A 144,179-nucleotide genomic window follows, 5' to 3' on the forward strand; every position below is an offset into this window, starting at 1 on the left:
CATTGCATTGTGGGATGTGTAGATCCAGAAATTTGTGATGTTGACGTGAATATGTCTGAAGTGCACGAGCAGTCAAAACAAGCCTAAACTGCAGTTTGTACGTGAAAGTAACTGCATTATTGATCCTTTGTTTAGTTGTATCCTAATTTTAATGCTACTTTATATTTGTGCTAATGTACTTTCTGTTGCACTCTCAGTTGCACTTAGAGCAATACAAATAAGCCAAAAGAGTTTGAAGTCTTTTAATATATGAAGCAGAAACTTTGCCTTTGTTTTGTAAGTTTCAGTAAAGTGACTGAGATAGAATATTTCATTATAGTGTCCAAGCGTTCATAGTTTTACTTTCCTGATAACTGTCTCTATAGATGGATATTTTATTAGCATAAGAGCAGATAAGTGAATGTGATCTTTCTGTGTTCTATTTATTTGAAATGTGAAGTTGTGGGCACTGTTATTTACTATCATATATTGCTTTTAGTGGACAACACAGAGGAGATTAGACATCACATGATTGAGTTTGGTGAAAATTAAACACACTTAGTTGAGAATAAAGTTGAAAAAATGTAAGATGAAGAACAAAGACAATAATACAAATATTACAAATAAATATATTTCGTGCACAAATAAACGATAACAACGGAATAAAACAAATAATTAAGAACAACAATATTAAAAGTAAAACACACAACTGACTATCTATGGATCGCTTGTGGTAGCATGCGTCTTTAAGAAATCTGTTCTCATTAAACAGCCCCGCCCCCTCGGTGCGCGTATTTTCGCGTCACTTGTCAGCGCGCGGTGACGCGCACTGAGCACGATCATCGGACGTGTTCTCATATGAAAACCTACTGAACAGCGGCTTCTAGTCACAGATTTCGATATGTCACCGATTTCAGCACAACACCTGAAAGACGTTTCTTAAAGTCTGTCCTTGTGTGGTTCCAGTTTGACTGCAAACATAATGCAGTACTACTAATAGTTTTTGGGCAGATTCAGTGGCAGAAGTTACAGCACCTTTAAGAAGGTCTTTTGTTCACACATAGTTTGAAAGCAAGGTCAAAAGTTAAAGGGATCATTCTCACAAAATGCAAATTCTGTCTCTTGATGATCCAAACCAGTCTGACTTTCTTTCTTTAGTGGAACACAAAAGAAGACGATAGACAGAACGATAGCCTCGATCACCATTCAATTTCATAGCATTTTTTCCCCATACAATGAATGGTGGTGTAGTGGGCTAAAGCACATAAATGTTAATCAGAAGGTCACTGGTTCGATCCCCACAGCCACCACCATTGTGTCCTTCAGCAAGGCACTTAACTCCAGGTTGCTCCGGGGGGATTGTCCCTGTAATAAGTGCAATAAGCATCTGCCAAAATGCATAAATGTAACATTCAGTCTTGCATCTCGTGTTCAATGAAAGAAAGCCTTACGTGTTTGGAAAAACAACAAGATGGTGACTAAATGGCAACAAATGTTTATTTTTTTTTGGGGTAAACTTTCCATTTAACATTGAATTAATCTTTAGATAGTTCTATATTTGTACAAACCATAAGAGAAACTATTTTTAGACAAGATCTTTCTTCAGGAAATTTACAATAGCTGTCTCTGAATATTAAGCTGGGGTAGAAAAAAGTATTTAAACACAGAAAATGTTACATAATTCAGCTTTAATGTTCATCTGCTCTGCTTGCACATTGCTCAAAAAGCTTTAATTACTATATTTACTATAATACTATAATTACTAGATAATTATTATATTTTTACCTGCCAAATGGAGCTCAGGAACCTGAAACAAAACAAAACAAAGATAAGGCTCAGGGTCAGCTAGCTTCCTCCAAAGAGAGTGTCCAGCACAGCGAGAGCCAGACTGACCCACTAGGGGTGAGAAGCATCAGTTAACAATCTGTACAAAGGGCATGTTTTTTTGTTTTGTTTTTTGGCAGTTGATTGTTTTATGATGAATATGAAATGTATTCAATACAGATGGTGTTCATACAGAACCCAAAAAAATATATATTCTTGCAGTGATTTTATACATTTACTTGCCTCCATATTTTCAGAACCATCTAAATGACATAGATGACAGCATGAGGAAAGTGATGAAGTTGGATAATGACATCATTGCTCTGGACAGCAGGCAAAAACAGATGGATGATAACCGTGAGCTAGAAGAAAAGATGGAGCAGGTAGCCCAAACTTATAAAAAGTGTTGACTAAGAAGTCATCCGTTATGTTTTCAGTATTAGTCATAAATGTCAGATAACTATCATCTGAAAGCAGGGGAAGTGTTTTGCTCTGAAAACATGTACAATACAGGATGCTCAGTAATGGATGGTTTTGGTATTTACTTGCCCTTGAAAGTTTGGGTTTTCATCCATGTTTTTCTTACCATTGAAACTAATTTAATTCACTTTATTTTACAAAAAGTTCTTGAAGCCCAATTGACATCCAAAAAATAGTTGACGTGTTAATTTTAAACAAAGAATTTACATGGAAAATGCATGTTAACTTAACATGAGTGTGACAGCCATTGTGCAGTGGAAGAGCACATGCTACTGACACATTTGAGATGCAGGGCCTGGAGATTTCTTTCTCGATACTTTCTTGTCTAATAAAACAGGCAGACCTCATTTATACTATAAAATGTAACCCATTCTGAAGGAATGCACCACTGGATGTCATCAGCATAACAACAAAAGCTATTGTTTTTGTAATATCACCTAAATGGAACAAGGAGAACAACAATGGGCCTCAGACTGAGCCTTGCGGTACACCATATTTTGCCGTAGTTAGGTTGGAAAGCTGTTAACTCAAATGCATCTATACAGTAGTGTGAATCTTTGCAAAGCAGAAGATTATTAATTCCTGCTTGCATTCATTTGTGACCCGCTCCATTATTTTGAGTCACATTGACCCAGAATCACAATTTGAGTTCCACCCTTCAATCACAGTTTAATCACCCTCAAGTTGTTCAATTTCACTTTCATTTTTCCATGGAACACAAAAGAAGATGTTGGGAAGAATGTTAGCCTTATGATTAATTTGTATGGAAAAAAGATGCAGTAAAAGTATATGGTGACTGAGGTTAACATGTGGCCTAAACCCTCTTTTGTTTGTGGTGTTCTTCAGGTTTTTCAGGGCTCAGATGATCAGCTGCAGGAAATGTATCAGAACCACCAGCGGACATTCAAGGAGAAGGAGCGGAGGCTCACAGAGTGTCAACGCGAGCTGGACCGAGTTGGACGAGAGTATCAGAGTATGAACAGAATCAAATCCGACCTTCTCATTGAGCAAGACAAACCTCCCTCTCTTTCCATTTATCTTTCAGTGCTGATGCACATGCGTTTCCTATATACCCTCAAACAGGAAGTAAATCATATTGATCAGCATTGATTGCTGTTATGTAGTGATTTTTCCTATTCAAAAGGTCACTGTCTTTATAATGTTAATGGTTTGTTTATTCATACTTTGGGAAAAATGACAAATGTTGTTTCATGGTTAAGGTGTGTATGACAATATAGTTATTTTTGGTGTAAATGTAAGCCCAAAATGTTTTTTATATATTACAAACCCTTGTAGAAATGTTTATTGTTCGATAATCTAGTGACTTAAATACTTTAAATGTGAAAGGAAGGGCATCTCATTTTCTTTAGTTAGTTAGTCAGTTAGTTAGTTAGTGGAACATGATGTGCACTAACCAAAGGATACTACTATTCAAAACAATGAATGATAAGTCTGGCATCAATACATAAAACAGTTGCTTCTCATACACATGCAACACTTGAGTCAGTCTAGCTTCAGAAAGTGGTTAGACCCACAGATCCATGTTACATATATCACACTCTTGCATTAAACCATGCTGTTATCTTCAGATTACAACACAAACAGGCTGACATTTTGAGCAGAAGAAACATGCATTGGATTGCACACCCATTCACATTCTCTGTACATATGCAACACATACTAATACCACTGTAACAGAGGCTGTTTAAAAACTACTTAACCCTTTAAGCTCTGAGTGTTTTTAAAGATTTCCTGTTTCAGCGACATACCCAAAATTAAATATTTATAACTTATAAAAAATAAAAAAATAAAAACAAGGAGGGGTCAAGTGTTTGGTATAATTGTAAAGAACATTTTCACATTTTAATTATATTTTATTATATCGATTATGGTATATTCTGGGTCTCTCAGATTAAGAAATCACACAAAAAACTTGAGCCAAAAATTAACTTTTTTCTTATTTTTCTGAATTTATATTATATACCTCAGGGTGTAAATAAGTTGGCTACAAAATATTGCTTTTGTTTTGTTCACATTAATGTCAACTGTAAAATTGAATGCCAGGTTTGCCAACTCCTGACTCTAATTAGCTTTAGGGGTTTACATTTTCCAAGCTACACTGTGAATGTTTGAATGATATTCAATATGTACAAGAACAATACAATAATCTGTGTGTTATTAGTTAAATCTGATTTTTTTTTTTTATCATTATGGTAACTAAGATGAAGATCAAACTAGATTTTAGGACACATTAATCCAAAGGGTTCACATAAATATTAAAAGATATTTAAAAGTTTTTCTAGATTTATTCAACTTAAAGGGGGGAATATGTCATGAATGTCTGTGAAGTGGGCTCATTCAGAAGCTTGGAAACTTCAGCTTTTTTACATTGACAGAAACTGTATTGTTTGCCTACTTGCACTACCTTTGCACAACAGCACATTTAAACAATGAGACCTGAAAATAAAATGAATAGAATGCTAGTAGAAGCCTGTAACCACATAACAAGGCATGCATTATGTAACTTTAGCACCTATATTTCAGCACATGTCTTTATATTGATTTCCTGGACTACTTGATTTATATATCAGTTAATTTAAATGTGAAATGCGACATTTCTGAGCCAAAAAGAAATGCAGAAATAAAAACTGTTTTTTAAGAGTCGCAATATTTACCATTTGTGCGGGAATCAACATAAAATGGCTTACTAATAGTTGTCTTGGCATACTGCTACCTTTAATCTATTCAAATTTAGAATATGTTCCACTGTATACAATATTTATTTAAACACACTGTTAAGAAAGTTGCAGATCATACATAGAAAGCAATTTTTTTTTGCATATTACAGTCTTAATTCACAATTTCTTGTCTTTATTCACTGTTGCAAATTCTTAATACAGTAGTAAAGCAAAGCCACTGGATAAATAAACCTGTCTGCGCAAATGCTGCAGTTTTGATATCAGTGTGCATGACAAACCAGGGTGTGCAATATGACAGTTTAGTTAATCAAGACAGGAAATAGTTCAACTCTGCTCTGCAATCCAGATGGATAAAGAGAAACAAGAGAGGAAGATCAAGTCGAGACATAATGAAGAGCTGACGGCAATGTTAGGACACTTTCCAAACGAGAGATCTTGAAGACTGGATCTACACCAAATCCAGAGATCAATTCCACCAGTGAACGGCTCAACAAACTCAATTGAGTTACACACTTTACGGATTAATTACCAGCTTTTGATAGTCTAAACCATTGATTCCCAGCCAGGGATAGGTGTACCCTAGATGGTACTTGGAAATATTATGCATTTCTTTTTCAAACCTATAAAAAAGAAATAGAGTTAAATATGTTAATGTCAAAATGTTAAAATCTTTTTATATATCATATAAATATATATATAGAAATATAAAATATATAGCACACACCTTAACACAGCTCAGATATTTCTTATGCAAAGAAAGCAAACTCTATAATTTCTGGCAATTTGTGAGAATAAGACATGTAGTTTATTTGCATATAAAGACATTAGACAAAGGTAGATTTCTGCAACAATACAATGTTGTTAAAAACCTATTTTAATCCCATCAAATGTGTTGGCCAATCAAATCACAGAAACTAACATCAAACTAAATGACTGTTGGGACTACATAAGACAAAAATGTTTGTGAAGCACTGGTCTAAACATCTACGTGATGAGTAACATGCACACAAAAACACTGCCTTTGTTCAACTACATACCATACAGTGGAACAGTGCAGTTTAATATTGAGCTTGTGATGTTTAGTCTAGACTGCTTAGGAAGGTCTGGTGGGAGTGTCTTGACAAATTACAATGAAAGTTCACATTAAAGAATTGCACCCCACAATTCTGCAATCATGTACATAACCTGTTCATAAAATCATTAATTTCATTTCATACACAGAGATCCATACAGTATGTAATGGTAATGTTTATGTAGCAGCTGGTCATCTATAAGGAGAGACCCTTTAACGTGTGCAAACGTAAGCAAACTGCAGGATAAGCTGGAGAAGTGCTCCAAACAGAGTAGTACAGATGTGTTCACTGTGGTCATGCATTCACACAGAAGCAGAATATTGGTTGTAAATCCTCTTTTAAGCCGCATTCACACAATTTTGTGTTTTGCAAAGTTTTCTGCTTAAGTATTTGTAGATAATTTTTCAGGGATCAGGCGGTGAACCTGCAAGCGCTGCCCCAGGAGGAGGCAGACCCAGCCTTGGCGTTGCTGTGTCCGGCACGTGCTCTTCGTGTCTAATTGGATCGCACTCGGAGCTTTATAAGCTCCAAGCAGCTCTTGTCTGTGTGGCAGCGGGGGCGTGGTCAAGCGCCCGTCCGGGAGAGGAAAGCGGTAAGGGCGCTTACACCTGAGCTAAATTATGCCTAACACCTGTCTCTAATTCCAGTGAGCACGAGGAGAGTGGCATAAAAGCAGACACAGAGCCTCCAGTCGAGAGAACCCGACAAGCCAACCCAGTGTGCTTGTGTTGTATTTGTGTAAACTTTTGTGAGAAAGACGGCAATTAAAGCCTTACCTTTTTGTTGAAGTCTCGTTTCCTGTCCTCCTTCCCGTGAGGGTTGTTACAGTCTGCTTGGCTGGACAGCGGAAAGGAAGTGCTGTTTCCAAACAGAGGATCACTCATTGGTTCATGGATGCCAGTGTGTTGGGGGTAGTTACACGACGGCTTGCTGCACTGGCTACGAGGCACACAGAGTTCTGCCCGTCTCACACTGCCAGTCTGCGCAACCCGGTTCAGCTCTTGTGGCATTTTCCATTGGGACCTCTTGTGTCAACTCATCGACACAACATCGAGTGAGTGACAGATAGGGAACGTCTTGGTTACTGATGTAACCTCTGTTCCCTGATGGAGGGAACAAGACGTTGTGTCCCTCTTGCCACAACACCGAACCAACCGCTGAAATGGCCGGGTCTTTGGCTCGGCTCCTCAGTGTGTTTGCAAGCGACACTCCTTTTATACCCGTATGTCCTGGGGAGTGGCGTGCATATCCCACACGCTCAATTCTCATTGGCCTTTTCTCAAAGATCAGAGATGTCTGGGCTCCCAAGATTGACCCCTAGTGTCAACTCATCGACACAACATCTCGTTCCCTCCATCAGGGAACGGAGGTTACATGAGTAACCGAGAAGATTTCTTCTTTTCAAAAATTATAAAATATTATGGGTTTTTTTGGGGGACTTTGTAATTGTGGTGAAAACTGTTGCGAAGTTGAATACTTAATTTTTAATCAACTGAAGTAACAGTAAAAGTACTATTATTTATTTATACTTAAAAAAATTAGAAAAATTGTACAAATGTACTTTAGTACTGTAACGAGAATAGTTTTCCTCTGCAATTAACTAGTCATGAAAAGTGAAAGTCAACTATAGAATTCTATTTAGGTCTTCTTTCATCACATCAAAATTTTCTGATGAGAAGATCGACGTGTCACACAACCACATATGTAAACATCAATTTGCTCTAGAATTGTTTTGCTTGTTTATTAGGAGCTACTAGTAATGGTTTATTTTTCCAATTCTAGCAGTAAATGTTATTCTATGCCAGGTTATTAAAGTGCTAAACAACTATCCACCTTTTCTACTGTACATTATAATTATAATAGAGTGGTGGTGTAGTGGGCTAAAGCACATAACTGTTAATCAGAAGGTGGCTGGTTCGATCCCCACAGCCACCACCATTGTGTCCTTGAGCAAGGCACTTAACTCCAGGTTGCTCCGGGGGGATTGTCCCTGTAATAAGTGCTCTGTAAGTTGCTTTGAATAAAAGTGTCTGCCTAATGCATAAATGTAAATTTAAATACTATATTATGTCCTGACTTAACTTAAGGCATGAGTTTTAGACTGGAGCATTAATGTGAATGCTATATGAAAAGTAAAATGGTATAAATGTATATACTGGCAATGATGAAGGTTGTCGGTCATAGCATACAGATTATTTGCTGGTTAGCTGGTATCATCTGTCACTCACATGATTTATGAAATGTTGAAATTAATTTTTTTATTATTATCATTATTATTAATGTTGGACTGCTCCTGATAAGTATCTGCTTCTCTGTCTTTTTGTGTGTCAGGCTTCAAGCTTTATTTCTTATTAGCTATTATTGTCTTCTCTTAGATATCAAAGGTTGCTGTTTCTAAAATTCACCTAAAAGTTCATAACCGAGTGAAACATGTACTGTCACACAGTAGTTCCCCAAATTGTTTAAGGGCCAGTGCATATTTCCCTATCAACCATAACCAAGGGAAAGATAGTTCAGTAAGTTCGATGCTTGGACTTTTCTAGAACTAACTTTTTTGAGATATTTAAATTTTTTCTCTAAAAAGAGAAAAGCGCTAATAGATAGTGATTATAACTGATAACAATGGTGTAATTGAACTTTTTATTTACTATGACCTGATAAATCATTATATAAATGAATTCATGTTAAGTTATTAGGTTTAATTTACCATACAGCAAATGTAGGTGTCCATGCTGATGTTATAAATGTTCCCATGAATAAATGCTGTACAAGTTTTGTTCATTGTTAGTTCATGTTAACTGATGTTTTTAAGAAATGTTACCAAATGGAACCTTCTTGTAAAGTGTTACCATTTTATTTAAAGATTTAAAAAGGGGAAAAAATATCACATATCCTTTCAGAGTACTGATTTTTATAAAATTTGTATAATTTCTATAAAATTCAACTTAAAACAACTGAAACACACATGACTCTTTTTAGAAAAAGGCAGGCAAAAAGTTGCAAAATAGATGCAAAGATGTGATTGGTCAGTAAAACATTTAGGGTGTGGCTTAGACAAGAGTCAATTGAACAAGCAGGCATTGACATGGGTTGACACCAATAATCTTCAAAATGCATCCATCACTCAACTGGTTCTGGACGGCGGCCGTTCACCGCGTCCGGGTGGTCGGTCTAGTCCCTCCCCCGGTGGATGGCAGCGGCGCTCCCCTGGGTGGACGACAGTGTCGAGGACTCCGCGACGGGCATCCCTCCTCCTTCTCGGGCTACGGCACCAGTGTAACGTATTCAATGGAAAGGAGGCGGCGAGAACCGGCTTGACAATATAAATAATAGTTTTAATGATAAACTTAAAAGACAAACACACACATGACGGACATGTCCGTGAACTATCTCTCTCGTCGCACCACCGTCTGTCATCGGCCTTTATCCCTCTCCGAGGCTTTATTAGCCTGATAAGGGACCGGGTGTGTATAATCACGACCCGGCCCCGCCCTCCGCCCTGCCACACATGTGTTTTTGATTAATTTAGAAAAGAGCTTTCTTCTCCGTTGAACAGTTCAAATGATGCCCAGTCGTTTCTCAAAGGGATGGTTCACCCAAAAATGAAAATCATTTAATTCAATCATCATTTACTCACTCACTCCAAAACCATATGACTTTCTTTCTTCTGTGGAACACAAAAGGAGATGTTAGGACATTATAATCATTTAAAAATGCATATGTCACACTGTAGGACCATTCAAAATAAAAAGTGAAGGCAAAAGGGTGACCAATAACAGGAGCTAAAATATTAATTAATTCTTTCCCTTAAGCATTCATATACATTTTAACCTAAAATCTTGATGTTGATAAAAAAAAAAAAAATAAAGGTACGTGTCATTATGATATGAATGCTATAATGTAGCTAGTGTTACATTCATCAATTTGAAATTGTTATAAATTAGATAGTGGATTGATTTGTACGACTTATTTTGTACATGTGAACTCTAAAAAATTATATTATTACTGCTTTTTAAAATTGCCCTATCATAATATCCATGAATGTTTAAAACAATGTTTTACAAACATGCTTTAAGGCTATATTTTTAAATTATACAAAGGAAAACTACAGCTCACTGAAGTCATGAAAACGTTCAGAATTCTTACTGTTGTGTCGTCATGATTTGTTTGTTTTTCTGGAAGCAAACGAGCAGATCTGTCCACTGGCTGCAACTCTAGAAAAACTCCATCAGGACAAACAGGACTCGCAGAGAGCAGGAGGCAGAAACAGGAGGGAGGGCAGGAAAAGGTTTTGGGTTCTGTGCTTTTGCATTTGACTTATTTGCAAAGTACATAGTGTTAGAGTACATCTGACATATTAAAATATGGTATGGTAGAGAATGGTATTATTCATGACAATGTACTGTAAGAAAATGTTGAGTTCATCCAAGATGAGGAATGTGTTTAATTTAACATTAGATATGACAGACGTCTTCTGTACTGTCTTTTAGATCAATGCGATCAAGGAAAATTTAAAAAACCTGACTCTCCTTGAAAGAGAGATCTCATAGTACCTTGATAAGGGCAAAGACATCTACAAAAAGGTACAAGAAAATAATTTGCTTTCTCTTTCATTTATTTAGTTTTTCTGCATGTGGTTTATGAAATCTTCTCTATCTTGCTATTTGGCCAAAAGAATCTGAGCTACATGAGGCTGAAAAACAGCGAGAGAAGATCAATACAGACATGGGCAACATCTGACATTGAGACACTCAGAAGGTGCTGAGAGACACTTTCTTATCATATGAATTGCCATAGAACTTGTTACATAGATCGACACTTTTGGATTCCCATTAAACTTATTTCACATTACAAAAGACTGTACATTTATAAAGACAGGATTTATAAAGTTTTTAGTATTCAGTTAGGGAAAAGCCTTTATCTGAGTCTGGGAAACCACCAAGATTGAATGATTTTGCTTAATTTTATTCTTTAAGTCCCAGTGATGTGCCATTTCGATTTGTCATATCGATTTGACATATTTCCTACTGAAAGATTAAGTGGGGATGGGACACATTGAATGGTTCAACCCATTGAAAAAAATAATCAGTAGGCTTTATTTTGCAGCCACACACACACAGACATGCACATAAACTTGTGAAGCAATCTCAATACCGTCCAGCCCAAAAAGGCACACAGCACATCTTGCGGTCCTTGCTTACGACACTGCTGTCCAATGCAGATGAATGAGAAACAAGCGAGTTAAATATATTAAATACATTTAAGTTAAATAAGATTTAGAGTAAAATTTGTGTTAAATTAATAAAGATGTTATATTCATATTTTGAATCACAATACGTTAAACAGAAAGAATAAGAACACTTACTGGAGCTGGATATCCCAAAAAAAACTCACAAAAAAAATATAAATAAACTCCAGCAACTTTCCTCGCATCCAGCTCTCGCATTGGTGCATACAATTCAGAAGTGATCATCCATTTGCCTTATTCCCCTTCGAAAAATAGAAAAGCGTTTGATTGGACAAGGATTCTCAACCTCTATGTGACATCATGGGTGTTCCAGAGTCTTTTTAGGAAGAGAGCGACTACAGATTTGAAATGCTTATATCTTCTACAAACAAATTTTCAACGTTTAGAAGTTCACTAACATACAGATGACCTTAAGCAAATGGATGTGGACTAAAAGCAGCAAAACGTTTTCTAAATCTAATCTGTGTTTTTACACTTACACTTACCACACATATTGTCTTAACTGGTGGTCAACTGAATTAGGAATGGACTGACCATAGGGAGCATCAGGACACTTCTTGGTGTTAGGTAGACTTGTATGTCAGCTTTTGAAACAAAATGTATTTATATATAAAGTAGGTATACAAAAATGTAAAGGGAGACAAAGTTGACATTGTCAGGCCGGTCCATTTAAGCCTTGGGTCTCCAGGAAAAATGTTTTCTGTTTTCTGCATTAATTGGCCATACAATGTGATCTCAGCTTCATCAAAGTCACAATATAGACAAACACAATGTGCTTAAGCTAACAACACAAACAATTATAATCTTTCATGTCTTTATTGATCCCATCCCATTAAACATTCACAGTGATGTGTAAAAGTATGTGAACCCTTGTATTTAACAATTGGTTGATTCTCCTTTGGCAGGAATAACCTCAACCAAGCATTTCTGGTATCTGTGGATTCGATCTGCACAGTATTCAGAAGGAATTTTTGACCATTCTTCTTTACAGAACTGCTTCAGCTCATATTCTTAGGATGTCTGGAGTGAACGGCTCTCTTGAGCAATTCCACAATTATTTTTTTCTGCATAGTAGACTCATGAACAGAGATGTTAACCATTTTCAATGATTCCTTAAAGTCACGAGATGTCACTCTATGATTCTTTTTACCTCATTGAGCATTCTGCTGTGTGCCCTATAGTCATATTGGCTGGACTGCCACTTCTAGTCAGAGTAGTTACAATACTATATCAACTTCCTTTATAGACAGTTTGTCTAACTGTGGACAGATGAATATCTAAGCTCTTCAAGATAACTTTGTTACCCTTTCCACCTTCATGCAAAGCAACAGTTCTTGATCGTAGGTCTTCTGAGATCCCTTTTTTTGAGGCATGGTCCACGTGAGCAGATGCTTCTTGTAAATGGCAAACTCAAAATGTTTGAGTGCTTTTTATAAGTTAGAGTAGCGCTAACCCACACCTCCAATCTCATTTCAATAATTGGATGCCAGGTTTGCCAACTCCTGACACTAATTAACTTTTGCTGACGTCATTAGCACAGGGGTTCACATACTTTTTCCAACCTGCACTCTAAAAGTTTCAGTGATGTATTCAGTATTTACAAGAACAATATAGTAATTTGTGTGTTATTAGTTAAAACAGATTGTGTTTGTTCACTATTGTAACTTAGATGAAGATTAATCCAGTTTTTAAGACAAATTTATACATAAATGCAGGTAATTCCAAAGGGTTTGAATACTTTTTCCTGACAATGTATCTTGACTACTGGAAAACATATCATTGCCTTAGTCGATAAATCGGCTCATCACTAGTTTGAACACACGTGTGATTCCATAGTGCTAATTCAAATGAAAAATATGTTTGCCTAGTTTTGCATTGAGATATTTGTGGACATACGTATAATTGCAGAATGTTGTTTGACTGATTCAAGAGCATTGGCTTCAGGAAAATATGACCTTAAGGAAGCGTGTGGAGGAACTGAAGGAAGTGTCCAGGAAACAGGAAGTCCTGCTGAAGGAGATGCGCAACATTCAAGTCCAAGATTTGCGGAAGTACAAAACCACTTAAATTCAGTTACACGGGTAGTGCCCTCACTATGTGATATCATTGAATAGATACAGTATGCATCGAATTACAAAAAAAACTAAGAGGAATTAATTCCCTCTTCTTTGTTTGTCCAGAACACACAGATACATTTTTGACCCTGGTTCAGTTAGTTTACATAAAATACAATTAGGAATATGGCAAAATAATTGATTGTTTATGGTCCCTTCTTTCAGCATTTGGCTCCACAAAACTCCACCTGCTTTTAGGTGATCTTTAAACTGCGTCATTGACTGAATCCAGCACCTACAGTATTTGCCTACAACCTGATTTTTTATTTTCTTTGCAGACCTCAAACATTCATCTGCAGCCTCAAAATCTGAGCAAAATTGTGTCACGAGGGCAAGGCATAAGTCCCAGTTAGAAAGCCCTGATAATGTCACAGATTCAGATGTTCAGAAGTCTTTCTATGTAGAGTATGCCCTTAGGTTACCATATCCCACTTAATCGTCTTCTGTGTATAAAAGAATACATCTCGGTCTCTACTTTTAACTATTTTAACCTTAGTTCTTCTACTGTCAGCGAATGGCGAGAAGTGTAGTGAAAGTTGGAGGACCTGAAGAAGAACTGCAGCATAGCTCTTGGTCGGCAGTAAGGCTACGAAGACGAGATCCTTTATTTCCGAAAGGAGGTCAGTGATGACCAGTACTGCCACGCCGAAGATCTCTACCGAGACAAGATGATTGTTAAGAGAACAACTGAGCTGGCCAATAAGGACCTGGATATCTACTATAAAGCTCTAGACCAGTTAGTAAATCTTTGTTATCTGGGGTTTCTGCAGGGTAATTTCAGTTAGCGCCTGATCAAAGGTTTGTTTTTATGTGGTTCAGCAGACGTTCTGATGTAACAAACAGCAGCGCACATGCACTTTTATCCTTGACAAAGGAAATCTGACTAAGCACTAGCACCAGTGGAGTGGATGAATCATCACTAGCTGGTGGGCTCAATGACCCTCAAGGCCTCACAGGGATTCCCCAAAAAGACTCTAGAAAGCTTGCAACCTTTGCTAGTTATATTGACATGTGTAGGTAGTTGACAAAAGAAAAAATTAATTAAGAATGTATTCATTAATGAGACAACAAGGGCTGTCAGTCGGCCTAGATCAGAAAAATAAGATTTAATACAGTATTGTGCAAAAGTTTAAGGCAGTTTTTAGAAATGTTGCATGGTGAGGATGTTTTAAAAAAAAGATGAATGCAATTGTAGCTCGGTGTCGTTCAGCATACGAACACCTTAATTGGGCCTTATTTAGAATCGATGTTGTGCGTGTGCTCCAAAAGATGTGGTTGGATGTGACGTGCAGCATGTATCAGTGAAAGAACAAATATGCTGCATAAATTCTCAGACATAATTGGGCTGTTAAACCAGATGTTATGTAATAATTCCTCAATTCGCTCATATTTCTACAGGTTTATAATTTCAACCAATTTTAGAACCCTTAATATTGCATATTACTAAGATGTATTATCTTAATGTTTTAAATATTAATGTATTGATAGGGACAAGAGATGTGACATTGATAAGGGAGGAGGGTGGGAAATGACGTCGAACAATATCAGTCATGACATCACCCACATGGCACCATGGCTCAATATGTTTTATCTGCTTTTAGCAATGATAGTTTGTACTCTATTCTGCACATATGCACATTAATATTGATCATGCAGTCAACATTAATATTTATAATGGCAGTTGAGGTGAAATTGCTCATTGCTTAAATTGTACAAAGCAAAAGGATATACAGAGAAAATCCTAGATCATTGTGTTGGTGTAGATCGTTATCATCCAGAGCCTTCACAGAAGTTACATCAGCAGGCCTGTGAGTGTCTGAATCTTATCTTCACATCTGAAATGCAGAGGCGTTGTCTGGTTTTCACTGGATATGTCATTAATATTTTTTTATTTTATGTTTTTGACAGATTTGACAATAAAATATCAGGGGTGAAAATCATCAGGGATGACCCATTATCTGGGTTTCGATGCAATAATATCGTGATTCTTAAGATTTAGTTTGTTGCGATTCAAACATTTTATATATTGCAATCTTTTACTCGTTTCACATAAATCTTCAATGGACTTTGGTGCTTTGTACAACAAGTGTAGAACTTGCTGCTTTATTGTAGAGCTATAGAAGAAGTGTAGATTAAACATGTCAGTATGGCATGAGGGAACAGTGTACCTTGATTACACGAAAACCCTTTCCAGTCTGACTGTGTGGAGAATTTTCCCCAAAAATATCAATGAGAAAAATGTAACTTGATAATGTAGATTCTTGGCATTAAAATATAGCTTTATATTTATTATGTTTATACACTGATGAGCCAAAATATTATGACCACCTGCCTTATATGCTATTGGTCCTCCGTGTGCAAACCAAAATCAGCACCAAACTGCCGAGGCATGGACTCTACAAGACCCCTGAAGGTGTCCTGTGGTTTCTGGCACCAAGACATTAGCAGCAGATCCTTCAAGTCCTGTAAGTTGCGAGGTGGAGCCGCCATGGATTGGACTTGTTGGGCCAGCACATCCCACAGATGCTGCATCGGATTGAGATCTTGGGAGTTTGGAGGCCAGGGCAACACCTTGAACTCTTCATCATGTTCCTCAAACCATTCCCGTACAATATGTGGAATGTTGCAGGGCGCATTATCCTACTGAAAGAGGCCACTGCCATGACATTTGTGCTGCTGACCGAGAGCACCCCACAAGTCTTGCTGTTTCAGAGATGCTCTGACCCAGTCATCTGGCTTTAACAATTTGGCCATAGTCAAAGTCGTTCAGGTCTTTACTCCTGGCCATTTCTCCTGCATTTAACGTGTTAACTATGAGAACTGATTGTTCGCTTACCATCTAATCTACTCAGACATTGACATGTGACTTTGTTAGGAGATGATCAACGTTATTTACTTCACCTGTGAGTGAATGTTGAGTCATAATATTTTGGCTCATCAATGTATTTTTTTTAATAGGTTGTTTCAATATATTTTCTTAGTATTCATTCTTGGTACACCTCCTAATTTTTATAAATTGAAGAAGATTGCAAATTTCTTTTTGCTTCATTTATTCAAACAAAATAGCAGATTTTTAGGGGAAATTGTGCAACGGCAATATATTATTTCAAGGCATATTTGCAGAAAGAACTTTTAATTTATTAATTTTCCTTTTTATTATAAAAAGACATGTAATAAGCAAGCTGTTGTTGGTTTTACATGTCGATCACACAGCCCCTTTATGTCTGAGGCCTTTCTGGGCTTGCAGACACTTATCGACCAAATGGGAAAAGTTATTGGCAGTTGTTGAAAAAAGTGGCTGTTGAAAAACCCATACTGTAGCCGTATGAATATCCAAACTTCTCTGCTGTAGTTTACCTATCAAGAAGTCTTCCATCACCTTAGTCATTGATTTCAGGTGGAGAGACAATTTGTTTAGTTTAATGTGCTTTCCATGACTTGTGTTCTGGTTGTTCAAACTGCTTTCTAAAGGATACCGTACACAGACAGCTATTCATAATTATATGTAGGCCATTGGCTACAGCAGTTTTCAGCTAATTATATATTGAAACAATCATCAATCCAGCTCATCAGGCCAGTTGTTCTCATCATGATACCATCACTGCTGTCTGTGCAGAGAAGCGGAAGAAGTCTGGTAATCTGATAGGACACACCATGTTTAGTGTGCAAGATTTCCTCTTATATAAATTCTAATAAAAAGTGTTTCAAAGATAAAAAAAAAAATGGCTTATGGTTTCTCTTGCATTCATCTGTTCTAAAATCTTTCATCAGCAAAATGTTACTCTCGTGTACAGTACAACTTGCTAATCTCTCATTTGTGAGCGAATCAATATTTTGATTCGGTTATTTTCATTGAATTGGTTCAAATCGGTCTGAATGATTCATTAATGTTTTAACTATTTTTATAAGTCCTTAAAGAGTTGGTTCACCCAAAAATGATCATTCTCTCATCATTTTCGCACCCTCGTGCCATCACTGAAATGTTTTTCTTTCTTTGTGGGGCGGCTGTGGCTCAGGTGGTAGTGCGGGTTGGCCACTAATCGTGGGGCCCACATGACTCCACATGCTGAAGTGTCCTTGGGCAAGACACTGAACCAAAAGTTGCTCCCAATGGCAGGCTAGTACCTTGCATTTCAGCTCTGCCATCAATGGTGTGTGAATGTGTGTGAATGGGTGAATGAGACGCAGTGTAAAGCACTTTGAATACCTATAAGGTTAAAAAGTGCTATATACCATTTACCATTTACTTTGTTCTGTGGAACACAAAGATATTTGAAGGGTTTGTGAGGTGTTTTACAAGAATGTTTTTACATGATGAATGGTTGCTCCTGTTATATATCCCCAAGCACAATTTTGTACTCCAGATACTGTGGGATTCAGATGTAGACATCGAAAATGTGACATTTAAATTCCAATTTATTTGAATTTAATGATTAAAAACATTAAATAAAAATCAAACAAGCAAAAAGTTCTGGCATAAAAGATGCACGATTCTGCACTATTTCTAGGTCAATATGTAAAGTATATCACTGACAAGGATCATGTTAACTCCTTTTGTGCAAAATATTTTTTTGTCAGATCATGCTGGAAAACATGGATCATGAGGTTTTACTCAAACTTTTGGAGTTCATGCGAGCTCAAATGTATGCTGTCAATACAGCAAAAAGGAATATAGGATGATCCAACTATGTGGAGCATTTCAACCGGATCAGGAAAAACCAGGACAATCTCCTCTCTCAACTCCTACCTGCACTGAAGCATCATAACGTTTACGTCTTGTGGCTTCACCTTTGAAACAGTGAGTATGTTCATGTTTATGGACTGGCCCAATTCACTTCCATTGTAAGTGGCTCTCTATAACTGTTTTTTCTTTTTTCAGTAAATATGGGACTACTCTAAATGATTTGGGAATAAGGAAACCTAACAATTTTCGCAGCTACAGCATGCATTGTGCAGCACACAATGGACTTCATTCATGAGATGCAGTTGGAACGAATTTCAAACCATTCTTATGTAAACCTTGCATTGACTTTAATGCGGAAATTTGCATAATAATGGTTTTACGAACAATTTACACAAATTCGTTCTGCTTCTGTTCCATGAATGTTATTCAAATTGTTATTAAAATTGACTAAAGTTAGCTCATTTGTGCATGATGGCGTTCCTGCTGAACTGTTTTTAAACTGTTGCGTTTTCTGAAATGTGATACAAAAAATTGTCCATGCCATGATCTTCTGAAACCACCTCTTTTCAATTTATGATCTATACATAAACAACTATGGTTTTAAATACATCAATAATAATTATATAATCAGTCTCTACTGGTATTAGTCATCAGACATTAGATGCAGTCATCTGTTTGAGTATCAATACATCTATAGGCGCTTTTGCATTTTAGATGGTTTGATAATATGATGCCAATTTGTTGCAAAAGTTATCAGTGTTCATCATTCCAGTTTGCAATAATTTGCAAACAATGCCGAGATGCATCCTGTAGTACCTCAGTTTTTCAAAATCATTAGTAAAATCATCTTTCTTGGCAGTTTGTCAGTTCTCAATTCCGTTCTTCAAAGAAATTGGGAAATATGACAGACAATAGCCACAAGCTCAACCACATCTCAATCAAGATATCTACTGAGTGCACAGTAATCAGCCAGTGATCATCTCTTAGTGCTTACACTGCGAAAAGGAAGTTTCAAAGGCCGGAATGTGGCACGTCTTGCTCTCTGAGAGCATATATACTCAGCCTACAGCAGAAGGGGAATCAGTCACAGCTAAAGTCTTTAGAACCCTTTCTGGTTTGGCTTGAATTAGATTGACAAAATGATGAAGACCGCTCTACTCTTGGCCTGTGCAGTTATTTGCGCCTTTGCTGCTCCTTCAAAAGCAACTGAGAAACATTTATTGGATGAACTTTCTGGTGAAATCAACAGCACTTTGAAATATCTCCTAAAACATAAGGTAAGATTGAACTTTTTTTTTTTTTCACAGCATAATAACCACAACTGGAATTGATTGGGTATACAGTAAATGCATTGTACCTGTTTTTAGGAGGACATCTTTGTGACAAATCTGAAAGTGAAGCAACAATTTAAGGTGAGGTGAATTTTTGACTAATTTTATAGCGTTGTAACTATAGTTTGTATTACTTCACAAATTGTACATACGAATAGGGTCATTTTCAACTCCTGTGAATGTTTCTCAGAGCAGGTTTATTGTAGAAAGTCATCTTTAACTCGTAGACATCTTTAACTCTTTGCTACAATTAGCAATTAAATAAGCAGCAAAAATCCAATACGCAACATAATGAAAATTAAACCATTGCTTTGGCCTCACAGAAATTGTAATTATTGCAACATAGAAAACACATGCGGCCACTCAACATTTATGAAAAAGACTTTTAGTTTGGAGGGTAGAATTCACAAAACGTATTCTAATTTAAGAGGGTTTGATACAAACATACCACGACAAGAATACAAGAATATGTGTCGTTTGCCTTTTGACTAAAAAACTAGATATAGAGATTAACGACTTGTGACAACTTCCCCATGTGACAACTAGCCCTGGTCTACCCAATTTAATAACATTTATGAGGCTGAAGCACAATTGTGTATACAAAAATGTTGCTTCTGCTGTGATTTCAGTAAATTTACCTCTCTGTCTGACTCCTAGTCTTACCTTTTCTTTCAATATCTTTGCAGCATGACTTTTTCTGCCAGGCTGAGAAAGTGCTAAAAGAGGTGTATGGACGGTCTGGGGACATTTTTGAACATTTCCGTTTAAACAAAAAACTATTGAGGAGTTTGGTTACATTTAACAACTATCATCTGGTACGTACTATATTCTCATGAGGTGTGGAATGTAGTGTTTAATGGTGTTTTCTGGTCCAACCATGTCATGTTTACTTTCTTTCAGAGTACCTGCAACCCAGTCCATGAAAAAGATCGTGAGGAAATCCCCTTGCTTGATTTCATGAAGGATCTTAAAAGTTGTGTTCAAAAAAGATATAGAGAAATGTAAAAAATGAGCTTGATGTTTTTTCAGTGAAGTTACCTTATTGCCAGACCAAGCAGTGTTAATTTATGAAAGATCATATTTATATTTTATATTTCTATTGAAGTCATATATTATTTACATTGAATGTGTTTCTGAAAGACTGTCTTTCAGAATTTTGTAACTGAAAAAAAATTTGCTGAAATATATTTTTGCACTCTTGAATATTGTCTGATGTTTGTGTGTTTCTGACAGTGGTTTGAAAAGATTTTGCTGTTTAAACTGCAATTTTAGTATATTGCAGTTTTTGCTATTTTTATTTATTTTAGATTAACAAAACTTTACGGTTCATCATGTTGACAGATACAGAATATCAATATGCATATTAAGTACATCTGACATGTGATAGATCAGGTGACCTCACAATATATATTATATTCATAATGTTTATTCCATCCAATATCAGCTTGAACAAAAGATTAAATGTTGGCATCTTTATTATGGTAAATGCTAAACTTGTGCACAAATGAATGTGCTTTCGTAATGTATGTAGATTAAAATGTACACAACTGTACAAAATGTATAACTGTGTTATCATCACAGTTGTATTAACAAAAGTTATTGTATTATTTTGTAGCTTTCCGTGTATTAATTCATCCCCTCCCCAACACCCAATTTACTCTCTGCTCTTCATACAACCCATACAAGACAAAAGATGCCTATTTTGGGTTGTTGACTCACTGATTAACAATCATGCATGAAGCTAATGATCATTCATTTATTCATGCCATATATATATAATTCATGCTTGAGGAATATTTTATCATATTTTCACTGTTAATAAGGATTTAGTGTAATTTTTCTAGAGGGTGTTGTCTGTGATCCAGTGGGGATTTATCAAGTAAACTGGACCGCAGAGGCTTTCATACTGTTTGATCAAATCTGTGTAGTATTTAAAGAGACAGCTCACCCAAAAATGAAAATTCTGTCATAATTTACCCACCCTCATGTTGTTCCAAACACAAGCCTTTCCTATGTGGAACACAAAAATTAGATGTTTTAATAAATAGCGTGGACCATCTTCAATACAATGGCAGGGGGATAGTGCCTCACATTAACCTCGTACGACCCCGCATGCACGTGGATTCGCTCTACGTGACGCATTATTTAAATTAATTTAAACCGACTGATCTCAGCTCAAAAGTCTTTGTGCTGTCAGTAAAGGGTTAAACTTTCGACGCACAATGTGATGTGATTTGCTTATGTTTTCCTCTTTTGTAAGTCGCTTTGGATAAAAGCGTCTGCCAAATGAATAAATAAATGTAAATGATGTGACAAAACAACATGGTGCCGTTCACAGCAGAATTTGAGAAACACCAACAAAACTACATCTGGTATGAAACATAATTACGTTATTACATTGAAACCTGTTTGAGTCAAAAGAGTCTCTAGTCTCATCCAATACACCATTTTTTTAATTTGTGCGCTTTATCACGAAACGGTACGCTGTTAAAAACAATGTACACTAATGTTTACTTCAGCACATAGTTTCCTTAGAAATCATATATTTACTGTGCATTATCACATTGAGAATCAAGGGTTCGTCCAAAAGCTGTTAGGATGAAAACAAGGTGCATTTCAAACTGTTCTGAGACCTGTTCAAACTGTTCTGCGTTAGGTCATTTACTAAGTAGGGAGCAAGGGTGCATCCTACAGCTTTCTAAACAGCTCTCAAGTGCATTCAAGAGAAATTTCATATTTAAAGTTGAGTTTCAGGCTGCAGATGATGTTTGTACCACTCATCATGTTTAGCAGACATTGGATAATGTAATCGGTACAGAAATTCCAAATTTATCATATGTATAATTTTTTGTTAACATGGATGGCATTGATTAGATGATGCTGGCCATTACTTTGAATCAGAATTATTTATGCTTATTTCTGATGTAATGTATGTTACATCTCAAAAACATCAATAACAACACTCCTGGAAACATAATAAACAATTTGATTGAATAAAAATCTGACTTTCTATAGCTTGGTATTATTTACAATTTCACAGCTTTGTCCCAGTGTCCACATATGTTGACATCAGGCATGTAACCATACACAAATTTCACGATACGATGCATAGCCTTAAGATACGATACGAGCACCCACAAATGTTTTGCTCAAACTTATTCAATGATTCAACAGTAATGTCTTTTAAATCATAAATGCCACAAATGTGTCTGACATTGACAACAAAAAGCAGAGCTTTAAGGATTCATTGGAAAATGACTTCAGTTGCAGGTTGTTTCTCAGCAAAGCCTATCGTAAGCCTTCAGAATACTTAGAACCACATATAGGTTTGTAATGACATGAGGGTAAGTTATGGCTGAATTTTCATTTTGGAGTGAACTATCCCTTTAGTGCTATAACTATGGCTATTCGTGCACCTCCAATGTATTTGTGGTCTGTACTTTATTAACAGATGAATTTTGGATCAGGACGCCATGTGAATGCTTTCTGCTTGCGTTTCATTTTCTGCCATTTCTCAAAAGCTTTAATCTTATTTCTCTGATCATTTCTGCTGCAAGATTCCATTTAAAAATGAGGTTATGAAGTATGCTATGAGTTGAGTGGGCAGGAGCTCAGACAGATGCTTCATAGGTTTATGTGCTTTGAACTGATGATGGGGCACATTTTCTTCAAATGATTACTCTCATTTCTTCAGGCGTTTTAGAGTATAGTCTGTTGCCAAATTTTGCATTTCTCTTATAATAGTCCTTACAGTTTCCTAAACTGCCGTTAAACTCACTACATAAATTCTGTGCATTCAGAAATGTATTATATAATAATAGACTGTATGCTCCCTTGTTTCACCTGTTCCAGTATCACTGAAATAAAGACCAGTGCCCCATAGTGGGAGCTTATGAGAACACGTAGAGTGACATAACCACACTGCATGCATTATGCAGACGCAATTCAAGAGCCAAGTGTGCACACATCCCACAATTCTGCACGCTTTTAAAGGGTGCGAATGATCAGATACCCATGCCTATCAGCCACAAGGTCAACTCTATGACATTTTTCTGGTGTCAAGTAGCCGGTGCGTTACGTTTTAAGCCCGAACCCAAATCGCTCACTCTCTTTGTAATTTCTTCTCAAGTTGAAATATGCTGCATTTTATTTCAGCTTCATAGACGACATTCATAACAGCAACTGTAACACACAGTTTTAACCATTAAACCATTTTAATATTGTTATCTTATTAAACTGTAGGAATGTGACATTCAAACAGTCTACAAAGTGATAAAATGCAAATGAGTTCGGTGAATACACGCCCAAATTTCACCTTTTGAAGGATGTTCTCAAGTTTCCCGGTAACAGTATTCCCTCGGATAACCCCATGAGTTATCGCTTTGAGACCACTTTGAGTGCCTAAGGTAGTTTGGCGTGTGATGATGATAGGAAAGGACTAATAAAGCACACCGGGCTTGCTCTCTGACTTCACATTGGCTTCATTCTCATGTGTTGCTGCTGGCACTGTATGAATAATTCAAGTGCCGGTGTCTTAACTCTGCCAGTCTCATTCGCCGAGCCGGAGTGTCAGAGTAAGAACAAGCACTTGTCCCGCAGAGGGAGAGGGGGTGCGCCGAGTCCTCCCAGAGTCAGTCGGTGGCTGAATGGCCTCCACCCTCAATCTGTCAGATCTTCTTTACTCTGAAATAAAAACATGAATTCACTCTCTTCCTTCCGACCAGACACATATCTCAAGCAGCCTCAAATAGACAAGTTCAGCAAAAAACGTCTTCTTTTCAAGTTGCTTGTAGGCTATAGGGTTATTAAAGAAATATTCGGGGTTCAATACAAGTTAAGCTCAGTCGACAGCATTTTTTGGCACAGTGTTGATATCCACAAAAATTATTTCGATTTGTCCCTCTTTTTGTTTCAAAAAAGCAAAAACGGAGGTAACAGTATGGAAGTTAATGGGACTAGTGTCGGTGCTATGGGGGGCCCGTAGGGGCCATGCCCCCCTTTTGTCTTTTTTTTTTTTTTTTTTTTATTTCTTTTATGTAATATTATTTTAGCCTATTTTAACAGAAGGGGGGAATTAAAAAGGACAAAAGAATATTCAAATAAGATGGCAAATATTAACTGCTCGTCTTCGTTACGTGGAAATATATGTGATGTTAAATTTAGAGCTAAAAGGGAATTGTTGTCCAAACAAAGGCTGCCCAAAATATGATTTAAAAGTCCTTTTCACATAGATAAAGAGATGAACGTAATGACAAATTTGCGGAGATTCTCAAGGCGGGACGCATGGAATTATTGTTCAAGTAATGGTGGGAATACGTTGAAATATGCGTTAAGGACTATAGGTCATGGAAGTAGCATAACATTATTTCTGGTTATGTGGGTATGATTTGGTGAACTGAATTAAGTTGTGTGTTATATGGTGCGTTTTGAATTTTGACTGTATTGCAAAAGGCTTTGGTCTGATCTGGGCCCTGTTTCCCAATAACTATTGATCTTAGAGGTTAAGAGCATTTTCTAAGAGCAATTTATGATTCGTTATTCGTTATTTTTTTTGTGTTTCCCAAAACTGCGCTTAACATGAACGGGCGAGGACATGCTTTAAGTGCTACTTAAGAGGGTCGCTGTCCGTTTGCGAGGTGCTGAAATCTGACCGTATAGTGCTGCTCCACTCGTCAGTGTAATTTTTAACATTTTATTTGTGCATAACTTTATAAACATTTGTAATTTACCTCACTGGATATTTTTATACACATTTAATCTTATTAATTACAGAAATGTTTTGCAATATTTTTGTGTAGAAAGGTCTTGTGTCTTATCATTCTCAAAATGTGTTATGTTTTCATGGCAGCATAGAATTGGAAATAACTTTACACATGTTACCAAGAGATTTTATCACACTAAAATCATGATAACATGCATATTGTTTATGTCTTGTGGCTTTACTGTTGAAACAGTGAGAATTTTAACCTTTACGCATTGACCCCATTCACTTCCATTGTAAGTGCCTCACTGTAACCCAGATTTTTGCTTCTTCTTTTTTTTTTCTTTTCTTTGTTTTATAAAAAGAGGCATGAGTCTAATTTTTTTGTATTATAATTTTTTTTGTAGTAATAAACATAATGCCAAAAAATGCTGTCGATTGATCTTAACTTGTTGAACCCAGAATATTCCTTTAAGATGGATTTGGGGTTTAAAATATAAAATAAAATAAAAATGTTTTTATGTTAGCCTATAACAGGAAAACTGGTTCTAAATTGCACTTCATGGGGTGCCTGTGCCCCAGTACTAATAAAAGGCCAAAACGCCACTGGTATAAAGAACCTTAAACCCAAACAAGAAGAACAATTTCAGCAAAAAGCTATTCTTTTGGTCCGTTTGGTTCTACATTGAAATATTAATGCCAAAAAATAAAACAAAACAAACATTAAGGACCCTCTTAATTTTAGCCTATTTGTTTCTGGGTTTCTGTAAAACCCCTTTTGGTTATAACTGGAAGTTATATCAGTCTGATCATTTACTTTGACTATTGTTGGTTCAATTTACATTTAAAATTTTCAAAATGTAAATTGAACCAACAATAGGCAGTCACAGTGCTTGAGCATTGCCATATATGACACATAAGTTTGGCCTCTACCATTCAATCGATCATGAATAATTCAGTCGCCACCACTGGCCACATGCCCCTGCTCTGTGCTGAACTTATTGGTTTACACCATTGTTTGGGGTTATGATATAAAAAGTTGAATTACTGCTCTTAATTATTCACGAATCGTTTCCATCAACGTATTTAACCAACCTCGAACTCTTAAACCTTGTCTAACTCAGATGGGACTGATCATTTTGCAATTAGGAAAGGATTTAAATTATTAAATAATAATAATAATAATAATAATAATGTACTCCAGCATGTTAAACAGAAACACTTAAAGAGAAATGTGAATGCTAAATAGAGGCTTAAGTTATACTAAAATTGAACGCTTAACACCTGCTAAAAAGGTTCCATGAATGTAAAACAAATAGGATTTTAAAAGTGGAGTTTGTTTTGTGTGGGGAAAAATGCGCTTTATATTAGTAGACTATAGTATACCAGACTACTGAAATGATCAAAAATACAAAATGTAAATACATTGAATTACTCCATTAAATTAAGTGCATTAAATGAAAGAAACATGTCAGAATAACATACATATAGCTCACTTTTATATATGTAATATCCATGAACAGTCGTTCCTTAAATTAGAAGTAAAATCGTTATATTTACAAAAATATTTTATTTTCAAACTATGTGGAAATTTGTATTTCAAAAGACATAAAATAAAACATATTTTTTTCTTCTTGTTCTAATAATAGATATGCCATTTCTGCTGGGCGTATTTCGTTTCAACGTGAAACATTCCGCGCAACGAATTAACAATCTAATCTCGACGTATATTCCTTTTGTATTGTTGTATTTATAGTGCAGTACTAATAGTAATAATACAAATCCAACTTTCTAAAGTCAAAAAGAAAATTAATATTTCGTTTTAAAGATAACAATAGATATATATTTGTTCAAAACAGTATTCAGACATGAGTGAAGTGAAGCAAGAAAACGACTCTGATCTTCATCTTACCTGAACACACGGAGTCTTCCTCCATCCCTTGAGCCTGTCCCTGACTAACAACTCTCCCATCAGCTCTCGGGCTGTTTTATACCAATATACAATTAATATTGCATCGTCATTACTTAATAATTTCAAATCCGTGACAGACATTTATTATTTAGCGGTGTCTGCGTAAAGAAGTTAACACCGAGAATTAGAACAGGAAAAGACTTCAATTAGATGTTGTTATTTTCGTTCTTTCTGTTCTCTATAATAAGACTTAAATGAGATGATTAGTGTGTTTTATCATATGCCCTAATTCATGACATTTTAAACTCAACTCAGATCAAGAGGCTTATTAATAAAACAACACGTCATTCTAATAAAACATGCATGAGATAGACCTTGATTTTGACGCGTCTGGATATGTTGGATATAATTTGTGTAAAATGAAGAAACTATGCCGTCATAGTGCAGTTTTTAGGGATCTTTTCATTAAAACAAAATATGAGAGATTTCGGGCGATTTCTGATTTTTTTTTTTTTTTTTTTTTCAGTTATGTTTTAAAACATCATGAACTACATGGATGAAATGATCCCAAGAAGGCTTTGAAAAAAAAAATCTACAGTTTATTAAATGACATTCAAAGTCACACATTTTGTAAAGTGAATTTTAAACGTGAGAGACTGCAGTGGCTACATTAATGCAAATCAAATAGCAGCATTCATCATTACACCATCAGTTTTGCATATTACAATCACATTGATTAACTGATGATAATTACCCCCCAAAAAAATCAAAATAAAATATCGTGACGATTTGTGACAATCTGTGAATTTCCACCATAGTCACGCATATGCAAAGACATTCAAACGATTATTACAAATGTCGGTACACATTATAAGTGATACTAACATAAGGTAGACCTTGTGCGTAAATTGTACAGGCTAGTAAATAAATATAAATAAGTCTTTAAATGTAATCTGTAAATACCAAAAACACACGTGCACACTTCAAAATATAATTTCCCGTGTGATAATACTGAAACAAAGTTTTAGCTGTTCAGTTATTCTCCTGGAAAAAAATTAAATGAAATACAACTAAAAAAAAGAGAGAGCTTTTAAAGGATTAAACAGCATTTCTTTGTAAATAAGTGCTAAATTAATATCCATTTAATTATTTAATAAAATAATAGGTAGCACTTTACATTACAATGCCCATATCACATGTATTACATGTTTCTATAATTCATTCATATCAATGTGTAATCATCACTCGCAATCTTCTCCGTGAAATAGGCCTTTAACTACACATGAAATAGTCAACCTGTTCTTCACTGGCGTTACACTTACTCGTAATTACACAGTAACGTACACTGTAACGTAAAGTGTGACCAAAGATTAATCAACATTATTTTTAATAGTGTCAAATTGTTGGTTACACCAAGTGAAGGCAATATGAAAAGTATGTAGGCTACTTAGAGTCTTTATGGGCTTAAAACGATTAAAATAAATAAATGTAGATCCCTGTGGTGTTCCTGAAATGTCTCAATTTTTTGCAATAGCACGACTAGTGCACTGCTGAATATTTCATCCTTTTCTGTTTTTGCCGTTGATTGCAGAACCAAACCCGAACCACGTTCTTCTTAAGATCCAACTTCTCTGCGATCGCTGCGATTTTCTCGGACGACGGTCGCGGCTGGATGGCGAAATACGCCTCCAGCGATCGCTTCTCCGGAGCCGCGATCGACGTGCGCTTTCGTTTCCTCTCGTTGCCGTTAAAGGGGTCTGGTTTCCCGTTTTTCTCCCGGTAAGCCGCTTCGGCCTCCTCCAGCCAGGCTTGGAGGACGGGTTTGAGGGCGATCATGTTGTTGTGGGAAAGCGTTAACGACTCGAACCTGCAGATGGTGCTTTGGCTGAGCGACCCTACCCCTGGAATCTTCAAGTTGGCGAGGGCAGAACCAACATCCGCCTGGGTCACTCCGAGCTTTATCCTCCTCTGTTTGAACCTCTCCGCGAACGCTTCCAGCTCTCTGGGATCGGACTCCACATCGCTGACGCACGCCATCCCGTTGTGGACCGACAGGGCGTGCGGGTGGCCCATGGCCATGGCTTGGTGCAGGTGACCCATTTGCAAGTGGTGCTGGTGAGCTTGAGAGGTCATCACCGACTGGTCCGGCGGGGCCCCCATCCCACTGACGGATAAACTCGAGGAGATGTGGTCGAGCAGGTCCCCCTCCAAGGTCTGGTGGCTGAGGTGATGGTGATGGTGATGGTGCGAGGGCAGATTGGTCGAAGGGTGCGATATGGGCACTGTGGAGGAAGAGGACGTGCAGGGGACGCTGCTCATGGTATGGTAGGTGACGTCCGTCTTGAAAGGGTGACTCTTGCCGTGAGACACAATGTCAGCCGCCACCAGAGCTTCAGCACGGGCCAGCAGACTCTCATCAAAGCCGCTGAATATATTGCCCTGGAGCTGCAGGCAAGAGCGCGCATATGGAAGTCAGTGGGGAATTGTGTTAACTCCGGATTACAGAACATTCCCAAGCACCCTCCTCAAAGTACAGGTCATAAAAATTAATATGAAAGCAGGAGCTTTTGCTTGGATAGGCATGTGCGGGAGAGAGAGAGACAGAGGAGGAAAGGAGGTGGGGGAGGGAGTGATGTTGGAGCAACTCAAAACACCTCAAAGTGACAGAAGGGAGACAGTGAGTAGTTACCGTGAGACATACCTGCGGGGCAGGTAGGCACACTCGACGCATACCCTCGGAGCTCGCGTGCAGCGCGTGGTGCATGGAGAAGTGCTGCTTGCCGTTCATGGCCATCATCTTCGTTGCGCACCTTGCGGGAGAGTGGACCTGACATGGATGCGGCTTGGTGCTCTGGCTCGACGCTCCTCGTGTGTGCTGTTTCCATTGGCAGCACCGCCGGATCCCCCCACCCCCCTCCCCCCGTTCAACTTTCAAGCAGTGAGTCAGTGAACGCAGGAGGGCTAGCGCGCATGCGTCACCTACTGTAGCAAATACATGTGTCCATGTTGCAAATTAAAAATGGAAGCATTTAAATTGTTGAGTATTTTATTTTTCATAGTTTATTATTAGTTTTAATAAAACTAATTACAGATTTAAATCATATAGATGTTCATTTCTTCATTTATTCTTTTATTTTATTTACTGTTATTTTATTTTGTGTTCATATTTAGAAAAAGAGGGCTTTAATCAGAATTAGAAACAGAATGAGCTTTATTGCCAAGTATTATTCCATATACAATCATTTTGACTTGGTGACAGAAGCTTCCAGTAAACAAACAATACAACTTCAAGACAGAGATAATAATAATAATAATAATAATAATAATAATAATAATAATAATAATAATAAAAAGATAGAATAAAAATATTCTTTCATATATATTAAAGCTGTTTGAATATAATACTTACAAATGCGCTATATGTATTTAAACAATAAATGTGTTCCTTTCACAAGCTAGAGGGGTAAATCAAGTGTAGATTGTTATTAGTTGTCATTTATTTATAATCAACCATTTTATATATATATATTCAGTATTCATAATGAATTATTATAATCTCACAATTACTACAAAAAGGCCTGGGACATTTACAGTAACAGTAATATAACCAGTATTATTCTGCATATAAATAGCAGTTTTACAGATTTTTTTAAATGCATAAAATCCAAGGATTAATAATAGCTAATTATTAAAATAATGAATATATTTTGATGTAATTATAAATATGCGGTGATAGCAATACAGTACAGTGGTGGCCAAAAATCTGCATTGTTTATCCTTTTGATCTTTCATTAAAAAAATTCCCATAAATCTAACCTTTACTTGAACTAAAACAATTGGAAAATGGAAATATTGAATTATTAAATAAATATCTTTCTCCAAAATGCATTGGCCATAATTATTAGCTCCCTTTTATTCAATATTTTTGGCAACCTCCCTTTGCCAAGATAACAGCTCTGAATGTTCTCCTACAATGCATGATGAGGTGGAGAACACATGAGAAGTGATCTGAAACCATTCCTCCATATAGAATCTCTCCAGATACTTCAAATCCAAGGTCCACACTGGTCGACTCTCCTCTTTAGTGTACCCTACAGGTTTTCTATGGGTTCACGTCAGCGGACTGGGATGGCAATGGCAGAACCTTGATTTTGTGGTCAGTGAATCATTCTTGTGTTGATTTTGATGTTTGTGTTGGATTATTGTCCTACTTGAAGATCCAACCACAGCCCATTTTAAGCTTTCTGGCAGAGGCAGTCAGGTTTAGATTTTTTATCTGATGGTATTTGATAGAGTCCATGATGCCATGAATCCAAACAAGATGTCCATAACCTCTGGCATAAAAACAGCCCCACAACATTTAAGATCCACCACCATATTTAACCGTGGGCATTGGGTACTTCTTAATCTCTGTGTGTACCAAACCATCTCTGGTGTTTGTTGTCAAAAAGCTCTTTTTTTGTTTCATCAGACCATAGAAAGTCCCAACTAATTATATATAACAATTATATAAGCAATTCTCCAGCTGTGAGCCTTGGAGTTTCTTTGGCCACTCGCTGTGTGTGGAGACAATAAAGACACACGTCCTGTTCCAGGTCAATTCTTAAAATCTTCATTTGATTGGAACTTCTTAATTATTGCCTTGATGGTGGAAATGTGTATTTTCAATGCTGTAGCTATTTTTTATAGCCACTTCACAATTTGTAAAGCTCAACAACCTTATGCCCACATCAGAACTATATTCTTTATTTTAACCCACTGTGAATTTGGCCTGTGTGTTACTTCATATTTATACCTCTGTGAAACAGAAGTCATGGCCGAATATTTTCATGTTCCTAGTCTCCCATGTGCACTATATAATGTCAAATATAAATGGGAATATACTTCAGATACATTTTACTCATACACATTTCTAGGGGTGCCAGTAATTGTGGCCAACATGTTTTGGAGAAAAATATTTATTTAATAATGAGATATTTCCCCTGTTTCAATTGTTTTACTTCAGTTAAAGGTTAATTATTTGTGAAGTTTGTGGCCACCACTGTAGCCACAAAATTAAGTGACCACTGCAAAATGATCAGTTTCTCTGGATTTACTAATTATATGTATGTGTTTGAGTCAAATTACTTTTTTGTTTTATTCTATAAACTACTGACAACATTTCTCCCAAATTAAAAATATTTTCGTTTAGAACATTTGTTTGCAGAAAATGACAACTGGTCAAAATAACACAGTATGCAATAGACTTGCGATGTTAAGGTCAATATTATGTAAAAAATGGCAAAAAAAAAAAAGTAAATGGCTTTCTCTAGAAGCTCATCAGTCAATCATTGTTTTGAGGAATGGAGGCTATACAAGGCTTGAAATTGCCAAAACACTGAAGATTTCATACAAAGGTGTACACAACAGTCTTCAAAGAAGGACAACTGGCTCTAACAAGGACAGAAAGAGATGTGGAAGGCCAGATGTACAACTAAATAAGAGGATAAGTACATCAGAGTCTCTAGTTGAGATGCCTAACATGTTCTCCGCTGACAGCTTCATTGAATTCTACCCGCTCAACACCAGTTTCATGTACAACAGTAAAGAGAAGTCTCAGGGGTGCAGGCCTTATGAGAAGAATTGCAAAGAAAAAACACTTCTGAAACAGAAAATCAAAAAGAAAAGGTTAGAGTGGGCAAAGAAACACAGATATTGGACAACAGATAATTGGAAAAGAGTGTTATGGATATTAACCCTATTGAGCATTTGTGGGATCAGCTAGAATGTAAGGTGTGTGAGAAGTGCCTGACAAGCGAGGGCTGAAATGTCACCTGAGTATAGGGACAAACTGACAGCTAGAATGCCAATAATCTGCAAAGCTGTCATTGCAGTCGGTGGTGGATTGTTTTGTTGAGATCTCTTTGAATTAGTTTAAGTCGTTTTTTTCTCCAAATTTTATTAGTAATTTTTGAAGTTATTAATGTTCTGATTATACATTGTGATCAGTTGAATGATAGTTTGGTGAATAAAAGTACCAATTTCTTTCCATAAGAGCAAAATCTGAACATTATTCCAAACTTTTGGCCATCAGTGTATATATATACAGTATACAGTTGAGGTGGTTCGGGCATCTGGTAAGAATGCCTCCTGGGCACCTTCCATTGGATGTGTTCCAGGCACGGCCAACTGGGACGAGACCCCGAGGTCGGCCGAGAGATTATATCTCTGGCCTGGAAGCAGCTGGGGATCCACCGGGTTGAGCAAGTAGCTCAAACATAACTGAACAAATAAAAACTTTTAGCTTCTGGAGGTTGAGCTGGAGGAAGTTGCAGGGGACAGGGATGTCTGGGCCTCTCTGCTCTCCCTATTGCCACCATGAACATAATAGACTAAGCGGTAAAGAAAATAGATGATATATATATATATATGTGTGTGTGTGTGTGTGTGTGTACATTTTGTAAATTTTTTAAAAAGAGTTTTATAATCATATTCTTTTATGAAAACCAATGAATTCCCCAGTAAGCATCCAGTTAAAGGTTAAGACCACACAAACTCAGGTAAATAGATGGTGTTGCTATTGGCCACTGGAAGTCAACACCTGTTCTCAGTGCATGGCCGGTTGACATGGCGACCGCACTGGTGACTGCAGAAAAAGAAGCCAGGCAGTACAGTGACACATGCACCATCCGATCCCGTCCACCTCTCCTGTTCCCCAGACGCTCAATTATTCATCCGCTATGTGGCGGGCATCCATTACCTCTCTGGCATTTTTTCATTCATTACGGAGATTAACAGTGCATACCTTTTTAAGACCTGGTAAAAATGTAAGTAGTCATGTTGGCCCAACTATGTCATAATATTCCCTAGCTTGTTTATAATACCTATAATGATAAAGTCATATCCCCATCCTTTGAAAGATAAAGTTTCAGCTCATGAATATTTGAAAAGCATAACCTAAAAATGCCCCATTCATTGCTCATCGCTCCATTTTAATGTACATGGACACTTACTTTTCCAAACTGTGAGTGTAATCTTGAGTTGTGCACTGAAATAAAGTGTAAATGTAGTTATTTAATCTGTTGTGAGGCAAATTGTTTTTATTATTATTATTATTATTTGTTTATTTATTTGATCACATTCTGAACTTGGAGATACTATTTTAACCATATTGCTATTTAGGAGAATTTCTGTTTTTCAATGATAGAATAATGTGTAGATTATTTGTTGTTGTTAACTTAAAACAACACGATGTGTTAAGATAGTTTGAACGTATTTATAAGCATGTTTTTTAAAGAAGATATATTTATACAAGCTCACACGAGTAATCGCGCTGAATACAAGAAAAATAAAATGCACGATTGCGACTGATTTTGCATAAAGTTCATCCAAAAAGTAAATAGAATTTAAAAACCTGCTTCAGGCAAAACTTGGCCAGCCAAAACAATTCCAAAAGAAGCCATAACATAAACACAAGACACTTTCTGCACATTTCTCACTCTCTGGGTTTGAACTAAAAGTGTTTAGTTTTTTTTTTTACAATCACTTTTCTTCATTTCCATTGTTTGGGTGCAGGGACGTTTGATTTGAAAATATCAGAGGCTTAAGGTCTTGGTATGGCCAAAGTCTTTCTAGCAAATCAATCCACTGGCAACCATCTTTGGAACGCTCACAGGAAGATATTTCTATCAGGAAGACTCGCAGACTTGAGTGAGATTTAAGATGAAGATTTATTTGATGAATATAAATCAGAAAAGTAATGTCTGTCTTTGACGTAGTCCCGGTCTGACGGTCCGAAGAAGTTGTACTCATAACCGTCATATCCTGCCGGAGATAGGAGGCAGGGGCGAGGAGCTTACCCCTGAGCAGGATGAAACTCAACTTGTGGTGGTGGGGTGGTGGAGGTTGCCATGTTAGTACATTGAAACAGCAATGTGATAGATTGTGAGCAGACTTATAAAGCAATGGCTTGCATGTGATTGGCTGGGAATTACCCAGCTAATGGTGCGGTGATGTACAGCTGCTAGTCTTCCCGCTAAAACTAGGCCAATAATGTGCTACTTATGTTTTCTGGATCTAAAATGTCTTGTTTGGCTTATATATATATATATACACACTGGTAGCCAAAAGTTTGGAATAATATACAGATTTTGCAGTTTCAGAAGGAAATTGATACTTTAATTCACCAAAGTGTCATTCAACTGATCACAAAGTATAGTCAGGACATTACTGATGTAAAAAACAACATCATCACTATTTGAAAAAAGTATTTTTTTTTCTTTTCTCCCAATTTGGAATGCCTATTTCCCACTACTTAGTAGGTCTTCGTGGTGGTGCGGTTACTCACCTCAATCCGCTAATTGTGACCACGAGGAGGTTTCCCCACGTGACTCTAGCCTTTATAGCAACCGGGCCAATTTGGTTGCTTAGGAGACCTGGCCAGAGTCACTCAGCACACCCTGGATTTGAACTCGCAACTCCAGGGGTGGTGGTCAGTGTAAATACTCGATGAGCTACCCAAGCCCCCTCGAAAAAAGTAATTTTTCCAATTTTTCAAATCTAGACAGGCACCATTTCCAACAGCCATCACTCCAACACCTTATCCTTGAATAATCATGCTAATTTGCTAATTTGGTACTAGAAAATCACTTGCCATAATATCAAACACAGTTGAAAGTTATTTGTTTCGTTAAATGAAGCTAAACATTGTCTTTGTGTATATTTTTGAGTTGCACAGTATGCAATAGACTGGCATGTCTTAAGGTCAACATTAGGTAAAAAATGGCAAAAAAGAAACGGCTTTCTCTAGAAACTCGTCAGTCAATCATTGTTTTGAGGAATGAAGGATATACAAGGCTTGAAATTGCCAAAAAACTGAAGATTTCATACAAAGGTGTACACATACAGTCTTCAAAGACAAAGCACAACTGGCTGTAACAAGGACAGAAAGAGATGTGGAAGGCCAGATGTACAACTAAACAAGAGGATAAGTACATCAGAGTCTCTAGTTTGAGAAATAGAGTGGCCGGGGATCCCCCGGGTTGAGCAAGTAGCTCAAACAAAACTAAAGAAAAAAAAACTTTTGTATGTGTGGATGTCAGTGTGATAACATGCAGGAAGCCACTTTGTTGTCATGTGACAAGAAAACCTTAGTTCAGGAAATTACATCACAGAGAGGACCCTTGTAGACCCTCATGACTGTGTCAAGGTCAGTAAGTTTTACTCTATCAGATCATTTTAACCTTTATGACATTTATAGCAGGCTAATCACATGCTATCGGAATAATTTATATATGAGTTTCATGCTTGGAAGTTGAAAATGAATGCCCTCTCAAATTGTAATTAAACTGGGATCATTTTGATACCTGAGTTTAAGAGTTGGGAGGAGACATAACCTTTCAACATGGCGGAGGAGAGGACATATTTTGTATAATGAATGATTTATTCAATTTTCTAAATGCAGCTACCTAGGTATCACTAGCCGCTTCGATTGTTAAACATTTACGTGTGTCACTAACCATTTGAAGCATAGGCTATTGTAAATTTTTTTACAGAGAAAATAGCATGTATATGACCAAAATTCCATTATCGTCAGCAAGGTCAGTTGACTAACACATACTGCATGCCAGAATAGGGGTTCTCCAAATCAGTTCTCACACTGTCTGCATGGAAAAATCAACCTCACCGTGACTTCACAAGTCTCTTCCTCTGATAGTTGGGCATCTGTTCACGTCATCTCAAAAACATTGCACTATTTAAGGGTTGTGATGGTATTTGCAGACATTTCATCAGTTCGCAACAACATGGCACTGATTTCACTTGACGTGTTTTAATGATATGCTTTGGGTGAGATGCGACAGGACTGTACTCTTCTCCAGGCATTATAGCTTTGATACAGTGTTCTTGCTCCATCCATTTCCATTTGTATCCAAGCTTCGAGCAAGCTCTGAGTGCTTGTCGCTCCTTCGACAAGGGATGAGAGAATGACGAGTCGGTAAAGCTTGTGGTTGACGTCCTCTCCCATGGGGCAATCAACACTGCTTGCATTAAATCAAATAGACTCTGAGTGTTTTTCACTTGGCTTCCCAAAGTAAGGGATGGCTGTGCATTATTCATGCACATTTGAATATGTCAAAGCCACTGAAGCCAAATTTAAGTTTACACTGTGTTGTAAGTTTGGATCAGAGGGATGAAACAAAAGCAACACAAACAAAAAGGGATTTTCCTCCATTTGCCATCTGAACTTATAAAAATATGTGGTCATCTTTTGACCGACCATTGAAAATAAATGGGAAAGACCAAAATACAGAGCAATTCATTTTTTTATCTGTCAGATACATTCAATAAATCAGCACAATTTAATTACAGGATGAGACTCTAAAACATCCTCAGTACAAAACACACACACACACACACACACACACACACACACACACACACACACACACACACACACGTTGTGTTTCCATGTTTTATGGGGACTTTCCATAGACATAATGGTTTTTATACTGTACAAACTTTATATTCTATCCCCTAAACCTAACCCTACCCCTAAACCTAACCCTCACAGAAAACTTTTTGCATTTTTACATTTTCAAAAAACATCATTTAGTATGATTTATAAGCTGTTTTCCTCATGGGGACCGACAAAATGTCCCCACAAGGTCAAACATTTCGGGTTTTACTATCCTTATGGGGACATTTGGTCCCCACAAAGTGATAAATACACGCTCTCACACACACACACACACACACACACACACACACACACACACACACACACACACACACACACACAGTTCATCTCTGTTTCTTAGTTAATTTTCATGACATTATTATGCATTTACTTTGAGTTATTAAATAATTTTTTTTGAAACAATTTATTGGTTGAAAATGCTTATTCTGTTTCTTCTCTTTGTAACACCATGGTCAGGTTTGATTGCAAACATAATGACATTAACTGTAAAAACTGGTGCTTCAAATCAATTTTAAAATGCTAATCTTTGATAAATAATAGTTTGATAATGTTTAAATAAATATCCAAATGCATATATTTGTGAAAAAATATACAATTATGTTACAAAAAGCCATCAGACTACACAGTGGGTGGCTACAGCCATCTACTGGCTGTTACTTGCATGACAAGTCATGTTATTTATATTTTGTTCATCAGATGGCAGCAATTTGCCTCCAATTTATGTCACATTTTTCTTTATGTTTCAACTTATAGAAGTGTAGGTTCTAAATGTTTAGATTTCCCCCTAAAATATGCTTAATTTATATACAAATAAATTGTAACATTTATAAATGTACATGTTAATAATATAAAAATAGCAATAAATCCCAAAAGAAATGTGTAATTTTAATGTTCTTACTTCAGGGAAGAAGAATTTTGAATTTTGAATTTATTTCAGGATAACCCCTTGAGATGTAACATCTCATTTTCAAGGGGGTCCTGCACCAATCTATACAGACACAAAAGTTAACCACACAGTACAAAAAAGACACAAACACAAACATACACAAAACAATAACCCGCTCACCTACCCTTGCCCCAAATCAAATATAGCACAAATTTTAAAGTATTATGACAAATATTCGGCCGAATGCATTAAACAACCAATGCGTCATTTATCAATATGCCTTATAACAAAATGTAACAAGCAAGATAACGTCACATCTCACATAGTAATGCCAAAGAAAATCAAGATAATTTTACAAGAAAAATCATAATTATATAGCCTACATACTACTATATGTATTCTACATAAATCATTTAATACCATTTGTCCCTAATGACAAGAACATGTAGTTTTAAGAAAAGAAAGAAGTGATGATTTAAATAAACCAAATGTAGAAATAGACCTCAAAAATAGAGGAAGGTTATTCCAGTCATGAGGGGCTTTATATTGAAATGCTCTCCTACCAGCTACAGAAAGTAACCTTGGAACCGTAAAACATTTTGGGCATTGGAGGTGTCTAAGTGAGTATGCTGAGCAATAGGGTATTAGGTGCTGTTTAAGATATGCAGGACAATTAGAATAAACACATTTAAAAATACACTTAATCCAGTGATAATCCCTTCGTGGTTTATGTTGCAACCAGTTTAATGAATCATACATAAAACAATGATGAGTTTTAAATGGACAGTTCAATATAAATCTGCAAAGAGAATTAATTATAACATTTAGGGGTTTGAGATTGGACTCAAAGGTATTAGTGTACACTATGTCTGCATAATCAATAATTGGTATTACCAGTTGAGAAATAATTTTTTTTTCTGACTTGAGCTGAAAAACAATTAATTGATCTGTACAAAGTATTAAGACACCCATATACTTTCCTAATGATATTATCAATATGTATCTTAAAGGTAAGGTTGGAGTGTCGATCCAAAGGCCCAAATTTTTTCCCAAAGGAAAAATTTTATTTCAAAACAGGAAGCACAACGGCTTTTTTGTATCGTGGAAAACACCATGCAGAAGGACTTCTTCATGTTCAACATAAGTTTATTAATGAACAGCCACTGTTGTACTTTATCAAAGTCAGATTGAAGAGTTCTTTGAACTTGCATCAAATCCCGATCAGAGGTATAGATGACAGTGTCATCAGCATAAAGCTCTAATTCACAATGAAAACAAACTTGTGCCAGGTCATTGATAAAGATTGAAAAAAGTAAGGGGCCTAAAGTTGAGCCTTGAGGAACACCTTTATCAACAATTAAATAATCTGACTGGAATCCTTGGTAAACAACACACTGACATCTATTATGCAAATAGGAGTTGAACCAGAGCAGAGCATGTTTATTCAAACCAATAGAGTAAAGCTTATCCAGTAAAAGGTAATGGTCAACCATATCAAAGGCCTTTGAGAGATCAATGAAAGCAGCTCCAATGAAATGACCATTATCAAAACCCGAAAAAACATAATTATTTTGGTATCAATGAATGGTATCATTATCATCACCAAAAAAAGGGTTACACATTTGACCCTTCCGGTCAAAAATGACCACATATACCAAAGGGAGGTGCCATTTTTCAATACCATAGGAGGGTTAATGTAGCATTGTTGAAGCCAGGCAGGGGATTTTCATTTCCCAGTCTGCTTTGCATTGGACTCAATAGAGAGAGACATTTTTTAATTAAGCGTTATTTTATGTTTTTGTGAATATGTGTTTAATAAGCTGATATTTATAAGAGTTTTTGGTGTTACCATTATGGTGAAGAATGGAACTAAAGCTAACGATGAGGACAGGTAGATATCACACATTAAATTGGTTGCTCACTTCATTAAGCAAATGCTGTGCTAATCATAGCATAGTTACTAAACTACACTCTATATTGCTTCAAACTAGCATGTATTTAGCATGCTAAAATTCACTTTATTTAGAGATTTGTTTGAGTTGCATTGACATATAAAATTGTGTTGAGTTTACTCAATTCAACTAGGTTCTTTCTACACAAAGTGTTTATGTTGAGATAACATTGTATTTTTAAGTTGAGAAAACTAATTTCCAGCACATGTAACCATTGTCAGTGATTGAATCAAGTTGGCCAAAGGGCCATTTTATTAATGGATGCACGACATTATAGTATGTGCCAATACAGAAATTAACTTTCAAACATAACTAGTACTGTACTAGTTACAGTACTCTGAGAAATATTCACTGGAGTAAAAAATTAGACAATTGGCCTTAGTCTTGTTTTGACTTAAACCAACAGTGTCTCTTATACTCTTTAAACCGTATGTGCCACTTCATTCATAAATACATATGGTTCATATTCATAGTGTATCATTATTTTTTAGCTAATCACTGTAATAAAAATGGCAGTGGCACAATCATTTATCCAATAAACTACAACAGCATTTTAGTGCCACTTTAAAATAATACAAAAATAGATTTTAAAACAATGTAATTTATAGTATTTTTTACTCCTATAATCTATATCTATATATAACTACTAAAATAATTCACTATAATCTTATAATAGGCATTTTACAAGAATAAAGGCATAACATTACAAAAATAATGTTACACCGCAAGATTAAAGTAGTAATAGTTTGAGAATAAACTTGTAGCATTTTGAGATTTAAGTCACAATATTAGAGGAATACATTTTTAACATTACAAGATTAAAGTAACAATGTTTTCAGAATAATCATTTTACATGAATACATTTGTATTATTGTGGGATTATAGTAATATTTTGAGAATAAAGTAAAATTATTATATTATGAGGACAGTCATATCATTATGAAATGAAAGTAGTGCTTTTTAGATTAATCTTATCTTAATAGGTATTATGAGAATAGTCATAACATTTATAATAAAGTAACATTGTGAGATTGTAGGGATGTTATGAGAACAATAATAGCATTATGAAATTAAAGAACTAATGATTTGAGAATAATCACATAATAGGCATTTTATGAGAATAAAGTTAATATCAAGAATAAAGTAACATTTAACATCGAGATTTAAGTAGCAGTATTTATATTTAAATAGTACGGTTTTGAGAATAATATAATAGGCATTTTATGAGAATAAAGTCAACATTTGGAGAAATTTGTAACATTCTGAGATTAAAGTAACAATTTTATGAGAAGTCGTAGCATTATTCTTAAAACATTACTATAATTTAATAATCTCATAATGCTACTTTATTCTAAAAATGTTACTATAATCTTGAAATGTTGTCTTTATTCTTAAAACTTTGACTTTATTCTCATAAAATGCCTATTATATTATTTTCAAAAGATTCTTAAAAATATAATAGCATTATGAGAATAAAGTAGTAACACTGACAACAGCCATAGCATAATATTAGGAAAATAGTTGTAACATTACAAGATTAGTTTTGAGAAAAAAATATCATAATAAAAATATGTTTCAAGAATCAACACACACACACTCACACAGAAAAACACAATGACAACCGTTTCTAGAGGGAATAATTCTTGGAATGGATCATGGAAATTTCTCTCAGCTGAGATTTTCTTTTCTGAAGTTTTTCTTTACTTCAGGCCAATTGAGCTTTAATCTTTTTTTCTCATTATTCCTCTTGCTCATCCCCATTCCTTTATCTTTATTGATTAGCAAACATGCGACTGTTAGAAATCCATTTTACAGAGAACTAAAAAAAATACATCCATAAATTTTTTTAATTTATAAACAGTAACAAAGTCAAAATCTATTTATGCTAAACGTATGACATTATACTAATGCGTTGTAAAAGGATTGTACAAATGAATGAAATCCATTCTTCAAATACACACACACACACACACACACAGTTCTGAGTCTTTCTACGAGACTCTTTCATGTACATAACCAACATTAAGACCTGCCAGATCTAATGAGTTGAGAAACAGTAATTGAATTATCTTGGAAGAGTCTGAAGAACCCATTATGTACAATCCTTTGGGAAGAGTGGGGTGTATATCACTGAATGTTTGGAATCAAACAGCATAGTAACATGCTATTAAATGTCAAATCGACATTACATATGGGAAGGTTTCTAAATGTTACACTGGTCCTTCATTAAAGGAACTATAAACTTATATTTTAATCATTTTTAGCAAAGTATACAAATATGAGAATTAAAGAACATATATGCTAACATACATAATATATATATTTTTTCTTCTTTCCTCGAGTGACAGTCATTCAGGCGCCAGCATGCCATAGGTAATATATGTTATAGAAACGGATACATTTTCGATCCATTTCTGCAGGATCAGGTGTTTGGAGTGGCCACAAATAGATGATGCAATAAAACATTACAGTAAGGAATCAAAATATAAACAGAAGTATAATTCTTCAGGACATGGTGTAATTATGTTACCTTGCAAGAAAACAAAAAACATGACGTTGGGTTTTAGTCATAGTCACTCAGATAAGCCTCATGTAACAATGGATTCAATCATTCTAATGGCTAAAATAATAAATTGAACAGTCGTTTCTACTGCAACCATTTACAAAATTTACACACACACACAAAAAAAAAAAGTCACGAATCTCTTAAAAGGTCAGCTGTACACCGACAATGTAAGGCGTAAATGAGTGTAAATCAATTTGGAATACATTCAAAACACCTCCGTTCTTATTTCACCTAAATTAACTATAAGATCATTTTCTCATCCCTCATCCAAATCTTTTTGGTTTTGGAACATCCTCTAAATGTGAGAAATAAATATGAGCAGTCCGACACACTGACCAAAGTGAAGCGTGCCACATTTATATTCTCTAGAGTTCATATTTACAGACAGTGGCACATTAATCTTGGTCAGAAGAAAAATAATAATCCACTCGGGGATTGGCTAAACTTTAGAGGGCAGATACAAAAAGTGTTTGACATCAAGAGGGCATATCATTTCTTAATGAGGGAAAGAGATGCCTTTAAATGGAAACGATGTCAAACATGCGTGTCCATTGAGAGCCAAAGTGGCACAAAGTGCAGATGGATTTTCACATTAAACCATATGTTGGACATCTAACACACTGGGTGAGGAAAAAACGTAAGGTATTTAAAAAAAAAAATAATTCACAGTAGTCACAAATGTTGTGAGTTACTGATATCTGGTCATGCACAGTGAAACAAAATGTTTCCTAGTTGAAACATTTTGATTTCGATCTCAGCAAAAGTGAGAGTTTGGTGCATATATGTATGTATGTATGTATGTATGCTATATATACACACATATACATACACACACATATACATACACACATGCAGAGATTTCAGAGTGACAGAAACACTGCAAGTGTCCACATATGTCTCACATTCTCATATTTTCCTTAAAAGGACAATGCTGTTGCTCAGACCGTAAGCCTTTGAAATACTGAAAACAGTCTCGAAAAACAAAGGCCTATTCGTCTTATTCAATGAAACGTACTAAAATGAGGCTTTTCAAAAACTAAAAATGATAGTCCCTTCTTAAAAGAACAGAACGTTATTTCCCCTTCCTCATCGCCTCCACGAGCGACTCTCATATTCATCCTCTTCGTCATCATCTTCTTCCTCTTCCTCTGGAAGCAGGAAGGGGCTGACTGGCTCCTGGAAATGTAGAAACAAAGATCCACGTGACTTCTAGTGGAATTAGGAACTGTTTGTCTTAGAATGGCTGATTTTGTCATAAATAAAAATCACGGCAAAGCTCGCCAAAAGAGCTCAGCAGCACATTTCCATGATGCACTGTGAATGACTCAATCGAATTGGTCTCCTTTCACTCTCAAACTACTTGGTATATATTTGAATATTTTGCAATAAACTTCATATATATAGTTTTTATACTTAAAAACAACAACTTTAAATCAATAGTTGTATATTTTTCCATAATTCTTAATTCGATTCCGTCATTCCCAATGCTTCATGGGATTGTAGTCCGTGCCCTAGTGAGTAATAAAAATAAAAAAAAGAGGAAAGTTTGTAATGTTTTGATTCAACTCCGAGCTATAGAATTTTATGATATCTCTATGGATAAAATTAATAGGAAAAATACTTAAACAAAACAGCTGGAAAAGTGGGCGGGCACCATTGCGTTCTTTAGTAATACTGATTTTTGCTTTAGCATCCTACATAACGGTGTAATGGTGCTGTGTAATTTCTGCCATTACATGTAATCCTGCAGCGTTGACCTCATCTTTTGACTCCTCTACTCGTTCAGTGGATACGGATGGAGTTTTAGGATTGTACCATGAGATCTGTAGAGTTCGACCTTTGAACTTCGCTCCTTGGTTTGCAGCCTGAAAAAGGAGATATTTCATTTTTTTGGTCAAGTTTATTAACCTCTCTACAAAAACCATTAGCTCAAGTTGAAAATGAGCGTAACAAACAAAACAAAGAACTAAGAAGTCACTGTACATTCTCAGCTTCACTGCGGGTTTTGAAGGTCATCACGACACTGGTTGCATCGTGGTCACGAAGCTCGTCAATCTCGCCAAATTTCTATAAAACAAAAGAACATGTGATGTGAACTGATCATAAACTAGTTGAATTAAACTAAGGTATAAGACTGCACTAATTAAATGACACATTTTACCATGAAATGTGGCATGAGCTCTTCCTTCTCTTCTTGTGTAAAGCCAATAATGGTGAGGGATCGTGTCCGGTGGTCCACCACCATGTGATTGGCTCCTCCACGCCCTCTGAGACTACGCCCTCGGCCACGCCCTCTGCCTCGGGTTGGGGCTGTAGGCGGCTTGCCACGCCCAGCTGATATGAGTCCCAGCCGTGTTGCCTATTAAAACAATTTTTAAAAATGCAATGTTCTTCAACTTCGGGCACTTTTTGCGCTTTGAACTTCTAGAAAGAAGTTTCATTTAAAAAAGTCACACTCTCACTAGTTGAATAAATGCTTCTACTAACCATGTCTAAACGGTGTGTGTATATGCATCACACAAGATTTAACATTTTTGTAGTTTTTTCTGAAAGTCATGAAAATTCCCAACACAGTGTCATTTCCATCACATTTCAAATTCTGTATTGTGTTTAACAGAATTTAGTGATGGAAATAACATTGTTTTGAGATAAAATAGCAGGCTCAAGTCTTGCTAAGGCTAATTTCATAGCTAACATTTTATGTATCATAAATACACAATAATATGTTCACACTAGTTGCATCATTCAGCAAAATTACACCGTAACTGGAAATGCCGCCCAATAAAATATTTTGCTCTCAAATTATATTTATCATGCTTTTTCTGTTTTCTTCAAACATTACTTGTCTCATATTTCATCACAAGCGATCATCAGTGAATGATCTTCACTGCCACTTCTGTTGACTTATCTTTTTAGTGTAATATCTTTTGATAAAACTTTATTAGTGGCAAAACTGCTTAATGTGGTGGAAATGACGGCACAACTGAAGGACAATCACAGATATCACACTTAAAATATTGAAATGGTTTATCTCACTAAAACATATATTTTTAGGATGGATGTGATGAAAGTCTGGGTCTGGGATAAAACATAAGGCTAAAACAATAATATTAATACATGAGGCACTTGAACAGTAAAAAAAAAAGAAAAAAAAAAAAAGAGGGCCTTGTAATGTGACCTTCATATAGCAAAAAAAAAAAGGTTATTTAAAAGTAATGCTGTCAGTCGATTAAATGTTTTTAATTGCATAATTTTTCATAGTTAATCGCGATTAATCGCAAATTTTGAAAGTATATACGAAACTAAGAAAAAATATGTAACAATAATATGAAATATAATGCTTTAACATTTTCCAAACAAACGATTTCCCAAAATCTAAGTGAGAGTTTGACTAATTAAAAGAACCTTTCCGCCCATAGGTAGCATATTCATTGCAATGGGCTTTAAATCTCTTAAACTGTCATCCTCCACAGACTGTGGCTCTCCGCTTTGCTACAGCAATCGTGAAGCCACATTCATAATTCTCGCCAGGGCATCAATGCCAGTGTCACGTGCTGTTTTGACCTCCACAAAAATGTGCTAGACAACATTTTTGTGATAGAAAATACTTGACGTACATCTTTGGTTATTAAATTGCACATAACAGTGGCTGTAAAGTTTGATTTCTGACACTTCCAAGTCCCAACTGGGCTTGTTTTGAATAACAAATAGTGTTAAGAGCTCCTTTCTCAATCACTTGATCGTTGACAAGGAATCTCTGTGGTGTGTATGTTGTGATGTGTGCGTCATTGTAATTATTCCGGGCTGACACATCCACACAGTCAGGGCTTGACATTAAGGATTGTCATGTTCTAGTCCTTCAGACAAGTAAATCGGTCATCCACTGGTTTGATTAAAACAGATACTTGTCCAGAGAGAAAAAATTATAATTTTCTCAACTATGGTGTAAATTACATTTTTTCAGGAGCAATATTCTCATCAATATTCTTATTCAGCCAAATGTTTCCAAGCAAGACATGACAATCATGTACCAGCTTACATTTACATTGTTGTTCTTGGCAAATCAATACTTAAACAGGGAATTAAAAGGATAGTTCACACAGATATATAAATTCTGTCATGATTACTCAACCTCATGTTGTTACAATACCACAGAAGAAAGAAATTTAAAAGAAATGTAAAAAGCAGAATGTTAGTCTCAGTCACCATTTAATTTCATATCTTCTTCCATACAAAGTGAATGGTGACCGAGACTAACATTCTGCCTAACATCTTTTGTTGTCCATGGATGAAAGAATGAATGTCATATGGGTTTTCAATACATTAGGAGAGTAAGTTATGACAGTATTTTAATTTGTGGGTCAACTATCCCTTTAAGAGTTCAAGTCAATGATCACCGATTCACCAGACTAATGTTGAAAAAATTAACAGGAAATCCTGAAAGTGTGGACCTTGCTGCTAAACCAGTTATGTTTATGGAGAAAAACAAAAAACAATTGGTTTGAAGAGATTGCTCTTTTTACATAAGGGTGACGACATTATTACAAATGAACAGGTTGAACTTCAGCAAAAATGCGACAGCGCACTGCGTGCTCACTCTAAACTACACACGTGTCCATTGAGCCCCAGAATGCTGTGAGAGAAGCTGTAGCACTGATCAGTCGCGCTGATTCAAATTATATAACGATAGAAATCAGGAAATAAAAGAGTGCACAATCCCCTGCCAAATTTAATGCTCATTTTGTATTAAATGACACAGGCATTTGCTTTATCACAAATATAGCAGGCTATATTTTTAATTATTGATGTTTTAATCATGCTGCTTGTTCAGTTGGACAAGGAAAATTCTCTTTAACTTGTCCCGGACAAGCTTTAATGTTGAGCCCTCATATCACAAAGGTTCCACTCTGGTCCGACCAGTGTTTATGCTTTAACGGTAAATGTGTTAATCGCGCTTAATCACATGCTTAACACATACATTTTCACAGCTCTAGTTAAAAGGAATCTGTTAGTTTGAACAAAAATCAACCCACTAGGACTAGAAACCATGTCAATGACAAAATATCCTTTCACTTATCACAGCTGGTTTGGACAAAAACTGATTAAGATGAAAGATATTACATTTCCTGCTTGTTGTGTCTGGTCAGAATAAATGCTGAAGTACACTTTGGTTTTCAGCGTGCCAATACGTGTCAAACACAGTGCGCATGGTGTCAATTTTGTTATCAGTGTAGTCTGTCGGCATGCAGCCAGTTTCTGTAACTTTGTGAACCTGAACGTATTGTCTGTGCAAAAAGCAAGTGGAAAAATTCGATCTACTCCTGGTCCACTTTTGGGATTAGCTTCTGAACTTCCAAACATTACTATACTTTGAAATCTGCCTGACCTAAACCCTGACTACAAATAAAAAAATGATAAGTCACAGGATGAAAAAGCCATACCAAAGGCTGGTCATTTCTCTTTCATGTCCTGACTGTTTCTTCCTTTCACCCTCTTCCATTAATTGTCTTCCATCAATCTCTCTCTTTCCTTTCTTACATGGAAGCTGATCAGACTTTAATGCAGTGAAATGCATGAGTGTGAGGAGAGGGGTGTGTGTGTTGGTTAGGGGCGAGTCCTTTGGGTTCTGTAAGTGCTTACGGTTTAATGTGCAGGAGATGGTAATGAAATGCATATTTCACACCGGCTAATTTAATTTAAGCCCAGCTCCAGCTGTGATGCTGGTGTTGTTGCTCTTGATTTAGGGACACTTATGTTGGGACTGAATGTTAGGAAGTGTGTCTGGTTGAGTGAGATGGATTATTCAGGAACTTCAGGGAAGGCTTTTTCTTGCCTTTTTAAAAATGGCATGTTGGCAATTAACATTTCCATGATGTTTAAAGCAGTTTTAAGCAATTCCTGAGAAATAATGACCAACATGTATACAAACAGGTGTCCCAAACACTCCCCACATCCGTTACAGTTTGGACAAACAGATTGTCCCACCCTAAACTCATGCCATTGGCAATGAGTTGCCTCAAATTTTTCTGATTTGCTAAAATGCACGGCCCGCAATCAAATACTAATAAAAAAATAAAATAAAAAAAAAACATCCAATTATAATACAAATCAATATGTCTTGATTTTGGGGTGAAATATGAACACAACAATTTTATGACAGGCCTTGTAAAATTCACCCACGCACACAGTAGCTACGTTTCCACTATCGGGCCAAATGAGGACGTGCCAGTGTAAGCCAGGGCCAGTTGCGTTCCCACTGTCTCTTTCGGGGCTTCATCATGCCTCCTCTGGGCTTTCTCAGGGCCATCGGCGTGCCAAGTGCTCCCGCATCATTTTCCTCCCCCATCCGCCACGGACGGTTAAGAAAAACAGGGATCCTCATTAATCACTCCCGCGACCTGCGCCCTCCTCTCCAAAATGCATAACATGACTCAAGAGCAGAGTGGGCAACACACAAGATTAGCAAGTGCGATGTCAAGATTGCACATGTCTGACCCCCAGAACGGGTGGTGCACAGTGTATGGGAATCATTTTAAGAATAAATCAATCTACTTGCATCCGGGCAGGAGGGATCCTTCACCTTCACTCTGCTGCTTGAAGAGCTTGCAGAAGCCATAACAGAGACTTGAACACCAGCAGTCAGATCATTCTAGATGTTCAGGTAAAGTTTCATCACGTGCTTTCTGCAGCACTTCCCAAAGATTTTACTGGCTTATTGTGGATTTTCAAACAAAGCTTTTCTAACAACAGCTAAAATATGATTCAACAATCATTAACACTAATTTCTAATCATTGATCACTCAATCTTTTAAGTTATTTTGCACATCCTACCCTTTACTTCCTATTTGTATGTTGCAGAAGCCTTTTCCTTGAAAGTCTGTCTAAAATGTCCACATCCCTGAGTCTTCTCTTCACTGTTGCAGATGAAACTGCTTTGGCATGGACTGGTCATTGAAACCATCAGTTTAGGACCTTTGGGGGGTCTGAATGCCAAACTAGAGCCTTCATCTCTCGAGAGCAATAGACTGATGAATTTCAAGAGAGATGTGTTTCTTTTAGCTCATTTTTTAATTGATTTGTTTAAGTGACTTAAAATGCAAGTGTACTCAATACAACAGAAACTGAAAAATGCCATTGTATTGTGATATCCATACTTCATTAATTAGCATAACCTCTGTGTATATTCACTATAGAAATTTCCATTCTATCTTTTGATATTTTATTAATTTCAATGACTTTCCCAGGTCTAGAAAATAAATGTAAAAAAACACAAAATTCTCTGATATCTCAAGGTTTTCAATGACTGGGGTAAACCTGCTCTGAAACAAAAACCATATTGGTCAAGCAGTGGTTGAAATACTAGTCAAATGTCAACAATTATGCATTTACCTCCATCTGCAGCTGACCCAGCCTCCTTTTCAGGTCTGTGGGATCCTCTCCTGACGTGAGCTTCTTGTGAAAGTCCAACTCTGCATCCAGCAACTCTTTCTGTGCCTATATTTGAAATAAAGACAGCAAAAAAAATCAATTAATTTCATTAAGAACTTACAAACCATGGTGGCAATCTAAGTGAGACAACTTACACCAGCTCTCAATGAGAGCTACAACAAATAAAACACATTTCAGTCCAAGATGTCTCACAGGTCAATGACCAAAATGACCCGCCACAGCTCAAAGGTTTCAGGTAGAATTTCATACCCTGCTTACATCTGTTTTGCATTTTGTTTGTGTTGTGTTGACAGGAGCTGGTGAAGCGGGGCTCATCTCATTCTTCAGTTGAGAGATCCTTTCTGTCAATTCTTTCAAAGTCTTCATGATGTTTGCTCTCTCTTCTGGTTTCATCCCTCTGTTCTTCTCCAGTCGGTTTATCAGTGCCTACAAACAGCTCAGGTTTAGTGACCAAAAAATAAAAGATTTAAAAGTAAAAACTTCTAGTGCTTGGTTACGTTAAACTCCTGTTTCTATACTCTTATATCAAGCATACTTTCATTTCATCGTACCTTCTGGCATTCGATCTGTTTTTCCAGCATTTCTTGTTTCTTTTTCCTCATGTCCTGCTGCAGTTTCAATGCATCCTGATGGCAAGAGGTCATGTTAGCTCACTCATAAGTACATTCTAGACAGTGCAACTGAAGCAGGATGAACTGCTGCTATCAGCTTACAGAGGTGAGAATAAGAAAGGAAATACTCACATGCTTCTTTTTCAGCACCTCCTGGGCTTCCAGCACTTTGGCAGTTTTACCCAATGACTTTGATGTGGTTTTCAACACCGTGCGTGAGAAAGGACCCTTCTGAAGATTTGAAGGTGGCATCAAGCCCTGGTTTAATAGATAAATTGAAACAAATAAACTAATTGATCATTGTTGATCATGTACATATATTTAGTGCTGAAAAAAAAGCAGGGTTTCTCAACTGGTGGGTCGCAATCCAAAAATGGGTCACAAGTTGGTTCTGAAATACTTTGTAGAGCTATCTTCTGATGTAATGACAGCCATCAGTCTGTTTGGATAGGTCTCTTCTAACTTCGCGCACCTAGATTGGGGAATATTTGCCTATTCTTCCTTGCAGAATTGGTCGAGTTCAGTCAAATTGCGAACTGAGCGCTGATGGACTGCTCTCTTCAAGTCCATCTACAGGTTTTCAATTAGACTAGGTCAGCCTATCCTTAAGCCACTGCATTGATTTTTGGCAGTATGTTTAGGGTCATTGTTGGGCTGAAAGGTGAACCAGCTGCCCATTTTTAGTTGTCAAGCAGAAGGCCACAGATTTCCCTCAAGAATTTGGGTGTACGTGGCAGCATCCATTTTCCATTAAATCCTGACCAACTGTTCAGTCCACGCTGAAGAGAAACACCACCACCATGCTTTACAGTAGATATAGTGTGTTCTGTGTGGTTTTCTCCAATTACAGCACTTGGAGTTCAGACCAAAAAGTTACATTTTTGTCTCATCTGACCATACAACCTTTTGCCATAGGGCACAAGAATCCTCCAAGTGTTTTTTAGCAAAGTGCAAACAAGACTTAGTGTGGCTTTTTTCAGAAGAGGCTTCTTCTTTGCAACCCTGCCATACAGGCCAGCTTTGTGTAAAGCTTAGAATATTGTTGGCACATGCACAGACTGATCAATCTTAGCCATAAGGGCTTGTAAATCATTTAAAGTTGCCTTTGGACTCATGTTAAATATCCTCCTGGCAAGGTCATCCAGTTTGGAGGGACGGCCCAATCTAGGTAATGTTTTGGTGGCTCTGAATGGTACTCAGAGGGATAGTTAATGCCTTGGAAATCTTTTTGTACCCTTCTAACCTGTGCCTTTCCAAAATGTTATCCCGGAGCCCTTTTTGAAAGCCTTTTTCCAAACATGGTGAATTCTTGAATTCATTACTATGCACTTCTAGTAATGGAATCCTCATGGAACAGCCAGTTTTAGGGTCATTGTTTAGGGTCATCTAAAGTAATCAAAACCACTACAATTGAAGTGGTGTGGGGCCAATAAGCCAAGCATGTGGTTGCACCAAAGCAAGTTTGTAATGGTTATTCTTAGGGGGCTGATCACTTATCCAAACAAGGTAGTTTTAAGGTTATATATAATGTGTAAATACAGCTGGACAAATTGATTGAATTTATATAAATTTCCAGGGTGTAATGTGACAAATTATTAGGATTTTGACAAGGTATGACTTTATGCACTATAGCTAAAATAAATAATAAAACAAACAGGCTTATCAACTTCCCATTTCTTCCGTTGACCTTCCAGGCCATGCATCCAATTTAACTCCAGAGTATTTTGCCGCAAATTCATCTGTCTCTTTGTAGAAGCTACACTATTTTGGGAAAGTGGCAACATCCTTGTAAACCATATACAAAACTATGCTAGGTAAAAGGAAATATTACCCAGATTACATGAAATATATAAACATGGTTTGTGCAAACCATAATGTGTTTTGTGAGGTGAATTATTGGTGGCCGAGAGCATGAAACCATCCAAATTAGAGTGATATTTAGCAATCAAACATTCAAACTAGTCTAAAAGTTTTTCTATTCAGCCTATGTTATGTTCATAATTTTGCATATTTTGGGGGATATGCAGTTCATGTTAATATTAACAAATTTTAATCTCTGATTTTTGTTGACTTTATGATATACAATTTCAGTACTGTAGTGCATACATAGTACATATGATGCCCTAAAACAAAACCAGCTGAAAAGCACCGCTTTACATCACTAGATTGGGCACTTGTACAGTATATCACTTTGGTGTGTGCAGATATGTTTTCTTTACCACGGAGGGCTCTTGGCTGGGGCTGGCAGGTTCAGCACTGGCCAAATTTCCTGTAGTAGTCTGGTGTTTGGTAAAGGTATTGTTTAGCACGTAAGATCCTGCATTGTGCTGCTGCTTATTAATAACCTGCAGACAAAACAGAATATAATTACCATATGTAGAAAGTAGGGTTGTCGAGATATAAAGTAGTTGATACCAATAATAGTGAAATGTCAATACTAATCTAGATCCCAATTTCAAAAGCTAAAATGTTATTGAAAGCTCTCCTCAAAAAAAAAGAACAGAAATTACATATATAATATATATATACAATAAATAAGGTATTATAATCATTTATACAAAAATTAACACATTTAATTAAAATAATTAAGTATTATAATATAATTTATTATAAATATACAAACAATTACAAGACATTATAATTCATTTAAATATTATCAAATTAAAATAAGAAAATGGCATGTAGATTTAAAATATTTCTCAAATGAGTAACCAGTTTGAGTAAATGGGTTTTATCCAATTCATTCAAAGAAAACAAATACATAAATCAGGCACAGTGAGTGATTTTCTCTTTTTTTTTAATACTGTTCACAATATTGCATCAGCAACAGACATCTTACCTTGTGTGTAGTAGGGTGTTGTTGGCCAGGGTTTGTGGTCTGACTGGGTCCCTGCTCCCGTGTGTTAGTTGTGGCCTCTCTGTGCCAGTACACTCTGATGAAGCGGTTGTTCAGAACGGCTTCAGTACTGGAGATTGCCCTCCGTGCCTCCTCATTGGCTGTATACTGGATCAATGCTGCCTCTGGGTCACCCCCAAACACCACCTGTAAAAATTGAGAGAAAATGTTTCACATTACATACAAATCACAAGAAGAAAAAGAAAAAAATATATATATATATATATATATATATATATATATATATATATATATATATATATATATATATATATAAATAAAAGGACATTCGACTCAAAAGTATTGCAATTTATTACTACAACTACATAGGTTGCCTGCATAACAAGTCGCATGATCAAAATGACATGATTAAACAGCCTTTAAATTGTTCAAAATGTTTTCAAAATGGCAGATCCTTTATCTCAACTGCATTTTATATCCGTTTCTGTACAAGTGATTTGTAGATATCTCTGCTGAAGTAAATATTATGAGAGTGAATTGATGCAAATGAAACTTTAAACACAGAAAAATCTCACGTTAGAAGATCTTTGAAGAAAGTGTACCTGAATGTTTACAATTGTTCCAAACTTGCTGAAGTGCTCGTTGAGTTTGGTGATGTTGTTGAGCTCCCTGGGGATTTTTCGGACCTCTAGTTTGGTGTTTACATAATAGTTCTTCTTCGGGAAGATGGGTTTATGCTGGTTATTGAAGTTTTGCCTGTGAAACAGAGTAAAATCATTTTTATTTGTATAGCACATTTCACAAAACGCATCGTTTCAAAGTGGCTTAGAGAGCTGCAGGAAATCATGCATTAACAGAAAAAGAAGCTGTAATATATGTAATGTCAGAGTCATCATTCTTCAGTTTGAATTGAAAACTTGATTAAAAATTGTCTCAATTTTTTTAAAAAAAGACTATCCGATCACAACATCAGGAATCTCAGAATATCGGCTGTATCAGCTTACAACAATAAGACAAGTGCAAATTATTCTAAATAAAAACGACTTCTAAAAACTTAAAATGATAGAAATGAACAAAAACTTTTCAAGTTTTAAATATCAAGAAATGTATTTTGCAATAGAGAAATATTCCAGGTTCAATACAAATTGACAATTGACAGCATTTGTGGAATAATATTGATGACCATAAAAATGTATTTTGACTCGTCCCTCATTTTCTTTAAGAAAAGCATTAAGTTGGGGTTAATTTTGACGTGGAACATAGAGTTTTGACTATTCATGGCAAGACAGTCATACTTTGAGTTGGGGAACAAAGCAGGGAAGCTTTTGGCTAGATATATAAAACAGAGAGAGTCTTTTGCTCCCATTCCTGCAGTGAAATCTGCTGGAGGTGAAATGTTTACCTCAGCCATTGATATTAATAATGATCTCTTGATCTCTATAGTTCCACTTCTTCGTCTACAGATGAAGATATTAAAAACTTTGTGGAACCATTATAACTTCCTAAACTGATGACTGAGCAAAAAAATTCTTAATTCTGAGATAACCTTGGAGGAACTTGGCAAGGTAATTAAGGCCTTGCCTACAGGCAAGCACCAGGGCCAGACAGCTTTGCCGCTGAATTTTTCTTATGCTACAGAACTGGCTCCACTTTGGCTAGAAGTTTATATGGAATCATTAAAGAATGGAAAACTTCCACAAACCAGATCCCGGATCAGTCTGATTCTTAAAAAGAATAATCCAAATGAGTAAGAGTTACAGTCCTGATCCAGCTAGTCCTTAAAATAGTCAAATTTTGGCTAACCGAATAAGTTATGACATCTCATACATATAGATCAGGTGGGGTTTATTCGGGGCAGCAGCTCTTCTGATGCATTAGGCATTTCATCAATATCATGTGGTCAGTGGCAAATGATCAGGTCGCTGAGATCTCACTTGACTTCGAAAAGGTGTTTGATATGGTAGAATGGGATTTGTGGTGAGCAGGGCAGAGTACAGCGGCATCTGGATTTTATCTGGATCATTCACCTGCGTGCCACACCGGTCTCGCGTTGCAGAGAGGGGCGGTGGGAGAACTTAAGGAGAAGAGCGGCAGATGGGAGAGAGAGATGCGTGAAGCTGTCTGTGTGGGTCTGGGTGTCAGAAGCGCGGGTGCTGAAAAGCAGCGCAAATGTTGAATGTTCAGCTGAAAAGTCTACGTCACTTTTAATTTGTACTTTGTCAACCCAGTCCCAGCTTCCTCCTTTCCTTAATTGTTACACTGATGCCAAAACCCAGGAAGGAGTCATTAATAATTATCCATCCAAGAAGTCCTCGCCGCTGACTGGGGGTCGCGATGCCGAGGGAGTGTTCGATCAGTTGGCACTGGAGCCCCGCTTCAACTGGCAAACGGAAGGAACGGCCAAAGGGGTCCAGTGCAGTCACCCGGCATGGCGGACGGAAGCAGGACAGTGGGCCAAGTCCCACTCAACAGCGTATCTGGGGCCGACGAGCTCCTCTTTCTGCTTTCTCCCTCTCTTTTGTTATTTGTAATAATTGTTAATTATTTTGTAATCTTGGAACGTTCTGCATTTATATGCTCATTTTTAATTAAGAATATACATTTCTTAATGTTGAAAACTTGAAATTTCTATTTTTATTTTAATGTAATAAATTGATTGTTACGATTAATAATTAAGATGGATTTCACACCTACAAATTAAATAAATTACAAATCATTAAAAATAAATTTTAAACTAATATATATTACAACCAATAATATATTAAATTCACAATTACAAAACAAACACCTTTTTAAAATCCAAAAGTTCAACTGATAGGGAAAAATGAGCATGTTTCTAATATGGTATGTGTCACTTCAAGTCTTTTGTATCCAGACACTGATTCCAGCACTCACTTGTCCATCCAGGGTTTTTTGGCCTGTGGTCCGGCATCTGTAATCGGCAGACTTCTCTTTCTGTTCTCCTGCTCAGCGTTGTATCTCGCCTCACTGCTCAGCACACTCGTGATGGCCGGCTCTGTCTGGATCACGATATTAGCTGCTAAAAAACACAAATAAACCAGTGTTCAATTAGATATAGCTCTAATGGAGGACTGTCAGTTTAAAACTCTATTTCCAAACTTGCATTTAAACCAGAATGGAAAACAGCGTGGATCTGATTATTTTACACATCTGATACCTCGGGAGGTCTGTCCATCACCAGAGGTGAGGCCGATGAGGTTGGATCTCTGCGTCTGGATGCGTGGGATAAAATGGCGGTACTGAGCTCTGCCTGGCCCGGTTAGCCCTGGAGATTCTGGGTTATATGCCTCAGGGTCATAGCTGTCTGTATAAGGAAAATTAAAAGAAATATTTGTTTTAAACCATGTGCACAAAAAAAAAAGATTACAAGCACTCAGCATGTGTATTCTTTCAGTTCACATCTGACAACTTAGAGAGCACATTCTCCAAAGTGATTTAAAAGTGTGATATGACTGACCCTTCTTCAACTAAAAATGTAGCAACGGCGCTACTACATGTTCAGAGTCTGTCATTGCAGCCTTCACTAAAGTGAATAAACTCACTGATTTACAAGCTCATGAGTTTATTAATCACTTTCTTTAAAAGGGTCATATCCTACAATTTTGTAGTCTTTTTTCATTGTAAATGTTAAAGTATATCTACAAAGCACATTAAACTTTCGTTTTCAAATGAGCAATGAAATTCCTTTTTTAATGACCCCTTTAAAACACAGTCAGCTGTAGAGAAAACATTGCTCATGACAAACATGAAAGCACAGTGGTAGTCTTACATTCAGAGAGAGTGTACTGAGGGTGAAGAGTGGCAGAAGAGGAAGGATGTGGTGGAGGAGGAGGAGGGGGGGGTCCCGCACCAGGCAGGGCCAAAGGAGAGGAGGTGCTGTTTCTGGAGTGAGGAGTGTTTATCCCAGTGGCTGGGATTAGAGGAGGTCCTAAAACAAGACACAACAGCAATTTGAAGCACGCTAGACGCTACAGTACTCATTTTATTTTAGCACTGGAGGACAGACGTTCTTTCATCAAAGTTAAACATTATTAATGGTTTAATAGCAAATATTACCTACTAATAAAATACTAAGACAATAACAAATAATAAAACACGTAACATACAGTTTCGATCTGCATAAAGTGTCTGGTTATTACATGTAGCATAAAACACAAACTCATGTTTTGAGACAAATTTTATACAAATAATGTGGTCACGACACACCATGATGAATTCATGTAATGGAAAATATCAATTTGAGGTCATATATTTCACAATATTTAATTTGATAATAATTCTGCTTCCATGAAGAATAATTCCGTTCACTTTTTCTTTTTATTGCCAGGAGAATATAGCATAATATGACACAATATTACACATATAAAGTAATACATTTAAATTTGATAATCCTGTTTAAAATGAGAAAATACGGGCTAGCCTATGAGCACATTTAAAGAAAGCACAGGTTAAGTGTCTTGTCAGTTTTTGGAAGTTACATTTGTTTGATTATGCTGCTTGATGATGCTTGCTCATAACGTCAGTGCACATGTTGGTTGTAGCTCCCCTTATGCAGAGTTTATACTACACGATTTTTGGCCCAATTTTCACTCGCCAACAAAAGCCGAAATCATAGGCAAATTGGAGCTCGCTCGAACGAACGCAATGTATGAACTATCAAATACGCGATCTGAGAGAAACGCAGACGCGTCGCCGATGTCAGTGAGATGTCCAGCATGTTAATTATCTGGACCGGTCTGTGATTCTAAATCGCACAATGTGAAATGTGTTTTGACTGAATACAACTTCAGCGTTGACCTACAGCCAATGAGAGAGAGCAAGAAACGGGGCACGGGACGTTTCAGTGGGAGGAGTCCTGATGTACCTGCAACAGAACATCAATTAGCATGGTTGCGGTACCAAGAAAGTCTCATTGGACCGAAGAAATGGAGGAAAAATTAGTGGAATATTGGCAGGAGCACCAGATTTGATGTTTCCTCTGAACTGAACCACAACCAGGTGGAGAGAAATTGCCAATTCTCTTGGAGTCCAGTAAGCAAATAAGTTGATTTTTCAGTAGGAGGTACTTTTTCATATTGTAACCAATAAAATATATGATTAAAAACATACACATCATATTCTGAAATGCATAACATGATCATGCATTTGTTTTCGTATCTCGTATCAATTCTCGCATGTACTCTGTTTAATGTATTTGGAGTACAGGCAGTCGTCAATAGTGAAATGTGTTCACCTCTGTCGCCGATTCCTTGTGTAATTTGAAAGCCCTATGACTTCCACGACAAGACAGACTGTTGTGTAATATGAACTGTACACCACAATCCGACGTCTTTGAGAGTCGTGCAGTGTGTAGGAGGCATTAAGTTGCGTTTACACTGCCAGCGACACACAGCGACAAAACGACCTCATCTCATTCATTTTCAATGAGAGCTGGTGACTCCAGGCAACATGCACAGCGGCGACCGGATCAGATATGTTCAGCAACACGACAAAGTTGAAAAATGTTTTACTTTATGCAAATGAAGAGCGACTTTTGGGAGCGACAGCCAATATGAGATAAGATGGTAGAGCTCATGTGACCCTAATATTTTAATAATAATATTAATTGTAAAGAAACACTGGCGACATGCAGTGACAAAGTAGCTGGCAGTGTGAACACAGCTTTAGCGGTTAAGAGCTGATAATGACTCATTCACACACTGGCCGCAGCAGTAGAAAGCCTAATCTGGTTGAATACCAAGTGTATATAAATAAAACTTATTTGTATTGTCAATTACCATTTTTGTGGCCAATGGCAGAACTTGCAACCTAAAGGGTCTCGCACACAAGACGTGTCTGGCGAATGAAACAACTGGCTTTTATACAAAGCTTGCACAGTTTGCGCAGTCGTACTGGTTTCATACACCAACCTGCAAACTCATCAACGTCACCTTCTTAACTTTTGTCTGTACGGTGTCAAGTTTCTAAATTTTGGACTGAAAAACACATCCTGTGTGTGATACTCAGGCCTTATCCTACCCGCAATTCTTCTCATCTGGGGTGTAACCGGCTTCATATAGAAAACCTATTTTTACCTATACAAACCTAAATTGTAAAAAATTGTATTGTTACATATTGTAGGCAAAATAGCATTTCCCTTCTGTTGTTTATTTGCTGCAAATATTTTCTCTGGAAGGAATGAATAATTATGCAAAAAACTAGTTGTTTTTCTGGATAAACCTGGTCTTAGATTAACATGCTGAAAATTAAAAGCCCACTCACCTGGCATGGGGTAGATGCCCGGAGGCGGAGGCTGCCCGTGAGGGGGCGGGGGCATGCGCATGCGCGGAGGAGGTTCAGTCATGGGCGGCATGGGCGGCATTGGCATCCGTGGCAAGCTGGGTGGGGGTGGAAATGGAATCATAGTAGGAAGGGTGACGTCATCCACGATCAGAGGGTCATTACCATGGTCGAAGGGACACAGGTCACCTCGAATACAAAATCCTTTCTCTGCTCAGACAGAGCAACCACAAGAAAGACAACATTTTTCAAAGTTAAATTAAAGCTAACAAAGTCATTCAAGTCATTCTCTTTGATTGCATTTGGTTTTTTTCCATCTAGTAAAAGTGAATGGTGACTGAGGTGGTCATTCTGCCTGAAAAACATTTCCACATAAATGGAGTAAATTATGGTAATTTACATTTTGGGGGAACTATTCCTTTAATATACAGTAAGTATTGCATTAACATAATACATTATTCAATTGGCATAGTTAATTATGTATCAGTCTCACGTACGTCTGAGTAACTCAACATGACAAATCAAAGCTTTAGTGTGATCGTTACACAATCAAGCTAATCATCCATCCCTTATCCATCCCTGTGGATGTTTCCTCAAACTCCCACTAGTGTGAAAAATACCCTTGCTCCACAGAGACGGGGTGGAAAATATAAACACTGCCATTTTAAGATAGCTCCCAGGAGGCCAAGTGGAGACACTTCTATGCTAAAGTCATTAGTGAAAATGACTTGACTTTTTGAACCATATAATTATTTTTATACACAATTTACAATTTGTACAAAATGCCTTTATAGATATTACAGCTTCATTTTCTGTTAATACATGATTTCCTGTAAAGCTGCTTTGAAATAATGAGTGTTGAGGAAAGCGCAACATAAACAAACATTACTTGACTAGTTATGCGCTAAAAACGGACGAAATGATGGGTAAAATTTGACACTTCACTTTTACGAAGTGTGGATGTTCAAGGAATCTGCTTCCAAGAGGCTTTGACTTGTATGAAGTTTTTCGTTTGTTACTTAATATACAGTAGTTTTTGACTGTTGGGCCCCTGGTGTGTTCAGACAGGGTCATAGACAGCAGGAAAAACAAAACTAAATTCAAATAATAATTTAGGACTAACCAAACAATCATGCATATTAAGGATTGTAAAATAAATAGGCTTAGCTACATTAAAAAGGGATAAGAAAATGCACATTTCTTTTGTTGTTGATGTCAATATCAGACAATCCATACTCCAAAAAGTATTTGGACATGTAAGTGTCACTACATTTATGAATGTTATTGCATTAGTAGATAGACTAAAATAAATGCCATTTGGTTTGATATTTTAAGAAAGCAAAATGCATTCCAACACAAAGAATCGTAGGTTTGAAAGAATAAAACGACACGTTACACGTTATCGTACAGGTCCATATTTAATGTGATGAACTAGCGGAGTCAGAAATAGGGCAAAAGTGACAGAAATGCCCCTGAGATTTAAAATATGGGGGCAAAAATGCTACTTTAAGGAGTTCCTGTGCTTTTTTTTTTATTTGAAACATCTGATATAGTTCTTAATATTCTGTCCAAGATGTAATTAGTTAAGCATTATTGCACAGAATACAAAATGTTGATTTTATTTTAATGGTAACAGCCTAAATATTAAAATTAAGAATGTATTTTAATGGGGGTCTGAGTAGCTCAGCAAGTATTGATGCGGACTACCACCCCTGGGGTTGGGAGTTCGAATCCAGGGTGTGCCGAGTGACACCAGCCAGGCCTCCTAAGCAATCAAATTGGCCCGGTTGCTAGGGAGGGTAGAGTCACATGGGGTAACATCCTCGTGGTCGTGATTAGTGGTTCTTGTCTCAATGGGGTGCGTGGTAAATTGTGCGTGGATCGCGGAGAGTAGCACGAGCCTCCACATGCTGTGAGTCTCCGCAGTGTCATGCACAACGAGTCACGTTATAAGATGTGCGGATTAACTGTTTCTCAAGCGGAGGCAACTGAGACTTGTCCTCCACCACTTGGATTGAGGTGGGTAACCGCACCACCACAAGGACCTAGTAAGTAGTGGGAATTGGGCATTCCAAATTGGGGAGAAAAGGGAATAAAAAAAATAAAATACAAAATACAGAAAAATAATATATTTTATCAAATTAAATTGAAATGAATTACAAGCATTTGGCATGAAAGGATCTTGCAGAGTGATTTTGCATGTTTAGAAAATATATGCCATAATAAAAGGTAAAACAAACCTGTATGAAGAGGGGCACTGACTTCATTCATCAGCTCAAAAATCACAATGACACCAGCTAATCACGTCATTACAAAAATGGCTTCAAAAAGTAAAGGTACTTGCTTTGATCTTTTGTATCTAATGCGATGACATTCACACATTTTTAAGTGTTAAATATTTTTCAGGGCCACTGGATATCTGTAAAATCTCATTCTAAATCAAATGTAACACATCTGGAACTCTCTGCAATTAGTTGAATAACTAAAACCATGGAAGACTTCAGAAGATCTACAAAATGCAAACAAATCCAAAAAAAACCTCTCATAAAAAGTGAAAACCAAACAGAAAAGCTTCCCTGCCCCACACACACACACACACATAAAGGATATAATTGTACTGCTATTATTCTTACCGTCGTAGTCTCTGCAGCGATGTTTGGGTACACTCTTCTTGTTGAATGTCTTGCCGTCTGTGCGGTTGCTGAAGTATGTTGACCAGCTCTCTGAGGTGCTGTCGGGCAGGTGAGCCGGTGCTACCACGGTTACGGCATTGGGGACAGCGGGGCTCCCAGAGGAAGGGAACTGGTGCTGGGGTAAGGGCAGAGGGAGCAGCGGGGGTGGATGAGACGGCTGGTGGTGTTGGTTACCAATGTGGGCAGAGGAAGGGTTGTAAGGCTCCCCGTCCTTCCGCTCCTGCTCGAATTTGGTTCTGTGCTCTGTTGAAATGAAACACATTTCAAGGTGCATCAAGTATTTATTTTTTCCTCATAAAAAAAGTTTTACAAACAAAGAAATGATTTGAACCTAGTTATATAATTTGAGTTGCATATAGTTTGAATTATGCAAACTCACATAAGATGAAGAATCCAGTCAACAGTTTCATTTGACTTTTTTATTCTTCTCATTTCTTTCTGAATTATTCCAGGTTTAAACAAGTCAAGCTCAATCGATAGAATTTAATAAGCCAACCAAAAAAAAGATTTTTAAAAATGGACTCGTCCCACCTTCTCAAAAAAAAAAAAAAAAAAAGCTCAGTGAGATTACAGTGAGGCACTCATAATGGAAGTGAATAGGGCCACACAGAAATGTGAAGCTTATAATTTTATAAAAAGCACTAACATTTCTTCTGTTAAACTTGTGTAGTATTTGAACTGTGGTTTAAATGATCATTTTCACAGTCGTTTTAGGGTTTACAGTGTTACAATTTTGAAACCGGGTGTATTTTGATGTTTTCAAAAGGCTTCACTTCCATTTTAAGTGTCTCTCTGAAAACCACAAGTCAAAATACATTTTTGTGGTAATCAACATTGTGCTACCGATGTCGAGGTCAGCTGTCGATTGACCTTGACTTATATTAAATCCAGAATATTCCTTTAAAGGTGATGTAAAGACAACTATTAGCAACTCATTTGTCTGTTCATGTCACCAAAAGGTGTAACTGTGGCACTAATCAAAAAATTGCTGTTTGTTTGATTGTCCTGTCAAGCCTGATAGAGCAACATTAACTGAAGCAATGGTGTGAGTTGAGAGCAAACCCTCTCAACTTCTGCAGCAAAAATAACCTCTGGTTTGCTTTTTTTTTTTTGTTTACAAATGAGGTCTACATTTCCTGAACAGGTTAGCTTGCCGACAATCAAGGTACCCAGGTACTTGAAGCAGTCAACAGTTTCCACCACATAGAGTAATTGCTGAAAGGGGTTCTGGATGACCTAAAAATCCATTTGTTTTTTCAGCATTTATTTGCAGTAAACTCGACTCACTCCATTGCTCCAACTTAGAGACTTTCTCATAGTACTTATTATTAAGAGTTAAATAGGTGCTAGCTGCACCTATTTAAAAGTGCAACTAGTTCCGTATCGTCTGAGTATTTAAATTATTAAAAATCCCTGCTATTCAAATAGTGTTCATTTTGTCAGCAGTCCTGTGTCAAATGTCCTTGTTAGTTTTTATCCTATTTAGTCAAGCTTATTTTGTTTTGTTTCTCAAGTTTTAGTTGACAAAGTCTTATCCTAGTCAAAGAAAACCCTCAGCATTTTAGTCAATGAAAACTGTTGACATTTTAGTAATATTTTTGTCACATTTAGACAGGTGAAATATCAAGAACTCCATGTATGTATGTATGTATATATATATATATATATATATATATATATATATATATATATATATATAAAATTAATTCAGAAAAATATTTTAATATTTTATGCTACATTTAAGTCTTGTGTTTTTTCGTCAGTAATATTGCACGTTGGTATAGTCACAGATAGTGTTTAATGGCGTCGGTGCCGTCTCGTTATCGTCTCATTTTTATCATGGAAATAAGGTCGATGATGAACATTTTTCGTCATAGTTTTCATTAACGAAATGAGCACTATATTAAAATACATTTTATTTGTGTAGATAAAAAAAAAAGAGCGGTGATAAAACGCAGCCTTGGGGTACCCCCATATTCAAAATAATTGTGTCGACATCATTTAGACAAACTCACTGTGGGGGATCAATTAAAATATTCTTAATCCATAGAACTATTGCTCCACTTACACCCAAATCTAGATGATGTTTTAAAAGAAGATGCATCTATATTGTATTAAATGCAGAACTGTAATCAATAAATACAATTCGGGCATAGGCTTTTGGCTGTTCTAAATGTCTAGTGATTGTACATTTGAAGTCAGAAGTTTACATACACCTTAGCCAAATACATTTAAACAAATTTTTCACAATTCCTGACATTTAATTGTAGAAAACATTCCCTGTCTTAGATCAATTAGGATCACTACTTTATTTTAAGAATGTGAAATATCAGAATAATAGTATAGAATAGAATAATTTCCTTCATCACATTCCCAGTGGGTCAGAAGTTTACAAACACTTTGTTAGTATTTTGAATCATTGCCTTCAAATTGTTTAACTTGGGTCAAACGTTTTGGGTTGCCTTCCACAAGCTTCTCACAATAAGTTGCCCAAAGGAATTTTGGCCCATTCGTCCAGACAGAACTGGTGTCAGGCGTCAGGTTTGTAGGACTCCTTTCTCGCACGTGCTTGCTCAGTCCTGCCCACAAAGTTTCTATCGGATTGAGGTCAAGACTTTGTTGTCCTATTTTGCCACAGGTAAGTAAGGTATACATGGGGTCATTGTCCACTTGGAAGACCCATTTGCAACTGAGCTTTATCTTCCTGGCTGATGTCTTAAGGTGCATACACACCGCCAGCGACATCGCCAGCGACATCGCCAGCGACAGCAACTCAATACCATTCATTTTCAATGCGAGCACAGCGACTTCCGGCGACACGAGCTGTCGCGACCATTGGCGCTAGATGTGGGCGTGTCCAGCGACGCGACAAAGTTGAGAAAAGTTCAACTTTGGAGCAACTAACGGAAGCGACAGCCAATAGGAGAGAAGACGGGAGAGCTCACGTGATCCTTTCTCTCTCTCTCTCAGCTCCTGCCGTAACGGAAAGATGGATGAAAGGCTAATTCTTGCTGTTAGAAATTTTCCAGTGCTCTATGATATGTCTCTTCCCACGTACAAGGACATTTTTAAGAAAAATACTGCGTGGAAAGGTGTATCTGAGATCGCGGGGATTTTATGGACCCAGACAGACCGGCATTTGCGTTTTCGCCACAGATAAACAGCCGCTATGGCAAACAGCACGCTTGGTTTCTCATTCATCTTTGATATAAAGCATTTTATGTACTGATTCCATTTATATTTAGTCTTTTCCCTCCAAAATGTTTGTTTTTAGTGGCAAGAAAAGAGATTCGCTGTCAACAGCAATGGAATGACATCCGTGAATGTCATTTATAAACGGTACAAGGCAACCAGTAGTGGGAACACCCACTAGCGACTTCACCGCCAGCCACTGGCGACCTGCAGCGATAAAGTCGCTGGCAGTGTGTACGCACCTTTAAGATGTTGCTTGAATATATCCACAATTTTCCTTCCTCGTGATGCCATATATTTTGTGAAGTGCATCAGTCCCTCCTGAGGCAAAGCACCCAACAACATGATGCTGCCACCCCCATGCTTCACGGTTGGGATGGTGTTCTTCGGCTTGCAAGCCTCACCCTTTTTCCTCCAAATATAATGATGGTCTTTATGGCCAAACAGTTACATTTTTTATTTTCATCAGACAAGAGGGCATTTCTCCAAAAAGTAAGATCTTTGTCCCCATGTGCACTTGTAAACTATAGTCTTTTTTATGGCGGTTTTGGAGCAGTGGCTTCTTCCTGGCTGAGTAGCCTTTCAGTTTATGTCGATATAGGACTAGTATTACTATGGATATAGATACTTGTCTACCTGTTTCCTCCAGCATCTTCACAAGGTCCTTTGCTGTTGTTCTGGGATTGATTTGCACTTTTCGCACAGAGTATGTTCATCTCTAGGAGACAGAATTTGTCTCCTTCCTTAGCGGTATTATGGTTGCATGGTCCCATGGTGTTTATACTTGTGTACTATTGATTGTACAGATAAATGTGGTACCTTCAGGCGTTTGGAAATTGCTCCCAAGGATGAACCAGACTTGTGGAGGTTTACAATTTTTTTTCTGAGGTCTTGGCTGATTTATTTTTAATTTTCATAAAGGCTTGACATCATTTTCTGGAATTATCCAAGCTGCTTAAAGGCACAGTAAACTTAATGTAAACTTTGGACCCACTGGAATTGTGATATAGTCAATTAAAATTGAAACAATCGGTCTGTAAACAACTGTTGGAAAAATTACTTGTGTCATGCACAAAGTAGATGTCCTATACGACTTGCCAAAACTATAGTTTACTTTTTTTGCAATTTCACACCACCTTTTAGAGTTGAACAGTTTAAAGATCACTTTTAATTCTGCATTTCTGTACCCACGCACTTAGACTTTTTTTTTTTTTTTTATGTTTACTTGAAAACTTGATCCTGTTGTTAAAAACTTTGACAACTGTTTTCTTATTTTTAATCTTTGTTCTATTGTTTTTATTTGTTCTGTTGCATGGAATTTGTTTTTTTCTTTATTAACTGTTTACCTTTCATGAATAATTACTTACGAACTTGAGACAATGTTTACTCAAATTAGTTATTTTGTTGTATCGAAATTGTTATTGAGAATTGTCAAATTGCTTTCATATGCTAGCAAAATGTATAAAATAACTTAAATATCCAAATTAATTGGAATTAAAATCTGGTTTAGTCATCACCTCTCCTCAGATTGTGCTCTCTCTCTCGACTCTTTCCACGGCTGCCGCTGCGACTCCTGCTGCGACTGTAGCTCCTCCCCCGTAAACTCCCGCACCGCCGCTCATGTCGCTCCCGATACAATTCTCCACTCTTCGCATGACGGTCCAATTCCCGCCACTTACGATCGTCTCTCCTGCGGTCATCTCTAGCCCTGAGGTGATAGAATGGCACCGGAGGTGCATTTTACCAGAATTTGAATAAGAAGTGAATTAAACTACTGTGAACTTGCCTACAAACAGACACAATTATAGGATTCCTGGAGAGTTTAAAATGTCAAAATAAAAGCGTGAGGGTTTAAAAAGAGCACGATTTAAATATCTTACTGCTGTATTTCCAATTAGTTCCACGCTATAACGTAAATATACTCTAAACTGAATATGCAAAAAAACATCACCGGAAGAGAAAAAGTGGTATCGGTGCATCCCTACCTATATCATATGATAATCTATGAATACAGAAACAGTATAATAAGTTTGCAGCTGTCGGAGACCAACCTTGATTCATTGAAGTCTGAACGATTCCTTAATGGGCTTCTTCTTCTTCTGTTATCTCGATCATCTTCAACAAGACTAGCCTGAAAAACATAAAAGCTACTTTTCAGTGGCCCCAAAAAGTACTTGGACAGTGAAACTAACATTTGCATAGCAAATTATTCAATGTCAAATTGTCAAATAATGGTATTGCTTTGGTCTAGGAACATGGCGAATGAAGGAGGACACAGAGTTCAATAAAAATGACATTTCTTACACTAGTTTAAATCCAATGATTTTTGGGTTGGGTAAATAAAATTGACTTAACAACTAAATGTGATATGGCTAAATCCTTGTTGAAAAAGATGTATTGCTGTTAAGCCTGTACACCTGCTCTGTATTTAATAGCAGTTATCTTCTTTTAAGCAAATTACACTGCAGTTTTAAAATTATAAACATGTTGCGCACTACGCAATATCATGATTTGTATTTTAATCCGATTAATTGTTCAGCCCTAAAGAAAGTCATATGATTTTACCTCTTCCTTCTCCTCGATCTTCTGCAATAAAGGGGTTTTGGTCTCCTCTTTATCAGGTGTATTTCCCAAAAAATGTTTGGTGGTCAGACATTCAAAGAGTTTATCCACAAACCCCGTAGTCTCTGTGAAAGTGAAAAGTGTAAAACAATTAATAATTTCAGCAAACATCGTGAAATGAATGAAAATCAAACTTCTACACAGTTAATTTAGTAATTTATTCAATGTTTTGCTGTTCATTACTTTACACTGTTCTTAAACATTACACTGCAACCTTTCGCCAAGAAGCTAAAGTTTTACAGTTACCAATGCCATTATAAAAATACACTATTTGAAGTATTGTCACCCCAGGTTAATTGATTCCATTAATTAAAATGTTAGACAATAGGTGGGTCACTGAGAAAATCAAGTACTATTAGTTCTCGCTAACCTGATCTTAATATGGTGGCCATATTGTAAGGAGATACCACCCTTATGTAGAACAAAACAGCTTTTTCTAGGCTACTCAAAGTGTAAATAAAGTGTAAATTATGTATCCCAAAACATGTCAAAAGTATGATTAATTTCTTCAAGTTTAAAATATATTACTGTCAAAAAATTAATTTTCCTTGATATTTAGACATATAAGAGGTAACTGTATTATTAAAACATCCTGTCAATTTCAGAATTCAAAACTTCTTCCCCAGTCTAAAAAGAGCATTTATAGTTACCACCCTGCTTAAATGTCTTGTTTTGAAATCTGTCTGTTCATGATGTCATGAAACATGGCTCATTTGTATTTACACATCCTTCAACATGCATCTCCTCACCCATGGCCCTGGCCATTAGCGCACAGTTCGAGAGAGAGCAGTACAGACAGGCCTAGTGTGGCTAAATATTCCTGAACACCAAAGGGATACATGGCAGCGGTCAGAGTCTGTGTAGTTCATGTTTATTTACATCTGGCCTATTTTGAATTATTTTGTATATAAACATGAACTACACAGACTCTGACCGCTGCCATGTATCTCACCACTTTTAAATGACACAGTGCCAAGTTACAACTCTGAAAGTGAGATGCCATTCTTTTTCACTCAGCTGATGCCTCAATGTTTGGGGCATCATTCACATCAACCCCATCACAAAGTAAACAGTTTCATTCATGAATATTTCAAATGTCATGACTGTTTGATAGTTAATAGTGCTGATGTGCTTGAGTGAACAGTTTAACATATTCGGATACGCATTGTGTAAATCCTGTCTTTTAGTTTTATAATGCTGAGGGACTTGTGTTCATTCTCTTCCGATTGATTTTGCTGAATTTGAGGGGCTGCATGATGACAATCAGAACAGTGGCCGTTTATGTTGAAGTTTTAGAGGCCAAAACTGAGCGTTTCAGACAGAAGGCCAAAAACAGGGAGGAATATGATCATACATTACTAAATTATGACTGTTTTGGTGCATAGAAATTATAACATTATCAATGGACCTCGAGGAAGATTATAAAAAATAGCACTTCATGACCCCTTTAAAAATAATCACACATGAAAAGTCTTTATGGCTATTCTGTGTCAAATCAACCAAATTTCAGAAACTTCAAGGGATTTTTTTTTTTTTTCATACTTTTTCTGAAGTTAAACATTAATGTTAATGAAAGCCAAAATAGTAAACACCATGGATCAACATTTACAGAGTAACCCATTATTTTGCAGAGGGGTTGGGGCGGTCAAAATAACAATTTAAGTCTATGTTCTACAGGTCAAAAAGATAATCTTAGAAAGGAAACACAGAGATATGCAAATCTAGAACTAAAAGCAGTTGACATTATGTGCCTCTAACTCCAGAAGTATTAAAGATATCTTAATATCCTTTTAGATTCTGGTTCTAAACTAACTTTCCTTTTAGTATCTTCATTCCAGACATATGGGCTCACAATGTGGCTCCATCTAAAAATTGTTACATTTTACAAATTTTCACATGTTGAAAATTAAATGAGTGTCACATGGTATGAAGCTTGTATTGTAACTAGAAATGCACCTTTATTTATTCACATTAAAACAATGACAAAATCCCAAAAATACACTATTATTAAAGGAAAAGTTCACTCAAAAATAATAATAATCTCATAATTTACTAACCCTTATGCCTTATATCTCACTCACTTTCCTTTTCCACTAAACACAAAGATATTTTAATTGAGAAATTATGTCTGTTTGTCCATTTAATGCAAGTGAATGGTGAACAAACTTTGAAGTTCCAAAAAGCACATAAGGGCAGCACAAAAGTAATCCATAAGACTCCGGTGGGTTAATCCATCTTCTTAGGCGATCCAATTAGTTTCGGGTGAGAACATACCACAAACACAATCTTCACAATAAATCTTGACATAAGCAGCCTCCTTGGAGATCATGATTTCAAGCTCGATTACACTTCCTGGCATCATCTAGTGCTCTGCATGCGTCAAGCACTAGGAAGTGTACTCGAGCTTGAAATCATGATTGTGCCTATTGAGACTGTAAAGGAAAGATGTACAGTGAAAAGGAGTTACATTTTTGTCTGTTCTCACCCAAAACCACATAGATCGTACATAGATGGATTAAACCACCGGAGTCTTATGGATTACCTTTATGCTGACTTTGTGCTTTTTGGAGATTTGGTCACCAATCACTTGCACTTTATGGAAAAACAGACTTCTCCATTAAAATATCTTCGTCTTCCATGGATGAAAATAAACTCATACGAGTTTGAGATGGCATAAGGTTGAGTAAATGATTAGAGAATGATAATTTTTGGGTGAACTGTAACTTTAAGAATAAGTGACATGTGGCTCTTCAGTAGACCTCCAGTTGCCACATAGTGACCATTTAAGGACATAACACATAACATTTCTCAAGTGTGAACTGCATGCCAATACCTTTCTGGAGGAAAACATCCAACTGATCTGCGCACAATGCTCTCAGTTCTTTCTCTGGTTTGTCCTTCTTTACTAAAGCCACAACATAGTTTGCCAGTGCAGATGGGTCAGCATCACATCTGCAAAAGATCACATTTGAATGAATGTGTGGAGCCACAGACATGCAAAAGACATGAATGATGGGTGTAGATTAGTCCAGAGGTCCTGTTTAAACAACAATACGTCTCTGTAATGTTTAGTAGCAGCTTTACAATGATGCACTGTGCAAGATGCATGAGAAGTTATAGGGAGTGCAACAAACATATTCTGATTTCAAAAATAAAGTGTCCCCCTCTCTTGATCCTACCCCGAAAACTTTATGGTTACATGCCAAGACGCCAAATCTAAATTAACGTGTGTCCTGACCCTGTTTGGCCCAGTCTGTGAAAACTATCAGGCTGTTTTGATGGCCAACCACTCAGACCCCTAGCTTAGCTTCCTGTTACATGACATCTAATTGGGTATTTAGTTGATTTATTAAACAAATAGATTTATAGATTAACACAACACAATTTAACTCATAATCATAGTTAACCCGATCTAATGTCGTTGTATGTAAACGGTTTGAACCCCAGCTAACGAGTTAGCAGGTTAGCAGCGCAGGTTTTAATGTCACTCAGTTCAACACTTACATGGGCTCAAGAAGTTTAGCCAGCCAGGATTTCAAAGCGTCAACATTTTCTATAATCATCCTGACGCGAAAGTGATTAATACTGATAAACGGCTGGGTGTTTATGCAAGACTTCTACTCGCATCGTTTACTGGGCCTGTTGTAGTCACTGGCACGTCGGACGGGTTGCTTGCTTTGCTTGGAGGTTCATGGCAACGTCACGCGGCAACGTCACAAGGGCAACTGCGGCGACCAATCACAGAGCTGCTTGAATACCGTACCATGTAACGAATTAAGTGTGAAAGCTTTGAAGTAGTTTACTTTGGGCAGAGCTTTTTTCCATCATAATACACTACTTTAAGGGACAAAACCTTGTTTTATTTTTTTTATTTCGAGAGTTAAACAAGCTAGCAAACACAGAACGTTCTAACGTTTTAGGAACGTTCTCTTTAGGTTATATTTTTATAACAATAACCTAACGTTCCCAGAACGTTGCATGGAGGTTTTTGGATGACAAATATTTTTTTATAATTTCATGATCATATTTATTTTTTTCATAATAATCTGCACGCTTGTACAATTTTAAAGTTAACGGTCATTATGGACCGACTCATTTGACATATATAGATATCCTCAGCAAGTGATTACTTTTAGACAGGGGCGTAGATTACAATGGGGGGGTTAACCCGCACAATAATCAAAACAGGCAAGTACATTCCTCATTTTAACAACCCTAGATTGTGTTGACGCAGTAAAAAAAGATGGAGCAGTAGTGTGACTAAGCACATAACTGGTAATCTGATAATCAGAAGGACGCTGGTTCAAGGCCCACAGCCACCACCATTGTGTCCTTGAGCAAGGCACTTAACTCCAGGTTGCTCCGGGGGGGGATTGTCCCTGTAATAAGTGCACTGTAAGTCGCTTTGGATAAAAGCGTCTGCCAAATGCATAAATGTAAATGTAAATGTAAAATGCATCAAAAAGAATGTACTATGAGTATTCAGATGATGCACTTTTTCAATTATCAAAATGGAGTGTGGAGACTTTATGCATTCAGTCGCTAAGACCCATTCCATCTGTCACATCACATTGTACAGATATTGTAAAGCCGCAAAGATCTAAGAGAGGAGGGTTCAAGTGAAAAGCCCCATGTAGGCTATCGTAGTAGTCAGAAAGTCTTCAGTGAGGCACAGGAGGAACTCTTGACAGAGTATTTGACGGAAGCAGCTGATCTGTTCTATGGGTTAACCCCTCGAGAAGTAACAATGAGAGAGGCATAATTAAAAAATGGTGCACTCATATGTTTAAGGAAAATATTTCACTCCACAATTATTATCCCCATTATGAAGAGCTTTTCAGCAACAATTATTGGGGCTTGTTTATTACTTATTGCTCCAAGGGGTCATACAACATTCATGGAGATACCATGTTTACTGGTCACTTGCTTTTAAGTGAGGAAGTCTGCATACCAGTTGGCAGTGGACAATAACTGTAAACACCCCTAGTCATGGGTGGAGAAATCCATGGCAGGAACTGACTGGTTTTCAGGCTTCATGAAACGCCACCCAAATCTGTCCATCAGAACTGCAGCCAACTAGTTTGTCATGAGCCACAAGTTTCAATCATCCAAATGTGGAGAGATTCTTCAAGAAGCTTGGAGGTGTGATTGAGAAGAACAGCTTTACTGGAAATTATATTTGAAATGTGGATGAGATGGGTATCACAACTGTCCAGACTCCTGACCGTGTAATTGCATGGTGTTAAGCAAGTTGGTGCAATGACATCAGGTCGGTCCTGAGAGGAAGGTGCTACTGTTGTTGGACAACCACAGTTCTCATCTTTCAGTTAAGGCAGTCACTTTCTGCAAATAAAATGGGATAGTGCTCCTTTCTTTCCCATCCCACTGTTCTCATAAGCTACAGCCCCTTGATCGTAGCGTCTATGGTCCATTCAAGAAGTTAATCAACACAGCCAGTGATGCATGGATGAGAATCAATCCTACAAAAATAATGACAATCTATGACATCCCAAGCCTGGTCAGGATTGCATTCCCCAATGCTGCTAAGCCAAGTAACGTACAAGCTGGTTTTAGATGTACAGGCATCTGGCCTTTCAATCCAGACATTTTCCAGGAGTGTGACAATGCACCATCACAGGTCACAGATTGCCCTGAACCATCTGCCTCTCTGGCCTCCATCTCAGCTGAGCAGCCAGCCCAAACCTCAGCTGTGGCAGCCCAAGCCTTTTTCCCAGTTGACCAGGCAGGTCAAGCCTTTTCTTAGACTCAGCCAGACCTCTCAACTCAAGCTGCTCAAAAAGGTTTCAGTCCTTCTGCTCTCCGTCCATTTCCCAAAGCAGGACCAATGAAGATTGCCAGTGGGAAGAGAAAGAAGAGGCAATCAGAAATTCTGACAGATACACCTGTGAAACAGGTACTTGAAGAGGAAGCAAAGAAGAGGACCATTAAAAAAAAAGTTTAAAAAATGAATAAACCTGCATCTGGAAAGGGTCAAAAGAAGAAAGCAAAGCAAACAAGCAAAGGGCTCAAGCCCAATGATCAAGAAGATTCTGAAACCTCAGATGATGAGAATTTCTGCATTATGTGCATGGGACACTTTGCAAAGTCGAGGCCAAAAGAAATGTGGGTCAAGTGTGTAAACTGTCAGTTCTGGGCCCACAAAGCCTGCACTCCAGGGGCAGCCATCTACATTTGCCACAATTGTGACAGTAATTGAACCTGTGACACATGAACATTCAGGAATACAGTCCACACACACAAACACACAAACGCACACTCAAACAAACACACACAGAAATAGTTTTTCAGATAATGTTAAGTTTTGAAAAAATAAGAGATTTTTTGTTCACTTTAAATTGTTCAGATAATTCAAAACAATGTCTTCTTTATTCTTCATTAAAGTTCTTGTATAAATATATTCTTGTATAGTGTGGATCTTATTTTAGCAAATTAGCTCTCATTGTTACATCCATCCCCAGCTAGTGTCACAACTTACCCCAGTTGTGGGGCATGTTGTAACAACGGAACTCTTTGTATTTGACACTAACTCACATAATCTATGATTGTGTAATAGATGTCCAAGTGAGTTATATTTTTAGAAGACAGATATGGGTAATATGTATCATAATTTGAGAGACCTAGCACAAACAACCACCGAGTTACTGATGCTCAAACTAAAGGTGTTAACTTCATCCCCGGTCTCACCCTACTATAAATTAAGTCTTTCATTTTCAGATGTGAAACTACACAGGCTTTCAGATCTGAAAGAGATTTAGGGTAAAAAGTGTAAAGAACGGTCTTACATTTTGTTAATATGTTTCTCACCCACACCTATATCACTTCAGAGAACATGGATTTAAAGTCATATGCATTACTTTTCTGTTACCTGTATGTGATTTTTGGAGTTTCAAAGTTCACTTTGTTCACCATTCACTTGCAGTGTAAGGACCAACAGAGCTGAAATATTCTTCTATAAAACTTTGTGTTCAGCAGAAGAAATGAAGTCCTACAAATGGTATGAGGGTGGGTAAATGATGAGAAATTGATGAGTTTTTGGGTGAACTATCCATAACTATCTTCTTTGAAAATTAATACACTACATGGGTGAGTGCATAGTGTATAGTGCGTCATATGGGACACAGCTCCGACTGCCGAATGTGCTTACTAAAAGAAAACTACATTACCCAAAGAGCACAGCGCGTCTTCCGGCGGCGTTTCTTGACGGTGTCATCAGCCGAGTGTGGTGCGTGCGTGGATCTACTCCACTCTTCAGGAATTCCTGCTAAAGTTGCGATTATATCAGAATGACGGTAAATCTTACCTTCATTAATTTAATTTAAATTTTTTGCAAAGTCACTTATTTTACTGCACTGCTAGTTTCATTGGACCAAGTCATAAAAATAATTAAAGTGGATGTGTAGCAGCATGGGTTATCTTTAGCTGCTAGCTTCATGAATGTGTAGCTACTTTCGTAGTCATACTGGTCTTATTACCCTTTTTTACTTGGTCCTCAACAGAGAGTCAGAGCAAATCTGATCTACACTGAACAAACTCGTATTCTTTTGTAAACTGGAGTAAATGTGAGTAAGTGTCAGGGTGACATGAGCAGAGAGGAGACAGCTGTCAATCACTGCTGCTGATGTGTCCTCTTTTATTGCTTGTATGATTACTGGTACTAAGGCATTGTTTAGCAAATAAACCAGCACATTTTTTAGTATCACTTTTCAATAAGTTTAACTAATTAGTAAATAACAAAAATATAATGCTCAACAGATTACTAGTTATGTACATGAAAATATGAATGTATATTGATCAGTGTCATCACATTTCTAACTATTTTTAAATATACTTCAATTTAAACATGTCTGTAAAGAATTGAATATAATATTGGTATGAAATGTAATGTAATGTAGTAATATTTTACAACCACAATGTTAAATATTTTAAATATATTTAATGAACTAGTATTTCTTGGTCAAAACAATGGTTTGATATTTTTGTATGCTTGCGTTTAAATATTTTCTGTTTCATGATTTGTTTACTGTTTAAATTTAGCTGAAATAAAAGGTTCCACGGTGACAACTTACCCCATCACAAAAGGCCCATAATAATGACTTGTATTACTGAAAGTTATTATAAAGTGAAACTGATAGTATTCATATTCTTCAGAGAGTTGCACTTCTCTTTTTGTAGTCTTTCTATATGGACATTTTGTTTAAAAGACTGATTATTCTTGTTTAATAATTTCCTCTGGTGTTATATGTCATCTCAGGAGCGTAAAGGAACAGCAAAGCTTGACTTTTTGAAAAAGATCGAGGAGGAGGTCCGGCAGAAATGGGAGAAGGGGAACGTTTTTGAGAATGATGCTCCAACCACCATTGGGGAAAGTTCAAAGTGAGTCTGTATTCATGTATTGAAGAATTCTTCCTGATTGCTTCTGATTATTTTCATGCCTAATTATTTATTATTCTCCATCTATCTAGTAAGAACAAGTACTTTGTTACATTTCCCTACCCGTACATGAATGGGAGACTGCATCTTGGACACACATTCTGCCTGTCTAAGTGTGAGGTGAGTCTTTCTAGGTTTTTCTACAAAAGGAAATGAATACAGATGATTCTCATGAAACTGTGACGAAGAAATCTGGGTATTATTTCAATCCAAAATGAAAAGGAAAAAAAAAAATTTGAATAATACTTGGCTTAAAAGAATGCTTCTACAGGAGCCCCTTAGAGGACAGGGCAGGAATATTTGTTCTGAAATAGTTTTTCATTCCCTTGCAATAATGTACTAATATATTTTTTCTAACCACGTGGGGGCTTGTGAGTGTTTCGTACTGTTGCAGAGCACTTCAAAATTATTAAGCCATATTGGACATTTTTGACAAACTATCACTAAAGATCAAATGTTGATGATGATGAAATAGTGTTGATGAAATATGACAATGTTTACTTTTAATAGTTTACATTGTAATACGTTGTAGATTATTGTAGGAGTGTTTATTTTATTTCCCTTATATGTTTAAATGAGCAGATAGAAGCAGGTAAGTGCAAGCATTACAAAATAAAAGTCTCCGGTGTATTTCAGCCTTTAAAGTTATGTGCTATGTGTCAAATATTTTTATTTATTTATTATTATAATTTTTTTTATTGGTTATTGTTATATGTGTTGCACCATAAACTGCATCTGGAATTGAATTCAATTTGGACTCTTGTAGACTAGTCTCTGTCTGGCCCTTCCCATCACTGGAAGGAAAGACTAAGAACATTTAATATAGGCTACCAGTTTTTAAAACTATTGGCAGATTAATTGCTGTTCAACACATTATCATATCAGCAAAATCCAATACTGGTAGACCTCCAGTGAGCAGCAGTTCTGTGGATGGAAATGCATTGTTGATGAGAGAGTTCAACAGAGAATGGCCAGAATGGTTTGACCTGACAAAGTCTACAGTAACTCAGATAACCGCTCTGTACAATTCTAGTGAGCAGAGTATCATCTCAGAATGCTAATCATGAGATGCGGGTTGGTGCTGTTTTAGCAGCACGAGGGGGACCTACACAATATTAGGCTGGTGGTTTTAATATTGTGGCTGATCGGTGTATGTGGAAAACATTTTGGTATGGGGATATGGAATTAATTTATTATATTCTGACTTAAGTGTTAAATTTGATTTTAGAAACTCTGCATCAACCCTGGTTATTAGCAGAAACGCAGACGTGGACGGTATTGTGTGGGAACGCAAAACTATGTTAGAAAAAAAAAATCCCGCTCTGTATGATTTAAAAGGGGATATTTAAGATTTTTGTTTTTTTTGCATTTTCATATTATGTGCTTGAGTAATGTCACAATGCAAAAAATCTTAAAGGTCCTCCTAAATAGGCTTAATATTCTTGAAACAAAATATCATTTCACCCATACAGTATCTTATATTTTAACTTCTGTGTGTCAAGTCAATTTTATTTGTATAGCGCCTTTCACAACACACATCGTTTCAAAGCAGCTTTACAGAAGATCATACATTAACAGAAGATAAAACTGTAATGTGTCTGTCGATGAATCATCATTGTGTAGTTTGATAAAATATGATTGTTAATCGTGTATAAAAATAAGTAATTAAATTATAATTATATTAATAACCCGAGTGAGCAAGCTGTAGGCGACTGTGGCAAGGAACACAAAACTCCATAAGATGTTGATTAATGGAGAAAATTAACCTAGGGAGAAACCAGACTCACTGTGGGGGCCAGTTCCCCTCTGGCAAACATCATGAATATAATGTCAATATTACTTATGTATAGTTAAAGTCATGGTTTAAAATGATTAAGTAAGTGTTAAGAGTCAGTGTTTAAACATCGATTTAGTTTGAACTGTAAGATTACTGACCAATGTCTTTGTATTGCAGTTTGCAGTGGGTTTCCAGCGGCTGAAAGGAAAACAATGTCTTTTTCCATTTGGACTGCACTGTACTGGAATGCCCATCAAAGTAAGTCATTTAAACTCCTCCCATACAATGAGTCGTGCACAATCAGATCCATACATGATATACTGCAGCAATAGTGAGTTAGTATGTCATTCCAAAAATATCCATAAATGTTTTGTGCCATGTGTAACAGGCATGTGCAGACAAGCTGAAGAGAGAGATAGAGCTGTACGGTTACCCACCCCAGTTCCCTGAGGAATATGAGGAGGAGGAGGAAGAGAAGCAAAAGACCACTGATGAATTCATCATCAAGGACAAGTCAAAGGGCAAGAAGGTACAACTGCACTTTACAGCTACATTCTGGGCACCTGTTTAAGATATGAGCTAAACTTGATTGTGAAGATCAAGGCATGCAACTGAAAGGTTGTAGGTTTGACCTCCCACCTCTCTTCCTCCTGTCTTGAATCTCACGCAACTAATAGAGTAAAGCAGTGGCAAAGACTGGCAGCTCCAAGTTCCAGTGGGATATCATGAGATCTCTGGGGCTATGTGACGATGAGATCGTGAAGTTTGCTGAAGCAGAACATTGGCTGGATTATTTCCCTCCTCTTGCAATAGAAGACCTGAAGAAAATGGGCCTGAAGGTACAAGTGAAAGCTCACTAGAACTGTTTCTATTATAACCAATTCTGGTTAGAATGACTTGACATTATTAGAGTCTTGTTTCATGAATGTTGTAGGTTGATTGGCGTCGCTCCTTCATCACGACTGATGTAAACCCCTATTATGACTCCTTTGTAAGGTGGCAATACATCACTCTGAAAGAGAGAAAAAAGATCAAGTTTGGCAAGAGGTATGTCTTTTGATTAAACCATTTTAATTGGAGAATTCTGAATTCATGTGATGCAATTTAAAAATGAGATGAGGATGATAATGATTGTTTTTTTTATTTTTTTTCCCCCCATTAACTCTTTGACCAATTTTATACACTTGTGACAGGTTTTTACTTTTAACTACATGCAAACCGTGGCATCAAACTAAGTAGCGTAGCCAGAAACTTTGTGTATTTAGTAGTGGTCAACCGATATATTGCGGAGGCTGATTAGTTTCTCAAGCCGGGAGCGTGCCCAGAATCATCTTCTCGAATCAGGAGGCATCTGACACATGTAAACAACCAATCACATTCCGTTTTGTTATTACTTGCCGTTGTGTTACTACAATAATAGGCCGCATAATTTAAAGGGACTACTTCATTTGGGGTTCTTAATATTCTTCTTTCTAGATATTCTTCTAAAAATATTTTTTTGCTTTGTGCAGAAGAAAGTAAGTCATGCACATCTAGGATGGCATGAGGGTGAGTAAATGATGGGAGAATATTCATCTTTTGGGTAAACTATCTCTTAAAACTGTCCTGCGTATCAAAGCTGTGACAGACGTGCAGGAGATCATGATGTTTTAAGTGCTTAGGTGTTTCTTTCTCTTTTCAAAAGTTTCCTGTAACTTGTCTAATGATATGAAGGCAAATACCAATAAAACGTCTACCAGTCTGCAAATATGTAGAGACCTACTTTAAACACAAACCTCACAAAACTTGTGCAAATCCAGCGTGTCTCATATATCTTCCACTGAAGCACGGTTTCTATCAGACTGGATCAAAACTGTCACTCTGACTCGCGAATGTTGCATGATGGTCAGTCCGTGACACCGGGCCGTGTAAACTGAAAGCTGTTAGGAGATTGCTGCTTGATGGATCTGCAGGGGTGTGTGAGAGCAACTTCAAAGCTATAAGTATGTCATAATCACTGTGCACTGTACGTATGTAACGTAGTTCGATGGAAAGGAGGCGGCGAGAACCGGCTTGATAATATAAATAATAGTTTAATAATAAACTTAAAAGACAACAACACACAGATGACTGACATGTCCGTAAACGATCTCTCTCTCTCCTGCACAATCCTCTTCCGCAGTCAACCTTTATCCCTCTCGGAGGCTTGATTAGACTGATAAGGGCCGGGTGTGTAGAATCATGACCCGGCTCTGCCTTGCCACAACGTACAATTAGTGTGATTAGATCCTTTGTTAAAAAATACTTTTGTTAATGCGCACATGCCATCCCTGGTTGCTGGATTACAGTGTACACTGTTATTTAATTTTTCCAAATATATTAACAATTTCTATGTGCAATTAAATTATAAAAATTGAATAATTAAACAAACTAGAAAAACTGCGTCCATTTAAACAAAATATTTTTTTCTTACAGTATTTTTTATTTATTATTATTTTTTTTACAAAGTTTAAGTTTTGTGTGCAATTTTGAGTAAATATAATGCTAAATAAAAGTCGATAAATTTGAGCAATTATATGTTATTTACTATATTAAATTGTTTGATATAAAGATCAGTCCAAGGACGGAAATTCAACAAAAAAAAAAAAAAAAAGTAGTTTACATTGTTACACTCTTAATTTAGCCTCATTTGTGGAACATTTCTATAGTTAATGTGATGAACTCCACCTGTGGTTACTATAACAACTGTGTGAACTAGAGGGGAACTGATTTCATATATCCACTAAAAATCCACTTTCCACCAGTTGATTAAATGTAATTGAAAAATGGTTCAGAAAAGTGAATTTAGTTCTGAGATATGGTTTAGCATTATTTGTTTGCAAATCACTAATAATCTGTCTATTTTGTTATCTAATGCACTGACATTCATCCATTTGTAAACATGGTTTAAGTGTCAAAATACATTTGATCCATGCCACTTTATGTATTTCTTGGTAAAATGATAGATTTTAGAATAAATTGTCATCGTCTTTTTTACAGATATACCATTTACTCTCCCAAAGATGGGCAGCCCTGTATGGACCATGACAGACAGACGGGAGAGGTGGGCATGATTCTTAATTAATATTCTGCTTTTCTCATAAAATAGGACAAAGAACTTTTCCTTCAAGTAATTATCTTTCTTTTACAGGGAGTCGGGCCTCAAGAGTACACCCTCATCAAAATGAAGATTGTTGAACCTTATCCAGCAAAATTGAGGTAAAATCATTTGCAAACAAATTCATATTTTGGTACAAAAGTACTTTTAGCGGTTTCTTTTATTATTATTATTATTCATGCAGCTTGTATGACCATTTAAATTTACATTCATCAAGAGACATCATGGAATATATGAAAATTATTTTTGTTTTTGTCACAATGCAGGGCCATAAAAAAAAAAAAAAGTTGAGACCAGTCAAAATATAGGGCCTAGTATAAAATACTTTACCTTATACATTCATACACATTTTTAAACTAAAGCCTAAAGTCCATGGACATGTTATGCGTCAACTTACCCTGGTTTATAATGTTGATGTATAAACATCACACACACACACACACACACGTTTATGGTTTTCTAAATATTTTCAGCAGTCTTAAAGGCAAGAACGTCTTTCTGGTGGCTGCAACTCTGAGACCTGAAACCATGTTTGGTCAGACGAACTGCTGGATCCATCCTGATATAAAGTACATTGTGTTTGAGACGGCCAGCGGTGATCTTTTCATCAGTACACAGCGCTCGGCCAGAAACATGTCCTACCAGGGCTTTACCAAAGAGAACGGAGTGGTTCCTGTGATCATGCAGATTATGGGGAAGGTTTGTTTCTTTCTCTCCTACACACACACACACACACACACACACACACACACACACACACTGCACGTGCAGAAAACAGAATAAATCAAAGCGATAGTTCACCCAAAAATGTTTATTCTGTAATCATTTACTCACCTTCACATTGTTACAAACCTGAACAACTTTATTTGGAATACAAAAGGACATCTTGGACATTATGCTAGCGTCAAAAATACGTATTAAACCCTTTAAACTATGTGGACCAGCAGATCCAGTGGCGGTGGCCTGTAGTGTGTTTTATGTTTAAAAGTCCCTGGGTATGTAAATATTCATGTGGTGCCATTTAAAAGTTTGGATTCTGAAACTTTAACAGAAATCTTTGCATTTATGTTACATAAAATATATAAAATAAAAGCTCTCGTTCTCAGGAATGCGATATTTTGTTGTCATAACAGTTCAAATGATTATCAAAAGAATCACAAAGTCAAATCTGATCTCTGTAAGACAACAAAGACAAATGTATCATGTATACTCCGATCACTGCTTATGTCTCAATAAATGCAGTCCAGCAGAAAAAGTAAGTTAAAATAAATAAGTAATATTAAATAAGTAATAAACTAATTATTATTATTTGGGGTATTTCTGTCAAATTAGATATTTTGCAATTAGTCCAATGCATGTGTGCAAGGGAAGGTTTTAAATTTCCATATGAAAAATTGCAGGTGGAAGCCAAAATATGCAGCAGAGTTTAAGAAGTTAATTAATCACAAGTTAATACTCATAATTATTCTCATTGAAGCTCTGCGGATAAAAAAAATATTAAATCCAAAACAAAAATGCGAGTATTTTAGAAGTAAAATAATAAATTTAATGAGAAGTTTTTCTCTCTCTCTCTCTCTCTCACCTTTCCAGGACATCCTCGGCTGTGCGTTGAATGCCCCCCTCACATCATACAAGACCATCTACGCCCTGCCAATGCTCACCATTAAAGAAGACAAAGGTACCTGATACTGCCCTATAATATCATCTCATCACATTACCTTGCATAGACAAGACGCATCTCTTAACGGGCCACCGGGACAGTTTCTGCGTTTAATGGCCAAAGTGAAAGCGGAGTTAGAAATGGAATATGGAAATGACTCATGTTAATAGATGTTCCCCTCAGGCAGCGGGGGCCACATTACTGAACTGCTCATCACTGGATGTGATTCGGCAATGTGAATTACTCTGTTTCCCAAATTTGCCTTGGGCTCCAGTTTTCACTGTGAAAAATGCCTTCCCCAAATTGAATGTCAGAAATGTTAATATCGATCATTGTTGCTCGCCTCAGCAGAGTTCCCATGATCCTGAAGTGCGCGTGTTGGAACGTTGTTCTTTGAGAAATGTGTTGAGTGTTTCAAGTGCATTAAGTCGTTATGTAGATTGCTGAAATCTAATTTGTCGTTACAGGCACTGGAGTTGTCACCAGCGTGCCGTCAGATGCGCCTGACGATATTGCCGCTCTCAGGGACCTAAAAAAGAAACAGGTGTTGTATTTATTTTATGGCTGTCCATTTTTTTTCTTGTGAATTTTTAATGTTGGTTTTTTCATCAGCAAACTAAATTTCCAGAGAGATAACTGTATATATCAGATGATAATGGTACCTTATACAAAAAGTCTTAATCTTTTTTTTGAAATTGTGTTTTTTTAGGCTTTAAGAGAGAAGTATGGAATTCAAGATTATATGGTGCTCCCCTTTGAGCCGGTAAGAAGCTTTCTATTTGCTGAACTCTATTAAATACTTCTTTAAAGAATCAATAATATACAATTTTTGATTTTAGCATCGTTAGTTTTTTACAGTTTTTTTTTTCTTCCTTCATTATTTTAGTCATAATTTTTGTCTTCTGGTGAAAATGTCTTTTAAATTTTGTCAATATTTTGTGATGTCATATACAGTATCTTATTCAATTTTAACAAAAATAACAGGCTTATTTTTTCTTTAAATTACATCAATGTGCAATTGGCAAAAACATCAATCTGTAACAGACCAAACTTAAACTAAATGTTCAGATTATTGTTAATCATGAAATTTAAGATTTATCACCATAAACATAATGTGAACATAACTGTCCCAAGCTCCTGTAATAATAGCATATTATGAGTATACTAAAGTATTAGTAGTTATTCTTTTTTCAAAATTGTTTTACAAGATAGTGAATTCTTCATATTTTCGAGACTTATGTATTTTAGATAGATTAGGATTTTGAAATATGTGTAGTGCTTTACAGAAACCATTTTCAGGACTCGAGTTACGTATTCTGACTAGCGTGTAACTTTTGAAGTTCGCCTGGGTTTTTTTTTGGCTTTAGTTAACAAAATCAAGAACTCTTTTCTTTGTCTGTTAGCTTTGAGGCCATCTACATGCTAGTGTAATCCTAAAGGTTGACAAGACACAATTTTGTAGACATTTTTTATTTTTTTTTATTTTTACAGTGTTTTGTTTTCCTGGAAAATGGACCAAAAATATGAATTACTACTGTATTATTATTATTATTTATTTATTTTTTTTTAATTTATGCAATGGCATATCTTGTATAAAGTTTTGTCCAATGAAAACCTTTCAAGAGTGAGAATGTATTATTTGAAATATCTTTACTGCTTTCGTCCATGGACAAACCGTTAATGTGGTTGGAGTTACAAAAGGCTATTGGCTCGGGACCTTTGATATGTTCTGCCCCAACTTTGCGTTTTAATTGGAAATAAAACTGCACTCATCAAGCCATTTCATTGGGTATTTTAAGTCCTCTCTCAGACTGTTCTAAATGCTTTACACCTAAGGTGCTTCTGTTTTGTACCAGGTGCCCATCATTGAAATTCCAGAATATGGGAACCTGTCGGCTCCTCGGGTTTGTGACGAGCTAAAGATCCAAAGCCAGAACGACAGAGAGAAACTGGCCGAGGCCAAGGAGAAGGTCTACCTTAAGGGCTTTTACGAGGGGGTGAGACCATCTGATCACCAACGTTCCTCAAATTCACCATTATATCTCCTTATATTGCACTAAAGCGAATTGCATTTTGGACACTGAAATATGCTAATTTTAAGCCAAACAAACACTACAAGACAAAAGCTTGTCACCCTAAGGACAATGTACAGAACATTACACAACTGATCGCAGAAGATCTACATCAATTATATGTCTGTTGTCCTCACCAAATGTAGTTACGATCTCAAAATTCGTACATATCTGGACATCTGACCTGTGACTAAACAATCTTATACGATTCTACTCGTATTTACGACATTAAATTGCACCGAAACAGACTTTTTGTTTAAATCTGTGCATGTATAACATTGTTTCTGTGGAGATACGAGATATCAAGCAATTGTGAAAGGTCAAGCACACACTATTTACTAGATATGCACATCTAATCAAGATTAGTTTTGCTTGGTTTTTTTGTTTGGTTTTGCTAGATCATGTTGGTTGAGGGTTTCAAGGGGCAGAAGGTCCAGGATGTGAAGAAACCCATTCAGAAGATGATGGTGGAAAAAGTTAGTGGATTTTCTTATTCTCTCGTTGTCATTCTTATTTCTCAGTATGATAATGCAAAGATTTATTCTGCCACATGCAAAGATAAAATGTAGCATCTTCACATTTTGTCAAAATGTAATTATCCGGTCTCTTAGACTATGTTTGACTCAAATATACTTGGAGAAAACTGAGCAAGACCTTATTTGGCTGAACAATCAGTTCAGTTTCAGTGTTTGAGTAGTTGATGTGTTTTGGCTTGTACGGCAGTATGTTTAAGATTTAAGATTGTAAATGTATCTAATGCCAGTTTGTTGCGGTCTTCTTAGGGTGAAGCTCTGATCTACATGGAGCCAGAGAAGCAGGTGTTGTCTCGCTCTGCGGACGAGTGTGTGGTGGCGCTGTGTGATCAATGGTTAGTGCTGAATTAACATAGTGCTTTCAATGAAATGGGTTAAAAATAGGGCTTGAAACTCTTCAAAATGTAGTTAAAAGTGAAAAGAATATGCCAAACCTTCAGAAAATGTTGTTTGTCTATTTTAGGAGGTCAAACTAAATATTGTATGACAAGTTATATTTTTCTTAATTAAATACAATTCCTGAAATAAAATTTAAAAATGCCAGAATGGGCAACAGGGTTACAGATTTAGCCTAAATTAAGCTGTTACTCAGTAGCACCTACTGTTTCTAGTTTGGGACCAAATATTTGTTTGTTGTTATTGATATTCCCATAAATTAAAGAGAAAATAATTGATGATAATTGTTCTTCAATAACTTTGGTAACAATTGAATGATTGAGAGTCAAGTTAACACTACAATGTATGCTTTAGTTCCCACCAAGGAACATCCAAATGATGTAACTTACTTGGTGTTCTAATTGTAAATGTTGAATTGTATTAATGGTGGAAAATCGTGCAAAAGACATTTTAATGTGTTGTAAACAAGCTACTTTTCATGCTATGTTAATTTTAAGTTCGATAATAGTTTATCTAAAGCTTTGGTCACACATGACATCTTGCCACTGAGCTGGACTCACATGAGAACATAAATTACTGTGGCATTTAAGTAGTTACACATTAATGCAGATACTGTGTCCAAAACTGTGTTCCGTTCCCCTATTCACTATGTAGTGAATGTTGCACATTCACTAAATAACACCGTTACAGAAAACATGGCACACTTTCTATTGTGTTTTTTTCTCATTGCGTTCTGAAATGTGTACCCTATTTGTGGAATATGACTCTTTTACTCTTCTCTAAATAAATGAGAACATCCAAGATTAGTGACCTACTGTCCTGTAGTACACTTACAACCAGTTCAATAAACTCACATCTTGTCCTTAATATTCTGTGGGGTTTGTCACTTGTCTTGTGCTGTCCCTAATCAGTTTGACTTGTCAGACAGTGACTGCAGCTTTTATCTCGCAGGTATCTGGATTACGGCAATAAGGAATGGAAAACACAAGCCATGGGTGCCCTGGAGGATCTAGAGACGTAAATTTATCTCACTCACTTTGTGGCAGAGGGGCATTGAAGGCTTGAAAACTTTGTAAAAGCATGTGTGAATGTGAGAATGTTCACTGTATGCTTTGCGCTTCAGGTTCTGCGATGAAACCAGGAAGAACTTTGAGGCAACATTGAATTGGCTTCAGGAACATGCCTGCTCCAGAACATATGGGCTTGGTAAGATCAGAGCAATCTATAATTCGGAGCAACTTTAGTTAGCATGCTTTACCTGTGTCCTGCTAGATTTGTCATTTGGAATAAATTGCTGTGTAATCATGCTTAGTATAGACAGATGTTTTTGCATATCTTTGTTTAAAGCCAGAATGAATCAAAGGCATTAGGTGAGGACAAGGACCATCTCTATTTCTGTTGTAATACTCTTTTGTTCTTCTCTCCTCCCTTGCCCCCAAACCACTCAGTGATACCATCAGCAATTTTCTTGTCGTTCCTTAGAGAGAACCTTTGATTTTAGAATCTTTTATGTGTTTGGGTCCCATAGGAACCCGGTTGCCATGGGATGAGCAATGGCTCATTGAGTCCCTGTCGGACTCCACAATCTACATGGCCTTCTACACTGTAGCACATCTTCTGCAGGGAGGAACCCTCAATGGACAGGGACCCTCACCACTGGGAATCAGGTATTATTTGTGCTTTGGATCAACTCCTCCAGAAAGGCTAGAAAATGTAAAAACAGGAAACCATATAAAGGATAAAAGGGAATAAGAAATAAAAATAAGAAAAGAAAATGGGGAAATTTCATGAAAGTCAGTCAGTCTAAAATCTTGCATTTAATATAAATCTATTGCAAGTTCACCCGAAAATGAACTTGCATTCATCAGAGTTCATTTTTCTTTCACCCCTTTCTTATGTGGACCAAGTTTGGGGTGGGTATTGATATATTCTCCATTGTTTACATGAGATCTCGCCTGAAAGAATTACCCTTTGTCATAGTTCTTCAACAAACTCTGCAGCATTCATGTTGTAAAACTGTATATGATCTTATATATTAGAGTCTTATAAACAAAACAAGTCCATCTCCAAAGTCTATTTTAAAACATGCGGCGTAGTTTTATTCATAATAGCCGAGCAGTGCCGTCAGAGATTGTGTTGATTTTTTCTCTGTATGCTTCCAGCGATTTTTGTTAGATCATCTTCAAATTTGCAACATAACTTCTGGCTTTGAGAACATTGTATTTCTGGGTTGTCTGGGCACTTTTATTATTATTTTGTTTTATTATAAAAACATGTTCAGCACAAAATATTTCCATTACTACAAACTTCATAGTTCTCTAACTTTAAAAAATAACAACATATATGAATTCTGAAACTTGGGAAATAAAGCCTGTCTTCTTTCAAAAGATACTTCAACTGTGTCCAGTAAATACAACCATTTAAGTTCAGGTATGTCATATTCACGGTTTGTGCTCAAAAAGGGGGTGCACAACAGGTTAAAGTTTTTTTTGTTGTTGTTGTAATGATTAGGGCTGTCAATCGATTACAATTTTTAATCGAATTAATTACATGGTGTCCCGATTAATTAAATCCCATATACAAATATTTGCTGAGAAAGCCCCTCGTATAACAATAAGTCAATATATAATGATTATACATATATAAATGTCTTTTAAATATAAAAAATAAATATATATTTAAAATATTCATATAATTAAAGTGCATTACATTCTGTGGCAGAAGAGTTAATCATGGATAAAACAATACAAAAAGTGGCTTTAGAATACAATATATTGTTTACTACCATATTATTGATCTTAAGTCAATCATTGACACACAGTTCACAGCAATCCATTTCACAAGTGAATTTGTCAATCAGTTGGAGATTTATTGTGAGGGCTTGTTTAAGGACCTGTCAATTTACACCTTCGTCAGACATCTCTGGTGCATTGTGTCATAAACATAAAATGTTTAGGTCACTGTTTCAAGTTAAAAATAGTTTAATACTCAATCTTTAAACACATCTTGAGATCCCTTAGTTTGCATTTGCGCTCCTTTGAGTGTTTTGAATGCAAGAACGTAACGCATGTTTGTGTTGTTCTGCCTACTGAAGTGTTTTCTTCACTTTATAAACTGAGCATTGCTCATACAGCTGAAATTTCACTTACTGCCCTCTGGAGTAAACAGGTGGTACTACAAGCTTGCATTTCTCAGGAATCTCCCTTATTATGGTCCGTTGGCATGCGATTAATTGCGTTAATTTTTTTAACGTATTATTTTTTGTAAAATGAATCGCACTGAATTAACGCGTTAAATCGACAGCCCTAGTAATAATACAAATATGTACAATTTAGGTGTGTAAAAACATCGTACCTTATGATACAACACACTCCATTCAATATCATATGTATCCTATGATACATGAATAAATACCTAAATGTGATTAAAATCAAGCAGTGAAACATTGAGAGAATGGCAGCTGTGAGCGCTCACAGGAAAACAGAGCAAATAGTCTACATAGTCGAGTTGGCAAACGGCAAGTAGATTGTAGTGTTACAGCTTTTTGAATTTGCCAAACAACAGTCCATCTGCAGAAACTGCAGCAGTAAGTTGCAATTAACAGTCAGCCTCACAACATCCTTTACAACATTGCGCGCATTGGAAAAGCGGTAAGACAAGTTTACATGCAAAGAGAAAGTGGGGAAAGAGGGCAAAACAAGTGTGTGCCAGTCGTTTTTTGCTCAAACTGCTAAACAATATTGTTTTATGTACATATAACTTAAAGACAGAGGTCAGGTTCCTCAAGGTGTTTTTTTTTTCTCCACTTACTACTGAAAGGAGTTGAATGTAGTCAAACACATTCTTCTCAGGAAATTTTTTTTTATGAGTTTTTCTCATAACAATCTGCTGATAAATGCAGTTTTGTTGTTTAAGTTACTTCATTATAGAGATCTGCTTTTATGTTGCCAATGTTGTGTCACTTAATATTACAAATACATTTATGTTGAATCCTTGAATATGTTTAAGCAAAAAAACGTTTGGGTGCCGTTTTTATTTTAATATAATAGTATTGTGAGGCTTCTGCATCATATCACGGAATTTGTGTAGTGTTACATGCCTATTTACTTTGCGTTAAAACAAAAGCTTTTGATTTAACGTGACAATTCTGTGCAATTAATTGTTTACAAAATAGCTTGTTGAAAAAGTTATGCAATTAGCAGGGGACAGTAAGTGCAAGTTGTACTAGCAGCAAATTGGCGGCTTTTCAAAGGCACGATCAATTATATTAAAAAGAGATTATTAAAGATAAACATAAATAATGTATGCAGTTAAACTTGCCTCCTGACTGTATGTATATTCCTTAATAAGGAATTTTCCATTCAACAGAGCTACAGATGTTAATGATTAATCAATAATCGATTAATCATTTTTCACAAATATCTTGAGACAAATTTTTTTAAAGCCGTGATGGTAAAAACTGGAGGTCGACCGAAAGTGGTACCTGCCGAAAACTGATTAATTAATCAGTTCAGCACGTTCTATTATTGCATAGAACATTCCTATCCTGGCTGTTAAAAAAAATTTAATTTCATTTTCAACGAAAGTGCGTAAAATAACTAAAAGTTTTAGCTAAAGTTTTAGTCGGTCCATATTCTCAAATGTCAAGTCAAAAATAAAATGAGGTGGAAAACGCTTCTGTTTACATGGTGTTACACTTGCACTGATTCCAAAATGACTCAAGCTTCATAGTAACAGCAAAATACCACATTGTTTTTATTCAGTACAGTTGTATGTAGAGTATATTAACAGATAACAGATATCAGTGGTATTCGGCTGAACTCGGTGGTGAAGCGGCTCAGACAATGAACCCAGGGCAGGGGCTGTTCAAACAGATGGAACAGCTGTACAGGCATCACGCAGTTGTAAACCAAAGACTTTTCCAAGACAACTACATGCCCCACAACAGAATGCAGGGTTCTCAAATGCTTTTTTAATAGTTTTAAACTACATTTCATGGCACGATACACTGAAAACCTGTGAAATGCAACACAACCATCTTGAGATGCTCCAAAAGCATCCGACTGATGCATATGTACTTAAAACAACAAAAATAATGCAAATTAATTGTCATATCATGAAATGAATTGACTCTCCAATTAAAAACCCCATATTGTTGATGACAAATCAGATTGACATGGAAAATTAATGGTCAATGACCATCTGAATATACTCGCACACAAAATACAAAAATTATACCAAAACGCTGTCTTCCTCCTCATAGACCTGAGCAGATGACAAGGGAAGTGTGGGATTACATCTTCTTCAAAACAGCACCTTTCCCGAAGACGAACATCCCGAAGGAACACCTGCTGAGGCTCAGGGGGGAGTTTGAGTTCTGGTACCCCGTAGATGTGAGGGTGTCAGGAAAAGACTTGGTGCCAAACCATCTCTCATATTACCTCTACAATCATGTTGCCATGTGGCCAAATGACAGGTACAGTACACTTATGCTAATCTGCAGAGTATAGATAGAAAAATAACACTTGATATTTTTTTTTTACAGATTCACAGATTCTTCCCCTAATTACAAATCATATAATTCATACTCCCAAGCATTAGTGCTTAATTTAAAGGTGAAGTGTGTCATTTTTTTGGATTGTAAAATAATTTCTTCTATCCCAGTTTACAATCCCAATTCTGAAAATGTTGGGACACAATGAGAAATGCTAATAAAACCACTCTCTGCTTACACAGCCATGCATTTGTAAATCGGGCAGTATGTGGTTTGAAGTTGAAAAAGGCAGGGGCACCCCGGATTAGACGATGCTGGATGGTAGTATATGTTGCTCCCAAATTTGTACATACGTGTCTGTATTAAAGGTGCCCTCACAGATGTTCGAGTTACCCATGCCATGGGCACTAACACACCCCTGGCACATTCAGACACTGGTTTTTGGACCTGATGCTAATAACAGCTTGGATGACCCTTTTCCTCTTTGGCCCAGAGAACACGACGGCTGTGTTTTATTTAAGAGAACACAGTTCCACTCTTCCAATTTCCATCTAAGATGAGACCAAGCCCAGAGAAGTTGGCAGCGCTTCTGGGCAGTGTTGATGTATGGCTTCTGCTTTGCCAAGTAAAAAAAACTCTCTCGAACTGGCGTCTCTGATTCCACTTGATCTCGCTCTCATGCTGATCATTTGACTCAGCAAAGGCTGTGCACCCTCACGGCCCAGCCATGCCCTCCTCCTTATAACACTATCTGTGACATTATCAAACCATTCTTCTCTTTAAGCATCCTGACCAGCCGGATATATCAACATTGGGTCAACCAATGGGACTATTTTTTTTTTCGACCAATGGTGGACTGAGGGAGTACATGGGAAACCTAAGTCATTATTTTTGTTCCGTTTGGAGCAGCTAGGTTGCTAAAATTATACACTTCATCTTGAACTACAGAGAAAAGCACTAGTCAGTGTTACTTAAAATACCACACATTTTCAAGTTTAGTACTTGTAAAATTTTATTTTATTGTCATTTTTTCCCCATGATAGTGGTAAATGGCCAAAAGCAGTACGAGCCAATGGTCATCTTCTGCTAAACTCTGAAAAGGTGAGTTGATATTCCTCTTATTTGCTTGCCAGGACAAAAGTTTGTTTTCAAGACATATAGTGACTTCTCTGACCCTTGCATTGTCTGTCTTAGTATAATGTGTATGTGCTTGTTTCAATAAACTTGGGGAAGACAGTCATATTTCCAAAAATTCTAGTCAGACCTCTTTAAACTGTTTTGTGAGGATGGTCTTCACTGGAGAAAATAAAACAGTAAATGGGTAAAATGGTCTCTGTTATTTCAAAATGCTTAAATTGAACAGTTAACAATAAGGTCCGTAATCATGATCAGCTTTATTTTAGGATTATTGAAGTCAATGGGAGGTCCTTGTTAGTATAGTTGCTTGTGTGTGGTTGGTCATCTTCATCCAACTAATAAGTTGTGTCTGTATCCACCAGATGTCCAAATCCACTGGTAACTTCCTCACATTAACTCAAGCCATTGCCAAGTTTTCAGCAGATGGTGAGTCATACATTAACACTCGCTCATTTGAGGAACAAACCTGTTAAACATGATCAGACTCCTCAGCACTGGTCAGAATTACTGTGTGCCAGCATCAGAAATGCATTTCATTCTACATGTAATTAAAGGATTTATGTAGATCTTCACGTGAGCTGTGTGTAATCATTTGTTTGTCTTTGCTTATTTATATTAAATGACAAACTTGAATGACTTATTATAAAAAATATTGTCTTTTTAAAAGATCTGTAAGATTATTATTGTCATAAACTTGTTTAGGAGAAATACAATTCAACTAGGGTTGTCACAACACCAACATTTCAGTAATTGATAACATTGCCATTGAAATTTCATGATGTTCTGTACCATTTCGATACCACATAAAACAACAACAATATGCTATTGAGCACACTCCTTTATTTAAAAAAAATGTGTAATATTAATATTAACAAATTAAATGAAAAATGTTAATTGAGTAAACTTTTTTTAATCTAATAGTGTTGGTATCTAATAGCGGTATTAAAGTAAACTTTCAAAACATTTGAAAAAATTCAATGCAAACATAAGCAGATAAAGCAGTGTTTGAGTACAAACATCTGCAAAATCAAAACATATCAATAATCAGTGCTAATCAATAAAGGATAACATTTAGTTTTTTCTAAACCAGTAAGTACACATTAGCATCTACATAACTGGCAAAGTTTAAAAATCTTGTTTTATTGCAGTGTTTGTTTGACAGGTGAGTGGGTGATGCTTCACTGCTGTATGGGAAATGTTGCTGACTCTGTTTGTACCTGTTTTTAGCACTGACCACTAGTGACCGGATCGTTCAAAACTAGTGCTGTCAGTTTAATAAAATATTAAATTGCGATAAATCGTATGATTTTTCATTGTTAATGGCAATATTGAAATTGCTGAATTTCTCTGTTAATTGTGATTTAAATGCAGATTTTGAAAGTGCTGAAATTTAGTGCTGACCACTTGTGATTAGATCAATCAAAACTAGTGCTGTCAGTTAATTTAAAATATTTAATTGTGATTAATCGCATGATTTTTCATTGTTAATAGCAATATTGAAATTGCTGAAACTATTTAGCACTGACCACTTGTGATCAGATCACTCATAACTAGTGCTGTTAGTTGATTAAAATATTGAATTCTGATTAATCGCATGATTTCTCATTGTTAATCACAATAAAAATGCAGATTTTGAAAGTGCTGAAATTATTTAGCACAGACTACTTGTGATCAGATCACTGAAATCTAGTGCTATTAGTTGATTAAAATATTTAATTGTGATTAAACTAAGATTTTGGAAGTGCTGAAATTATTTAGTGCTGACGACTTGATTGAATCACTCAACTAGTGCTGTCATTTTTTTAATTATATTTAATCACGATTTATTGCATGATTTCTCACTGTTAATCATGATTAATTTTCCGAACAATGTATTCCACAGTATAAAGACCGAAATGCACTAAAAAAAGCACAAATTCAAGTAACCGTATACGTGGGAGGATGACTAATAGTCCCTTTAATTTGCTTATTGATTGAAATGGGCATTAAATCTCTTAAACCTCATCCTCGACAAAATCGTGGCTATCCACTTTGTTAACAGCAATCGTGAAGCTGCATTTACATGATTCACACTGCTTTGAACTTTACATGAATAGCTTTTGCTTTTAGCGCTGGCACTGCACATTTTAAAATACTTCATCTGAATTATCCGGTATGATGGAAGGGCAACGCAATGCAAGTTGTGTGAAATCTGTCCATCACAAGTCCCATCTGGGTTTGTTTTTGTACAAAAGAAATACGATTAAGTTGTCCTTTCTCAATCAATTGTTCATTGGCACGGTATCGCTGTTGTGTGTTTGTAGTGTGTGTGTGTAAGTGTAATGACCCCTGACAAATTGCAAAGGTTCCGCCCTATTCCAACCAGTGTTCATCACTCACACGGAGCTGAATAAAACCACATCATCTAATGTCATCTTAGTAAATGCGTTAATCGTGATAAACATGTTAAATTAGCATGTTCGTTTTGACAGCTTTACTTAAAACGCATCTTAGTACCATATGTAAACGGGGCCTCTGTCTATTTGTTTATCTGTCTTAGGTATGCGGTTGGCCCTGGCTGATGCAGGGGACACAGTAGAGGATGCTAATTTCGTTGAAGCCATGGCAGACGCTGGAATCCTGCGTCTCTATACATGGGTAGAGTGGGTGAAAGAGATGATCGCCAATCAGAGCAACCTAAGGACTGGACCAGCAGACACATATAATGATCGAGTCTTTATCAGGTAACAATTATGATATAGAATAGTTTAAGTCATTTGTAGGTTGCTTTATGACTGTCCCGTTAAAGCATGGTTTGAATCCGGATAATTGATTTATTATTTTTATTCATTTTTATTCCTCTGTCTTTCCTGTCTGAATTTCTATCTGCAGTGAAATAAACTCCAGCATCATTAAAACGGAGCAGCACTATGAAAGGATGATGTATAAAGAGGCTTTGAAGAGCGGATTCTTTGAGTTCCAGGTAACACATGCACAATTACATACACCTGCCTTCACCGAAAAACACCAGTTTGATGTTTGACGAGCGTCAGCAGATGGCCAGCATCTGTTGTGCTGAGTAAACTTAGTGAGTGTTGGATACTTGCGTAGTAATTACATTTGCACCTGTTATATTTATTGAATAGAACAATGAAACGGCAGTAAAAGAGACTGCATGCAGAGGTTGCGCTACAAAAAATCATTATCTTCCTTCCATCACTTTGACGGACTGAGTTGTACATTTATTTATACTTGCCTTCTGCCCAACATTTCATCGACTTGAACATCAATGTTTTGTTTCTTTACAGGCTGCTAAGGATAAGTACAGGGAGTTGGCCATCGAGGGCATGCACCGAGATCTTGTGTTTCAGTTTATTGAGAACCAAACACTACTGCTGGCTCCCATCTGCCCACACCTGTGTGAACACACCTGGTCCCTGCTGGGGAAGGTGAGACCCCCTCTACACTGAAGGACAGGTGTCCACTGAGGAATAGTCCACTTTTAAACCATAACATTTCACAGACAGTTAGTCTCTTGAGGAGCTACTATGAATGTCAGCGACTTTTATTTAAATATATTTGCGATCATTTTGTGTTATTGTGAGGAATAGTGACCTCTTCTGATGTAAGGGCGTAGTAGTGGCCCTTTTTAGACAAACGATTTCCTACTTGTTTTTCTTTATTCTGTCATTAAAGTTATGTGACCCACTTAATATTAGGTTTAAGTTATGTTCTAAAATTAGATTGTCTAGTAGTTTGCTGACAATAGATTCCAAAAAAACATTTTCTTAATCTGTATCTTTTAAAAAAAAAAAATGTATTATGAAAAAACAAAAAATTGACAGCATTTTCATTTTTGGGGGAACTATTCGTTTAAAACAAGATAGATTTAGAGAAGAAATAATATTATACAAGATATTAAGTGTGGTTTTCAGAGATTGTAATATTTATATATTCAATTTAGTGAAGTTTATGCTTAAAATTCAGCCGTTTCAGGTAACTTTATCAGACTGTTTTTCTTCATACAGAGCAATTCTCTAATGAAGGCCAGCTGGCCTACAGCCGGTCCAGTGGATGAGGTCTTGATGCGATCCTCACAGTATCTGATGGACACGGCCCATGACCTCCGTCTTCGCCTGAAAGCTTACATGCAACCAGCCAAGAGCAAGGTATGAACTATAGTATGAGCTGTGTATAGTATGAACTATACACAGCTATGTATAATACGTAATTTACAATACAATATGTATTTCAATATTTATATTCAAATTCAGGCACTGTGGACTTCTAGAAAGTCTTGTTAAATATATATTTTTTTCAGTCTAAATAAATTGAATTTGTCTACTAACAATGTCCAACTGTGTACATGCATCACAAGATTTGTGTTTGTTTTTTTTTTTTTTTTTTCCTCGTCATGAAAATTCCCACCACAGTGTCATTTCCTACACATCTTAAATTCTGTATTGTGTTTAAGAGAATTATGTGCTGGAAATTACATTTTAAATGATTTTGAAATTAAATGCACGAAGCTCAATTTCATTGCTAACATTTTATGTATCCTAAATACGCACAATAAAAAAAAAATATTGTTTATACTTTTTGCGCAATTTGGCAAAACTGGAAATTACGGCCAATAATAATATTCTGCTCACAACTGATATTTACCTTGATTTTTATCTCAAGCATGCTCTTTACTCACACATTTGTCCACTTGGTTAACTAGTTCACTAACGTTTGAAGAAACTTTATTCGGGGCAAAATTGTTTGGTGTGGTTGAAATTACTCGACAACTGTGGGACAGTTGTTATTTTTTAAAAAGGTATAAAAATCATTTACACACATTAAATATTGAAATGGTCTGTTTAATTCACTTTTTGTTTAATTTGTCATAGTTTTAAACATGTAGAAATGTTAATATTTATAATGAATTTTTAAAGTATAATATTGAAAGTGTTTATCAGGGACAAGGCTAAAACGATAACATTTATACATTAAAGGCATTTGAAAAGTATCAAATCTAAATGATGAAGGCCTGATTAAAAAGTTTCCAAGTCAGTTGTGGCTTTCTTATAAAAAAAGAAAAAATGTACACAACCCTGTTATCCACTTAATTTAGCTCAGAAAAGACCTAAATGTTGAATGAATGCTTGGACGGTTTGGTTAATAGTTAATGACACGTGCCCAGAAATATATTTTTGTAAATTAATTTAGTAGCTTAATTTACTAATGTCATTTTAAGGCCTCTATCCCCTCAACATTAAGTCCAGCCACACAAAGAGAATTCACATGAGCAGTGAGATGAGTTAAAGTGACATCTGTCATGTAGAATGAGTTCAGTGCCATCCAAAACTCCCCTGACAGAAGAGTGGTGCATTATCCCTCAGTTTTAACAGGGGCCGCTCTCTCTACAGTCTGTATCTACCAATGCCAGCTCTTGCGTAACCTTTGCGATCAGGGAGGCTTTTCTCACTCCTGTTTCTATGAGCATGTGGTAATGGACTTATCATTGAATGGAGAGTTGCTGTGGTGATGTGCTTTAGTGGGTTTTAAGCCATGAAGGAAAAATAAACTGGTGTGATTGTATAATAGATAATCGTTTGAAATGTGTATCGTCAAATCTAAGATTATATTTATAGATTTTTAAATGGGTTTAAAGAAAACTAAACTCTGGAAATGCTATTTACACACATACTGTACATTTAACAATCAAATGTTTTGGACACATCTACTCATTCTTTCATTCATTAATATTTCTATTGTCCAGATTTTTGAAATTATACTTGTGATTAATTATGCTTAATAGGCTTACTTTATTTACTGTAACACATGACTAGAATTCTTGTTCCATCATGGCGCCATGGATGGCCACCTCCAAAATGGAGCTCTCCAGTTCTTTTGCTGTTTTTGTTTGTTTGTTTGTTTGTCCTATGTTTAGTTATTTATTTCTGATCAGTTTTACCAGAGACAAACTGCTGAATATTCGGCAGCACATACCAGACAATCTTTTACCATTATTTGATTATTCTGACTTTTTGCTGGACATTTTAGTCGGAAGTACCAGCTGTGCTGTACAAGCGCATGAAGATGCAAACGTAGAAATCGAGCCAGCGCACTGGTCAAGCTCCGACAGCGTGGCTTTCGAACCATGCTGCCAAGCATCCATCTAGAGATTCTCTGCTCTTCCTAATAAAACAGCAAATTACTAATCCTCACCTGCAAAAATAAGGACTTTGCAAATTCTGTTGCATTGTGCTTCATGGAGACCTGGCTTGGTAAAGCCATTCCTGGCAGCGCATTACATCTACTGAACTTCCAGCTGTGCAGACCAAATCGCACCACGAGTTAACAGGGAAAACGAGAGGTGTACAGATGTTACAACGCTGAAGAAGATGTGCTGTCCTTATTTAGAGGCGCTCCTCATAAACTAAGCCTTTCTGCTTGCCGTTGGGAGTTTTCCTTGTGTATTCTTGTGTTGTTTAAATTTCCTCCACAAGCAAGTGTGAGCACAGCACAACAACAGCTAGCTGATCAGATCACAGAGATGGAACAACAATACCCAGACTCACTTATTATTTTTGTTTTTTAACAAGACAAATCTCACACGTGATCTGCCCAAATACAGACAGCACATTACGTGCCCCACCAGAGACAGAAATATACTGGATCACTGCTACACATCAATAAAGGATGCACATCGCTCTGTCCATCGAGCAGCTTTGGGACTCTTATCACTGTCTGGTTCATCATCTTCCGATCTACAGGCAGAAAATAAAATGAGCTAAACCTGTAGTAAGGACTGTAAAGAAATGGACCAATGAAGCAGAGCTGGAACTACCTGCTTTGACTGCACTGATTGGAGTGTTTTTGAAGCTGCAGCCACAGACCTGGACAAGCTCACAGATACTGTGACATCATATATTAGTTTCTGTGAGGATATGTGCATTCCTACTAGGACTTATTTAACATACAACAATGACAAACTATGGTTTCCAGCAACACTCAGGCAGCTTCATCAGCCCGAAGAGCATGCTTACAGAAGATGCTATTCTGAAAAGCTGAAAAACAGTTTTCAGCTAACGACCCTGCATCATTGTGGGGAGGCCAGAAAGTCTTTACCAACTACAAGACATCCTCCCCCAGCACTGTAGGGAATTAACAATTGGCTGATGACTTAAATGTGTTTTACTGTAGATTTGAAAAGCCCAGTCTCACCCCACACCAGCCCTGACCTTCACAGCACACAAAAATGTACACCTCCTGTAACCCCCCTCCTCACCTCTACTGCTACTCTAACTGTACTTGAGATCTGTGAAGAGGATGTGTGCCAGATCTTCCGGAAAACAGAATACATGAAAAGCACAGGGCCCAGACATGTCTAAAATCCTGTACTAACCAGCTGGCACCCATTTTCACACAGATCTTCAACAGAACACTGGAGCAGTGTGAAGTTCCCTGCTGCTTCAAATGCTCCACAATCATCCTGTCCCTAAGAAATACCAGATCAAAGGACTTGATTACTACTGACTCTTCACTCTGACGTCTATGGTTATGAAGTAATTTGAGATACTGGTGTTGGCCCACTTGAAGGATATCACTGAACCCTTTCTGGATCCCCTGCAGTTTGCTTATCGAACAAACTGGTCTGTGGATGATGCAGTCAATATAGTACTGCATTACATACTTCAACATCTAGACAGACCAGGGACTTTTGCAAAAATACAATTTGTTGAAATAAGTTCGGATTTTAACACTAAATTAACCCAGCTCTCTGTTTCTACCTCTATCTGTCAGTGGCTCACCAGCTTTCTAACAGACAGGCAGCAGCTAGTTAGAATGGGGAAATTCACCTCCAGCACATGTACAATAAGAACTGGTGCCCCCAGGGATGTGTACTCTCCCCACTACTCTTCTCACTGTACAAACATTACTGCACTGCCAAGGACCCCTCTGTTAAGCACCTGAAGTTTGCAGATGACACTACTGTCATCGGCCACATCCAGGATGATGTTGAGTCTGCATACAGAAGGGAAGTTGAACAGCTGGCTGTCTGGTGCAGTCAAAGCATCCTAGAGCTGAACATGCTTTACGTCAACAGGGAAGATGACAGTGGACTTTATGAGAAACACCCCAACATTATCCCTGCTCACCATTCTGAACAGCACTGTGGCAGCAGTGGAGTCATTTCAGGTTCCTGGGCACTACCATCTCACTGGAACTGAAGTGTGAGACCCACATAGACTCAATTTTGAAAAAGGCCCAGCTGAGGTTGTACTTCGTTCACCAGCTGAGGAAGTTCTACCTGCAACAGGTGCTGCTGATACAGTTAAACTCCGGAATCATTGATTAGCACTTCTTTAACTGTCTGGTTTGGTTCAGCTACTAAGTCTGAAATCAGAAGACCTCAAAGGATAGCTCGGAGTGTTGAGAGGATTATTGGCTCTCCCCTACCCAACATGCTAGAACTGTGCACATCCAGAGTGACGAAAAGGGCTAGTATGCTCTTGACCCATTCACCCAGCACAATTCCTTTTCAAACTGTTTCCCTCTGGCCGGCGCTACAGAGCATTGAGCACCAGAACAGCCAGGCACAGGAAAGTCTTTTTTTTCCCTCAGGCAATTCACCTCATGAACACTTTCCTTTTGTCAATACAACCATGTGCAGTATTCAATCCATCCATTCCTAATTGTATCCATATTTCTTTTATATTCTTTAACATATCCTACATACTCTTCAATACATCACCTGCACATAACTGTATATCTGTATATAAAATATTCAAACAACAAAATTGCATATTGTATATATCTCTTTTTTTCATCTGTGATATCTTATTTTTTTTATTGTCACTATATGTTTAAATGTATATGTTTGTATGTATGTGTATACAGTTGTACTGGAAGTTTCTGTCACCATGACGAATTGTGTGTGTGTGTGTGTGTGTGAGAGCATACCTTGCATAAAGCTCATTCTGATTCAGATTTTTTGTTTGATCCATTATCATTCATAGAAAGGGGACAACAAGCCTCCAGCCAAGCCCACACACTGCACCATCTATGTAGCAAAGACCTATCCACCCTGGCAGCACAGCGCCCTCTCTCTGCTGGGCAAACATTACAAGGTACTTAAACATTATTTTTTTACAGAGAAGAAGTGGACCTTGTTTTTCTGGAAAAGGAGTAAATTGATTAAGAGATATTGTACAGTCAATGTGGCATAATAAATCCTAAAAATGTTGATCAAGACCCTGATGTGAAGTAGAAGGGTCTTGTATACCACTGAGGTTTATTTTGCGATTTATGACCAGCAGTACATTATTCCACTGACTACACATATGAAAAGAAGAAAAAAAAAATTAACATGAAATATTGATTTGAGTTCAAATAATTTTACTGTGTGAGAAGAGACCGTATAGTAGAATGACAGATGTGAAACTAGCACTGCTTTTTAGGATACTATTTGCACCTGACAAAGGTTCATTGTACAGTTTAGCAGTAATAATTAGTTATGGACCTACGTATATACAGTGGCAAGAAAAAATTTAGTATTTATTTTTTTGCATTAATTAAATGTGATTTCATTTTCATCAGTCACAAGTATAGACAAACACAATGCTTAAAGGTGCTGTAAGTGATTTTAGCAGTTCTACTTCCACAAGACCCAGCCTTTGGATTAGCCATGCCCCCTCTTTCCAAAACCCAGAACTCAAAAGATACCAAATGAGCTTTATTGAGACCGTTGTGCATTGTGCAGAAACTGTTGTTAAAACAACAGCAGCAAAATAGCGACCTCAACTGACAACTTTTATGACCAACATGGCTTAAAAATGGCAGTAATTCTCAATAGTTTGCTGCAACTACAACACCATGAGAATGTGCAAAATTATTGACAGGTCAACAGCTTAATTAAACTAGTTTCCATCCACTTTCGTGCTGTTTTGTGATTGATGATGTGAAAATTCATAAATAAATGTTGCCATCTTCTGCCTGTTTCCATTCAAATGGCCTTTCATAGATTAAAAGCTGTCACATGACCATGTATACCTTGTCATGATTAACACAGGGTAATGATTGCCATAAATTATGTCATGTGACACTATTTATAAACCGGTTTGAGAGGGTTACTTTTGAAATGTATTCCACTACAGATTACAGAAAACACTGTCATAAGTTTTGGTTTATCACAAAATGAATGTTTCCATACAGAAATGTGTATATCGCTAATTGTGTACCTTTCGCCTCCCAGATGTCCCTACTTTTTTCTTCCCCGAAGTTTTGGTAAAATGGGGATAGTATTGAGAAAATTCATTGAAATTAGCAGCTTACTGTCATTTTACAAATAAAGCAATCAGAAGAGGAGGAATTGCAGTCAAAAGGGAGCCGTCGCTCTTCTGATAGGACTGTAATATTGATCCTGATGTTGTGCATATCGCAGGTTGCTACCAGTTCCGACTTGAAAGTGAATCATCACGGCCCTGTTCAATCTGGCAACCTGCACCAAGTAGTGGGGGAAACTTTCAGACTTAGTATAAGGACCATCCATCGCCATGTTTATGCGGTGTGCACAACTACTAAAGAAACATTGATGCGGTGTAATGTCAGGGTGTAAAGCAGTTCAATGGAAAGGAGGCTGCGAGAACCGGCCTGGCGATATAAACAATATTTTATTCATTAACATAAACAAAAGACAAACACACACACGACGGACATGTCCATAAACAATCTCTCTCGTCGCACCACTGTCCACAATCAGACTTTATCTCTTAGGTATAATTAGCCTGATAAGGGACCGGATGTGTATAATCCACCCTGTCACATTCCTCCCTCGTTCTCTCAGGCAGAGGAGCCCCCGGCATGACGTACACCCCCTTGTGTGCCCTAAGCCCCGTCTGCCGGCAGGTCATCCCAGTCTACCTGGATGAGGGAGGGAAACAGATATATTAAAAATGGGGGTACTTCCTGTAATAGTGTAGTACCCCCCCCCAAAAAAAACACTGTAAAATTTAAACGAGAGGGAAAAGGCCTCATGACATTCTTATCGATCGCCTAAGAGACCAGGTTGGTATTCAGGGGTTAGCCTTGGATTGGGTCTCCTTCATATATTAAGGGTAGAACGATTTCAGTCTGTTTAGAGAACTGTTCTTCATCAGTTGTTCCTTTAACATGTGGGGTCCCTCAGGGCTCCATTTTGGGACCCGTTTTATTCTCTCTCTACATGCTTCCGTTAGGAAAGCTCTTTGATAAGCATGGCATACACTACCATCTGTATGCTGATGACTCTCAACTTTACTTTCCTATTAAACATGGGAATCACCCTTCTTTTGAGTCTCAGTGTTGGCTGGCAAACAACTTTCTTCAATTAAATGAGGATAAGTCAGAGTTTATTGTTTTTGGTCAAAGGGGATGTGAGGTAAATTTAGAAAGAAATTTGTCACTGCTTCCAGGGAAAAAACTTCCCTATGTAAAAAACCTGGGTGTTATATTTGACTCTGAGCTCAAGTTTGATCGACAAATAAATGCTGTTGTTAAAAATATTTTTTTCCATCTTAGAACTAAAGTCCATCCTTTCTTTTGATGATTTGGAGAAGGTTGTGCATGCTTTTGTGTCTTCTCGATTGGACTATTGTAATGCTTTGTATCTGGGTGTGAGTCAGGCCTCTCTCTCTCTCTCTCTCTCGCCTGCAGCTGCTAGGCTTTTAACTGGAACCAGTAAAAGAGACCATATTACCCCAGTATTGATTTCACTACATTGGTTACCGATCCAATACAGAATCAAGTACAAAGTGTTGATGTATTTAAGGGCCTTCATGGTCTTGCACCTGAGTACATCTCTGCTTTAATAAGTTTGAATCAACCTTCAAGGTCTCTCCACTCTGGTGATCAGCTGTGTCTTTCAGTTCCTTGATCTCGCCTAAAAACTCAAGGTGATCGAGCTTTTGCGGTGGCAGCCCCTAGACTTTGGAATGAGCTTCCATTGGTCATAAAATCATCTCCGTCTCTATTGTCTTTCCAGGGGGCCTTAAAAACGTATTTATTTTCCCTAGCTTTTGATTAATTGCATTATAAAATTGACCTAGTACAATTTATCTTATTCTTGTTTTATTGGTTTTAAATGTTTTTTGCATTCTTAAGCTGTATTTGTTATTTTATTTATATTTTGTAACTCCATGTACAGCACTTTGGTACCCGGTGTGGTTTTTGAAAGTGCTCTATAAATAAAATGTTGTTGAGTTGAGTTCTGATAGTTTATAGTCTTGAGAAAAGTGTAGAACATCCTGAGAATGACATTCAGACGATGTTTGTTTCTACAGAACAGGGTAAGTCTAATTTAAGTGTGTGTAAAGAAAAAGGCCTAACAATATAAATTTTATTTTTTTTCATTTGGGGATTAATTTTTTTAATGTAATGCTGTATTAATTTGGTAATTTATTTAATTTAATACAGGGAATTTTGCTGGCATTTTTCTAAAGTAAGCTAAACAACATTTGTATAGAATTGGGCTATATGTTAGTGTTCCAAAAAACACATGAAAGATTTTCTCCTAGTATTTATTTTTAATTTAAAACCGCATTGTGTACAGAAATAATTTTTTTTGTATTGTGGGCTAATTACTTGACTGCTGTCCATTATTTTGAATGGTGTGGAAAAGAAACTTTAATAAATAAATGGATGGCTACTGTGATTAAATTAATTGCAAACAGTGACCATTCATTTGTTCGCCATGCACTTGTCGATGACCGGTGCATGATACGAGATATTTGTGATGGCACAGCATCGGATCTGTGCTGGTATGCCGTTAAGACCAATCCATAATAGTGCGAGTAATGCTTCATGTACAATAAATTGGCGTTCAAGGATGTATACCTTGTCATGATTAACACAGGGTAATGATTGCCATAAATTCTGTCATGTGGCACTATTTATAAACCGGGTTGTGAGGATTACTTTTGAAATGTATTCCACTACAGATTACAGAATACATGCTGTGAAATGTCATTTGTAAAGTATTCCGTTAGATTACTCAAGGTCAGTAACGTATTCTAAATACTTTGGATTACTTTTTCAGCACTGGTAGATTTTTTTCACTTGTTTTGACTATAAAAACTCTTCCAGTACAGTAAGACAAAATACACATGTGAAACTTTTGCGAGAATTTGTTTCCATCAGCTGTATCAGTAAACTTTTTGATGCACTACACATTTTGTCCCAAAAAAACCCTTGGATGAAACATAGTTTATGTCCAAAGTCCAGGGACTTATTTTTGTTTGCTGTTTACAGATTCTGAGCTGTCAAAGAAACGGGTGAGATATCTTACAACACTTATTTCAGTAATATCTCTCGGAGTAGGAACATTTTTTGCATATATTTCCATGAATAAAATGGCTTACAGCACATTTAAGCTAACAACACACAATTATAATCGTTCATGTATTTATTGAACACATCCCTTTAGATATTCATAGTGCTTTGGAAAATGTAAGTGAACTGGCCGATCCTCCTTTGGCAGCAATAACCTCAACCAAGCAATTTCGGTAGCTACGAACTAGACCTGCACAAGATTCAGAAGATATTTTTGACCGTTCTTCAAGCTCAGCCATATTCTCAGGATGTCTGGTGTGAACGCCTCTTTTGAGTTCACTCCACAGCATCTCTATTGGTTTAAGGTCAGGGCTCTGACTGGGTCACTCCAAAAGGTGGATTTTCTTTTTTTTAAGTCATTCTGTAATGGATTTACTTCAGTGTTTGGGGTCATTGTCCTTCACATCTGAGTAGCCACAGTACTAAATCATCTCCATTTATAGAATATCTAAGCTCTTCAAGATAACTTTGTAACCCTTTACAGCTTCATGCAAAGCAAGAATTCTGGAGGCAAAGTCCACATCAGCAGATGCTTCTTGTGAATAGCAAATTCAAAATGTTTGAGTGTTACATGTTACATTTCAGAACAATCCTCTGAATGTCGTTGCTGAATTTAAAATGTTTCAATCTTGATGAGCTGTCAATCAAACCGCTCTTTTTTTTTTTTCCATTGTCATTTCCAGAGCAACAATGGAACTCTGCCTGACAATAAGGTCATCGCCATGGAGCTGGGCGCCATGCCAGAGCTGAAGAAATACATGAAGCGAGTGATGCCATTTGTAGCTATGATAAAGGTAAAAGAATATTTTGATGACTTGACTCTGCCCACCCTAGCAACCGGGCCAATTGTTTGCTTTGGGAGCACACCCTGGATCCAAACTCATGTGTCTTTGCTTACTGAGCTACCCAGGCCCTATACAGCATTTTTTTAATCTTAATTTTAATTGATCAAATTACTATTGTTCATTGTATGTTCATGTTATTTCACAATGCGTTAACTGTTTACGTACACATATTTTAATGTAAAATGTGTTCTATGTAGAAATTAGCAAAGATTAATAAAGTGCTGTAAAAGTATTGTCCATATTAACTATTGTATTAAATGATGTTAACCAATGCAACCTTATTAGTTATTTATTTTATTATTTGTTTATATTTCAAGTTAATTAACTAAATTATTAGTTAATTAAAAAAAAACTGTTTTGTTAATGAGAATTAATGTACATAATATTATGGAAGGTTTTGTGCTTCTTGCACTACAGATATGCATTGAAGTTGGTCATGTTTCTGTCTTTGAATATAGGATAACCTGGAGAAGAACGGGCCCAGGGTGCTTGATCTAGAACTGGAGTTTGAAGAGCGCACCGTCCTCCTGGAGAACATAGTTTATTTGACCAATTCACTTGAGGTAGCAGCACAAAGAACAACCTGAAACTCCATCTTTTTGTGATGTAACCAAGGGGCGTGGAGAGAAAAATTATATTAACCAATAATATCATAGCCTACTTTTCACAGTCCAATCAAATCCCAATACATAAAATCCAGTCCCATCCTACATTATTATCCACTCAACATTCTGTTTCAAGTCGTCATTTGTCTAGCGCTTTTCACAACACACATTGTTTCAAAGCATCTTTACAGGAAATCATGCATTAAAAAAAACAAAATAGTAATATCTATAATGTCTTCATTGTGTAGTTTGATTAAATATGATTGTAAAATGTGTAATAGAAATTATATAAATAATAATTGTATTAATAACCCCAGTGAGCAAGCTGTAGACGACTGTGGCAAGGAACACAAAACTCCATAAGATGTTGATTAATGGAGAAAAATAACCTTGGGCGAAACCAGACTCGCTGTGGGGGCCAGTTCCCCTCTGGCTAACAATATTAATTATTTGTGCACAGTGCAAGTCATGGTTTAAGATTAGTAAATGAAGCGTTAAGGTCCAGCGTTTAATCCATCCTGGATTAATTTAATTTCACTTAAATATGCTAATAATGTGTCAAAGCATGCTCATTTTGTTCCAAACCCATTTGTTTGGCAGAACGTTGGCCAAAGTCACAATTCAATTTCATTGCATCTTTTTTTTCTCTTCCATACAATGAAAGTGAATGATGACTGAGGCTATCAATCTGTGTATGTGCCTTGTGTTTCTCATAAGAAGGTCATATGGGTTTGACGCAACATGAAGGTTTCACTTTTGGCCTTTAATAGCAGATTTTGTCTGTTGTCTTTTGTAACAATAATCAAAGTACAGTGCTTAATGCAGAAAGAACAGTAATGTGTTGACTGTTAGATCTGAGCTCACTTAATACTTTCAGTCAGTAGCTAAATGGTTATCCATTCTCTCTCTCTCTCTCTCTCTCTCTCTCTCTCTCTCTCTCCTCCGTCAGCTGGATCAGATAGACGTGGTGTTCGCCTCTGAGGCTGATGAAAAAGTAAAGGAGGACTGTTGCCCTGGGAAACCGTTCTGTGTCTTCAGATCTGAGGTGAAACCGGCAGCCCACTGAGGCCTTGTCATAGCTGCAGTGCGCACTCAAAAGCCTCTGCCTATTGTTTCACTTTTTTAATGGTTGATCTGCCCTGTGTTACATGCAGCTACAGGCAAGCTAATTTTAGAAGCACTTTGGTCATTGGTTATGCTGCTAAGATTCATTTCACAATGGTACAGTGTAGGTGTACAGCATTCATCTGGTGTTTTTGAATTACTACCAGGCTTTTAGTTGACTTTGAATACATTTCTGAAATTGTATTTACAAAATGTGATTCACAAATGTCTTCCTTAAATTCATTCACATTGATTGACAGCCCTAGTTATTTCATAGTTTTGATAACTTTACAGTTTTTCTAAAATGTGATATATTATAAAAATATTTTATATGTAAATATAAATGAATATTCACAAAATACTATTAAATATGACATTAAAGTTGGTACACACTCAATGATAATACAAATAAAAGGTGTCTGACATTATCTGTAAATACAGCATCATTAGCTATGACCTCTGTGTGTCTCATAGCCTGGAGTATCAGTCTCGATGGTGAATCCACAGCCATCCAACGGTCTGTTCTCCACTTGGATTGACATTCGACAGGGAGACAGCAAAGACAGCATCATCCGCAGACTATCCCGTGTCAACAAAGGCATCAAGGGTAAGCCTTTTAGTGCTGCATTTGAAAACCATTTGAGCGAAGTCTAAAAGTAAGATTTAATAAGGGTTTAAAGACACTATTAGTAGTTAATTTAAATTAAGAAGCCTACAGATGCCCCAACATTTATGTGGACACTTAAAGGCATAGTTCACCAAAAAAAAATAACAATTCTCTCATTTACTCACCCTCATGCCATTCCAGATATGTATGAAGTTCTTTCTTCTGCAGAAGGCAAGTTAAGATTTTTAGAAGAATATTTCAGCTTTGTTGGTCCATACAATGCAAGTGAATGTTGGACTGAACTTTGAAGCTCCAAAAAGCATATAAAGGCAGCATAAAAGTAATCATCAGACTCCAGTGGTTAAATCTATATCTTCAGAAGTCATATGATAAGTGTGAGTGAGGAAGCCGCTCAAACTCCTTTTTTACTGTAAGTCTCCTCTATCGCATTCTTCGTGCATATCGCCACCTACTGAGCAGAGAGGAACATTTATAGTAAAAAGGACTTCACCATTTAAACTGTTTCTCACCCACACCTATCATATCGAATTTTCTTAAGACTTTATGAATTACTTTTATGCTTCCTTTATGTGATTTTTGGAGCATCAACATTTTGGCACCCATTCACTTGTATTGTATGGACCTACAGAGCTGAAATATTCTTCTAAATATCTTAATTTGTGTTCTGCAGAAGAAAGTCAAACACATCTGGGATGGCATGAGGATGAAATAAATGATGAGAATTTTTCTTTTTTGGGTGAACTTTCCCTTTAAGGCACACTCAAAGGTTTCTGAATGGTGTTGTATTTGATAACAAAACGTCAAACCATTTTTTTACTTATAAAAAAATCAACTAACTTTTAAATAAAGGTTTTAAATGATAAAACATATTATCTTTGAGCAGCTGTTCCTTTAAAAAAGTTAGTTCAGAGAAAAGCTGTAGTACCATTTGTATACAACACCACTTGGTTTGATATTTTGTTGTCTAATGCAATGACATTCATATATATTTTATGGATGACTGTTACATAAATTGTTCACTGTTTATGAATAACCTTGTTGTAAAAATTTCAGATTTATCTAAAGTGAAGTTGATGCGTTTTGAAGACCCTCTGCTTGGACCTAGAAGAATCCCTATTTTGGGAAAGGAAGAGGAAGGTAAACTTCCTATCTCAAACAGTTCAATCTTCCACATCAACCTGGAGCAAAGCAAAGTTCATATGAGCGATAACGGCCTGAAAATGGACATTGGGGACACTCTAGTCTATCTGGTCCAGTGACATCTATATACTAGTTTACCCAAAAAAGGAAAATTCGGACATAATTTACTCAGCCTCATGTTGTTACAAACTTGTTTGACTTTTGTTTTTCACTCTCTGTGGAACTCAAAAGGAGTCTAACAATAAGATACACAAAAATACATTTTGCAGCTTAATGTTCTAACTCTCTTCTATTTTGTGGGGGGCTTTACTCACAATTTATATTCATTTAAAGTAATACGAATTAGACTGGAAATATTTGTTAATATTTCAAGTTTTTGGCTAAATGTTTTTTTAGGTGGCTCCTATACATAACTTACAGGTATGGCTGTACTTTCATACATCTGTGCTGTATTGTAAACCCAGTCTACATATGTAAACTACAGTAGTGCAACAAAGGATATGTGAAAAGACATGATGTGTTGGGCTTTCAACTGTGCACATGTACAACCTACAGTATGTTGTCTGGGTGAAAAAACTGCCTGTATTTCTCACTATAAAACTCCAGGAAGAAAGGATTATTTTTCTCTTCCTCTACATCTTTTTCTTGGTCCTCATGCTGTCTAATGACATTCAATGAACATTTTAATAAATAAATGCTAATAAAATGTACATCTGTTTCTATGATTCTTTTTGAAAGTGCCACCTCTTAGGGAGGTTATTGGCTCTTTCTTAGGAAATTGTCATTGTTTCCCCATGACTTGTTGCTATTGATATAATTAACCAGAAGAATCGCAGATTACAAATATTTGATACAATGGAAAGAAAAATATGTGACCCCTTTGGAATTACCTGCATTTATGTATACATTTTTATTAAAATCTGGTTTGATCTTTAAGTTACAATAAAGAACCAACACAATCTGTTTTGACTAATAACACACAAATTACTGTATTGTTCTTTTTCATATTGAATGCATCATTCATTCATGGTGTATGTTTGGAAAAAGTATGTGAACCCCCATAGGCTAATGATGTCAACAAAAGCTAATTAGAGTCAGGAGTTGACAAACCTGGTATCCGATTATTGAAATGAGATTGGAGGTGTGGGTTAGAGCTACTCTAACTTATAACAAACACTCAAACATTTTGAGTTTGCTATTCACAAGAAGCATCTGCTCACGTGGACCATGTTTTGAAAAAAGAGATCTCAAAAGACCTACGATCAAGAATTGTTGCTTTGCATGAAGCTGGAAAGCATTACAAAGTTATGTCAAAGAGCTTAGATATTCATCAGTCAACAGATGATTTAGTACTGTGGCTACTCTCTCTAGAAGTGGCCGTCCAGCCAAGGTGACTCAAAAGTGTGCACCACAGAATGCTCAATAAGGTAAAAAAAAAAAAAAACTTTTGACAGCAAAACACTTGACTCAATCATTGGAACTGGTTAACATTTCTGTTCATGAGTCTACTGTAAAATTATATATGCAGAAGAATTCCAGCAACATGATGTGAAACGAGAAAAATCCCAGCCTTTCAGTTTGGAATGTTGCAACGTCATAAATAACAGGCCTTCACAAGAACCCCCACACAGTTACACCAGGCTGTTCTGTGTAAGGTTAAAAGGACTATTAGATTTGCACAACTCATTTCATCAAGACATTTCATCTAGCCTTGCTAGATAATGCTGAAAATCACTTTGAACTGTGGTAATGTTTGTACCTGACAAATTAATGATTATAGACTGATGGAACTCTTTAAAACGTGTGTAGCGATGTGCAATCACCTATAATTGATAATTATATGCTTTAATTCTGTTTGATTCATCTCATTCTACTAAGAATGGTAACTATAAGGCTTAACTTGATAAAATGCAATGAATTGTAAAACCAATATGATTTTTTTTAACCAGAGATTTTCATGTTTTGATACCTACACATATAACATCCATACTTTTTTTTAATGTTTAATATGTAAGCATTTGTTTGGGTATACAGAGAAAGCTGATGACAACGAATATCATGTATCTTCTACCATTCTCAAGATATAAAAGCTCATGATTAAATATGCACTATTTTTGAGTGGGAAACTTTTAAGTGTCTGAAACAAAGGACCATAACTCAAGTGTCAGAAAAGACAGCCCAGTTGACCATTTGACTCTGAAAAGTCACTTCTGATTGGTGCAGGACGCCTTTGGGGATGCGGCCAATTTCAGTTCAAATAGTTCCAAAAAGGAATAACACATTCTCTTGCTCTCCTCTTTTCTTCGGTCTCTTCTGCTTCTCCTGCTCCGCTGACTGCTCAGACTTCGCGCTGACTCTTCCCCATGTGAGATCCAAGGGAGCTCGGGACTCGACGTCCCGAGAAGGAGTGAGAAGGCCTCGCTTCACAGCTCACCTAATTCATACAGACAATAAACTTTTACCATACAGAAGATAAAACATTGACCAAGAACCAAGCAACACAAAGAACACAAGTACATCTCCAATATTGTGCTCAAAGTGCTGGTGTATTAAATAATTTAGGTAATCCGATAGCAATCGATGTAGAATCAAAGAAGGATGAAATGGTTCTTAAGGTACTGTCAACAGATTGCGTAAAGTTCATTTTCACTGTACTAATCAGTTATTTCACATTCTGTCACTTTTCACCAACCTGTCTCATGTATATATATATGTGTTAGATTAGATGTATGTTTAGAATAGTAATAAAGTTTGTCGGTGTTCAAAGACGACTTGACCGTGGTATATTTTGATAAATAATCGCATCCCTGTTTCTGAAAGATTTCGCTTCAAAGCTGTACCTAAATACATGTGATATTATTTTCAATAAGCCATGAGAACAATATCACTCCAATAAGTGAATTAATCATAATTCACTTATTAAAGCTAATTCCATACAGTAGAAATTGTGAGCTGATACAACTAGACGTTGTATTACGATTTCAATGGTGAAGAATCTATTAAGACAAAGTAATTTATCTAATTTATAATGGTTGTCGAACGCGACTAATTCCATTATACATTTCCTTACCTAATAAGGACAGTTTATGCTGGTTGCTTTGCGGATACAGTGTTTTTTGTAAATGTCTTTGATGGAGGGAAGAGAGACCCCAATGATCTTCTCAACTGTCCTCACTATCCTCTGCAGGGCTTTGCGGTCCGAAACGGTGCAAGTCCCAAACCAGGCAGTGATGCAGCTGCTCAGGATGCTCTCAATAGTCCCTCTATAGAATGTAGTGAGGATGGGGGTTGGGAGATGTGCTTTCCTCAGCCTTCGAAGAAAGTAGAGACGCTGCTGGGCTTTCTTGGTGATAGAGCTGGTGTTTAGGGACCAGGTGAGGTTCTCCGCCAGGTGAACACCAAGAAATTTGGTGCTCTTGACGATCTCCACAGAGGAGCCGTCGATGTTCAGCGGAGTGTGTTCACCTTGTGCTCTCCTAAAGTCAACAACCATCTCTTTTGTTTTGTCGACATTCAGGGACAGGTTGTTGGCTCTACACCAGTTCGTCAGCCGCTGCACATCCTCTCTGTATGCTGACTCGTTGTTCTTGCTGATGAGACCCACCACGGTCGTGTCATCGGCGAACTTGATGATGTGATTCGAGCTGTGCATTGCTGCACAGTCGTGAGTCAGCAGAGTGAACAGCAGTGGACTGAGCACACAGCCCTGGGGGCCCCAGTGCTCAGTGTGGTGGTGGTGGAGATGCTGTTCCCGATCCGGACTGACTGAGGTCTCCCAGTCAGGAAGTCCAGGATCCAGTTGCAGAGGGAGGTGTCCAGGCCCAGCAGGTTCAGCTTTCCAATCAGGTGCTGGGGAATGATTGTGTTGAATGCTGAGCTGAAATCTATGAACAGCATTCGAACGTATGAGTCCTTATTGTCTAGGTGGGTGAGGGCCAGATGGAGGGTTGTGGTGATGGCATCGTCCGTTGAGCGGTTTGAACGATACGCAAACTGCAGTGGGTCTAGTGAGGGGGCAGCTGGGTCTTAATCTGCCTCATGACGAGCCTCTCGAAGCACTTCATGATGATGGGTGTAAGTCGCGACGGGATGGTAGTCGTTGAGGCAGGACACTGAAGACTTCTTTGGAATGGGGATGATGGTGGTGGCCTTGAAGCACGTTGGAACAACGGCGCTGCTCAGAGAGATGTTGAAGATGTCGGTAAGAACATCTGCTAGCTGGTCTGCACATCCTCTGAGCACTCTGCCAGGAATATTGTCTGGTCCAGCAGCCTTCCGTGGGTTGACTCTACGTAGAGTTTTCCTCACATCTGCCGTGGTAAGACAGAGCACCTGGTCGTTGGGAGGAGGGTGGACTTCCTCGCCATCACGTCGTTCTGCACTTCAAACCCGGCGTAGAAGTCGTTCAGCGCATCTGGAAGGGAGGCATCTTTGTCACAGGCAACTGATGTTGTCCTGTAGTTGGTGATGGCCTGGATGCCCTGCCACATGCGCGCGTGTCACCGCTGTCCTGGAAGTGACTGTGGATTCTCTGGGCGTGTGGCGCTTTGCCTCTCTGATTGCCCGTGACAGTTTGGCCCTAGCTGTTCTTAGGGCTGCCTTATCGCCTGCTCTGAAGGCGGAGTCTCGGGACCTCAGCAGCGTCGCACCTCCGCAGTCATCCACGGCTTCTGGTTGGAGCGTGTGGTGATGGTCTTGGAGAAAGTGACATCATCAATGCACTTGCTGATGTAGCTGGTCACTGATGCTGTGTATTCCTCCAAGTTGGTAGAATCGCCATATGTTGCAGCCTCCCTGAACATGTGCCAGTCAGTACACTCAAAACAGTCCTGAAGAGCAGAGATGGCTCCTGCTGGCCAGGTTTTCACCTGCTTCTGAAGCGGTTTTGTGCGTCTGACGAGCGGTCTGTATGCTGGAATTAACATAACAGAGATGTGGTCTGAGTAGCCGAGGTGGGGGCGGGGCTCCGCCCGTGCACGCCTGGGATGTTTGTGTAAACAAGATCAAGCGCGTTCAGCCCTCTCGTTGCAAAGTCCACATACTGATGGAATTTAGGGAGCACTGTCTTGAGATTTGCATGGTTGAAATCTCCGGCGACAATAAACAGTCTGTCGGGGTGAGCGTTCTGCAGTTCAGCTCATAGCCCCATACACTTCACAGAGCGCTTCCTTAGCGTTAGCGCTGGGGGGAATGTAAACTCCGGTTATGCAAACAGTGGTGAATTCCCGTGGTAGATAAAAAGGTCTGCATCTAACAGTCACAAGCTCCAACAGCGATGCTGGTTGCTTTTTTTTTTTTTTAGAAACTGTCATCTTTTTGCACTACTGAGTACTGGTCGGCGCTGCACTGTCTATTGTCCTGTTCATTGTCAGTAATTTGTTGTACTGTCCTGTACTTTTTGCACATGTTTGCACGTGCACTTTATATAGGTATATATAGGTAGTTTATATAGGTATTTTATTTCGTTGTGTAGTCTCATGTGGTCCTATGTTGGTCCTTTGTTGTTTTTATGTAGCACCATGGTCCTGGAGGAACGTTGTCTCGTTTTGCTGTGTACTGTACTAACTGTATATGGTTGAAACGACAATAAAAACCACTTGACTTGACTTGACTTAATTTAGTTCATAGCTCACATATTTCAAGACTCTAAATTCCCTTCTAAATTTAGCATACCAAATATCCTTACATATAATGGTGGTAAAATGCGTGCAAAATACCCTACATAACTGATCCCGTCCACATCTCTAAATTATACATGTAATACCCTACACTACTATATGGAGAACATTAAACAGGCATGGTGTCCATGGCAGGACATAACGAAGGAAGCTGCTGCTTTTGAACTAAATCATTTGTCATGCCTGAAGTTTGCCAAAGACCATCATGACACTTCAAAATGCTACTAGGAAAATGTTTTGTGGCCTGATGAAACTATTCCCAGACCTTAAACCAATAGAGATGCAGTGGAATGACCTCAAGAGAGCCGTTCTCACCACACATTCAAAGACTATGTCTGAGATGAAGCAGTTCTGTAAGGAAGAATGGTCCAAATTCCTTCTGAACAATGTTCTGGTCTAATCCTCAGCTTCCGGAAATGCTTGGTTGAGGTTATTGCTGCCAAAGAACGATTGACCAGCTATTAAATCCAAAGGTTCACTTACTTTTTCCACATCACTGTGAATGTTTAACGGGATGTGTTCAATAAATACATGAAAGATTATAATGGTTTGTGTTGTTAGCTTAAGCACATTGTAATGTCAGTACTTGTGACTTTGATGAAGATGAGATCACATTTTATGACCATTTAATGCTTTAAACCAGCTATTTCCAAAGGGTTCACATACTTTTCTTGCCACTGTAGATTCTACTCTAAGTGGGTAATGCAAAATAATGTTTTTAATGCGCCCATTTATCACCGTTCCATTTTAATGAAATGCAACCGGTTTTATTGAAATTAAAATATGCTTTATCACAGGCTATTCTTTATGTAGTTTTTAAGTTTTTTTTTTTATGTTTTATATTTTATGTGAGTGGGGTACCCGCAGGTCCTTAAAGTCTTAAATTGAATTCCTTTCACATCATTCATAGTCGTGGATTATCCCTTATTTATCATTACCTCATTCTCTTTAAACTTATATTGACTTTGGCGAGCTCGATGTTTCAAGCTAATGCCTACAATCATAATTTATATTTTAAAGAGTGACCAGTTCTTGTGACACATTTACTAGTTCTGTCCATTATTAGCCATTTTTATACTGAATTTCCACCCTTAAAGATTTCAAATATAACTGGGTTGCTGTCCAAACATTTTTCAAAAGATAACTGTCATGGGCTGTTCATTGTTTTGTAATTATGGAGTGGTGGTGGCATAGTGGCTAAAGCACAGGGCTGTTAACCAGAAGGTCACTGGTTCGAACCCCACGGCCACCACCATTGTGCCCTTGAGCAAGGCACTTAACTCCAGGTTGTTCCGGGGGGGATTGTCCCTGTAATAATTGCACTGTAAGTTGCTTTGGATAAAAGCGTCTGCCAAATGCATGAATGAATTATAAAGTGTTATCTATTACAACGCACACGGAAACTGACTAATACTATCATAAATTACACAGTTATCTAATCAAATTCTAAGTAAATTTACTTATTGTGAAAGGGTTGTTGTATGATGTAACGATTTAGGGTTAGAAATGACAACTAGCTTGGTATTTTTTTACCCCATATTTAGGATTGGGGTTTAAGAATACATTTAAAAACCCACATTTGTTGACCACAAATCTGAATAATGAGGGTACATATGCCTTTATGATCGCATAATTTCTCGAAACTTCAGCAGAAGCCTTTTCAAATAAAATGATAAATAAATAAGAAAATTGTCCTTATGAAGGGATATTACTCTATTTCATGGCAAGCAGGCTATTGCAGATAAGAAGACAAATCCTTTTTACAGTCGGATGCAGCTAGAGACAAGATCAGCCATGCATACTGTAAGTGTGTTCAGATAGACATTTACATACACTTGAACAGACTTGACTGCCAAATATATAACCGAGCCATTCTACATGTGACAACTCCATGCAATGTTTCATTAGTTGACGTGACCCAGTTTGATTAATGTCAGTTGCTCTGCAGAAGAAAGTGATGCGAGTTATAAACCTCAAAAGGATGTGCAATTCTGCATTGCCTTTATTTATGCTCTTGGGGTGCATTTGTGAAACATCCCTCACAGGATGGATCACTGATAAGCTTTTGTTGCATATTTGTGGTGATGTTATTGTATGGATCGTAGGCACCAGCAGGACATGTACTGTAAATGTTGTCTCTCAGTCTCAATAGTGCATGTTTATATGTTTGATAATTGTAGTGTGTAAAGGAGATGGATATTTGTTATATTTGTATGACTTTCATGTACAGTTTGGCTTTATGCATTTTGATTGCAGGTTGACGTTTATTGAAACTAACAGATTTCAACTTTTTCTTTTTAAATGTTGGTTACATTAAAACTGTCTTGGGAATTTTTTTACCATGCCTTCATCTATTTTGGCTACTTTTTCAATAATTTTTATGTATACATTTGTATTGTTTTACCAAACCCAGACTTTTACTGTTAAAATATAAAACATTTTACATATTTACTCTGTGATGTGTGTGTGTGTATATATATATATATATATATATATATATATATATATATATATATATATATATATATATATATATATATATATATATACACACACACACACAAAATAAGACAGTTGTGGTGTCATTTCATCACAACCAACAATTTTGTCACTAATAACGTCAGTAAACTTCACCAAGAGGAAAAAATGTCAGTGAAGAGAGCATGGTTGGGTGAATATCTCATTTTGAAACATTAATTATTATTAATATTAGATATCTTGTTTTTATTATCTCATATTAAAATATTTCAGTATTTTGAGATATCTTGTTTTTATTATCTCATAAAAATATTTAATTATTTTGAGATATTATCTAATTTTTTAAACATTATTTCATTATTTTGAGTTAGTATCATTATTCTGAGATATTATCAAATTATTTTAAGATATCTTGTTTTTATTATCTCGTTTTTAAATATGATCTCATTAATTAGAGATATTATCTCATTTTTGAAACATTATTTCAGTATTTTTATTTAGTATCTCATTATTTTGAGTTAGAATCATTATTTGGAGATATTATCATATTTTGTTTCTTGTTTTTTATTATCTTGTTTTGAGATATCTCATTATTTTGAGATATTTTCTCATTTTGAGACATTATTTTAAATTAGAATCTCAATATTTTGTGATCTCATTTATTGAGGTATCTCATTTTATATATATAATTATTATTTTTTTTAATTTATTTTTTTTTATTCTAATTTTCTCCCAATTCCCACTACTTAGTAGGTTCTAGTGATGGCGCGGTTACTCACCTGAATCCAAGGACAAGTCTCAGTTGCCTCCGCCTCTGAGACAGTCAATCCATGTATCTTATCATGTGGCTCATTGTGTATGACACCGCAGAGACTCACAGCATGTGGAGGCTCATGCTACTCTCAGTGATCCACGCACAATTTACCACGCACCCCATTGAGAGTGAGAACCACCAATCTTGACCATGAGGAGGTTACCTCATGTGACTCTACTCTTCCTAGCAACAGGGACAAATTGTTTGCTTAGGAAACCTGGCTGGAATCAGCATGCCCTGGATTCAAACTCACAACTCCAGGGGTGACAGTCAGCATCAGTACTCACTGAGCTACCCAGGCCCGAGGTTATTATTGAGACATTATATATTATATATAACTATTATTGAGTTATATATAATCTCATTATTGAGTTAATATCTCATTATTTTTAGTATCTCATAATTTTTAGATATCTCATTTTTGAGCTAGCATCTCATTATTTTGAGATAACTTGTTTTTTATTATCTCGTTTTGAAATGTTATGTCATTATTTTGAGATATTATCTATTTTTTGAAACATTATATTTCATTGTTTTAAGTTAGTATCTTATTATTATGTGACCACATTTATAGAGATATCTCATCATTTTGAGTTAATATCTTGTCATTTTGAGTTAGTATCTCATTTTGAGATGTCATATTTTTGAGTTAGTATCTAATTTTTGAATCTCATTATTGTGAGATTATCTCATTTTGAGACTTAATTTAATTATTTAAATTAGTATATCGATACATTGATATCTCATTTATTGAGATATCTCATTATTTTGAGGATCTCATTATTTTAAGATATTATCACATTATTTTGAAATATCTAATTATTTTGAGATGATAATTTTTATTTTGTATTTCAAATGAATGAGATGACAAATCATGGTAAATATGGCTTGTAAACAAAAATATTAATATGTATATAATTTCTTGGACAAAAATAACAAAATTCTCTTATGATGAATGTATATACACTGTTGGACATCGCTAGTAGACAAATTAAATTATCTAGTGAAAGTGTAAAAAGTGTTATAGTTTATTTTCTAAAAGTCCACAGGGCCAGAAGTGCCCATAGCTGAAGACACACCCACTTGAGAGGTCTTAATTGTTTGTATTGTGTCTGGGTCTTATGTGTCAATGTGTCAAACACATGAAGAAGGCTGCAGTCTTATCAGCTCACAGCAGCTTTCTGTCAGGGTGTCTTGGCCAAGCGGCTATAAGAAATTACCACACCACTGTCACTATGGGAAACTCAACCCTTTCTTTCCCAACAGTTTGTTTTCATCAGAAGGAATTGCTTTGAGCCAATTTGATATCCACCACTAGGTAAATGTTGACTCTCATAAGTGTGCATTTTATAAGTAATGTTCTCACAATGCTTTCAAATATTTCAGCTCAGGTCTAGTCATTTATTATATTTACAACCATGGTAAAGATAGTTTGAGGTTTGAAATTCAAAATTCGATTGGCTATAAATCAGCTATGCGCTGTTGTAGACATGTAAATAATGTTGCATGTGATACTTCACGATTTGTGAATTTGGATGACATCATCCTCTGCTCTGCAATAGGTCATTGAAATTTTACGACTCTTCATTTTCAAATAGCTTCAAAAGTTGAATACCTAGAAGACTGAAACCACTCTCATCTTGACCAATCTGATTTATGAATGTTTTCACAGCAGTCTGATTTTAAGTCCATGATTTGTGAAGGTGAAAAATAAATGCTCTTCACTTTTAATGACTAATTCCAGTAAACACACAATCATGCCAATTCACTTGTTTTAGATAGTGCCTGATTTGTGAAACCTTTCACAATCACATTTGGTCACATTTGATTACGTCTTACTGCTCTACCCACATTGCCTTGTGTAATAATTACAATATAGGCTGTGTCAATGGATAAAACCATTCTATATAATTCTAAAACTGACAACCTAGATGGGTCACAGTAATATAAAAGACACCTTCATGATTTGTATATTTTTTCACAGATCAGTTTTAGTCTCTTAACCCTTTTTTGAGTTCTGTAGTCAACAGTTTACCTGAAAAATCTGTGTTATAGGCTTTGAGAGGTCCCATTTTGCAAACACATGATAATTATGATAGAAAACACTATTTTCTTACAAAACTGGATTAGTGAAAACTTTAGCAGATTGATTTGACTCATTGCTTCATGCATATTGGCATTGTGAAATAAGAACAAAATAAGCCATAAAACCATTAAACTTCTTATTATACAAAATGACCATCTAGATGGGTCACACTAGGCTTAAATAGATCATCCTGATTTGTGCATTATTTCACTGTACAGTTTTTGTCTCTTAACCTTTGGTTGAGTTCTTGAGTAAACAGTTTACCAGAAAAACATATCGGTTACCTAACGTAACCTCGGTTCTCTCTAGATGAGGGAACGTGTATTGCGTTAGCTAGCTTACGCTCACGGGAAAGATTCATCTTTTCTGAGATATTGAAGCCAAAAATTATCCTTAATTTTTGTATCCATTGTCAACGCAGTCGCGGCAGCTGCAGACCTTGAGCGAGCTAGCTAGCGAGCTCATAGGTTGCTCTGCGGCAACTGCTGCAGCCTATAGACGAGCTTGGGCGAACTCGCATCCAATGAGAAGCGTCCGGCGCTCACTGCATCAAAGCCCGCCAAAATGGGCGTGACTAGAGTGCATATAAGCGTAGTTCGTAGGCTGGAACCCTGGTTTACATTGACTGAAGCGAAAAGTCGCTGCGTGGCGCGAAGCACGGCCGGCTACGCAATACTCGTTCCCTCATCTAGAGAGACCGAGGTTACGTTAGGTAACCGATACGTTCTCTTACGAGAGGTTCTCTCGTATTACGTAAGCTAGCTACGCTCACGGAGACCCATTGTCAGCGCCGTGCGTGCCAAGCATCCACTGTATGAGCCCCAGGGAATTAAGGGGGGACCCGGGGGAGCCCTTATGAGTGGGGAAATAATATTTGGCCAGCAAGAACGCCGCAACGGCCGCCACATACACTTTGAGCGTGGATGGGTATCTGCCCTTATCCAGCAGCTCTTGTAGAAATACGAGCAGCGACGACACCCCACATGTCCGTGGGTCCAGGTCTCTGTCGGTGCACCATTTTGAGAACACAGACCATTTTGGCGCATAGAGTCTTCTCGTGGAAGGGGCTCTAGCGTGTATGATGGTGTTTATTACTCCTTCTGGCAGAGCGGCGGGTAGTCGTTGATCACCACGCATGCAGCGCCCAGCTCTGGGTGGGGATGCCAGATTGTGCCGCGAGCTTGAGAGAGGAGATCTGCTCTCACTGGGATGGGCCGCGGCTGTCAGTGACAGCTGCGTAAGCTCCGGGAACCATGTCTGATTCTCCCAGCGGGGCTATGAGGAGCACCGGTGATGCGTTTCCTGATCCTCTGCATTACCTGTGGCAATAGCGAGGCGGGAGGGAAGGCGTAAGCGGGCGTCTGGGCCAGTCCTGGGCCAGCGCGTCCTCGCTTCGAGAAAAATATTGGGCAGTGAGAGTTCTCTTTGGACGCAAAGAGGTCTATCTCTGCTCTGCCGAATAGGTGCCATAGCGTCTGGACTGTTTGAGCGTGCAGGGACCATTCCCTGGGGAATATTGTCTCTGGACAGTCTGTCCGGGCCGTCGTTCAGGTGGCCTGGCACGTGCATCACCCTCAGCGGCGCAGGTGGCACTGGGACCAACTCAGTATGCGTTTTGTCAGATGGAAGAGGTTCCTGGATCTGACACCGCCCTGACGGTTTAGGTAGGATACCACAGATCTGTTGTCCGAGCGGACCAGGGCGTGGTGACCCTGAATGACCGGGAGAAAGCGCCGCGGCGTGCTCGACCGCTATCATTTCAAGACAATTTATGTGAAGGAGCTTTTCCTGAACTGACCATAGGCCGAAAACCGGAGAGCCCTCGCAGACCGCGCCCCAACCCGTGTTGGACGCGTCTGTCGAGATGACTTTTCGGCGAGATACAGCTCCCATTGTCACTCCCCGCTGATACCATTCGGCCACTGTCCAGGGCTTCAGAGCTGATATGCAGGTCTGAGTCACCTTGATGGGCTGGCGACCTGTGGCCCAAGCCCGGCGAGGCGCTGGTGTTTAGCCAATGCTGAAGCGGGCGATGTGCAGTAAACCCAGCTGAAGTACTGCTGCGGCTGAGGCCATGTAACCTAGCACTCTCTGGAATTTCTTCAGAGGCGTGAGGCTGTTCATCTGAAAAGATGCGGCTAGTCAGCTGAACACGGCGTCGCGCTGTGTAGATAAGCGAGCCGTCATTGCCACGGAGTCTAGTTCTATTCCCAGGAAGGAAATGGTCTGACTGGGCTGTAGTGAGCTCTTGGTCCAATTGACTGCAAGACCCAAACTGTTCAGATGGCTGAGGAGAACTGCTCTGTGAGACAGAAGCTCCATATGTGACTGAGCCATAATCAGCCAGTCGTCCAAATAGTTCAGAATTCGCAAACCCTGACTCCGCAGGGGTGCGAGCGCCGCATCCATGCACTTCGTGAAAGTACGAGGTGCTAAGGACAGGCCGAACGGAAGGACGGTGTATTGATAAACCTGGCCATCGAGGCGAATCTCAAGAATGGCCTGTGACGGGATTTATCTGAATCTGAAAGTATGCATCTTTCAGATCGAGAGAAATAAACCAGTCCCCTGGCGCACATCGCGAGGAGTTTCCTGATTGTAAGCATTTTGAGCGGTCTTTTGCAAGCACCTTGTTCAAAACCCTGAGATCTAATATGGGTCTGAGGCCGCCGTCTTTCTTGGGAACAAGAAAATAACGGCTGTAAAGCCCGACTTCGCTCAGAGAGGGTGGCACTTTTTCTATGGCCCTTTTGCACAGAAGGCTTGCTATTTCTGAACGAAGCAAGCACGCTGCTTCCGTGTTCACAGTGGTTTCGAGCGCGCTCTGAAGCAAGGGGCGGCGATCGAACTGTAGCAAATAGCCCTGTTGTATTGTGCTTAACACCCACTTGGATATCCCTGGAATAGCTTCCCACGCTTTGAAGCGTAGCAGCTAGAGGGTGAATGGCCAATTTGCTCTGATTGCCGCACACAGAGCGCTGAACAAAATGTGTGGCGGCGTTTAGTGTGTTCATGCATGATTGCTCGCAGACAGCATGAACAGGCTGTTTTGTGAGTGACTTCCGATTGGAATGAATGGGGAAAGAGTCACATCTGTTACGTGATCGCTAAGCACGGGACTTACACACAGAGGAATGGTTGCTGGCCGTGTAACAGAGCGGGCAGAGAATGGAGCGCCGCGCGCATTTGTGGGCGCATTTATTGACTCTAGCGCTCGAGCGGTTCGTAACCGCTTTATGTGAGCGTGCTCTGGTGGGGACACGAGACATGCAGTGCTTGTGTGCAGAAGTGAACACTGGATTGTGGGCACATTTTCTACACATAGGGCTGGTCGGTGTGACAGAGCGGGCAGAGAATGAGCGCGCCTGCGCATTTGTGGGCGCCTTCATTGACTCTGATGCTCGAGCGGTTCGTAACCGCTTTATGAGAGCGTGCTCTGATAGGGGCACGGGATGTGTTATGCTTGTGTGTAGGGGCTGAACACTGGGTTGTGGGCACTTTTTCTACACATAAGACATGTTTGCTCTTTACAAGATTTATTTGGGTCGCCGTGAAAGCGGCGTTTGAGTCTGAGCAAGCGGGCAGTTTCACCGGCTTGTTGGCTGCTAAATTCACCACTGTAGTAGCCTGAGAGAAGGGGACTGACAGGGGCAAAGCTTTGACGGTGGTCCGGCCGCGGCGGACTGAGCCGTCGTTTGTTCAACACAGTTAGGAAGACTTCGGCTGCTCGGGTTTCAGCGTTACCTTAGATCGAGGCCCGCGGGGCGGCGGTCTGCGGCGGCTGTCTGAGCGCTGATCGAGGGCGGCGCCCTGTCGACGCTGAGAAGTCTGAGATTGTTGAACTGGGCGCTGTGAAGAGGCTCGTGCAGGAGGCTGATCACGTGAGCGGCCTGCAGAGGAGCTAGCGCGACGCGGCAGGAAGAGGTTCATGGCTTGGGTGGCTTTCTGGACTTCTGAGAAGCGGTCAACAATGCCACTCACCGCGGAGCCGAAGAGACCGGTTGGAGAGAGCGGTGCGTTGAGGAACGTGGAGCGCTCTGCTTCTCCCATGTCGGCTAGTGTTAGCCATAAGTGTCTCTCGGTCACAGTCAGCGAGGCCATGCACTTCCCTAGAGCTTGGGCTGCAGCTTTGGTAGCCGAAGGGCGAGGTCTGTCGCGCCGTAGATCAGTAACAGCCTCTGGGTGCCTGCCTTTCTCATCCCACTCCGAAGAAGGTCTGCTTGTAGGATCTGTAAAACGGCCATTGAGTGCAGAGCAGATGCGGCTTGGCCGGCGGCGGAATAGGCGCGGCCAACATAGGCGGAAGTCGCTCTGCAGGCCTTAGACGGGAGCACAGGCTTGGAACGCCATCTCGCGGAGGGCGGACAAAGGTGTGCTTCTACCGAAGTCCTCGACCGGGGGATGGAGGAGTAGCCTCTCTCAGTGGCGCCGTCCACCGGCCGAGAGAGGTGGAGACGTGTGAACGGGTCCTGGCTGAAAAAGGAGCGTTCCACGACTTTGCAAGCTCCGTATGTAATTCCGGCAGGAAGGGAGCGGCCCGGCCGCGGGTGTAGAGCGGCGATGGCTTTGAAGAAAGCAGCCGTCGAGTCTGTTGGGTGCCTGCTCAGGGGTGGTGACCACTCGAGCCCAAGGCGGTCGACGGCCTGTGTGAGGAGGCGTGTTAACTCCCCTCGACTCCGGCGCGGGTCCTGCTGGATTCCTGGGCTGAGGAGGAGGCTTGGGAGCCTGTCCACTCCTCGCTGTCCGAAGCCATGATGGAACAGTGGCCCTTATCCTCCGCTCGTCATCCGAGATGGCAGCAGTGCGGCCGCTCGGCGGCAACTGCGGCGTCCGGGGCGGGGAGGGTGAAAGCGATGCTCGAGGGGAGGCTCTGGCGAGGCAGTCGCTTCAACCACAGTTTCCGGCAGCCTTTGTGAGCGGCGCTTCTTCCTGCGCTGGCTGAAGGTAAGCGGCGCTGGCGGTTTCTGCTTTGACGCTGAGTCGAGCCCGCAGGGTCGACATCGTAGCTCCGCAGAATCGCATCCGCCTCAGTGAGGGCGAGCTCTGCGTGCCCCAGTCCCAGGCAGAGAGCGCCAGATGATGTGGCGGTCTCCTGTGCTGAGAAGGGCGCGACATGAGGCGCAAGTGGAGCGAGGCATCTTGAAAAGACGCTCGTACTCTTTTGTGAATAGTTCGTGAGAACTAGCTTGCTGAATAAAAGGATACGTCGTCGGATGGCGTAGCTTCGCAGGATGGCTGAAGGTGGCTGAGACGGCCGGCTTCTTCTAGCGCTGTCCACGCTTGCTAGATGCCCCTCGAACGGCGACGCGGCTTCCAGGTCAGCGATGCGGAGAGCTCGCTGAAGAGATGAAAATCAGGGTTCCAGCCTACGAACTACGCTTATATGCACTCTAGTCACGCCCATTTTGGCGGGCTTTGATGCAGTGAGCGCTGGACGCCTCTCATTGGATGCGAGTTCAGCCCAAGCTCGTCTATAGGCTGCAGCAGTTGCCGCAGAGCAACCTATGAGCTTCGCTAGCTAGCTTCGCTCAAGGTCTGCAGCTGCCGCACTGCGTTGACAATGGATACAAAAATTAAGGATAATTTTTTGGCTTCAATATCTCAGAAAAGATGAATCTTTCCCGTAGCGTAAGCTAGCTTACGCAATACGAGAGAACCTCTCGTAAGAGAATCTGTGTTATAAGCATTGAGAGGTCACGTTCTTGAAACACATGATAATTATTATGGAAAAAACTTACTTGTTTCACACAAAACTGGATTAGTGAAAATTTTCAGAGATTGATTTGTTGTTGACAAATACAATTTTGATATGGATGATATGTCAACTAGCTAGTCATTTTATTTAACCCTTGTGTGGTGCTCGGGTCATTTTTGACCCACATTGTTTTGGTTTCTTTAATATTAATGGTATAATTCAGCTCAGTGGGCCAAGGTTTGGTTACTTTTCTTTCACTTGCCATCTGAACTCACAAAACACATTGATCTGGATTTGATCTAGTTTAGCCCCTGTTACAAAAAAGTAACACCGTGGTGTTCCGGGTCATTTTTTACCCACAATAGGAAATCAGTGGGAAAGACACTAAGCTTATAACTCTGATTTATCAGGTAAACTGTTGACTCAAGAACTAAAAAAACAACAAAAACAAAAAAAAAGATTAGCGGTGAACAATTTTACAAATCTGTATGGTCTATTTAAGACTAGTGTGACCCGTTTATGTGTTCATTTTGTAGAATTAGAAGACGTTTATTGGTTTTATGGCTTAGAAAACTAGTATTTTACAATGCCAATGAAATGAAGAGACCTACATTTCAATGACCTATTGCAGAGCAGAGTATGACGTCAGCCGAATTCACAAATCATGAAGAATCACATGCAACAATATTTACATGTCTACAACAGCGCATAGCGGATTTATAACCAATGTAAGTCTGAAATTCCAACCGCAAACTATCTTTACAGGGTTGTGTGAACCTCCACAGTCAGTTCACAGACTGTTTGATTGATATAGTAAGCGCTGGCTGACATTACCAGATCTGATAGGCTGGATTTATCCAACTTTTTGTGAGTGTGCTGGATTACACTACAAGTCTATAACACCGATTTTAGCCCCACTTTTCAGTCGGGCAGAGCCTGTGCTAATCTGCGCTAGTTGATGCTAATTGGCTCAAGCCGCTGACAATTGGAGTTGATGCGGGTCTATTATTCTGGTATAATCAATTTGAGATAAACCCACCTCACAATGGCACATAAAAACAAAAATGAACTGTGTTTTATCGCTTTACGAACATACCAACAACCATAATGTCAGTCAGATGGTTCCCCCTGTGTAAATGTGGGTGTGTCTTCTGAGATTTAGTAAAACACCTGGTTATGCTTGATGATGTATATGTTCTTGGTTTGAAACTATCTTTCTCCTCAGCACAAAATGAGCTCGTCAGATGGTCAGATGGTTGAACATAATGACAGGAAGTGAGAAGATGGAACTTTCTGTTTTGACTCAACCTGGTCTCAGGGAGACCACGACGACAGTGACCACAATCAGTCAGAGGGGTTGAGACTGGAGCACAGGGCTGTTTGATGTGTGTGGTGACACCAGCACATGTAAGATGAGGGGCTTGTGAGAAACAGCACCTTGTTGTATGTGGTCAAAAATAGCACCACATATAGACAAGTAGACAAGATATAGACAAGAGCTAAATGTTCTACTTTCTGCATTTTTGACATTTAACCTTTGGAGATATTTTGAAGTGAAAGGACACTTAAACCCCACTTAAAATGTCTGAATGTCTTTGTATTATAAACCAAACATTTACTCTCTTTGTATTTGCAGGCTAACTGAAAAGGATAACTTTTCATTCTTACCATTATTAAAGTTATTCAGAGCTGTATACAGTACATCCGGAAAGTATTCACAGCGCTTTAATTTTTCCACATTTTGTTGTTACATCCTTATTCCAAAATGGATTAAATTCATTATTTTCCTCAAAATTCAACAAACAATACCCCATAATGACAACGTGAAAGAAGTTTGTTTGAAATCTTTGTAAATTTATTAAAAATAAAAAACAAAAAAAATCACATGTACATAAGTATTCACAGCTTTTGTCATGACACTCAAAATTGAGCTCAGTTACATCCTGTTTCCACTGATCATTTACATTTATGCATTTGGCAGACGCTTTTATCCAAAGCGACTTAACAAAATGCAGTACCATTCAACTGATGCTGGACAGACTTTGCCCTTATTACAGGGACAATCCCCCCAGAGCAACCTGGAGTTAAGTGCCTTGCTCAAGGACACAATGGTGGTGGCTGTGTGGATCGAACCAGTGACCTTCTGATTAACAGTTATGTGCTTTAGCCCACTACGCCACCACCACGATTTGATCATCCTTGAGATGTTTCTACAACTTGATTGGAGTCCACATGTGGTAAATTCAGTTGATTGGATATGTTTTGGAAAGGCACACACCTGTCTATATAAGGTCCCACAGTTAACAGTGCATGTCAGAGCACAAACCAAGCATGAAGTCCAAGGAATTGTCTGTAGACCTCCGAGACAGGATTCAATCTGGGGAAGGGTACAGTAAAATTTCTGCAGCATTGAAGGTCCCAATGAGTACAGTGACCTCCATCATCCGTAAATGAAAGAAGTTTGGAACCGCCAGGACTCTTCCTAGAGTTGGCTGCCTGGCCAAACTGAGCGATCGGGGGAGAAGGGCCTTAGTCAGGGAGGTGACCAAGAACCCGATGGTCACTCTGACAGAGCTCCAGTGTTTCTCTGTGGAGAGAGGAGAACCTTCCAGAAGAATAACCATCTCTGCAGCACTCCACCAATCAGGCCTGTATGGTAGAGTGGCCAGAGGGAAGCCACTCCTCAGTAAAAGGCACATGACAGCCTTCCTGGAGTTTGCCAAAAGGCATGAAGGACTCTCAGACCATGAGAAACAAAATTATCTGGTCTGATGAAATAAAGATTTAAACTCTTTGGCCTGAATGTTAAGCATCATGTCTGGAGGAAACCAGGCACCGCTCATCACCTGGCCAATACCATCCCTACAGTGAAGCATGGTGGTGGCAGCATCATGCTGTGGGGATGTTTTTCAGCAGCAGGAACTGGGAAACTAGTCAGGATCGAGGGAAAGATAAATGCAGCAATGTACAGAGACATCCTTGATGAAATCCTGCTCCAGAGTGCTCTGAACCTCAGACTGGGGTGAAGGTTCATCTTCCAACAGGACAACGACCCTAAGCACACAGCCAAGATAACAAAGGAGTGGCTACGGGACAACTCTGTGAATGTCCTTGTGTGGCCCAGCCAGAGACCAGACTTGAACCCGATTGAACATCTCTGGAGAGATCTGAAAATGGCTGCGCACTGACACTCCACATTCAACCTGAAGGAGCTTGAGAGGTCCTGCAAAGAAGAATTTGAGAAACTGCCCAAAAATTGGTGTGCCAAGCTTGTGGCATCATACACAAAATGATTTGAGGCTGTAATTTGTGCCAAAGGTGCTTCAACAAAGTATTGAGCAAAGGCTGTGAATATGTACGTACATGTGATTTTTTGTGTTTTTTATTTTTAATAAATATGCAAAGATTTCAAACAAACTTCTTTCACATTGTCATTATTTTCCAGAATAGTTGCTTTTTCTTGTTAGTGTACTGTAATTTATAATCTTGTGGGTCAAACTTTTCGAACAGATGTACAGGGCCTTAGTATTTTCTCGGGCATGCATTAGTATGAATTTATTATAAGCATGGTTTGTTTACCATCTCACAATCATTAAAAGTTAATGATATTCCTTAATGATTATAAATTGTTAAGGATTTTCCATTAATTTAAAGTAAACCTGGACAAAGCAAAGTTATGCTTTTTCCAAGAACATTAAATAGTCCATTTCCACCCATTCAATTGCCAGAGTCATATTCATTAGGCTGTTTGAGGATCAGTTTTGAATTTAATAATTTCCCCAATTTGGAATGCCCATCTCCTAATGCACTCGAAGTCCTTGTGGAGGTGTAGTGGCTCAATCCTGGGGGCAGAGGACGAATCTCAGTTGCCTCCAAGTCTGAGACCATCAATCCGTGCGTCTTATTACATGGCTTGTTTAGCTTGTTACCGTGGAGACATAGCACATTTGGAGGCTTCACTCTATTCTCCACGGCATCAATGCACAACTCACCACACGCCCCAATGAGAGCGAGAACCACATTATAGTGACCACGAGGAGGTTACCCCATGTGACTCTACCCTCCCTAGCAACCAGGCCAATTTGGTTGTTTAGGAGACCTGACTGAAGTCACTCAGCACACCCTGGATTCTAACTCACGACTCCAGGGATAGTAGTCAGCAGCAATACTCTCTGAGCTACCCAGATATGCATTTGATTTTATTTGTATTTTTACAGATACCAGTCAATGTTTTAAAGCATCTCTTTTCTCTTCTGATGGGCACATTTGTGCCATGCTGTTTGGACCTGAGTGTGGCTCATAAGTATGGAGAATGCATGTGTCTGCTGCTACTGCCCTGCTCCACGTTTGCCATGAGAGTGGGCATCAGAGAGTGCTTTAAGATCAGGGTAAGGATTCAACATGCAAATAATGCAGCAGAAGAATTAGTCACAGAAAATCAATATTATATATATATATATATATATATATATATATATATATATATATATATATAAAAAGAAATTGTATTGTAATGACACATCAACACAGGAAGTGGAGATGAATCCAGAATTTAAAAGCATAATGCACATTCTGGGTTTTCAAGTCACTTATCTTGCACATCCAGGGCAGATATTTGATACACAGGTAAGTTATTTTCCTCTGAAGCAGAGTGAAAGGTTACTCCTATAACAAACAACAAGGCCAGGCACTGATTGAGTGTGTGTGTGTGAGGTTTAAGTGCATGTCCAAACAGGACGATGATGAGCTGCAGGTGTGCATGATTAACACTCTGGCGAGTGAGAGCATGTGACTGATGGAGTGAGGGAGAGGGAGCAGAGTGTATTGTGAGAGAGGGAGTCCGGTGGCTCCAGGACAGTTATCATGATACAGCTGGGTCATTCTCAGGAAAGTTTACCAACTGTAAACTACTGATATAGTTGGTAACACTTTGGAATAAAGTTGTATTTGTTAACAATAGTAATAAAGTAAATACATTAGGTATCATATACTAACGATGAACAATATTTATAAAGCATTTATCCATCTTGTTTAATGTTAATATATAAAACCCACTCATTCATTCATTTTTTGTTTTTTTAGTTCATAACGCATTAGCTTATATTAATACAACATACAAAATATTGAACAAAAAGTACTGTTCATCATTAATTCATGTTCACTAATGTGTACTTAGATGTGAACTAGAAATCCACAAAACCTAATTTGTCCAGCTGTATCAAGATAAAAATACATTCCAGTGGATCTACAATTAATGTGTGTGTGTTTGTAGGGCAGTGTGTGTGAGGACTGGACTACAGCAGATGATCAGAGAGATGGAGAAGCGGATCTACACTGTTTCCACCATGCTGGAGAGCTCATGAGACACTCTGTGTATGGGGTCAGGACATTTGGTCCCAACAATGTAGTCAAAACCTGAATCACCTATACAAAATGGGAATCACCCAACAGCCCACATGAGGAAAATGGCTTTTAATGGCTTTAATAACAATCTAAAATGGAAAGGTTCAGGGGTAGTGGATAGAAAATGTCTTTAGCATAAACATAAAGGAAAAGTCCCCACTATGATGAAAAAACAAATGTGTGTGTGTGTGTGTGTGTGTGTGCAGTCAGCTTAGATTGTCTTCTCGTCAGTATTTTTGGTGATGGTAAAGACTCTCAGCTGTCAGAATGCTTATTACCCAGGGTTCTGAAGTTCATGCAGGGTTAGATATATCAGTAGCATGAAGATTGATGTGTCTGACATTTCAAACTGACAGAGAGATGGAGAGACAGATGGGTAGAGAGACGCATAAGTGGAGAGTGGAGGTGTACACTTTCATTTTATACTGCTGTCTCAGAGTTCATGTAGGGGAGACCGGGGTTGTTTGGCTACAGGAGGTTGGTGTAACATCATCAATGTTCACTTTTTTGACCTACACTGATTGATTCTGTCAGAGCATCTGTTATTGGGAAGACAATGATTCATTTTATCTAGGTCAGAAAAAAAAATTGAACTCATCTGATAAAAATAATACCAAGAAAGTTTTGTTAAAAAATATATACATTTTAGTTAAAACAGTGGGGTATCAGCTATATTTTGATATAAGATTGGTCAGCCTGTGACAAGCTATGCTAGCTGGCTAACATTATTTATCATTTATAGAGGGGTTGGTTGGCACACTGTTATTTGGGTGGGTTATTACACTGGGTATAAATAATAGATACTAATTCATAACTTTATACACACTATTTAACACCTTATTACCTCTAAATACACACAAATTTAACATAAAATAATAATATAGTATAGTATAATAATAGTCTTTTTCTTCTTCTTATGGCTGCTCCCATTAGGGGTCGCCACAGTGGACCATCCGTGATCTGCATATTTGACTTGGCACAGGTTTTATGCCGGATGCCCTTTCAGACACAACTGTGGCTGTGACTCACACCTCAGGGCAATTTAGAGTCTCCAGTTCACTTAACCTGCATGTTTTTGGACACCCAAATATAAGAAGAAAGGCATAATAAAGTTTTGACATTATTCTAATGAATTTTGAAGCAATTCATTTAAACACAAGAGGGCTATTTTAAAGTCTGTTAAAAGTGCCATACTTCCTGCTGCCAGTTGGTGGCGCTATAACAGTAACCACATAAATGTGATCAGCTCTCATTACCAAACATGCATCTGAATTTTCATCAAAATGTCACAATGCACACAGAAGATATGTCACTTCCTGTTTTCCATTTTTCACCATTAATTTAATGCCTCGCCATGGCAACACCGCTCACTATATCAAAATCTGTTCACAATTTAGCATCTTCAATGTCTTGTCATGATGTTGCACAAATTTGGTCCCAAATAAGACCAACATGCGTTGTTCTGTTGTCCTGGATTAACATAAAAATAAACTTCGTTTTCTTGTGTGTTGCTTCTCTCTTAAGGAAGTGGTGGTGGCGTAGTGGTCTCTGGTTCGAACCCCACAGCCACCACCATTGTGCCTTGAGCAAGACACTTAACTCCAGGTTGCTTCGGGGGGATTGTCCCTGTAATAATTGCACTGTAAGTCGCTTTGGATAAACGCATCTGCCAAATGCATAAATGTAAATGTAAATGTCTTAAAACTCCATCTCATCTCCATCTTCAACCGCTTATCCGAAGTCGGGTCGCGGGGGCAGCTGCTCCAGCAGGGGGCCCCAAACTTCCCTATCCCAAGCCACATTAACCAGCTCTGACTGGGGGACCCAAGCCAGTGTGGAGATGTAATCTCTCCACCTAATCCTGGGTCTTCCCCGAGGCCTCCTCCCAGCTGGACGTGCCTGAAACACCCCCTGCAAGGGGGCATCCTTACCAGATGCCCAAACCACCTCAACTGACTCCTTTCGACGCAAAGGAGCAGCGGCTCTACTCCGAGCTCCTCACGGATGACTGAGCTCCTCACCCTATCTCTAAGGGAGAAGCCCGCCACTCTTCTGAGGAAGCCCATTTCGGCCGCTTGTACTCGCGACCTAGTTCTTTCGGTCATGACCCAGCCTTCATGACCATAGGTGAGGGTAGGAACAAAAATTGACCGGTAGATCGAGAGCTTTGCCTTTCGGCTCAGCTCTCTTTTCGTGACAACGGTGCGATAGAGCGAGTGCAATACCGCCCCCACTGCCCCAATTGGGGCAATACCTCCTTCCCTACCTGGAGTACGCACTCCATGCTGAGAACCATGGCCTCAGATTTAGAGGTGCTAATCCTCATCCCAGCTGCTTCACACTCAACTGCCAAGCGATCCATTGAGAGCTGAAGGTCACGGACCAATGATGACATGAAGACAACATCATCTGCAAAAAGCAGCGATGAGATCCCCAGCCCACCGAACCGCACACCTTCCCCACCTTCCCCGACTACGCCTCGATATCCTGTCCATGAATATCACAAACAGGATTGGTGACAAAGCGCAGCCTTGGTGGAGACCAACCCCCACATGGAATGAACTCGACTTCGTGCAGAGGACCTGGACACAGCTCTAGCTTTGGACATACAGGGATTGGATCGCCCTAAGAAGGGAACTCCCCACCCCGTACACCCGCAGCACCTCCCACAGTCTCTCCTGGGGGACCCGGTCATACGCCTTCTCCAGATCCACAAAACACATGTAGACCGGATGGGCATACTCCCAGGCCCCCTCCAGGATCCTTGCAAGAGTAAAGATCTGGTCCGTCGTTCCACGGCCAGGACGAAAACCGCATTGTTCCTCTTCAATCCGAGGTTCGACAATCGGCCGAACCCTCCTCTCCAGCACCTTGGAGTAAACTTTACCAGGGCAGCTAAGAAGTGTGATACCCCTGTAGTTGGCACACACTCTCTTAAAACTATAGTGTTTTAATACCCCTAATATGGGGTGAGTTGGCACAAATACACAACATAACTTTGACCACTAATTACCAAAAGTCAAATATTTGCTGATATTGAATGTGTTTGTTTTGTTACCTAAGAACTTAAGCTGTCATTTGCACCTACTTTGGGTATATTAAAAGGATAGTTCACCCAAAAATGAATATTCAGTCATTGTTTACTCACCCTTGTGTTGTTCATATAACCCCATTAGACTTAATTTTCATAACACAAAGGGAAAAAAATTGTGCTCATACAATGGCAGTTTATGGTGACCATCTCTTCAAGCTCTAATATATTAATGTGTGCGACTCATGCCTTGTTTTGAAGGAATATGATAATGTTTGGTGAGAAACAAACTGAAATCCAATGTATTACTTATTGAAAATCTTCACCGACCATTGCTCTCCTGTGCACATTCATGAGAGTGCATGAGCAGCAGAATACAATCTCCTTCGTGAGATAGGCCGCTCAGGTGAAAACTTGTTTTGTTTATCTTGTTTTGGTTATCCGCCATGGCGATTATAACAACAGAACACAACATAGCTGCACACAAACCAGATAACAGAACTTACAAAACATGTCTGAAGAGTTTGAAGTCAAAGAGGAGATGCATTTCTATGCCCAGCCTTATTTGTTTGAACTGGAGTCCTCGGAAATCAAGCTGAGAAAGATTGAAGGGGTGCAGTCGATATATTCACTAAATAATACATATGATTTTGGTTTGTTTCTCATCAAACCTTATCATGTGCCTTCAGAACAAGGCAAGAGTCACAATAATTTATTAGGCTTCTGAATCATACTTTTGTGTCCTTTTGAAGCTTGAAAAGGTGGTCACTGTAAACTGCCAACGTATGACATCACTGAGCAAAAATGTTTCAAAATTGTCCCTTTGTGTTAAGAAAAAGCAAGAAAGTCATATGGGTTTATAACAACACAGGGGTGAGTAAATAATGGTTGAATTTCCATTTTTGGGTGAACTATCCCTTTAACGTTTGTTCCACCAGAAATATTCAACAAAGTATGAAAAGTGTGCCAACCAACCCCGGTGCCCCCTAACACATGCAGTATTACTATGTATTCAAACTAAAGTGTATAATTTATGCACCACTACATCACTAATCAGAACTGCAAAAATAATGACAGTTGTTAATGAATGTAATGAATGTTAAACAGGTTTTCTGAACATTCTATCTGTCAATGTTTGCCCATTATTTAGTAATTGTATTTAAAAATCTGAAATAAAGGCCTATTTAAGATTAAGATTTAGTTAAAGGATTTACTTTTAGCACCCCAACTTCCCAACAAAGTATCATGACAACTCATAATAATTTGTTTATGATTGCGAAATCAAGAGATATCTACCTTGGCTGGTATGTTAAAGTAAGACTTTTATTCCTATAGAGACCAACCAATCAACAAACAGAAATTACAATGCAATACAGATGCAATCAAATTTTAGCTACAAAAAGGACATGTCTCTGAATAAATTTCATAAATCATTCTATATTTATTTATGCAATATAAATGACTGATGTATGTCAATAACTTGTAATATGTCTAATATCTATTTTTTTCTGATGTACTTGTTAATCATGTTGACAGAATTGTCAGAGAAGAGCATGCCTGAGATGAATTGTTAGTGATGCTTGGAGAAAACAAAGAAAATAAACAGTGTGTTACATTATATTTCCTAGTTCAATTTCTGTAGAGGGCACTGTTGTCACACACACTTTACCTCATCCCTGAAGTAACGAGAACTTACTTCATATGTGTGTGAGACTGCAAGTGTACAGCTGCTTTCAAGGGTTTTCTGTGGGGCCCCTGGGGGAAAGGAGACTGCTGGAGCCCTAAGCACTACAGATACAAAACCATAGAGATGAATAATGAGGACAGGGACGATTTTGACACAAGATCAAGGAAAGTTTCAAACAGCCCTGCTTTTCTATCACACACTTTCCTGGCTCAAATACAACTGAGCACCAATCTTTACCTATTTTTAAATGGCTTATATGGAGCATTAACCAGGTTTTTCCTCTTGAATGCTGTCAAGATCAGTTGATCTTGAGGTCAAGAATTTCTCTTAAATGAAAGATATGATGCCTTCAGGTTATTTTAAAATTATAGCATTTATGACATGAGTGCACATGAAGGGAACCTCATTGTCATACTGTATTTACCAGTGGGAAACTCTTTTTTTTGAGGGGGTATCAAATAATGGTGGAAGCAACATGATTAAAGCAATAAGCCACAAGAGGCCATGCTATACAGTGATTTTACCACGTGTAAGGAAAGTGCATCTTTAATCACTTTCATAAAATGGCGGTAACGGCAATAACAAAACACCAAGGTTCAATGAATAGTTGAATGTTATATATTAATAATCAAATTAAACAATTCTTCCATCAAGTAACATTCTTTATAAGCCTAACTGTAGGCTGTTTATGGTTGCCAAGCATCGAAACACCTTGGAGCATTAAAATATCATTTGCTTCACAGGTATTCATTGATATTAATGCAAACATATTAATTGTCTAGGCCTGTTCACACCAAACCTCTTTAGTGGTGATTTGCTGGCAGCCATATCACCCTGCAGCTCTTGCCTGGTTGCCCACCCTGGCCAGTACCTGGGGATGGGAGACCTCCTGGGGAAAACCAAGGTTGCTGCTGGAAGTGGTATTAGGGAGGCCAGCAGGGGGTGCTCATGCTATGGTCTGTGTGGGTCCTAATGCCCCAGTATAGTGATGGGACACTATACTGTAAAAAGGCACTGTCCTTCAGATGAGATGTTAAACTGAGGTTCTGACTCTCTGTGGTCATTAAAAATCCCAGGACACTTCTTGTAAAGAGTAAGGGTGTAACCCTGGTGTCCTGGCCCCCCCCCCCCCCACCCCCATTGGCCCATACCTATCATGGCCTCGTATTAATCTCTTAATCTCCACCCCTGAATTGGCTATATCACTCTACTCTACTCTGTCCTCCCCACCAATAGCTGGTGTGTGGTGGGTGTTCTGGTGCACTATGGCTGCTGTTGCTTCATCCCTATGCTATGTAAAGTGCTTTGAGTGCCTAGAAAAGTGCTATATAAATGTAAGGAATTATTATTATGTGGCAGTGACAGCCAACTCGTCAGCAAGATCTCGGGCTCTTTGCTTTCAAATTACATACATTACTTAAAGTGTGATAGCATTACTCAAGGCCAGCTAGAAGGCCTTGAACAGGACATATCCTAAAGATCACACCCACCAAGAACAAATTAATCAATCTGATTGGCTGATGAATCTGACAATCTGACTTTAGTTGACCATTCATTTGCACTGTTGAGGGATTACGGAGAAATTCTGAAGGCCTGAGGGGGTGGAACTCAGACTCACGAGCTGCTTCAGGCATGTGATTTGTAAAACAGTTGTCACACTCTGCTTGTAAGCATCAAGGAATACATTCTGACAGGATAAACTTTTCTTTTTTCTCTATTTGTTTGATTAATAAGAGTGGAAAGCGTTTTAAAATACATGGAATACAGGAAGTAATTCCGTTCTCTCTGAGACATGGGTTCTGGTCCCATGGAAACTAGGAAGTAAATCACAATTACACCAAGACACGGGTTCTGGTCCCTTAGAAACCAGGAAGTAATCACAGTTACTTCGAGACATGTGTTCTGGTCCCATCAACACCAGAAAGTTTGGTCCCATTAACCTGGTCCCATGGAAACCAGAAAGTAAGCATGTTCACAGGGGTTCTTGTCCCATGGAAACCAGGAAATAATCACATTCACTCTGCGACAAGGGTTCTGTCCCATGGAAACCACAAAGTTTGTTCCCATGGAAACCAGGAAGTAATTATGTTCACTCAGAGAAACTGATTGTATTTTTTTACTTCACTGAACGTTAGGGTTTGGATTAGGGCAGTGATTCTACAATTTTGGCCATGCTTTCCTTTGAAACAACAAGAAAAACATTTGCTAGCATATGCCATCCGCAGCTGGAACCAGCTTCCAGAAGAGATCAGATGTGCTCCTACAGTAGTCACATTCAAATCCAGACTCAAAACACATCTGTTTAGCTGTGCATTTACTGAATGAGCACTGTGCCACTGTGTGTCCGACTGTTTGTACTGTATTTTATTTTATATTCTAACTGTTTTAATTCTTATTTTAATCTCTTCTATGTAAAGCTCTTTGAATTACCATTGTGTATGAAATGTGCTATATAAATAAACTTGCCTTGCCTTGCAATTTGTGCCCTCCCACCACATTATATGATCAAAAAATTATTTAAAAAAACATGAAAGATTAAAGATTACTTGCAGTTTGTTTCAACTTTATCACCAAAAAAAAAAAAAAAAAAATATATATATATATATATATATATATATATAAAAATACAATGAAATAGTTTCATTTTTCACTTTTTAGCTGAATAATGAAGTTTCACTCTTTGTCACTATACACTCACTGAGCACTTTATTAGGAACACCTGTAAACCTACGTATTCATGCGATTTATCTAATCATCCATTTGTGTGGCAGCAGTGCAATGCATAAAATCATGCAGATACAGATCAGGAGCTTCAGTTAATATTCACATCAACTATCATCTCAGTGATTAACACCATGGCAGGTGGGCTGGTTTGAGTATTTCTGTAATAGCTCATCCAAACTTTTTAATTTCTGTCATCATTTACTCACCCTCCTAATTCAAAACAAGTATTACTTTTCCATCTGTGAAACACAACATTGAGAGATGAGAGGATTGTGGCTGTGTCTGTCAAACTCCAAAAGCACGTAAAGCACCATCAAATTTGTTCATATCACCCGCATGCTATATTTCAATTCAGGGCCGTGGACAAATATTTTGAGGGTCAGTGACTCAAACTGAGAAAAGGGCATCATTTAATTACATTATGCAGTTAAATTCCAAGGTTACCGAAGTGTTATTATCTCTTCACTGTTATTTTTATTTATAGGACTGACAAAGGCTTTACATATGTATGTATACTTTAATACAAAGAAAATAGTAAAAGATATATTCAGTTCACCAACAGTTTAAGGACTCACTTCATTCTTTATCTTTATGATTTTAGATGAGCAGCAATTATAGTAATTGGACAGCCTAGAGTTAAGTTTAAATAACCAAAAAATGAAAGAAAAAATATACATTTTTAGAGACCAATGTTAGCTCATAGCCATTTGATCGTTCACCTTATAAACAAATGCATTTTTTTTAATGCATTTGTAAATGCTCATGTGTCAAGCCCCCCTCCCCCTGTCGCTCATGCTGCCTGCAAAACAAGACAGCCGAAGATGGTCAACTGGCACGTTTACATAAAAAACTATAAAAAAATTATGCAGAGAGTGATTAACTATTCATCATGTATTAATTGCTTTGACACTGTGGATAAAAATCTTCTGCAAAATGTAATATTTGCAAATGAAATCTTCTCCAGAGGGGCACCTCAGCCCAGGAGGGCAAAGGAGCAGTGGCTTAGGCCACCGAGCCACTCCCATGCACATCCCTGTTTCAATTCTTCTGAAGACATACGATAGTGTTGTGTGAGGAACAGACCAAAATTTAAGTGTTAATTCCCCTCTTCATCCATTCGAATCTAGCGTATGCGAAACATCTTTGTTTACATAAGTGCAGCGAGCGCACCTGACACCACATAGGTATAAATGCCTCGAGCCATTGAGAGCTGCACGCACATGACACACTGCCGTCTCAGGTGAACTTCTGCACTGCCCCACACTTTGAAAACCACTGGGTTAGAGGGTAAATTTAATAAAATATAATCTTATAAGTAACAACATCTTTTACAACTAACTAATGGCCACAGGATGGTGCCTAAAGAGATTTTAATTTTATCTCAACAACACTTCCAGCCTCAGCCACTGGGGGCAGCGGTTTGGATTTCATTAAGCACAGAACGATTTCAGCAGCAGAACTTTCAACCTTCCGTCCCTAAATTCACAGTGTAATCAGTCTGGAAAAACAGCCATCAGAATTGTCAAAAATACTAATTTAGTTGTAATATGATGCAACAGGCTAATGCAACAAGTCATTTACAAACCTAATGCACATTTTTTACTCTTCATTCCATTGTTCTAGCGCTAAAAAGCATCCCGTTTTCATTGGGAAGTTAAAAAAGACAGAAAGAAATATGAAATTATTTAGACCAAAATCACATGATGTTGCAATTATGAATTATGAACTTTTGTTTTATTGTTTCTCCCAATTGGAATGCCCAATTCCCAATAAGCCCTTGTGGTGGCGTAGTTACTCGCCTCAGTCTGGGTGGCGGAGGACGAATCTCAGTTGCCTCCACGTCTGTGACTGTCAATCTTATCACGTGGCTTGTTGAGCACGTTACCACGGAGACCTAGCACGTGTGGAGGCTTCAAGCTATTCTCCGTGGCATACACGCACGACTCACCACACACCCCACTGAGAGCGAGAACCACATTTATGGCGAGCACGAGAAGGCTGACTCTACCCACCCTAGCAACCGTGCCAACTGGTTGCTTAGGAAGCCTGACTGGAGTCACTCATGCCCTGGATGCGACTCCAGCCGGTCGTATTCAGCATCTTTTCTTGCTAAGCTATCCAGGCCCCTATTACTTCTGAACTCAGTAGGAACTTCACAGGAGGCTTTGAAGGCAACAAGAACAATCATGACCCTTTTTGTTTTTGGACTATCAGTGCCTTAGTGCTGTGACAGGTCTTAATGTTTGTGTGTAGCTCCTTAGTAGCCAGATGTCCCCTTGGTAACAGTCCATGGCAACAGCACGGACACATGGGGCAGATTCAGATGTCATCCCATCCAGCGTGGTGATGGAGGGCCGGTTAGATAGATTGGTTACAATTCGGTTGCAGAATAAGCAGGCAGTTGTAAAGAATGACAAAGCATGACAGTGGCTATATGGGAAATTCAAAGCATTTTTAATATCCTGTTAAACAATATGTGTAGCCACACCATAGAAAGAGGTGTTAGAGGCTTGAAAGCTACTGCTTCTGTGTGAAAAATGTCTATAGCTGGTTAGAGAGCTTTTCTTTAGATTGACATAGAAGTTGGGGGGTGTTGGGGAGAAGTTTTCTGTCTGTGGGCTCTATCTGAAAGTGGTCTGATAACAGGTCTAGCAGTGGTGGAGAAATGTTATCATTTCCTGTTCCAGGTTTCAGCAAAAAAAATAAATAAATAAAAATATTCCGATATCTGTACTTTTAAAAAACATTTTAATTGGTTTATAAGTACATGATGGGGAGTACATAATGACAGAACTTTCATTTTTGGCCAAACTTTGTGTAGTACAAAATTAATGCTTTAAATTATAGCCAACTACACCACCTTGGGACTTTCACCCTGGGAATTTAACCTTACTTGAAACCAGACCCTTGTAAGGATACAGGTTCGTTATGAGACCATGCTTTGCCCAGAAATAACAAAATGAGGATAACAAAAATACAAAGAAACAGATAAAGACAAGGACAAGAAAGAAACTCAAAAACAAACCCCAAACATAAAACAAAAACACACAGCAAAACAGCAGTACAGCCCAAATCCCAATCCACCTGCTTTCATCACACACATTGTATGATAATGGACAGGCAGGCAAACACGCACCTCAAAGCTACGCTTATACCTGCAGTGAAGGACATACAATAATTTATCATACACATCATATAATCCCAGCTCCCCATATTATATCCATACTTACAGACTTGAGACCACATAAGCAAATAAACTAGGCACCAAACAGACACTCAACACCAGCTGTAAAAAGAATGAACTGGTATTACTAACATAAAATGATACTAATAACAAGCTCCTTATGCATACTTTTCTGCAAAGATCTAAAGATGAGAGATTCAGGCTGCACGACTCCAAACAGGGACCAGTTTCGAGGAGCAAACACCGAATGATGACACAACTTATTTGCAATTGGTTCTCAAATTGCAACTCAGTGGATGACAACCGCGGATCGGAGGCAGTCTTCTGGCCTCTGATGGATGGAACACCCCACCGCATTCTCTGGAAACAGAAGGGGTCTCCAGTGCCCTGGCAGCGGTTCTCCCGCACCAAGCAGTTGGCCAGGAGCCCCTCCCCGCTCACGGTTGGGGGTCTCAGA

General features: G+C 37.9%; 3 protein-coding genes across 5 annotated transcripts; 1 reads left to right on the forward strand and 2 right to left on the reverse strand.

Annotated features, from left to right (window-relative positions):
* Nucleotides 1–28,398: 28,398 nt before the first annotated feature.
* Nucleotides 28,399–29,842, reverse strand: LOC127628109 (POU domain, class 4, transcription factor 3-like). The gene is made up of 2 exons (XM_052104797.1): nucleotides 29,747–29,842; nucleotides 28,399–29,490 (listed from the first exon to the last, which is right to left on the reverse strand). Exons 1-2 carry the CDS (start codon nucleotides 29,840–29,842, stop codon nucleotides 28,585–28,587), a joined length of 1,002 nt encoding a protein of 333 aa, XP_051960757.1. The 3' UTR covers nucleotides 28,399–28,584.
* Nucleotides 29,843–41,974: 12,132 nt separating this feature from the next.
* LOC127627594 (RNA-binding protein 27-like) lies at nucleotides 41,975–72,298 on the reverse strand. Of its 2 annotated transcripts, none has more exons than XM_052104031.1 (21): nucleotides 72,134–72,298; nucleotides 71,463–71,581; nucleotides 68,573–68,694; nucleotides 68,059–68,138; nucleotides 67,525–67,715; nucleotides 62,756–63,058; nucleotides 60,105–60,332; nucleotides 57,613–57,771; nucleotides 57,001–57,147; nucleotides 56,718–56,862; nucleotides 54,425–54,578; nucleotides 53,805–54,008; nucleotides 53,185–53,310; nucleotides 51,098–51,223; nucleotides 50,906–50,980; nucleotides 50,613–50,780; nucleotides 50,295–50,399; nucleotides 45,067–45,264; nucleotides 44,889–44,972; nucleotides 44,642–44,770; nucleotides 41,975–44,081 (listed from the first exon to the last, which is right to left on the reverse strand). In XM_052104031.1, exons 1-21 carry the CDS (start codon nucleotides 72,190–72,192, stop codon nucleotides 43,992–43,994), a joined length of 3,012 nt encoding a protein of 1,003 aa, XP_051959991.1. In that variant the 5' UTR covers nucleotides 72,193–72,298; the 3' UTR covers nucleotides 41,975–43,991. The 2 variants fall into 2 exon arrangements, with proteins under 2 accessions (XP_051959991.1, XP_051959990.1); XM_052104030.1 differs by having other exon boundaries at nucleotides 50,604–50,780.
* A 3,543-nt stretch (nucleotides 72,299–75,841) lies between these two features.
* On the forward strand, nucleotides 75,842–111,873 carry LOC127628111 (leucine--tRNA ligase, cytoplasmic-like). Of its 2 annotated transcripts, none has more exons than XM_052104799.1 (32): nucleotides 75,842–75,939; nucleotides 76,902–77,023; nucleotides 77,113–77,200; nucleotides 79,035–79,115; nucleotides 79,246–79,386; nucleotides 79,535–79,696; nucleotides 79,792–79,904; nucleotides 81,876–81,939; nucleotides 82,027–82,094; nucleotides 82,467–82,692; nucleotides 83,584–83,671; nucleotides 84,121–84,197; nucleotides 84,363–84,416; nucleotides 85,510–85,650; nucleotides 86,124–86,201; nucleotides 86,508–86,593; nucleotides 87,606–87,671; nucleotides 87,778–87,860; nucleotides 88,183–88,321; nucleotides 91,918–92,130; nucleotides 93,192–93,249; nucleotides 93,648–93,711; nucleotides 95,825–96,008; nucleotides 96,157–96,247; nucleotides 96,573–96,713; nucleotides 97,293–97,433; nucleotides 102,273–102,383; nucleotides 107,304–107,414; nucleotides 107,924–108,028; nucleotides 109,020–109,115; nucleotides 109,649–109,781; nucleotides 110,856–111,873. In XM_052104799.1, the coding sequence occupies exons 1-32, from the start codon at nucleotides 75,934–75,936 to the stop codon at nucleotides 111,059–111,061; spliced, it is 3,537 nt and encodes a 1,178-aa protein (XP_051960759.1). In that variant the 5' UTR covers nucleotides 75,842–75,933; the 3' UTR covers nucleotides 111,062–111,873. The 2 variants fall into 2 exon arrangements, with proteins under 2 accessions (XP_051960759.1, XP_051960760.1); XM_052104800.1 differs by having other exon boundaries at nucleotides 82,470–82,692; nucleotides 110,856–111,872.
* Nucleotides 111,874–144,179: the final 32,306 nt, after the last annotated feature.

Source organism: Xyrauchen texanus, chromosome 34 (assembly GCF_025860055.1).
Source record: "Xyrauchen texanus isolate HMW12.3.18 chromosome 34, RBS_HiC_50CHRs, whole genome shotgun sequence".
NCBI classification, from domain to species: Eukaryota; Metazoa; Chordata; class Actinopteri; order Cypriniformes; family Catostomidae; genus Xyrauchen; species Xyrauchen texanus.

Coding starts and splice junctions, on each gene's coding strand:
- LOC127628109 (XM_052104797.1), bottom strand. CDS start 29,842: ATGATGGCCATGAACGGCAAGCAGCACTTCTCCATGCACCACGCGCTG. Junction 29,491..29,746: donor TGTGCCTACCTGCCCCGCAG/GTATGTCTCACG, acceptor TCTTGCCTGCAG/CTCCAGGGCAATATATTCAG.
- LOC127627594 (XM_052104030.1), bottom strand. CDS start 72,192: ATGATTATAGAAAATGTTGACGCTTTGAAATCCTGGCTGGCTAAACTT. Junction 67,716..68,058: donor TCAGACTTCAATGAATCAAG/GTTGGTCTCCGA, acceptor CTATCACCTCAG/GGCTAGAGATGACCGCAGGA. Junction 57,148..57,612: donor TCAGTACACTCTCTCTGAAT/GTAAGACTACCA, acceptor TTCCTTATACAG/ACAGCTATGACCCTGAGGCA.
- LOC127628111 (XM_052104799.1), top strand. Junction 79,116..79,245: donor GTACTGGAATGCCCATCAAA/GTAAGTCATTTA, acceptor CATGTGTAACAG/GCATGTGCAGACAAGCTGAA. Junction 85,651..86,123: donor TTAAGGGCTTTTACGAGGGG/GTGAGACCATCT, acceptor TGGTTTTGCTAG/ATCATGTTGGTTGAGGGTTT.